General features: G+C 32.8%; 14 protein-coding genes, 1 long non-coding RNA gene and 3 other non-coding genes across 28 annotated transcripts in view; 8 read left to right on the forward strand and 10 right to left on the reverse strand.

The window, feature by feature from the left end:
- The window catches only part of MYB43 (myb domain protein 43), a 2,421-nt gene extending 1,307 nt beyond the window's left edge, over window positions 1-1,114 (forward strand). The window contains exon 3 of the mRNA XM_007032910.3: window positions 301-1,114. Within this exon, the coding sequence (XP_007032972.2) occupies window positions 301-961 (661 nt within the window). The 3' untranslated portion in view covers window positions 962-1,114. The remainder of the gene's footprint in view (window positions 1-300) is intronic.
- A 20,321-nt stretch (window positions 1,115-21,435) lies between these two features.
- On the reverse strand, window positions 21,436-29,724 carry LOC18601839 (uncharacterized). 4 transcript variants are annotated; one of them, XM_088805663.1, is made up of 12 exons: window positions 29,323-29,721; window positions 27,814-27,994; window positions 27,312-27,636; window positions 27,119-27,152; window positions 26,099-26,399; window positions 25,573-26,023; window positions 25,423-25,471; window positions 25,150-25,275; window positions 24,023-24,127; window positions 23,812-23,903; window positions 23,564-23,717; window positions 21,436-21,888 (listed from the first exon to the last, which is right to left on the reverse strand). In XM_088805663.1, exons 1-12 carry the CDS (start codon window positions 29,452-29,454, stop codon window positions 21,622-21,624), a joined length of 2,217 nt encoding a protein of 738 aa, XP_088661789.1. In that variant the 5' UTR covers window positions 29,455-29,721; the 3' UTR covers window positions 21,436-21,621. The 4 variants fall into 4 exon arrangements, 3 of the variants coding, with proteins under 3 accessions (XP_088661789.1, XP_017975661.1, XP_088661788.1); XM_018120172.2 differs by having other exon boundaries at window positions 27,312-27,994; XM_088805662.1 differs by having other exon boundaries at window positions 27,312-28,008; window positions 29,323-29,460.
- Window positions 29,725-31,763: 2,039 nt separating this feature from the next.
- On the forward strand, window positions 31,764-35,143 carry LOC18601840 (O-Glycosyl hydrolases family 17 protein). Its single transcript, XM_018120445.2, has 4 exons — window positions 31,764-31,983; window positions 33,229-34,482; window positions 34,584-34,611; window positions 34,730-35,143. Exons 1-4 carry the CDS (start codon window positions 31,923-31,925, stop codon window positions 34,881-34,883), a joined length of 1,497 nt encoding a protein of 498 aa, XP_017975934.1. The 5' UTR covers window positions 31,764-31,922; the 3' UTR covers window positions 34,884-35,143.
- A 1,114-nt stretch (window positions 35,144-36,257) lies between these two features.
- Window positions 36,258-38,133, forward strand: LOC108661809 (uncharacterized). Its single transcript, XR_001927690.2, has 3 exons — window positions 36,258-36,446; window positions 37,174-37,210; window positions 37,662-38,133. It is a non-coding gene; the product is annotated as an uncharacterized LOC108661809 (long non-coding RNA).
- LOC148763227 (small nucleolar RNA Z122) lies at window positions 37,303-37,392 on the forward strand. The gene has a single exon (XR_016026074.1). It is a non-coding gene; the product is annotated as a small nucleolar RNA Z122 (small nucleolar RNA).
- On the reverse strand, window positions 37,509-41,397 carry LOC18601841 (SGNH hydrolase-type esterase superfamily protein). The gene is made up of 7 exons (XM_018120241.2): window positions 41,254-41,397; window positions 39,198-39,533; window positions 38,931-39,058; window positions 38,698-38,824; window positions 38,383-38,495; window positions 37,993-38,242; window positions 37,509-37,859 (listed from the first exon to the last, which is right to left on the reverse strand). Exons 2-7 carry the CDS (start codon window positions 39,529-39,531, stop codon window positions 37,642-37,644), a joined length of 1,170 nt encoding a protein of 389 aa, XP_017975730.1. The 5' UTR covers window positions 39,532-39,533; window positions 41,254-41,397; the 3' UTR covers window positions 37,509-37,641.
- Window positions 41,242-41,344, reverse strand: LOC148763228 (U6 spliceosomal RNA). The gene has a single exon (XR_016026111.1). It is a non-coding gene; the product is annotated as a U6 spliceosomal RNA (small nuclear RNA).
- A 3,633-nt stretch (window positions 41,398-45,030) lies between the features above and the next one.
- Window positions 45,031-45,133, reverse strand: LOC148763229 (U6 spliceosomal RNA). Its single transcript, XR_016026133.1, has one exon. It is a non-coding gene; the product is annotated as a U6 spliceosomal RNA (small nuclear RNA).
- Window positions 45,134-50,824: 5,691 nt separating this feature from the next.
- Window positions 50,825-54,777, forward strand: LOC18601842 (alpha/beta-Hydrolases superfamily protein). The gene is made up of 5 exons (XM_007032916.3): window positions 50,825-51,750; window positions 52,504-52,562; window positions 52,696-52,824; window positions 53,292-53,427; window positions 54,196-54,777. Exons 1-5 carry the CDS (start codon window positions 51,052-51,054, stop codon window positions 54,523-54,525), a joined length of 1,353 nt encoding a protein of 450 aa, XP_007032978.2. The 5' UTR covers window positions 50,825-51,051; the 3' UTR covers window positions 54,526-54,777.
- An 803-nt stretch (window positions 54,778-55,580) lies between these two features.
- PNT1 (mannosyltransferase family protein) lies at window positions 55,581-59,043 on the forward strand. Its single transcript, XM_007032917.3, is given in 5 exon segments — window positions 55,581-56,018; window positions 56,713-56,895; window positions 57,910-58,451; window positions 58,739-58,835; window positions 58,838-59,043. Coding segments are annotated over 5 exon segments (1,152 nt in total). The 5' UTR covers window positions 55,581-55,747; the 3' UTR covers window positions 58,897-59,043.
- A 1,007-nt stretch (window positions 59,044-60,050) lies between these two features.
- Window positions 60,051-68,220, forward strand: TIC40 (hydroxyproline-rich glycoprotein family protein). The gene is made up of 14 exons (XM_007032921.3): window positions 60,051-60,420; window positions 60,523-60,637; window positions 61,222-61,279; window positions 61,381-61,398; window positions 62,619-62,883; window positions 63,119-63,216; window positions 63,326-63,389; window positions 64,103-64,181; window positions 65,523-65,563; window positions 65,975-66,020; window positions 66,863-66,957; window positions 67,149-67,252; window positions 67,361-67,408; window positions 67,839-68,220. Exons 1-14 carry the CDS (start codon window positions 60,210-60,212, stop codon window positions 67,896-67,898), a joined length of 1,302 nt encoding a protein of 433 aa, XP_007032983.2. The 5' UTR covers window positions 60,051-60,209; the 3' UTR covers window positions 67,899-68,220.
- Window positions 68,221-68,486: 266 nt separating this feature from the next.
- Window positions 68,487-69,566, reverse strand: PQL3 (PsbQ-like 3). Of its 2 annotated transcripts, none has more exons than XM_018119979.2 (3): window positions 69,548-69,566; window positions 68,806-69,285; window positions 68,487-68,719 (listed from the first exon to the last, which is right to left on the reverse strand). In XM_018119979.2, the coding sequence occupies exons 2-3, from the start codon at window positions 69,247-69,249 to the stop codon at window positions 68,624-68,626; spliced, it is 540 nt and encodes a 179-aa protein (XP_017975468.1). In that variant the 5' UTR covers window positions 69,250-69,285; window positions 69,548-69,566; the 3' UTR covers window positions 68,487-68,623. The 2 variants fall into 2 exon arrangements, with proteins under 2 accessions (XP_017975468.1, XP_007032986.2); XM_007032924.3 differs by lacking the exon at window positions 69,548-69,566 and adding an exon at window positions 69,381-69,539.
- A 426-nt stretch (window positions 69,567-69,992) lies between these two features.
- RAD4 (DNA repair protein Rad4 family) lies at window positions 69,993-78,359 on the forward strand. 4 transcript variants are annotated; one of them, XM_088805269.1, is made up of 14 exons: window positions 69,993-70,124; window positions 70,669-70,740; window positions 70,839-71,251; window positions 71,357-71,449; window positions 71,540-71,632; window positions 71,716-71,817; window positions 72,433-72,482; window positions 74,081-74,866; window positions 75,321-75,424; window positions 75,509-75,696; window positions 75,782-75,976; window positions 76,088-76,240; window positions 76,790-76,999; window positions 77,699-78,359. In XM_088805269.1, the coding sequence occupies exons 2-14, from the start codon at window positions 70,683-70,685 to the stop codon at window positions 78,092-78,094; spliced, it is 2,841 nt and encodes a 946-aa protein (XP_088661395.1). In that variant the 5' UTR covers window positions 69,993-70,124; window positions 70,669-70,682; the 3' UTR covers window positions 78,095-78,359. The 4 variants fall into 4 exon arrangements, with proteins under 4 accessions (XP_088661395.1, XP_007032988.2, XP_088661396.1 ...); XM_007032926.3 differs by having other exon boundaries at window positions 75,321-75,696; XM_088805270.1 differs by lacking the exon at window positions 69,993-70,124 and having other exon boundaries at window positions 70,669-70,759; window positions 75,321-75,696.
- Window positions 78,360-78,927: 568 nt separating this feature from the next.
- Window positions 78,928-83,052, reverse strand: LOC18601847 (transcription regulator). 2 transcript variants are annotated; one of them, XM_088805850.1, is made up of 12 exons: window positions 82,879-83,021; window positions 82,235-82,341; window positions 81,994-82,070; window positions 81,787-81,857; window positions 81,661-81,710; window positions 80,795-80,868; window positions 80,650-80,712; window positions 80,202-80,289; window positions 79,719-79,781; window positions 79,571-79,650; window positions 79,304-79,375; window positions 78,928-79,217 (listed from the first exon to the last, which is right to left on the reverse strand). In XM_088805850.1, the coding sequence occupies exons 3-12, from the start codon at window positions 82,023-82,025 to the stop codon at window positions 79,136-79,138; spliced, it is 675 nt and encodes a 224-aa protein (XP_088661976.1). In that variant the 5' UTR covers window positions 82,026-82,070; window positions 82,235-82,341; window positions 82,879-83,021; the 3' UTR covers window positions 78,928-79,135. The 2 variants fall into 2 exon arrangements, with proteins under 2 accessions (XP_088661976.1, XP_007032990.2); XM_007032928.3 differs by lacking the exon at window positions 82,235-82,341 and having other exon boundaries at window positions 82,879-83,052.
- A 6,913-nt stretch (window positions 83,053-89,965) lies between these two features.
- LOC18601848 (HMG-Y-related protein B-like) lies at window positions 89,966-92,601 on the reverse strand. 2 transcript variants are annotated; one of them, XM_007032931.3, is made up of 3 exons: window positions 92,320-92,601; window positions 91,220-91,702; window positions 89,966-90,650 (listed from the first exon to the last, which is right to left on the reverse strand). In XM_007032931.3, exons 1-3 carry the CDS (start codon window positions 92,368-92,370, stop codon window positions 90,612-90,614), a joined length of 573 nt encoding a protein of 190 aa, XP_007032993.2. In that variant the 5' UTR covers window positions 92,371-92,601; the 3' UTR covers window positions 89,966-90,611. The 2 variants fall into 2 exon arrangements, with proteins under 2 accessions (XP_007032993.2, XP_088662150.1); XM_088806024.1 differs by lacking the exon at window positions 89,966-90,650 and having other exon boundaries at window positions 90,959-91,702.
- A 6,436-nt stretch (window positions 92,602-99,037) lies between these two features.
- LOC18601849 (caldesmon-like protein (Protein of unknown function, DUF593)) lies at window positions 99,038-103,631 on the reverse strand. Its single transcript, XM_018119539.2, has 4 exons — window positions 101,610-103,631; window positions 101,284-101,487; window positions 99,744-101,182; window positions 99,038-99,621 (listed from the first exon to the last, which is right to left on the reverse strand). The coding sequence occupies exons 1-3, from the start codon at window positions 102,925-102,927 to the stop codon at window positions 99,777-99,779; spliced, it is 2,928 nt and encodes a 975-aa protein (XP_017975028.1). The 5' UTR covers window positions 102,928-103,631; the 3' UTR covers window positions 99,038-99,621; window positions 99,744-99,776.
- Window positions 103,632-104,664: 1,033 nt separating this feature from the next.
- On the reverse strand, window positions 104,665-110,734 carry LOC18601850 (senescence-associated family protein). 2 transcript variants are annotated; one of them, XM_018119540.2, is made up of 13 exons: window positions 110,541-110,729; window positions 109,665-110,028; window positions 108,850-109,002; window positions 108,359-108,432; window positions 108,160-108,236; window positions 107,987-108,058; window positions 107,000-107,068; window positions 106,745-106,791; window positions 106,480-106,597; window positions 106,323-106,391; window positions 106,122-106,225; window positions 105,294-105,369; window positions 104,665-105,191 (listed from the first exon to the last, which is right to left on the reverse strand). In XM_018119540.2, exons 2-13 carry the CDS (start codon window positions 109,964-109,966, stop codon window positions 105,006-105,008), a joined length of 1,347 nt encoding a protein of 448 aa, XP_017975029.1. In that variant the 5' UTR covers window positions 109,967-110,028; window positions 110,541-110,729; the 3' UTR covers window positions 104,665-105,005. The 2 variants fall into 2 exon arrangements, with proteins under 2 accessions (XP_017975029.1, XP_017975030.1); XM_018119541.2 differs by lacking the exon at window positions 108,850-109,002 and having other exon boundaries at window positions 110,541-110,734.
- A 21,816-nt stretch (window positions 110,735-132,550) lies between these two features.
- LOC18601852 (protein RSI-1-like) lies at window positions 132,551-133,308 on the reverse strand. The gene is made up of 3 exons (XM_007032936.3): window positions 133,177-133,308; window positions 133,049-133,079; window positions 132,551-132,950 (listed from the first exon to the last, which is right to left on the reverse strand). Exons 1-3 carry the CDS (start codon window positions 133,249-133,251, stop codon window positions 132,769-132,771), a joined length of 288 nt encoding a protein of 95 aa, XP_007032998.2. The 5' UTR covers window positions 133,252-133,308; the 3' UTR covers window positions 132,551-132,768.
- Between the last annotated feature and the right edge of the window lie 8,008 nt (window positions 133,309-141,316).

Below are 141,316 nucleotides of genomic sequence, written 5' to 3' on the forward strand. Positions count from 1 at the left end.
CTCAGCCCCATGTACCAATTTCTTTATTATGCAGTAGTCATCAAAGTCGTCAGTGTAAAGATTATTTATAGGGTAGAGAGACCATTCTTTAAAACTTATAAAGCAGGTAGCTTTAGAGGACTGGGACAAATTTCTTTTACATAGAACTTTCTTTTGGCCACAAAAAGTCATCCTTCTTTTAAGTGGTTCAATTTTCACCTCATTATTCTACTTTATATTATTACACTCGATTTTTTTTTTTTAGTTGGATTAAATTTTTTTTCTTCTTTTTCAATTTTTATTGTTTTTTCACATTTGCAGATGGTCTAAGATTGCTTCTCATCTCCCTGGAAGAACTGATAATGAGATCAAGAACCATTGGAATACTCACATCAAGAAAAAACTGAGGAAAATGGGCATTGATCCTCTCACCCACAAGCCACTATCTAATACTGAACAACAACCCCAGCAGCAACAACAACAAGAGCAAAAGCTACAAGCTTCAAAAGCTGCTGTCAAGTCTCAAGCGGACAAAACCAAGGAGCCTGAAACATCCCTACAATCAACAATCACTGAAGCCAAGGAGGAAGGCAAGAGCATGACAAGCCCATTGTTTGACACAATGGAGATGATGAACAATGGTTTCTGCACAGATGAAGTTCCATTAATCGAACCCCATGAAATCTTGGTCCCTGCTTGTGCACCATCAACATCATCATCCTCATCCTCTTCTTCTGACTCTTCCAAGTTCCTTGAAGAATTGCAGTTTCCTGACTTTGAGTGGCCCTCAGATTACAACACGGGTAGCAACAACAACAACAACAGTATGAGCTTGTGGGATGATGATTTAAGCAGTTGGGATTTGCTAATCAATGATGATAGTGACACATCCAAGCTAGCTCTTGATTCATCATCATCTCCTCTAATTCAGTGCCCAAGAATGGCTTTTGATCAAGATTCTTGGACATATGAGCTCTTATGATTTGCTTTTGATTTCTCTTTCTTACTTTTTTTTTTTTTTTTTTTTTGTCAAATGTGGGTTTTATTTATAAGTTGGCAGTCAGTTTTCACATGAGAGAAAAAACGAAAATAAGTTATCAAGAATCAGTGGGGAAAAATCCTTCACTTCTTATTAGTTTCTCCTTTTTTAGTCTTTTCCAAAAATAAATAAATAAATAAAAAGTAAACTTTTTTTTTTGTATATGATGAAATGATGAGAAGAATTCAATGTGATGTGCGTTCAATTTGATCTTTATTTATTAAGAAGGGGATTTTGTGAAGAAACCCCCTCAAGTCATTACTTTGTCAAAAAAAAAATTATTTTCAATGATTTGCAAAGCTTTTGACTACTTCGTCATAGCCACTTATTCTTATTGTTTACATTTCTTAATTATATCTTCGAAGTTTTAACAGTTCATAGTGATGTAATCAATATTTACTTGTATGTTTTTAAATGCCTCGATATTTATTTATATTTTCAATTGATCTAATTTTATCAATATAGTTTTTGGCTTGAAACCAGCTAGTCTTTCACTGATTCCAATGGTGTTCTCATGGTCATACATAAATTATATTGAGATGGGACAAAAAAAATTATATTTAGAGTCAAACAATTACAAAGATTTTTTACTAAATTAAATTTTAATGACTTTTTCCACCATTAGTGAACGCGGATTTATTTCCATAATTTAATTTCTTATGGCATTACTCTCAAAGTGTCGAACTCTAAACTAGGGAATTAAATAAACTTAATTTTGATTCAAAAACTCAAATAATACTTGTAAATATGTAACTATATACAATTTATTTCATAATGTATATAATATGAAAAACTATCAAAACATTAAGTGAACAATATTTAATTAATTCATAAATCACTTGAGTCAAGTATTAAAATATTCGAACTCAACTCCATTTGCTTTTTTTTGTTTTTTTTTTAAACATATTTATTAAGTTAACATAACCTACATACCATAACAAGTCTTGAACTTTAGATATAAAAGACTTGTAGTAGCATATCAGCTCACACTATGAAAGAAGATAACAAAACAATAATAAAAAGATTACACCGCTTCAAATAGATATTGGTAGCTCAACCTCAATAATAAGTTCCTTATACAAAAAGGACAAATCTTCCTAACTTCAATCAACTCAATTTGCTAATTGAGTAGCTCATATTCAAGTTCCAATTTCACAATGAATTATCTTTGAGTCCAAATAACTCCCAAGTGAAAATTAATTGGATGAATCAACTTTTGTAAAATATAAAAATGATGGAAAATGTGCACCTTTCTAATTTAATAATATATAAATAATTCTTTCAAAAAAAAAATAATCTATAAATTATTCAAACACTTATAAATTACTGTATATAGTATAGTCATGTAAAACGTGCAACTTTTTTTTATTTATATGTTTCGTACAAACTCTATACTTGTGCCTAATAAACTAAGGGTAATGAACATGCTAGCTAGTGTGAGATTATTAGACATTTAGATTAAACTTTATGACAACTTAATAATAGATAATTAGTAGATCAACTAATTTGGCCCTCTCTTTTTTAATGCTAGCAACTTATGTAGCAATTAAATCCAGTAAGGTATTTACTTATGATTATTGTTGCCCATATAGTGCATATAGTTACTATTCCATCCCAATTTAATTCGAATTTTTTATTATTATAATTTAGTACTAGTTTTATTCTTAAATCTAAAGAAAACTCTTTATTCTTATAAATCTTAACATACAATCTCAACCCCCCAATAATATATATATATATCCATATATATATATATATCCATATTGAGGGTGCATTTATTGATAATGTAAGTTTGTAATTAATTTGTATCTAGGTATGCATTTATCACTTTGGCTTTACTTGGCAACCATTACAAAAGATTGCTTTGTCGTGTTAGCTAAAACCGTAGATCACTAGTAACAATGACATTGGTCCAACCGTATATATAATAAAAATATATATATATCAACTTTAGCTTCTTCACCTTACATTCATTTGCATTAAAGCATGGTCCATTAAATATTATTTTAGCTTTGCTGCATGCCACAATATTTTTCTATTCTGATTTTTACTTTTGTTTTTTTTTTCCTCTATTGTTTTATGTGCATGTGCTTCTATATATACATAGTGCACTATACTACAAATTATTTTATCTTCACCAACCCATTCATCTGAAGTTCAAACAATGATCATCTCAAATTAATTCTTGCACTAGTACAAATTGTTATTTGATTATTAATTAGACATTACAGAAAAATAATATGAACTTGTAAGGTATTTGATGAGAAAGGGATAGTTTCTCTGTATTTTTAATAATAATTATACTTTACATTTCATACGTATGGGACCTGAAAATCAATTGTACTGATGAGGACAGATTGAGTACTAATATATGCTAGTATTTACTTCCAAAAGGAAAAACAGGAGACATTGTTAGGGAAGGGGAGAAAGAACAAAGAGAAATACTACTTATTTTTGGAAATAGTGTCGGCAAGATGTACATTCAAGTATTAATAAGCTAAAATAATATGAAATGAAAGTCCAATACCTACAGTTCTTTTCCTTTTGATGATTGCATATAAAGATTTGCAACTTGGGATATAGCAATTTGATTATTAACTATAGAAAACTTGAATATTCTCAATGTCCACCCGTGACGTTGAATAATCTCTCCAAACACAATTATATAGGTTTAATTGCTTAATTTTCTTCATATACATTCTAATTAAGTTCTATTACATAACATTTATATAAATAGGTCGAATAGAAGACCAATGATTATCATTCATCTATTGATACAAAACTATTATTGAAAGTAAATATCTGACATCAATAATTTAGAAAATAGTATTGAAAATTAATTTGAAAACAAAATAAAGTGCTGACTGGGGAAAATACAAGTCTCTTAAGGCTTCGTTTGGTTTAGAAGTGTCCACAACTCGAATTGTCTCTAGTTGACACTCCTAAAATCTAGATTTGGTCTAATTGTTTATTAAATTTTATTAAAATGTTTAAAATAATATTTAAATATATTTTAAAATTAAAATTAAACAAAAAATAATTTTTAATATAATAATATCCCATATCGAACTCGAGCTTAAAAATCTTGCTTCACGATCGTTGTCCTATCCATTAACAAGTCTAGCTTGTTCAATATTTTTACTACTTGCCTTTTTATGTTAATCTTTTATATTTTTATTTTTTATAATAATAATAACAACAAACCTAGAGCTGGTAGATATGCTAACGGTTAAGCAAGGTAATCCGAACACCGAGTCAAAAGGAATCCTTGCCTTGGCCGTATGTTTTTGAAAGTTGCTAATTAAGAAGTATAATACATATAACAGCATTTCCACTCTTGACTTGAAAACTCATCTCCATTTTGTTGAGTGTTGACTATGCAAATTTTCTTTTCCTTGTTTCTTTAATTTTGAAAAACAAATTGCCCAATTTTTTTCAATGACAAATATTTGATTTGTTCAATCTGAATTTATATCGTTCGTTTAAAAAGTCAAACATAAAGAGATTTTTTTAACACTTCACTTCTTTTATTATTGTCGTAATTTTATAAGTAAATTTAATATTTTTCAATAAATTTGGCATTATAACTACTGATGGGTTAGCTTACATTTCCGATATATTTTAGTTTTTTCAAACCCAATTTTTTATCCAAAAAACTAAAGTTTAGCAACAAATTATTTAGACCACTAGTATAACCAACTATACTTCAAGAGAAGGATATTTTTATAGAATTTTCCTTAGAAATCTATTGAAAAAGTCAATTTTAATGGATTTTTTATTAGAAGTTGAGTTAATCAACTTTTGTTTGGAGCCAAAGACAGATGAATACAGGTTAAGAATTTTAAAAACTAATATATTGAACTTAACGAACAATTAAAAGATTGATAATAGAAAATAATTTTATATAACCATATAAATCAAGAAAAAAAAACTTATAATAGTCTTTTAAGAAAATTATGCTCAAAGAAAAACTTATAATAGTCTTTTAAGAAAATTGTGATCCACCGTATTTCTTGAATTCAAATTCATCAATTATTGCTTATGTACTAGAAAAACATCTATTTCTTTAAAATTGAGTCTTGGGCGTTTTGATTCACATTGCTCTTGTGCATGAGTTGAAGCAATTGAGGCTTTGTAGCTTAATATAGGAGAATTATTAAGACGATTTACATCTTTTCTTTTAAAGGATTTGTCAATTATTTTCAATTTACTCACACTTTAATCAAATCTAAAAAAAAAAATCAATGCAATCAATATCCAATATTCTTATTTTATTTCTATTTAAACTTATAATACTAAATATAAAACTATAATGCATAAAATATAAATACTTAAATATGATATACATGATTAAGAATTTCATTTCAACTAAATATAAAACGTACAACACACAAAAAGGTATACTCAATATAATTTTTTCTTACATAATCATGATTAATAAAAAAATGATACATTGGATGAAACTTTAAGTAACAATGTAATACTACAACTTATATTTAAAAATTACATAATAATTTATTAATTTTTAAAAATTAAAATCATAAAAAATAAAATACACATAACAGAAATAAAAAACATGACAAATAGATAATATAACCCACATGACATAAGAAAAGGGAAAGAAAAAGAATATAGTTGATGGTTTGTAGAAATTTGGAGAAGAAAATCTATAAAAGCTTAGAACATATGGGCAAATAAAATAGAAATAAACAAAAAAACAAATATAAATGTAAATAATAATATAAATTGTAATAAGAAAACAAAAAAAAAACTTTAAAATTAGGTGAAGCACGTGAGATCATTTTGTTTTTCTTTATTTTTATTAATTATTAAATAAAAAATTATTTTGAAGAAACCATTAAGAAAATATATAAAAAAATTAAAAATTTTATATAATATAAAAAAATTTAAAAGTTTTGGAAGACACAGCCCCCCGTAACTAAAGGAGGATACGGCCCTACCTTAGGTACGTAATTAACTATGATTTTATACTCTTCTTAACATATAATATAATATAGTTTCATGTACCCTCCCATTTTACTCTCATCTTAACTCAGCTGAATTTAACCCCGAAAGTAAAGAATCTCAATAACATTTAATTTTTTAATTGAAATCACATCTAAAAGTTAATGTGACAAGATATGACATAGCCACATGGATGATAAAATTAAAAGTGCATTAATCACTTCAATTAGTAGTGCTAGACCTGTACAAAATGTTGAATAATCATGCTCCCTAATCTTAATTTTTAAGAAAACTTTTTCATTAGGAGACATACACTTGACGGCAGGTGGTTTTTTTAATTTGTAATTAAACTAAATATAAATTCCTACTTTTTGCCCATTCTAATGAACCTTGTGTCACTCACAAGAAAGATGTTTATATAAGACTTAGGTTTTACCCTATTTTTATGTTTATTTTTTTATTATATACTTACATTTTCTATGTATATAATAAGTGATAATCTTCTCTTATCTTGTAAATTTTATGTTCAAATTTGAGATTTTTGAATCGAAGTCTTTAACTAATATTGATTTTATTAATTTATTTATATAATAAGAATGAATATAATTGCAATTAAAACTTTTAATAATGTCATAATCTGTATCTGAATATTTGATTTATTGATTAGTAAATGATTTCTTTACTTAAAAGTATAAGTTTGAATCTCTCTCCCTTGAAAATAATTATATCGTAATCTGATTGAAAGAAAATTACCTTTTGCCATCACTTCACTTTTCATGAAAAGAAATTAAATAAAAGGTGTTGACTTGGGAATGACCAAGAAAACGCGGTTAGAGAACGATAAGAAGGGGGATGGGGATCAAAGTAAAAGTATTGACCAATTGTCTTTGGAGTGAGATGAAAAGAATAGAGTTAAACAAGAGGAATTCAGTGCATCCATTCAAAGATAGCGATTTGTGGTGGCAGTGCAAACTTTTTTTTATATAAATAGTTTGAAAACTTGAACTAATCTCCCCACCTTCTTTGAACCAGTTGAACTGTTCCTATTTGTATGTGGTGAACCTTTCAACATATTTGATACCTTTCACACTCTTTTTTGAGGTTCACTTTATCCTTTGCCTATACAAAGTTTTCATGCCTTTGTTCCCCTTAAATTTTGCAATATTTATTCAACAGTCTTCTCCTTAATTTATCGATTCAACAGTCTTAATACCTTCTGATTATATAATTTAATTAATTGTACAAGTAAGACTCAACAAATTTTAATTCTATATAGTTAATACTACTTTTTTTTTCCTTTCTTGAATCATATATACTAGCCCAACTTTTGAAAATTTTTTTATGTTATTAAATTTTGATTATAATGTATCGCATCATAACATTTAACTCAATAATAAAAATATTTATTTATTATAGGAAAAGTGAATAAGAATGTGGTCTACATGTGTGGTAAACTATATATATACTTGAAAACTATGGTCAATTTTGGCTTTCACCATTCCATTTAGATATCAATACAATCCTTAAATCTAAAGATAAGGATAAGGAAAACTCTGAAAACAAATTATATCATTTGTTTAATCTCAGTGGTGCTGACAGCACACATGACAATATCCTACCTTTACATTTGCGTCTTTTCATTTAACTTTTTTATAAGATTACATAAATAAGTAGAAATTATAATGATTACAACCAATCAATCATCAATATATATAATCCAAAGCATAAAATCAATAAATAATCTAAACAAACAAATCAATAAACCAAGTATAAAATTTGTCCAAACTTGACCAAATCCACAAAGGTCAAGTTTGAAACCTCAAAGCATGGACTCCGAAGCATCCTTGATTAGGAGACAAAGGTCCTTGATTTAATACAATGTTAAAATTAAAACGGCTATGACATCTCTAATAATTTATAAAGAGGAAAATCGAGCTTATTTCTAGGTTCAATTCTTAATGAAAATGGAAAATAAAAAAATGGCTTGTTTCTGAGATTTCTTCCTAATGTTGATTAACAGAAGAAAAAGAGAGGGGAGGGGAGAAAAACAGCAATATTAAACCAAATCAAGATATGAACAGAATCCTGCTTTGTTAATCATTGTGTTTTGAGTTTTAAAGATTTTTCAAACATAATCATTTGTGTTTTCCCCTTGAGCATGCGTTAACTGGCATTAATAAGATACTACAAACACTTATCCCGAAAAAAGTGATATAAACGTTTTAATTAAATGGTGGGTCTTAACAATAATCACATCGAATGTTAGACAAGTTGGACCACTCATAGGTTTTATATATGACAATTACATTTTTTAAGTTGGCTCAAGTAGGATTCTCCATTGAACTTGACCACTATATATAAGGTTGGATTGGTTTGGTTGAGGTTAATTTTGTATAAATAGGTTTTAAAAAATTTATAAATTGGTTTTACTAATTTTTATTTAATGCATTACTTTAACCAATTTAAAAGAGAAGAAATATAATTACTAATTATCTATAAATTTTTTTCACATAACACCTTAATTAGTATTTATAGAAACTCGTGAAATTTTCCTAAAACTAAGACTAAACAATTGTAAAGTACATAAATTTTGTTATTTTATGAATATTGTTATGAATATTTTTGTGAATATCTATTTATTCTATCTATATTTAGATTTGATGTAAATTAGATTAGATTAGGATTTAATCCATCTAATCGCTAAGTGTTATCTCTATCTTGTAAATTCTATCAAGATAAAGAGGTTATTTGCCTATAAATAGACCCCTTCAGTTCATTTGTAAACACACACTTCAATAAGATTTCTTTTCTCCCCCTAAATACTTTATTTCTTTTCTTTAATTGTTCTTTCAGTTATCTTTATTTGTTCTTTTAAGTTATTTTTCGTAATACGTTATCAGCACAATTCTCTAATTTCCACACTTAAGTTTCACAAAGTCGAAGTTCAATTTTTCTTCAGGTGATTTTTGTCTATTATCACTTCAGTGTTTTTCCCAAATTTTACCAATTTATAATAAGTCAATTTTCAATTTTATATTAATTGTTTTTCATCAGTCAATTTATTATTTTGCTTGCCAATTACGATATATTATGTAATACTAACATTTACGTTTTTCTTTTAAGCTATCACAATGTCAAATCTTACAAAGCTTGAATTTGTGGCTCTTGATATTACCGGCAAGAACTATCTATCTTGGATTCTAAATGCTAAAATCCATTTAGATACTATGGGTCTTGGAGACACAATCAAAGAAGAAAATAAAGCATCCAATCAGGATAAGGCAAAATAATGATTTTCCTTTGCCACCATCTTCATGAAGGAATTGAGTATCTCACAATAAAAGATTCAGTCAATCTTTGAAAAAGTCTAAAGGAGAGATATGACCACCAAAAAATAGTAATTCTACCAAAAGCTCGTTATGATTGGATGCATCTGCGATTGCAAGATTTTAAAACTGTAGTTGAGTATAACTCAACATTATACAGAATTAGTTCTAAACTAAAATTGTGTGGAGAAAATGTGACTGCTGCTGATTTGTTAGAAAAAAACATTCTCTACTTTTCATGCCTCAAACGTGCTTCTGCAGCAGCAATATCGTGAAAAAGGTTTTAAGAAATACTCTGAACTGATTTCATGTCTCCTTGTGGCTGAGGAAAATAACGAGTTATTAATGAAAAATCATGAATCTCGACCAATTGGTTCTGCTCCATTCCCTGAAGTGAATGTGATATCATTTAAAAACTCTGGTCGTGGTCGTGGTCGTAATCATGGACGTGGAAAAAGTTGTCATATTTATCGCAGTCGTGGTAGTTACACAAATTATTATTCTGATAATAAGAATACCCACTAGAAGTGGATGAATAGTGAAGAGATACATGAAAAAGATAAAGGTGGACAAAGTAAAAGGAATACAGAAAATGTTTGTTATCGATGTGGTATGAAAGGCCATTGGTCACGTACTTGTCGTACACCAAAGCATCTTGTTGAACTTTATCAAGCATCACTAAAAGATAAAAGAAAAAATATCGAAACAAATTTTGTTGAAAATGATAGCCAAGTTGATGTAATACACTTGGACATTGCTAATTTTTTTGCCCACCCTAAAGGACAAATTGATCATTTGATTGGTGATGAAAATCCCAATAATGAAATTTCTTAAATTATTTGTTGATGTGTTTTAGTACAACTCTATTAGGAACTTGGTATGTTTAGTATAATTCTATTAAGTTAATGTGTTTTAATATGTCTATTAGGAAGTTTTTTTTGTATTTTAATAACAAAGTTTATATTTAATGTTCTCTTATATAAGTTTTTTACTATATATATTTTATTTTCTTGAAGAAAATATGGATATTCATCTGGTTAGATCCAAGATCAATGATGAAGATATTTGTCTAATAGATAGTGCTACAACGCACACTATATTTAAAGACAAGAAATATTTTTTCCACTTGACAATGGAAGAAGCTAATGTCAATACAATATCTGGTAGTACAAGATTAATTGAAGGCTCTGAAAGAGTTAATATTTCACTACTCGGAGGAACAAAGTTCATAATAAAAGATGCATTATTTTCTACAAGGTCTTAAAGAAACTTATTAAGTTTTAAAGATATTCGTTTGAATGGATATCATATTGAGACAACAAATGAAAGAGGCACTGAATATCTTCATATTACATCTATTATATTAGGGAAAAAATGTGTATTGGAAAAATTACCTGCTTTGTCCTCTGGAATGTACTACATAAAAATTAAAATAATTAAAACTTATGTAAACCAGAAGTTTCTGATAATTTTAATGTTTGGCCTGATCGGTTAGGTCATCCCAAATCAATAATGATGCGAAAAATTTTTAAAAATTCATGTGGTCATCCATTGAAAAACCATAAGATTTTTCAATCTAATGAATTCTCATGTGCTGCATGCTCTCAAGGTAAATTAATTATAAAACCATCGCCAGCAAAAGTTGGGATTGAATCCCCTATGTTTTTGGAACGTATTCATGATGATATATGTGGACCCATACATCCATCATGTGGACCATTCAGATATTTTATGGTTTTAATTGATGCATCAACAAGATGATCACATGTGTGCTTGTTATCAACTCGCAATTTAACATTTGCAAGATTACTTGCACAAATAATTCGTCTGTGAGCACATTTTTCTGATTATGCAATCAAGACAATTCACCTTGACAATGCTGGTGAATTTATGTCTCAAGCTTTTAATGAATATTGCATGTCTATTGGAATAAATGTTGAACAATCTATTAGTCATGCTCTCAAGGTAAATTAATTATAAAATCATCACCAGCAAAAGTTGGGATTGAATCCCCTATGTTTTTGGAATGTATTCAGGATGATATATGTGGACCCATACATCCATCATGTGGACCATTCAGATATTTTATGGTTTTAATTGATGCATCAACAAGATGATCACATGTGTGCTTGTTATCAACTCGCAATTTGACATTTGTAAGATTACTTGCACAAATAATTCGTCTGTGAGCACATTTTTCTGATTATACAATCAAGACAATTCACTTTGACAATGCTGATGAATTTATGTCTCAAGCTTTTAATGAATATTGCATGTCTATTATAATAAATGTTGAACAATCTGTTAGTCATGTTCATACACAAAATGGTCTAGCAAAATCGTTTACCAAACGCCTTAAACTGATTGCAAGGCCATTACTTATGAAATCCAAACTCCTAATTCTGCTTGGGGACATGCCATTTTGCATGCAGCAGTACTTGTACTCATCAGGCCAACAAGTTATCAATGAAACCGAAATGAAATAAACGTCGATGATATTTTTGCATATAATGTAGCGCTCAATATTATAAAAAAAAATTAAGATCTTGAACCTACATCTGTTGAAGAATGTAGATATAAAAATGATTGGCCAATATGGAAAGAAGCAATCAAAATGGAATTAAATTCATTTGAAAAACATGAAATTTTTGGACCTATAGTCTGTACGCCAAATGGGGTAAAATCAGTGGGATATAAATGGGTATTTGTGCGAAAACGAAATGAGAAAGATGAGATTGTGAGATATAAAGCACAGCTTGTCGCACAAGGTTTTACTCAAAAGCTTGGTATTGATTATGAAGAGACATATTCTCCTGTGGTAGATGCAATTACATTTCGATATTTAATTAGTCTAGTAATATATGAAAAGCTTGAAATGTGTTTGATGGATGTAGTTACAGCCTATTTATACGGCTCACTTGAAAATGATATCTATATGAAAATCCCTGAAGGATTTAAGTTGCCTGAAGCACAAAATTTGAAATCCTGGGAGATTTATTCGATCAAATTAAATAAATCTTTATACGGATTAAAACAATCCGGATGCATGCGGTATAATCGCCTTAGTGAATATTTGTTGAAAGAAGGCTATAAAAATGATCCAATATGCCCATGTGTTTTTATAAAAGATTTAGATCTGAATTTGTGATAATTGCTGTTTATGTTGATGATCTAAACATTATTGGAACTCCTGAAGAGTTATCAAAAGTCGTGGGTTATTTAAAGAAAGAATTTGATATGAAAGACCTTGGAAAAACAAAGTTTTGTTTGGGTCTTCAGATTGAACACTTGACAAATGAAATTTTTGTCTATCAATCTAATTATATAGCGAAAGTGCTAAAACGATTTTATATGGACAAAACACATCCATTGAGTTCACCAATGGTTGTAAGATCATTAGATGTGAAAAAAGACCCTTTCGGACCTCGTGAGGATAATGAAGAACTTCTTGGTCCTGAAGTACCATATCTTAAGGCAATTGGAGTATTAATGTATCTTGTTAGCAATACACGACCTGATATTTCATTTGTTGTAAATTTATTAGCAAGATATAGTTCTTCTCCAACTCGAAGGTATTGGAATGGAATTAAACATATATTTCGATATCTTCAAGGAATAATGGATATGGGCTTATATTATTCAAATGCATTAAAATCATATTTAATTGGTTATGCAAATGCAAGATATTTATCAGATCCACATAAAGCTCGATCCCAAACAGGTTACTTATTCACATATGGAGGTACGGCTATTTCATGGCGTTCTGTAAAGCAAACTATAGTTGCTACTTCTTCTAACCATGCAGAAATTTTAGCAATTCATGAGGCAAGTCGTGAATGTTTCTGGTTAAGATTTGTAACTCAACATATTCAAGAAATATGTGGTTTGTCAACCAAGAAAGAAATTCCAACAATATTATACGAGAATAATACTGCTTGCATAGCACAATTAAAAGAATGATACATTAAAGGCGATCGAACAAAACATATTTCGTCAAAATTCTTCTTCACTCATGACCTTCAAGAAAATGGTGATATTAGTGTTTAACAAATTCGTTCAAGTGACAATCTAGCAGATTTGTTTACTAAAGCCTTTCTTACTGTAACATTTGAAAAGTTGGTACAAAAGATTGGGATGCGTTATTTTAAAGATCTTAAATAATGTAGTTGTTAAGGGAGTAAAATACGCATTGTACTCTTTTCCTTCATCAAGGTTTTTTCCACTGAGTTTTTCTTGATAAGGTTTTTAATGAGGCAGTATTTCATAAGTGTATTCTTGAAAAGAATTATGTACTCTTTTTCTTTCACTCGAATTTTTTTTCATGAAGTTTTTTCCTTGTAAGGTTTTAACAAGGTATATTCTTAATACAATAGATATATTTAGGGGGAGTATTATGAATATTTTTGTGAATATCCATTTATTCTATCTATATCTAGATTTGATGTAAATTAAATTTGATTAGGATTTAATCCATCTAATCTCTAAGTGTTATCTTCATCTTATAAATTCTATCAAGATAAATGGGTTATTTGCCTATAAATAGGCCTCCTCAGTTCATTTGTAAACACACACTTCAATAAGATCTCTTTTCTCTCCCCTTAAATACTTTCTTTCGTTTCTTTAATTATTCTTTTAATTATCTTTATTTGTTTTTTTAAGTTACTTTTCATAACAAATATATATATATATATTTATATAACAATGCACAAAATGTAAAGCAATAGTATAGAGATAATACTATTATGAGCAACTTTTCAGTAGCGGTGAATAGCTTAGAGTGTTGTGGCCAATGAGCACGAAGGTTGGTGGATGACATTAGAAACAATAAGTGTAGTAAACACGTGTGCAAAATTGCAACATCATGCGCATCAATCTCAAACCAGATTTCTACAATTCTCCTTCACACATTATTTATCAAGTTTATATTACGATGTGACGAGTTGAAACCCCAAGCCAAAACAAGCAACACCCTTGTCATTTCCATGTTTCATTAACCTCAACACGCTTGTCAAAACTTAAACTAGCGTCTCCAAATTTATTACTTCCTTTAGAATTTCGCAGGGTATTTTAATTTTAATTTTATTATTTTATAAGATATTTGAACTTTAAAAATATCTACTTAATTTTTTAAAATTAGTATTCGAATCCTTACCTTAGAAACTATTCTTGGAATATTTGTACTTGTTAAATACTCAACTAAAATAAATTTAAATTAATCTTTTATGTATTTATTAATAACAATTAAATTTAGTTCATAAAAACTAAATTAAAGTTTAAAATCATATTTAGAATAATTAATAAATTTTAGTAAGTATTATATTAATTATAAAAAGTTTATAAACAAAATATACATACCTAAAATTTAATTTTTTAAATCATTATTTATAATCGAATTTGAATAATGGATGCCCTAAGACTACTCTGAAACTTACCCGAATTCGTAATGGACAATAATTTTAATATCTAAACCCTACTTGAACCCGATTATAAATTAGTTTAATTTCAATTAATCAAATAGGGTACTATAAAGTACTTGATTCTAAAGTACCCATTAATATCCCTAAATAGAAAACCCTTGGACAAGGACTTACTAAAATTCACTAAATTTTGATTTTGGGATAATCAAGGTATTAATTCTCTCAACCTTTTACTATTTAACAATAATTGCACGCATTAAATACCTCAGTATTATTTGTATATCCAAAGTTTCTAGTTTAAAATTTAATTTTTATTTTAATCAATTTTACATGAAAAAATTTCTTAACATTCTTAAGTCAATATTTTTGTCATAAAGTGGTTTTCGTTATAAGAGTGGCGAGCATCGTGGCGCGTGGGGCTACCAATAACGATTATCGGATGTGACTAGTGATTTGATTAAGTTGACTTTTTAGAAATCAAAACGACAAAAGTCATTCTTTATAAAAGTTTTAAAGACCAAAGTCAATTGTGGGGATCTTTCAATAGTCCACTCGCCGACAAACGCGTGGAATAGACGGAAACCAGCCTGCCAGCCAAAAAGTAAAATTGACTAAAGTACAGGTGTCAGCTTCAGGTGAACAGCCTTTGCGGAATTGCAGTAAATACGGTCACAGAGAATCGGATGTTTGTTATCCACCTGTCCTACTAAGCAACGCACATCACAATCACTAAATCATTTGGACATGTATCCCCTTCATCTTGGGAGGATGGCATTGCCCTTTTGGCTCCTCCACCTGCCTACCAAAGACGTCTTCTTCTTCTTATATTAAATTTAAACAATTTTTTTAATTCTTCATTGGTTTTTCTTGATATTATAAATGAAAATTTTAAGTTTAAGTTTCATTTTCAAATACCAACAAATTCTTATCTTGATGTTAAGAAGTGAATTTTAGAATTTAAAATTTTAATGTCAAAATCTTGATAATATAATGTCGTAAGTAAATTTTGGTAAAATATAATGATGAGTTTTATTTAATTATATATCAATTTATTTCATTGATTATAGAAATTCTTACCCCTTTCATTAATTATACTTGTAATACAACTCAAAAAAATTCAACTCCAATTAAATCTTGATAATTTGAGAATATAGCATATGAAGTAAGATTGTAAGAAGGATCATAGAAATTCTTTTCTCCTTCTTTATAATTTACATTAATTTCTTCAATAATAATTTTTTCGACTCAGGGTATGAGAATATTTCTCAAACTATTATTGGAAATTTTGGTTTTGCTTGGATTAATAAGCTTTACATTCTTACGCTCCACTTGCTACAGTGATATAAGTAGTTTCTAAAAGAAACAGCTTAATTTTTTAAAATAATTTTTCCGTAGAAGATTTGATGATGCTATATTATGTTGCATTTTGTCAGCATGATCATCAAAAACCAAATTTAATTTTTATGTTAAAATATTTATAAAAAAAACACACACACACACAACAACAGCATTTGCATGACATCATTGCTTAACAAGGTTTGGAGACTATATCTAGTTAGGATTTATGAAAGTTGATTAGGTGAAAAGTACATTCAATTTGCTACATTTGAAGAGTTGACAAAAGTAAAATAAAAACAAATAGAATTCCAAAAAGATATATACCACAAATGAGAGATGGACAATGTGATCACTTTTGAATTAGCAAGATTAGATTGGTTAGTGTTAATCATGACATAATCTATCCAAGTCGTTAATTGAGCTTATAATTAGAACATCAATTTATTTTCTTTATACCTAATTAAGATAATAAGAAAGAAAAAAAAATGTTAGCTAGTATTATTGATACTTATTAAAGTGATTTTTTTCTAAAAAAAATTATAATTAATATATCATCTACTTTTCAATTTGATGAGCATTATAATAAAATCAAATAAAAATTATTTTAACTAATCTTTACAAATATAGATAAACACCCATTAATCAGTCTTTATAAAAAAAAAAAAAAAGAAAGTAACCTAGAAGGTGTTAAAAAAAATGATAAAGTGGATGACAAAACTTCACATGTGAAAAGGAGTGCATTCCCTTGACAATGATTGCCTCCATAGAAAATTTACAGAAACTTAAGACAAAACAAAGTAAGTGGAAGAGTGAATGGATTGGGAGAAAAAAGCATGCAAGCTTGAGATGAAGCCATTTGGTGGAAACCACGCTTTTATTTCAAAGAAAACAGAAGTAGGCACTTGGCAGATGTACCTTACTTTAGAAAAGAAGAAGAAGAGGAGGAGGAGGTTGGCAAATATTTTAAATGGAAATGATGAATTGTGAGGCCTTCGGTTCCCCCTGGAGATGAGGGCAATCTTGGTTAGGTTAGGACCATGAAAACTTTTGTAGGCATGCTATGCTCTCTCTCCTTGCCTTCCGTCACTGGGGCGGTCGCCGAATCACATAGGCCGGTCGTCCCACGAGCATGTTTACCTTTGGCGTTATAGTGGGATTTGGGGCCCTTCTGCCCTCTTTGCTCCCACTTTGTTCTATTAAAAAATGAGAATGAAAACATGTTTTTCCAATTATGAACCAACTGAATCAATGCTCCAATGAGTGCATATTCAATCTTGCTTCCAAACCATAATATTCTTTCCCCTTCATGCAATAATTATAAGCCTCTAAATCTTTTCAAATTAACCAATGGAAGCTCCACACGTCACCCTTGTCACAGGCGCTTTTACCTTTCGAAAAGTTAGGGTTTCTAACATGACTTAAGCATACCATGAACATGACGTGTAAATGGAATAAACCCACGATCCTAAAAAGCTTGGAAAAATGTTTAACAACTGCTTCCTTTTCTTGTCTCTTCCAATGAACAGGAATTGCACTTGAATTTGCTTCCTCCCTTCCATTTCCAATCTTTTGTTCTTTACTTGTTTATGGATAAGGTGTCTCTCATTGTATATATTAAGGTCTACTTTTAAATTAAATCATTAACAAGTTCGGGTTTTACAGAAGTATTTAATACACTAATTATATATTAAATTAAGAAAAAGAGAGGATATATTAATCGTGAATTTCTTTGGATGAACGCCTTTAACATCTTCCATCATTAGTATGCAAATGTGTACACGGGTTTGAAAGTTTTTCTATGGACTCGAACACGCAAAGAGACGATTATGGGTCCAAAAAGTGGAATCAGAAACTGGAGCATAAACATATTATTCCTCAAGCTTTTGCTTGCCACCAAAGCATGAAATGGAGAGAGGATATATATAGATATATATACATACACAGTTCTTTTTTGTTTTGAGGTCATTAGAGCCCCACAAAGGGAGCATGGAATTAGAGTTTAGGTAGAGCATCATCTTTTTTCCAAAATTTTTTTATATCCATCACTTTCTTTTTACTTGATAATAATTACATATATATATACAATGTTTCTTTTGTAATATAATTCTGTTCATGGTAATGCCCCATCGATTTCTATTTCAAAACCTTATCCTTCTGCCAACACACTAAAACCTTCTACATTCCTCCTTTGGCTTGTCTAAAGGAAAGGGGCTTTGGGGAATGAAAGGGAGACATCATGTTTTGGAGACTACACACATTTTATGATTTTGGGTTCCATTTAATTATAACTACTTGGATGTGTAAGATGAAGACACATCACCCATTAAACACTCTCAATTCGGCTTTTTCTCCCTTTAGTCTTTGAAATGATCAATGGGATTTTGCCGGCAGGTCTACCTGTATCAATCATTTTATAACACATAATTTTTTGCAATACTAATCTTCTCTTGAAGTTTGTTAGGATAGGAAAATAAAGAGCTATACTTGATCGATTTCCTTTCTTTTTTCATTTTTTTTTCTTTTGTTAGGATCAGGCCTTAGTTGTGTGACAGTACCTTTTTTGAAAGTTCAATTTTCTAATTGACAAGCAAAGAAGAAGAAAAGGAAAAAGGAAGAGGGGATCATGCTACATTTGGAGATCATGTTTTCCGGTATAAATTAACAAGCTTTTTGGATGAGTCAACAAAGCTTTGCTTTAGCTTTAGCTTGCTAATTAATCTCTTATTATTATTATAATTAATTAACTAATTATTCATTGCTGTACCAAAAAGAAAAAGTATACAATTCTTTAACGCTGTAGAAAGATTATTATTCTCTTGATGTATATACATGCTTTTGTTTTTTTGTACAAGTTTATACCATAACCCTTTAATATAATAAATAAACCATTTTATTACATATGTTAGTTGCTTTATTGATTTTTTTTTTTCAAGTTATGAACTATTAGAATAATCAACCACGTCAATTGGGTTTAATTAGGTATGCCTAGAATGGTAGATATTGAAATTATATGTATTTTTCCTAAACTTTTTTGTGATGTTCTAAGTCTTAAATTGTTCATGTAAAATTAGGGTTTGGCTTTACAAATCTGTTGTTTCGTCATAAGAATAGTTCAATAGAGAAGGCATGGGAATTATATAGTTTTTGGGTTTAAAGTATACCCTTGAATTTGTGTTAAAATATAAAATGATAAACAATCTCTTATACAAGCATTATTGTCCTAAGTAGCTGGCATGATCTTGAGCTTTGAGATGTCATTCATAACGTCATGAACACTAACCTTTTGTTTGTTTTATTTAGTTTTTCAAACGTATCCTTTGGGACGATGCTATATGCAACAATACACGATTTTTTTGTTTTTTTGGCCAACGTGTGGTGGCATTTACAGCACTTGGTCTTTGGGTTTGATTTTATTCCAATACACTTATAAATGAGGAAAGCGATAGAACCCCAGAATTCTCTGTTCTAGAATGAAACATCAATTCGAGAAATGTCTTTGAGACTCAATTTCACAACATTCATAGAAAATAATTACCTTCAGAAATAAATAATCCAAAATTCGAATTCTTCCCTGACAATTGTACGTGTAACATGATTACCTCTTTTAAATTTTAAATTGCATATTATTTTACACAGTGCACGCTTTGAATATAATTGTTATTTATTTGAGATTTTGGATTTTCTTATTATCATAGGTGTTGTGATGATTTTTATGTTAAATAAATGCAGTTTTAATTTATTTTAAAAAATTAAAAACTAATGCAAAATCAGAGATTGGTTTAGACTTTTTATGATGTATTTCAAATGAGTGATGATCATTGATCCTATATATATATATATATAAATCTGGTAATTCGTGTTTTCATATCGTAAACGTGTCAAACACGATTAGACACAAAATACGTTAAGGCTAAACACGAACACGACATGTTTAATATTCGTATCTTAAATTTAAAACACGTACACGCATACGTTTAATAAACGTATAACATGACACGATACGATTAACACGTTTATTAAACGTGTTAATATACGACACGACATGATTAATAATACATTTAACACTATTAACACATTTAATACGATTAAATAAAAGTATTTACAATTGAATATAATTCTATTATTTAAATTTAAAATCTATAATTATAAAAATAATTATAACAAAACAAAAATAATAATAACATCAAATATAATAAAATTTAATATAAATAACATATATAAAATTAATTATCATATAATATGATAAAATATATCATTAACATCTAACCTTCAAATACTAATAATATCAAAAATCATTCATAATTTTCAATCATAATAATTACATTATTATCTTTATAAAATTAAAAAAAAACTTATTAAAATAATTATTTAAAATTATTTGTATAAGATTAAAATAATCTTTAGCTATTAATTTTTAATAGGTTAATAAACATATTACATATATACGTTTAAACATGATAACACGATTAAGTAAACGTGTTTAAACGTGTTTTAAATGTATTTGTCGTGTCTGACTCGTTAAGACATGAAAATTTTTAATAAGTTAATAAACGTATCACGTATACACGTTTAAACATAATAACACGATTAAGTAAACGTGTTTATCGCGTCTGACACGTTAAGATACAAATTTTCATATCTTAACGTATCAGACACGATTAAACACAAAACACGTTAACACTAAATCCAAAACTTGTTTAACCCGTATTTTCTCGTATCGTGTTAATGTGTTATGTCTAAAATTACCAAGTATATATATATATATATATATATATATATATATATATATATATATATATATATATATATATAGATATATATATATATATATATATATATATATATATATATTGTAATAAATTCGGCTCTGAAATCTACTGGATCTCAAGTCATGGATTAGGTTAGAAACCCTAAAAAATTTTTGAACTCCAACTGGTCCAAATCTAATAAGACTTAGAGACCTGATTCCGTATCGTGATTGGGTCAGAAGTTATGGCTTGAAAAGCTATGGTAAAACAAAAAGAAAAATTCACTTTCTTCTCTAGTGGTCCAAGTCTAATAAGGTTTAGACCACAATTAGTATCAAAAAGACCTCAAATTTTACCTTTAAATAACATTTTATAGATATCTTAAGGCCAAAAGAAGGGTTCTGTGGGTAGGATAGGGACCTAGAGCCCAGGAAAGTACCCAAAGAGGGGTCCCTTTCATAAAATTAGAACCAGAAACCTACCCAGTCCAGTCTTAAGACCCCTATCCAAGAACATTTGATTCTGGCAAATTCACTGGTAGATTGTTGCATTCAAAACAAGATTGAATAATCTTGCATCTGATCATCGACGGAGTGGATAAAAAATGGAAGACCCAGAGTATAGACAAAGAAAAACAGGAGGATTCCCAGTATCCCCATTTACCTGACTACATGGAAGCAATCAGTCTGAATAGGCATTTCCTGTTAGACTGGAGTTTGAACTCATTCATTAGTGGTTGATTGCCTAAAAGCCTTCAAGATGTTCCTTTATGCATGGAAAATATTTACATTCTAGGGATCAATCTCTAATCACAATTCCACCTTAATCTGTGCATTCACACCATCCTTGCCTTCATTCACATTCTCGGTCAGACTGGTTGAAACAATAGTTCCACTGTTGTACCCATCTACTAGCAGCTTTCCTATCTTTGATCTCCATTCTGAGCTGTCACTTTCATTCTTCCGGTCATGAACAACTCTGTCACGGTAGTTGAGCATTGTTCCCAAGCCAGTATTTGGTATCCAACCATACTCCATTAACACCTTTGCCTCGCCTTCAGTCAAGTCTTCTCCAACCTGAACCGAAGATCAGATGCAGATACTTCAATGAAAACATCTCATTGTATCAAATAACCTAGAGATGCAGTCAGTTCTGCTTCCCTAGTCTTCAAATCACACACAAAATCTATCAAATTAATGTTCTCAATTTTTGTATTCTATATTACTACATTTTTAGAAAACATAACCCATGAAAAAAGGATATTCAATGTATTCATTTTTCTGCAAACACACTTAGGAAAACTCTGGCAGAAAAAGAAAAAAAAAGTCTTTTGAAACTCTAGCAAGTTGGTTTTCCTCATGCTTGACAAAAGCAGTTGAGTTTTAGGTAAGATACAAGTAAAAACTATCATCATGAGCTTAGACATAAAACATCTTTTAAGGAAAGGAAAGTAAGCAAGGAAAATCAAGTTATAGCCCAATTATCCATAAAGAGCTCTGAGCATATAACAATGACAAACTCTGACACAAATGAACAAAGAGTCAAGCATATGGACTGATAAAAACCAGATTAATATTCCACCTTTTTTTCCTGTATTCCAAACTCATTTTTCAGAATATAATTTAAAACATTCAATTGAGAATGGAGTAACATTCTCATGGCTGTATACAAGCTGCAAAGCCCCATAGAATATCTATGATGATTTTTAATTGATCTAAAAGAAACTGTATACCTAAAAAAAAGGACAACTAATTTCTTATTTTTCAATGTGGAAAAAAACATCAAATACTAGTAATAACATACAAACAGCCTTCACGAAATAAGACTCAGTGCTTAATAGAATCTTAATTCTGAAAAGCCCAAAAAAATATCATATTTGTGATGACCTCAAGGTAAGAATTTCACATAGGCTTCTTTCTTATTCTATTTAAATAAGAATTCTCATAGGCTTCCTCCATATCCCCTGAAAAGATAATCTACACACTAGACTAGACTTTTGAGTAACAATGAAAAGGAAATAATTTATCGATCTACCAATTAGAAAACAAATACATTTTTAAAACATAATAACAAAGCCTTTTCACACTTTGGGGTTATCTAAAAGTACCAAACAAAGCCTTTTTCCTCATCTCCTTCTAAATTGGTGCTATTGCCACCTTTCTGGACTTCAATTTTTAATCTTAGCTTTTTAATACACTCACGCATCCATTTTGCTATTCTCATCTCAACTACACTCCATCTTTTGTGTATGCTAATACTTAACAGCCGAACATTCATTGCCATTGCACATTTATTGCTGTCATATAGAATTTTCCGTTGAGTTTAAAGGTTTCCATTTCGTACAACAAACTAGGATCCCATGGTTGGATCTTCATCAGTTTTTTTTTTTTTTTTAATTGGGAGAGGGGAGATTTGAACCCTACTCTTTAGGCAGGGGGATTATACATCAAACAAAAAGCCAAATGCTTGGGTGCTTCATCAGTTTATCATTCTCCTTATCCAGAATCAAGATGTTAAAACTTGTTTTATGGTATATCATAATCTCCAATATAACTAAATAAGCAATTTACAATGTTCCTTTTAATAATGTTATAACTTGTCATTCTGTAGTTATGATAGTAAATTATATATTGCTCAACAAAAACCAAGCAAAAATTATAGAACTTATAACACATAAATCCATTTGCCAAGAAATCCAACATTCTGACCAAAGCACTAGCAGTTATCAAAATAAAAGGAATGAATTATTACCGACAACGGTTTATTCTCAATCAGCGTAATCCTGCCACAGCTAGTAAGCTTCATGGCAGTCACCAATCGCTTGACCTGCCAGTCCATGGGTAAGGAATCTAACAGCTCAAAAAAGTATGTTGCATAACCATATTCCGGGCGTTCTAGGACTATTCTGCATTCGGGTCAAAATAAAATATCAAATCATCCAAAATAATAAATAGGAAAAAGCAGACTTCAAAACATAATTCATTTTGCAGATTATTCACCTGTGATGTCTTTTAAAGACAAATATAAATGACTGAAGATCTCGGCACCAACCCCATTCAACTGGCCAACTACGAAACTGCAGATACCGGGTCTGAAAGAGCAGGAAAAGATTAGAAAAGGTATAAATTAAACAAGCAATTATTATTGATGATAGAAAAACTTATTATCACACAGAGATTCAAGATATTTAAGTCGTAGAAAGCTTTTTACCTGCTCCACAAGTGAGAATAGGCAAGCCAAGCAATAAGTAGGTTTTGGGCCCTTTGTGCATCGAAAAGGGGCAAACTTCAATAAAGAGCTGCGCTGAGAAAGTAGCTGCAAACATTATTAATAGAAAAGCTAACATCAGAATCCAATTAAAAGGAAAAGCATCTTCATCCTATGTGGTAGAAAAACTTTTGGAAACTAGAGAAATCTGAGTTTATAGATAATTAACATTCCTGCTCACTGCTAATTAAAAATGGTTCAGACAGTATTATCCTTTACATACTGTCAAAGAGAAGCTACAGAAGAAATAATTCATATAGTGTCCATTTTAAAGTTAGATGAAAACTACCAACTTAAAATTGTCTTTTGAACAGTAGGTGCGGTTCTTAAACCCAAATAAACCATTGACCAACTTACACCCATCTTTGTGGTATGATGTGTACATGCATGCATAAAAACATAAAACAAAACAATTGTATAATTTTTTTCGCAGGCAATTCAAACTGATCCTAGCAGATCAAATTTATCCATAGTAGAACACCAAGTATTTTATAAAAACAACAAACAAATTTGAACCACAAATCATTTTCAGTTCTATTTGGCTTGAGCTATTTATACTAATTGATTTAATGCTGCTGGAAATTATTTCAAACCACTATTATTCATTTCATTAAGTTTTTCTCCCAAACCAAAACCAAGTTGAACTAATGCGGAAAAGTGCAAGATCAGAAGTTCTTCCACGTGTCCAACTTTAACACTACAACTCAATTCATTAGAGCCCTTCAATAAGCAGAAAACAAATTGTCTTTACATTTTGCATGCAACTTATTCAAATAGGAAAGTTCTCAGCAATGATTGGGGAATAAAACCATTAATCTATTGATAGTGATAGTCTAGCTCCATTTTTAAATTCAATCAAGTTACAATATTACTTGGTAGCTTATTTATAGATAAACCAAATACTAGCACTTAGTTTTTTCAACTTTTTGCAAGTATCTTTAAAAATTGATCTGTCAGATCCCTTTGAATTAAGCAACAAAACACATTGAAAAAAGACAAAAACAAAACTGCACAAAATGAGTAGGAAAAGCAACAGCAAATGAAATTTTCATGTCATAACCCTTGTAAACCTTTGTCATCACAGCTTCAAGCTCTGAGAAGCTGTCTTCGTCGAATGATTCATCTAAGGCATCATCACTCTGTGACTCCCCATAAAGCTTGATTTCATCGACTGACACACCTTGATCAAGCAAAACCTGCAAGTGAAACATTTAAGTAACCAGAAGATGAAAATGCAGCCCTAGTAGCTATAATGTACACAAACAACCAGCCACTTGACATTCCTATAGAAAACCAACCCCCCATGTTTCATCATAAAGAAGAAAGTAAAATGCAGACAGTACCTTGAGAAGTCCAGGCGCATCTTCTTCTAAAGCTGTTTCAACTGAATCCCTGCAATTAGTTTTCACAAGCAATAAGTTCCTGAGACATCAATTACACAGAAGCACAATTCAAAAACAGTGGGTGCAACTAAAGGGCAAAACAGATCCTACGTGGCAGTCTTCTTTCTTTTCCTTGGATGGTGTACCCTTATTGGTTTGGCAGACTCTGAAACAATGGGGATAAATCCAAAGGCAGCAGGCTCAGTTTTCCTCAAGCTCTCAAAGTTCTTGGAAGCATTATATTCAAAATCCTCAATCGATTTCAGCAGCTTCATCCGATCGCATAGTAGCATATGGTCTATTCCATCGGAGATGTCTTCTTCACACTTCACTGATACCATGTTACCCAAAGTGCTCCTTTCTGGATTTTGAAAGTTATTGCCATCCAGTGGTTCAACTTTGACTTTGACAGAAGTATTTGGAGTTGAACTGTATATATTATCTGTACTTGTAGGAGCAGACTCATCTCCATCACGTGCCTTGAACTCCATGGATGTTCTCTCAGAGGAATATATTATGCTGCTTTCTTCCTTTCTATTTCCTGACCTAGCTGCTTCAGTCCCTACACAACAACCAGGTAATAGTGAATATTGTTTACCTGTAACAGACAGTGCACAAACAATACAATTTGATGTACCAGTTGCGGAAGTTCTTTGGAGATCAGAAGCAGTCCTGGTAGGAATGTCATTAAATTCGTTTCCAGCCAACCAGGATTCTCCATCAACAAATTGAAGCTCTTCTTTGATTCTCCCAGCAGAGTATTCCAAACTAGATGAACCATTTGCTGAACAACTAGAAAGATAAAAGGCATTTCTTATAGGAATGTCATTAAATTGATTTCGAGCTATCATACATTCTCCATCAGTAGGCTGAAGCTCTTGTTCCATTCTCCCGGCAGAGTATTGCATAAGATCTTCTGCCAACCCAACAGAAGTACCCTATGTACCATTAATTAAGTTATATAAAAAACAGAAAATAGAAAAGAAAAAAAAATAATTCAAAAGGGTGAAGGAAAATGCTTGAATATAAGCATACACCACATATACCCTAACAGCAAGGATCCACACATCAACCATGAGCTAAGAAATCAAAGTTCAGACTTCAGAGTAAAATTATCCTCAATTCAACAACTGTAATCAGTAGAAGAGACATTTGGAAAAGAGAGAAAGAGAGGAAAAAACTCATTGCAATTTCTATTGACTATCCAATCTTTTTATTCATAAAAGAGGTAGTGGGTAAAGAAGAAACTACAAAGCAAAATTGACACAAATTGAAACAAAGTTTTCCCATAAAACTGGTACAGACAATGTAAAGAAACCACCATATTCTAAGTATGTTCAGCACTCTTTGAAGACAAACAGCAGTTTTACTTCCAACATCAAAAAACACAAACATAAGTTACCTCTAGAATTGGTTTTGCCAATTCCAGCAAGGCAAGAGAAGAGAAAGCAAGGAAAGAAAAAACTCAGATTCAACTTCTATTCCCCATTTAATCCTTGTCTTCATAGAAGAGGTAAGGTAGTGGATATACAAAAAATACAAAGTACACTACATAAAAATGGTAAATGGTAGAACTACTACTGTGTTCTCGGCAAGATCCTGCAATCTTTGAAATCAAAGAGAGGTCATAGTTCCAACTTCAAAAAAGACAAATTACCTCTAGAGCTGGCTTTTCCAATTCCACCAATTTCCTGCAAATCACACATAAAAATTAACAATTTCTTACCTTGTCCAGAATTCTGGAAAATTACAAAAAAGAACACAGGGAAAAAGAAAATTCAAAAAAGTACAACATATTAACCCATGGCCTAACTTGAAATAAGCAATAATTACCAGAGACAAAATGGCACCTTTTTAAAAGCAATTTTCGTCTTTCTTTCAATACAATGTGGTCAAGTTCACCAAATGTAAAGTCACTGAACTTTTTATCCATGGTATTCACGGCTATAACACCAGTATTGGCAGAACTATTTGTATCATCTTTTGATAAACTAAGCAGCATGTTATCAGCACAGTCAACCTTCATAATATCAGAAACATTTGGAGGCAGAGGGACATCAACATTAACTTTCGCCAGCCCAGAAGCATCAGCATTAGCTTCAGTACCTGTCAGCTGGTCTGCTAAACTTCCTTGGCTGTTGCCACTTATAGGCAAACTCACATATTGGCAAGAAGCTACAACACCAGTATAGGCAGAACTATTTGTATCATCTTTTGATAAACTCAGGAGAATTTTATGACCACAGCCAACCTTTACAATATCAGAAACATTTGATGGCACATTATTTGAAGGCAAAGGAACACCAACATTGGTTTTCCCCATTGCTGAAGCATCAGCATTAGTTCCAGTACCTGTCAGCTGACCTGCTTGACTTCCTTGGCTGTTGCCATTTATAGGCAAACCTACATCTTGGCAAGAAGTGGCATACTGAGAACCTTGACCAACTGCACCAGAACCAAAGGGATGACTTTCTTGTGGCAAATCTTGATGCACCTGATCTCCAACAGAGCAAGGAGGGAAAGAGAGAAGGCCCTGCATATACCAATCTCCAATATATATACCATGGGAAAAAAATTAGAAACAAGCAAACAAGAGCAAGTCAAAACGTAAATACACATAACAAACAATAGTTGCCCTCTTTTTCTGGCCAGCAATAGTTGCTAATTTGAAATTCACATGAAATGGCAATAGTTTTAGTCTTATATTCATTTGGCATCCAACTTAGAGTGATCTCATTTCAACTACAGAAGATAAAGCTCATGTTATTTACTAACAGGACATCCAGATGTCCTACACACAGTCCACTCTAGTTCAACAGATGAAGTCACCTCACATGTTAAGCCATTAGCTCAAATAAACTCAACAATCAAAGAGGAAAGAACTTACTTAAACAATCAACCACACTAACAAAGAAGTTTCCTTTTCAAGTCACCATTTGGACTTGGTATCGATCCATACTAAGTTACAAAAGTATGCCATTGGAAAATGGCACTTATGATACACCATTAGATCTGTTCCTTGTATTTCAACCCATTAACAACTAAAGGGAAGAGGGTGAAAATGAGAAAAACAGAGGAACAGAAAAGAAGAAAAAAAAAGATTCTTTACTGAACGTCAAATTCTGGATCAATGGATTAACTCAGGAGTGAATGGAAGTTACAATCACAAATCCCCAACCCTAGAATTTGAGGGGTTGAGAACAATAAAAAAAATGCGCACATAATAAACAAAAAGAACAAATGAACACATCTCTCTCTATGGATCCTTCCCTGAGACATTCTTTCTTCTTATGTCTTAACCATACTGAAATTCTCCTCTTTTCACTTGTACCCTAAGCCTTGATAGACTCATGCCCTCACCTCCAAAGTTCAAACTAAAATCATAGAGAGTCAGTGATACCAACTCGTCCGCTCCCACCATCTGGAAAGAATTCAAACTGTGATGGACGTACAATTGCCAGAACAATAATTCCCCCAAAACAAAGAATTAACAGAAATAAAATTCCTCTCATCACCCCAAAAAAACAAATCCTCCAAAAGCAAAGTTCCTAATTTCCTATGCACTCTTTCAGTCCCTTTTGTTTCGTTTTTTTGAATAACCTCCACTTAGCCCTAGGGAAAAAAGCTAAGCATACATCATAACCTCCCATTTCAATTTACAATGTCTAATCAAAGCATCATAGGTAAAGCAAACACTTGAATTAAACTTCACAACCAAAAAAAAAAGTAATAACTAAATCAATAATTACAGTCACAAACCATTAAAATCCCATTTTCATCCACTAAAACTAAAACCAATGAGCAAATTTCGTCACAAAAGCTAATATTCAACGAAATAGAATGGAAAATTTAAGTAATTACGGGGGAATTGAAGCTTCCATCTTGGTTTTTAAATGCAACGGTGCAAGAAAGTAATAATTTTCGTCTTGTTGCTAATGGCACATGTTCAAGCAGCTCCTCAACTTCACCCTCCGGAACGCAGAGACAAGACATTTTTTTTCTTCTGTTAAATCAAATCTAAAACAAAAGAGAAACCGCGAGAGAGAGTAATTAAAAGAAAAACATTTAATTTAGGGTTTCCACAATTGCAGGTTCAAAGAAGAAAACGAAATTTCGAGAGGCAAACGCGTTTAAAATGGCGCGCGAGTGGGAAACTTTGATTGCCAGAGACAGAAGAGAGAGAGGGGAGTCAAGTTTGCGAAGGAGGAAGGATGGGGCTGGTTTTTTTTTTTTTCAAGCTTTAATTGAAGTGAGCTGCGGACTACTAACCCAAGGGGTTGGTTATTGGGCTGTGGGTTACAAATTCAAGAGAGTTTGTTATTATTGTTATCATTATTTTATAATGCATGATGCATATTATTAAAATATAATATATATTTATAATTATATTGTATTTTATTAAATAGTGAAAATATAGTTTAAGATACGAGACATATCATTTAATATAATTGATTTTTTTATAATTTTAATTTTAATTTATTATTAAAAATTTTATTTTTTATTATTTTTTTAGTTGAAACATGAAAAATTATATTTTATGAGTTTTAATTTATAAATTTTAAACATATATATATAATCAAATTTTCTTTTAATTTCAACATGATAAATGTTTTTTAATTTTTAATTAATAAATTAATATGAAAAATATATTTTATTTAAAAATCTATATTATTAATGAATATGTTGAGATTTAAATTAAAGAAATAATCATCTTTTCAATTTACATTTTAAAATCTTCAATTTTGTTACAAAATATAATATTTTTAATTTTTTCTTTATTTTACATATATATATTATTTATTTATAATTAATTTTAAAAATTGTTATTGTATCTTGTGATACGATACAATACTCGATACTCGATATTAAAAAATAAAATTTCAATAAACGATACATATCTCAATTTAATAACTATAACCTTGTCACATATTGTTTTGTTTACTTATTTGTTATTTCACTTTAACTTTGATTGTCCATGCCGCAACCAAACTACTTTGTGTACAGTTACTAATCAAAATTTAATACAAAGTTAAGTATATTGAAAATGATTGCCTTATCAATCCAGATTGCTTCTTACTTCATATGATTTTACCATTGGTTAATGTTAACAAAGAGAAATATTATATTTTGAATTATGTGCTTTACAATGAGATTAAAAAGGTACATTATATATACAAAGGATTTTTCATGATCTATGAGAGAATTATATTAACAATATCGTCATCAACCAGAATCACACTCATTTAACCTATAATTCGTATAATTGTTATAATTATGTTAATATATCCCCTAAAACTAAAAATAATACAATAGATGCCAATTTGAGTTTAGAACCGAGCTATTGAAATTGACTAGGAAGACTAGCCTTATACTACATCACTTGTTTTCAAACCGACTTGACATTGCCATGGATACTGTATTTTGATTAGAATTGTGAAATTTGACTACAAACACAACGTTAGAAACTAAATTGTAATGGCAATGAATTTATTTTTAATTGTAAAAGTATTTTAAACTGTGTTTATATACAGTTATGTTAAATTTACTTGTATAATAATCATAATTTTTAATGGCAAGTGTAATAACATTGTAAACATATGCATACACTACTGTCTATAATTGAAAAGCCTAGCTATAAGCTATTCCATAATACGTTTACTCATATCTAAAGGATACAATTGCTCTCTTTGTGGGAGTAAGTAGCAAAATTTTAACTCATTCCAAAAGTACAGAACAAAGCAATTTACCATTATTAAGGGGTGAAGGTAAAGAAACTGCTATGATAGGTAATTCAATTAATCATTTTAAAAAGTAAGGCAAAAAAGGAAATATGACCGTTGAGACCAACCCAGGAATCCTTGGGGTCGCCCCATAGCCATTGGGTGATGTTCTTTGTTTGTATCTAAGCAACGGGTACCCCACAAACCCATAAGAACTCTACTCCTTGTCTCAAACACACCACTGAAAACAGGGTTGTTGTTAATAAGTAACGGTTAAATCCAAATACTAAAAGAAAAAGCTGCCTTGGCCTTTGGGATTGGGTTTTTCTTATCATATAGTCCTTAAGATACTGTCCATTATTTGCTGCAACTGTGCAACAATGTTGCAGATAATATCTTAGCCGTTCATCTCCTGACAATTTTATTACTACATGTTTTACGAGTCATTTGTCTCTCTGTTTCTCTTTGCTTTACCCCACCTTCTTTCACTTTGTTTTTTTCTTGTTACCAGTTTCACGTTTATAAGTCATTGCCTTGTGTGTAGCCCTCTCTTAGTCCCCCCCCCCCCCCCCCCCCCCCCCCTCTCTCTTTTATTTTCTTACACCTTTGCCCCACTTCCTTTACTTGTTTCCAGGTCTTGTTGCCATTTTCCACATCTCACTCTTTGCTTCCTTTCTCTCTTCTCTCCAGTAGAGAGTAATCTTGTTTGTTTGATCAGAATCTTTTGAGGGTGTCTTTTCTATGGCTTGGCTTATTCTTCTTCTTCTTTTAGCAGTTTCTTCTCCAGCAACAGCTGATGAAGGTAAGCCTTTATAATTTTTTCTTCTCCTTCCTCCATGTTTGTTTGAGAAGTTCATGTAAAAGGATTTGGCAACTAAGCCTCTGTTCATGAGTTCTTCAAATGCTTTGTAATGGTGGCTCACAATGTCTAGATGTTCTTCTGTCCTTTTTTCAGTCATTTTAGTGCTAGAAATTTGATGAACATGTACTGATCAAGTAACTTAAAAAGAGTCAAAACAAATCTTAGAAGATGTGGTATGTCTGTCTTGGACCTTTTTCCATTTTATTTTGGGTTATTTTACCTGGGGAATTTAGTAGGTTGAAAGCATTAAATTAGAGAATAACTGAGGACAGAAGGGAAGTTGGGGGGTGTTAAAGATATGGGAAGAAAAAATATATAGGCCCTACACGTCAGCTAATCAACACATAACTGATAACTCTCCTGGAAAAGTAAGGTATAACCGGTATGTGAGGGGAGGGCTCTCCATTATTTTATTGCGGGCCAGAGATTTTCTCTTTGCATTGTGGAGGCCAGCTTTCATACTAGGGGATTTCAGGAATATTTGCCCCTCACTTTGTACATATTTTCTACAACTACATTCTTTGTTGAATATAGATACAAGGGACAGGAAACGAAAACCCACGACAAAGGTAGCGCCAAATTCCAGTATTGTCTTCCAGCTAAAGCCTAGAGATCATTTCATTCTAGACCTTTATATTTTTCAAGAAAAATAAAATCTTGGGTTTCGTCTTGGTAGCGAAAACAGTCAAAAGTTTAGCGGATCTAGGCACTTTTTCATAGATATTAGAACATGGTGTTGGCATTGGAATAGGGAACATACCATGCTCCATCATCTTTAGTTTTTTTTAATCTTTATTATGTAGTTAGCAAGCACCCATGTTATACATTTTTATCTGAGGAAAGATCAGATAGATATGTCTCTTTGTTGGAATTCTAGTGAGCACGAGGAGTTGGTTTTGTGGTAAAGGACATATATATTATGACAAAAGAATAGTTGGTAAAAAAAAAAAAATCAGAAAATAAAAATTAATCTCTCCTCAAGGTTAAGGTCCAAGGTTTGAATTTCCTCTAAAACATGCATTGATAATGATAAGACCAACTGCATCAGGAAGATGCATTGCTATGCAAAAGATTTGATGAAATATACATGCAACAATTGTAAATGTTGAAACAACAATTAGCTGCCAAATCAATGTACTAATGGAAATGTGTAGCAGTAATTCTTTTAGCTTAATGTTGTTGCAGATCCCTATATTGGTGTGAATATAGGAACAGACCTATCAGACATGCCGCACCCAACTCAAGTAGTTGCTCTTCTTAAAGCCCAGCAAATCCGACATGTTAGGCTATACAATGCTGACAAAGGCATGCTAGTTGCTCTTGCAAACTCTGGCATTCGAGTTATGGTCTCTATCCCCAATGAGCAACTCCTTGGCATTGGCCAATCGAATTCCACTGCAGCTAATTGGGTCTCCCGGAACATTGTAGCACATTATCCTGCAACCAACATAACAGCAATTTGTGTAGGTTCTGAGGTTTTGACTACTCTTCCTAATGCAGCACCACTCCTTGTGAATGCCATTAAGTTCGTTCACTCAGCCCTTGTGGCCTCCAATTTGGACAACCAAATCAAAGTTTCAACACCTCTTTCGTCCTCCATAATCCTTGATTCTTTCCCACCTTCTCAAGCCTTCTTCAATCGCTCCTGGAATCAAGTTTTGGTCCCTATGCTCAATTTCTTGCAGTCTTCAGGCTCATTTCTCATGCTTAATATATACCCTTACTATGACTATATGCAATCAAATGGTGTGATTCCACTAGACTATGCACTTTTCAAGCCTCTCCCTCCAAACAAGGAAGCTGTCGATGCTAACACACTTGTCCACTACTCGAATGTCTTTGATGCTATGGTTGATGCTACATACTTCGCCATGGCTTTTCTAAACTTCACCAACATTCCTGTTATAGTTACTGAAACTGGCTGGCCATCAAAAGGTGATTCCAATGAGCCAGATGCAACAATAGAGAATGCCAACACTTACAACAGCAACTTGATCCGCCATGTGCTAAACAAAACTGGAACTCCTAAGCGCCCTGGAATTGCTATTAGTACTTACATCTATGAGCTCTATAATGAGGACATGAAACCAGGGCCAATCTCAGAGAAGAATTGGGGATTGTTTGATGCAAATGGTGACCCTGTTTATATATTACGCTTGACCGGGTCAGGATCGTTGTTGGCCAATGATACTACTAACCAAACTTACTGTACTGTGAAGGAGGGTGCGGATCCAAAGATGTTGCAGGCTGCTCTAGATTGGGCTTGCGGACCTGGCAAAGTGGATTGCTCACCATTGTTGCAAGGAAAACCATGCTATGAGCCAGACAATGTGATTGCACATGCAACTTATGCATTTGACACTTACTATCACAGGATGGGGAAGACTTCTGATGCATGTGACTTCAATGGGGTTGCAGATATTACAACTACAGATCCAAGTAAGATGGCATGTTGTGTCTGCTATATTAATGTAACCTTCTTTTCTAGATTGAAAGCTTACATTGGAAGAAAACTAATTCCAATTTACGTATTGGTGCAGGCCATGGTTCTTGTATTTTTCCAGGAAGGTAAATATTTTACCGGTTTGGGTTAGAGTTTTTACTCATTGCATAAGATGAATATGTATCCCTCTTCATCAACTAACAGTGAAAAACTCATTTGATTTTTTGTTGATGTATGCTGCAGCCTTGGCAGGAATGGGACCATGGTAAATATTACAGCGCCATCCATGAATTCTACAAGTTCTGGTTCACCTGGTCGAAACTTCTATGGCAGTGGAAGTTTGACTAGCATTTTAGTGCTAATCAAAGTGATGCTCTGGAGTGTCATTTTCTTGTAGGCTTGGTGGTTGGTATATTTTGGGATCTTTTGCAAATTTATTCAAGCAAGTTTTGAGAGTAGAGAAGTTGGTCACAGGGAGTTTTTTCCCTTATTTTGGAGATGGTGACCTTGGTTGGGTTTGTAGGAAGAGTTGGCCTATTCAATTGTGTACAAAGTAAGGTGGAGCAGCCACAGACCTTTGCTTAGATCTCATTAAATCCTTTATTCTTTGCAGATTGGATTTGCATGTTATTATCAAAATCAGTCTTATTACATCAATTACCTTTTGATTTTTTTTTTTTTTCCTTTTATACATATGAAGAGTCAGAATGACATAACAAAGCAACCATCTTCCATCTTATAATCCTTATTCTCCTTTATAAGATTTACTGGTGATAGGAGTATGTGCATTACATAGAGCATATTTCTAACTTTTTTCTTATAATTAAATAAGGTCAATGCCAAAGCTTGAATAAGACTCATTAAAGGATTTACTCAAAATTTAATCTATATTACCACTATAGAGCAATATTATTTTGTACTTAATAATTTAATAAGACCAATATTGTGATTAGCAATATAAGTTTGTGAATCGCATAAAGTATATTTCCATAGTTTATTTCTCCCTATAATTAAATAAGGCCAAAGCCAAAGGAAGTTGATTCAAAAGTTCATTAGAAAGACAAAATCTATGATGTGCAAATCTCTTTGCTTTCTTATAAAAAAAGAGAAAAAGAAGAAGAAAGAAGAGACAGAGAGAGCTAAATCTGAATTTTATATATCAAACCTTCCCCTCCTAAGTGCCATAAATCATCAAAACAAACCAAACTTTAACAAGGTATGATGCTTGAAAACACTCTTGAATTATTTAAAGAAATTTAAATAAATTCTTTTTCTTTTTCTTACTCTCAATTAAATTTTTTATTTTTAATTTGAATCAAATAAACATTTATCATTAGTTAAAATATTAATTATTATTTTATACTTACGTAACCTTAACGTGAAGAATGAAAATATTATGTAGTTATATCATTATATTACATTAATATATCATTTTATTATCAATTAGAATATATCAGTACCGCATAACATATAATTACAAATGATATTTTGATCAACAATAGTTAATCAATTATTTGATTTAAAATAAAAATATAAGATATTGATTGAATATAATAAAATAAAATAAATTTAATTTTTTAAAAATACTATATTATTTAAGAAGAAAATATTAAGCACCCACTCTCATTCTCAAACATAATAAAAAAATTAGCTTTAAAATCTTGACCATCCAAAATCCGATCTAAAACGGGTTGAACTCACGGGTTTGGGCGGATGATCCAAACCCTAGGACCAGTCTTGAATCAACACATATCTATCCGGTAAACCCTAACTTTGCTTTCTTTTATCGTCTGAACTCTATAAATCACCCCATCCTAAACCAGCCGAATCCAACCAAAATCCCCTTCCCAAACCCAATCTTTTCTCTCAGACATTACTCTCTCAATAGCATCTCTCTATGATCCTCTGTGTTCTTATAAAACATAACATTAGGAGGATACGAAAAGATGCAATATCAAAGGTACTTCTGGACATGCAGTTTCCATACTTCATTTGTTCTTTCAATGGATTCTTGCTTTTTCTCGTAGGTTCCACAGTTGTTCAAATCTGGGTTTTGTGTATTTTCTGCTTCTTTGCTCAATGATGATTGATATTTGCTTTAACCACACTGAAAACAGAGATCTTGGAGTTGGGGTTTTTAAAGTTATATTCTCTTTGGATTAAGGCGAAGGAAAATTTTGCTATGCTTTTAGTGTTTGGTTTTTGCTTGATGATTCTGTTTTCTAGGAGTTGAGGTTAAGTCCTCTTCTTTTAGATTATGGAAGAAAGCTTTGTCAAGCACTTGAAGTTTTGGCTTTTTTGTTCGCCTTAAACTTTAGAGAGGAAACGTACCTTCTTCTTGGTCTCTAATGTGGAAAAATTTGGCCTTTCAACTGAGAGCAATTAATCCCCTTGTTTTTCTTATGGGTTTTTCTTTTCTTGATATCTTTTAAGTGAAAAAATGTTTATTCTTTTAATTTTTAACATGGGTTCTTTTTTTTTTTTTCATTTGTCTTCTTTCTCATTTCTTTGAAGTGATTTTTCTTTAAAGAAATATTCATTTGGGTTCTTTGTTTCTGACTTGTTTTTAGTGATTTTTTTTGTTTAATGTTTTGGGCTGTTTTGTGTGAGGGTTCAATGATTGATTTGCTTTAACCAGACTGTAAAAGAACTGGGAAAATCTTACATAAATGTTTCAATTCTTTCAGGGATTAGAGGTTTTTCTCCGGCATTTGCAGTATAAGGGTATTTTTACTTTTTTCCTTTGGCTTAGATCTTTGAGAGTTTGGCCTTCCAAATACTGTCTTTTAATGGAATTCAGCATTTAATTTGGAGAAATTGGGATATGATGACAGCTTAATTGCTGGATAGTATCTGAGGCGCAAGCTTTGAAGATTCATCTTTTTGCACGTCAGTCTGATCCCAAATTTCCTCAATACCAACATTTTTCTAAAAAATAAAATAGTAGTAAATAAGAATACTTGGGTTTTTTTAAAAGGAAAATTTGTAAGGTATTTATTTATATAAAGCTGCGAGTTACAAGTTACAAAACTCATATAGTGGGTAAAACAAATCACTCCATTTGCATATTTTGAGCAGTGAGGATGATAACATGGACCCCTCGGATTGAAAACTATGAACAACTCTGAGCATGTAAAAATGGATTGAGAAATAAGTCAATGTGGCTTTGGTGCAGGGGCAGGAGTAGGGGCAGAGGCAGAGGATAAGCTGGATAACAACTTCTCTGCCAGCACTTGATTTGCTGCATCTGATGGATGGAATGCATCCCAAAATACATAGTCGTTGCGTTCATTGCACAATTTTGAGTTTGGCAAGCATAAACCCCCAATGCTTGTATCAACGTTGCAGCATGATGTATTAGAAATCTTAAAACCTGAAAAATGAAGGAGAGACAGAGAGAGGGATTGAATTAGTTTCATAACAATTAACGAGTACTGGAAGAAAGGCAAGCTCCATAGAGTCATTTGAAGGACAATGGTCAAAGAATAGGATAAAAGAGGATATACCATAGGTTGAGGGGTTGTCGATCAAGTCAAGAACTGCTGGATATGTATCTGCAAAAATCATCTGTGCATTCGGGACGCGTCTGTTTATAGAATTTATCAGGTATTGCACTTTGGAGTTGAATTCCGACACCCATTCATTCACTCTCGTTAAGCATTGGCCTGTTTTCGATTTCACTCTCTGAGAAGGAATGCAGCCTAATGGCCCAAGGCCATGGTACAAAACCTTTCGCGCCCCAAGCTGGTAAAGCCTCTGTCATTCAGCAGACAAGTTTATCAAAACTAGGAACTTGTTGGTAAAGAAAAAGATCTGGAAAACAAATAAAACTTTGAAATATCCTAGTCCTTAATTGAAGATTTTAGATAAAAGTGGGTGAGAAAGAGATCTTATACCAAAAGTTGTTGCTCTAAAGTTGAAGTCAAAAGTTCAACAAATTCATCATGTGTATACTGCTGCCCATCTGGTAGAAAAGGCTGCAAGAAATTGTTTACATAGTCATTACTGCCTGCAAAATGCAAAAGAAAATCTAGGTTTATTAACGCTGGAAATAAGGAAGAACATTATAAACAGGAGGAGATATACTATGATTGGCATCCATTTCACTAGTGTTTTCCCCTCTTAGGATGAAGTTTATTTGGTTTTCAAAAGCATGAAATTTGCTTTAAATGGTTAGTGATGCGCAATTATTTTGGCAAAAGGAAGCATACCAATTCCAATGAAGTACATGGCCTCATTGCAAAGCTTATTTGCAGCCTCTTCACCTATTTTAGCCCTGATGTTTTCCTTTGTCTTTTTAAAGTAATCTATCTGATCGTCAAATGTTAATCTCTGAATCTGCAATACAAAGATTAATAAACAGAACAACATTAATTCTAAACACGAATAGATCTACATCAATGTAAATGCTATGAGTGGAATAAAAAATTTCAATGGAGATTACAAAATATAGCCCTGTGTCATTGAGAATTCCCGCTCCACCAGAGGCATAATTAACACCTTTAAGAATTGCGTCATCATTTTGTAACAAGGAAAGATAAGGTGGTGGTGGTGAAATCCCAAGCTTTTCAGCTACAAATTCCACAAAATCAACTAGGAAATAAGTCATTAATCTTAAGTAGTTTAGCAGAAGAGCTAATTTCCATTCTAAAATGTCCCATGGAATTCAGAAACTAAGTCAAATATAAACTCATATAGTTAGAATTGATACATATGATATCCCCAATGGTTCTTCCGTTTGTGAATCTTCCGGTAGCCTGCTTGCCAGTATAATCAATCCCGTACCAGGGATAATCAGACCTTGCTAGAGAATACTGCAGATGGTTGTTGTTTCCAACTTCTGCCAATGAATCCCCAAAAACAAATGTGACCGAAGATGTAGTTGCAGCTGAAGCCAAGGTTCCTAAAACCAAAACAATTGTTGCTCGAAAAACCAGCCATTGCTTTGCCATCTTACTCCTTTTGAGTCTGACTGGACTAGCAGACAGTGGCATGGATTTATAGCAAGCCTGTAGGCAATCTGTCACCTTTTTAGTCATGCCCATTTCTACAAGTTTGAACATAGTAGGTGATTAATTTCAACCCCTGGAAAATACTAAGGGTGCAAATTAGGTTCCCTAGCTTCTCAATATGATAAAGGTTGATTGTGTAAGTTTTAGAGGTTATTGGTCACTGTATCTAGCAGTTGGCCAACTCACTGAATTAAGTCATGACAGATACAGTTAGTTTTGTTAGGTTTTGCGATTGCTGGAACAATGGAATTTGCCCACTCAGACTGGACAGTTAAATGAACATTTAAGAAAAGCAAGCGTATGTTTTTCTTCATTTACTTGCTCAACTTGTTGATTAATTAGTGCTTAATGGGTTTAAGTAAGAGAAGCCGCCCTGCCTTGCCTGCCAAGAATGCACATGGACAAGGAACTAAATAATTTCGATACTTCCAAAAAATAAGAGGGCATATGTCTAATTTCTGTTGATCAAGAAAAAAAATGTTATACACCAAAGCATTTTCTATCTCTTTTCTATTTTCTAGTCTTCTTCTCAAATCAATGTCAGACAATGCTAAAGAATAGGTGAATAACAATGAATGACAATGCATAGCACCACTTCACATCGATCCTACTGCATCAGTCACAAAAGAATACATCATGCACCATATATGGATCAACCATGCCCTTTAACATCCAGGGAAAACAAAAATATTTGGCATGATAAACACAGAATTGACTAACCACCTCAATCAATATAAAAAGACCAACTCTTCCAGATCTAACTAAATCTAAACTATCATGACTCAGTTTATCAGTTATTCAGCAATGTCTGATATTCTTGCCATATAGTAATTTCTTTTTTGATGGGAAAAGCTTTAGTATTTCCACTAACTATATCCAGTTAATTTCTCCATATAGATGTTAAAAGCTTCAGTGTTCCCATCTTATAAATGTCTTGCAACAAGCATGTTAATCCTGAAAATGATCATAGCTGAACTTAGCAATAGAAGCATAGAAATTAGAAAGGCAAAAGAGTAGAATGATTGAAAGGGGGTCCTCCAAAGCTCAGGTAGGAGCACCAATTTAAAAATAAAGTACTAAATTCCTGGAGTGTGTTGAAAAATTTAGCCTCCCAAGTACAGCAACAAAGAACAAAAATAGTTTCATCTTTATTACCAACTCAAGCATAATAAAGGAAGTGTAGCAAATGCTTCATCCTTATTACCAACTCAAGAATAATAAAGGAAGTATAGCAAATGCTAACAGCTGAAGTATAGCAGAATATTGACCACACCCACCAAAATAAACAACAGACTAAGCATGAAAATGTAAAGAAATCAGGGAAAGAGATGCAAAAGAGACCTGTGAAAATGCAAAGTGAGTTGACCACACCCATCAAAATAAGTAACAACCTAGGCATGAAAATGTAAAGAAATCAGGGAAAGAGAAGCAAAACAGACCTGTGAAAATGCAAAATGAGTTGAACACACCCATCAAAATAAGCAACAGGCTAAGCATGTAAATCTAAAGAAATTAAGGGAAAGAGATTCAAATAAGACATGTGAAAATGCAAATGAAGTGACCACACCCATCAAAATAAACAACTAAGTATGAAAGTGTGAAGAAATCAGGGAAATAGATGCAAAAGAGACCTGTGAAAATGCAAAATGACTCGACCATATCACTTCAAAACAAACAACAAACTAAGCATGAACATGTAAAGAAATCAGAGAAAGAGGAAGAAAATAGGAAAAAAAATAAGAAAAAAATTTGGACCATTTCTCGATTTGTGCGTGTCATCCTTGCGCAGGGGCCATGCTAATCTTCTCTGTATCGTTCCAATTTTATCGGATGTCCCCGAAGGGACACGCTGCACGTCTTGCTTTGTGCTATATAAAAGCTTTCAGTCTTGTATGAACTAACAATGTGGGAGTTCTGGTTGGGTTTCAACTCAATGCTGAACTAGTTCACGTCATCTTGACTAAGCCCATGTGAAACCCGAAAATGTGGATGAGAATTTAAAAAATTCCTACAATGTCCCATAGTCACATCCAGATAAAGTTGAAAAAATGAAATGACAGCTCCATTCTCGGTTCGTGTACTTTGTTTGGAGGTATTTTATCTCTTTTAACTTTCATTAATAATTTCACTAGATTTATTATAATTTGAAATGGACAGGACAATATTATCAGGTAAACATTAAATATTTAAATTTTTTTTACTTTTTTTATCCTCTCACGTCGATGACACTCGCTTCCAATTGATCACCCTGCGATCAGATTTGACCTCAAAATGTCAAATTCGATTAGATCTCTCCAAAGAGAGCATGATATCAACGGTCTTTAGGGGAGCACGAGATTGACGCTCCTCAAGGAGTGCTGGGCTCCCCTAGGGAGCATGAGTCTTGCACTCCCTTGATCTGGGCTGGGCTCCCTAGATTCGGCGTTTCCCAAATCCGTGCTCTTCCAGGACAGCTCGATTTGGCGGGGTTGGCTGAATCTGGCCCTCCCTAACCAAATCCAACCTTGTGGTGATCGACGACCTACGAGAGTTAAGGTAGAGGAAAATTTTGTTTTGAATAGGTACAAAAATTTAAAAATAAAATTATAATTTTTATAATTAATAAAAAATAAAATTATTCAAAAAATATTATCAGATTATCAAATTAACGAAAATATTAATAATTGATTAACAGTTAAATTTATGTATTCGATAAAAGATATTTTTTTAAAATAAATTGTTTATTTTAAATATTAATAAATTTATGTAAAATTATAATTAAAAATTAACAAAGTCAAAATATTTTATCCAAAACAAAATCTTGTCCTTCTCTTATTTTTGAGGATTTGGCGATGAGTGATGACACAGCTAGTCTGCTATTAAAGTATTAACTCATCAAGGAGTTATTATTTGCTGCTCAATAAATGTTCTAGTCCAACCTTTATGTACTTGTTTTTTAGACTCATTGTTCATTACTTCTTTTTGCTTGCATTGTACTTGGTGTAACAGTATTATGTATCCAGCTTAGTATTTGCCTTCTTAATTTGAAAAGAAAATTGAGGTTTGATAAATTCTTATTATTTGAAAAGTTTATGGTGAAAAAATATTTTTTTCTCAAATTGTAATTTAAGTTGAAATTATTATTATTATTATTATGAGAAAAATTTTGTATTGGACAAGGTGAATAAGATGGACACACACATACATATATATATATATATATATATATATATATATATATATATATCTAAAAAAGAGATTTTTAATGATCCAAAACAAAATCAAGCTAATGCAATTGTATCATAATCTAGTAGAATCTGATTGATTTAATCTATAATATGAATAATTGCCACCATTATTTTAAGTTTGAAAACTAAGTCTGGAAAGTGACCAAAATAATGTGTCTCAATAAAATATCAATAGTTTGGTTTGAAGTGACACATGAATAAGATGAAAAGTCTTTTGAGTAACATAATGACACACAAAATAGCAATCAATCTCAAGATGATTCATATGCTCACAAAGGACATCGTTGCGAGTAATTCCAATAACACTTTAATTATCACAATGAAAGATAGTGACAAAAGAATTGATGATGTCCATATCCTTTAGGTATCGATAAAGTCAAAGAAACTCTAAACCAACATACAAAAGAGCATGATATTTTGATTCTATATCAGAGCAAGCACTAACTGTTTATATTCTTGCTTCACCAAGAGATGAGAGAATTGTCATCAGAATACCTAGATAGAATAAGAAAAGAATGAGCAGAGAAATGAAGTCCACGAAAGAGTGTCCCTTTAACATAGTAGAGAAAACAAAAAACAATTGAAAAAAAAAAAAAAAGGTAAATGAGGAGCAACCATGAATTGACTAACTAAAATGAAAAACATAAGCAATACTAGATCTAGTCACTATGAGATAGACCAAACTCCCAACAAATTAGCGATATAAAGTAGGATCAAGAAGAGGAGTACTATCCATCGGATGAAGTTCAACATTAGGATAAGTTAATGTTTTCGTATGACTCTTTCTTGCTAAAATTTATGTTTATTCCTAAATTTATGAACGATATAAATTATGTTTATTGCTCATGTGAGATTACAATAGCAAAAAATGATGATAATCACGGAAATGATTTGGAGTTTCAGTTACTCGAATAGAACGACAAAGGTACTTAAAATTAATTGCAAAATATAAGTAAAGGCTACGTGCAAGTACACACAATTGCAACAAGTAATATAGTGATAAGTTAAATTTGTTGATCCCTTGAAGAGTTGGTTTACTAATTATGAACATTAAAACACCAAATTTTGAAAAATAATTAAAAAGTGATCTAATTAACTAATTACACAATTGCCTAACTTAATTGAATCGCTATATGTGTATAGGAAACAACTAAATTAAGTTCTTTAATCCTAGGTTTTAAAAATTAACTTTATGTGGCAACTAGGCATATGTCTACCCTAATTGCAAATCGAAATTAGGTGAAGTGCTGAACATCAAAGTTGTAACTCCTCTTAGATTTTCATAGGTCCAAGAATCGTGTCGATCGAAGTTTTGTAGCTCAATATATGCTTCGATTCCTGTAGCATGGTCTGAGGTCAACTTAAACAAAAGTGCATAGTCTTTTGCAAATTGGACTTCCAAGTTGATTTGTACCTTCACCAACATATAGCACAATAACAAGACTTAAATACATGAAAATAAACTCAAATTACATAATTAAACTACTAGAGTATGCATAAAGTAAATACTTAGACAAATGGAAAAAAACAAGACCTAAATTAATTAAAAACAATAGGACTTTAGTCATTTTTAAGCTAAAAAAGAATGTAAGATAACTCTATAAAATAGAGTTATCAGTTGGGAACAAGTACAAACAATTAGATTAGATTCTACAAGAATAGAAGCAAGAGCAGGGCCAAGAATACAAGTAAATTCATCAGAACTAGTTGTAATAGAACTAGAAAATAACTAAAAAAATATTGGAATTTTTTTTAATAGAAGGGCTTATTATTAAGTATATATATCATCTAGTCAAAATTTTGTATTTTTCAACTATTTTTTTGTTTTATTTAGTCCTAAACACGTTATTTTTATTCAATTTAGTCTCTGTTATATTTTTATTTAATTTAATCCCTACGACATAGCTCAGATTTTTTTAAAATTTTTTTTATCTATCATTTCAGCTTTGCTACGTTATCATGTTAGTACAACATGGCATTACCATGTTATTATTCAGTGTCACGTGGCATTACCACGTCATTTATCAAAGTGACATGGCATTTCCACATCAACTTTAATGTTAGTGCTGATGTCATCACCTCTAATGACAAATATTGACAACATAAGGGGGAGGGATTAAATTGTTTCAATTTTTAAAATTGACAAACTAAATTTACCATATTTTGAATACATGGATTGAATTGATGAAAATACATGAATACAGAGACTATTTGCATACTTTAACTATATTGAAAACACCCACCAAAATAAGCGACAGGTCAAGCATGAAAACGTAAAAAAAAAATTAGGAACTTAAAACAAAAAGAAAATTTAGACCATTTCTTGATTTATGCATGTCATCCTTACGAAAATGCCATACCAATCTTCTTTGAATTAGTCCAAATTTATCGAATGTCCCCTAAGGGACGCTATTCTCCTGCTACTTTATGCTATATAAAAGCTTTCAGGATACGTTTGGTTTGTGAAATAAATAGAAATGAAATAGAATAATATTATGTAAAAATATAATAAGGTGAGAATAAAATAGAATAGTTATTACTTAGTTTAGTACGACAAATGGAATAAGACATGAATAATTATTATGACTTATTATAGTGTTTAGTTGATAACAACAACTTTGGAATAAAAAGGGAATAGAAAATAAAAAAACAAAAACACCCTTTATTATTTATATGACTATTTATTTTTATTAGATTTTTTAAATATTAATAATATAGAATTTAAGAAAAATATTAATAACTAATAATTTAAATATTAATATTTTTTTTATAATTTAATCATTAATATTTGAAAATATTAATATTTTATTTAATTTAAAAATATTATTATGATTAATTTTTATTTTATTTTATTTTTTAAGAATATTAATAATTGATAATTTAAATATTAAGATTTTATTTATAATTTAATCATTTATATTTTAAAATATTAATATTTTATTTAATTTAAATGTTATTATGACAAATTATTTTATTTTATTTTATTTTTAAATATTAATAATTGATCATTTAAATATTAATATTTTATTTATAATTTAATCATTAATATTCAAAATATTAATAATTTAGTTAATAATCTAGAATTTAAGTAAAATATTAATAACTAATAATTTAAATATTAATATTTTATTTATAATTTAATCATTAATATTTGAAAATATTAATATTTTATTTAATTTAAATATTATTATGATTAATTTTTATTTTATTTTATTCAATTAAAATATTAATAATTGATAATTCAATTAAAATATTAATATTTTATTTATAATTTAATCATTTATATTTTAAAATATTAACATTTTATTTAATTTAAATGTTATTATGACAAATTATTTTATTTTATTTTATTTTTAAATATTAATAATTGATATTTTAAATATTAATATTTTATTTATAATTTAATCATTAATATTCAAAATATTAATAATTTAGTTAATTTAAATATTATTATGATTAATTATTTTATTTTCTTTTTTAAATATTAATAATTGACCATTTAAATATTAATATTTTATTTATAATTTAGTCCTTAATATTTTAAAATATTAATATTTTATTTAATTTAAATATTATTATGATCAATTATTTTATTTTATTTTATTTTTAAATATTAATAATTGATTATTTATTTAAAATATTAGTAATAGATAATTTAAATATTAATATTTTATTTATAATGTAATCATTAATATTTTAAAATATTAATATTTTATTTAATTTAAATATTATTATGATTAATTTTTATTTTATTTTATTTTATTTTTTAAATGTTAATAATTGGTAATTTATTTAAAATATTAATAATTGATGATATAATTATTAATTTTTTATATATAATTTAAATGATATTATGCTTATTTATTTTTAATTTATTTTGTTTTTAAATAGGAATAATTTATAATTTATTTTATTAATAATTGATAATTTAAATATTAATATTTTATTTATAATTTAATTTTTAATATTTTAAACTAAATATTAATATTTTATTAAAAATTGGAATCAAGAGAGAGAAGGAGGGGGGGGAGAGAAAAATAATAGTTTATACAAATAGAGTTGTAATTTTTGAAACTTGTAAGGGGTATTTTGGTTTTTACTATTTTTTGAATTTATTCCCTAACAATAAAATAGATAATACCATGAGAAAGGTGGTATTAGCTATTTTTTACTTTTGGAGAATTTTGAATAATAACTATGAAATGATTATTCCTTAAACTATTTTTCAACCAAATAAAGAACCAATATTCCTTTGGAATAAAGGCCCTTCCCCAATCAAACATGTATCAGTATTGTACTCGGTAACGATGTGGGAGTTCTAGTTGGTTTTCAACTAAAGCTGAACTAGCTCATGTCATCTTGACTAAGCCCACATGGAGAAACCCGAAAATGTGGATGACAATTTAAAAAATTCCTACAATGTCCCACAGTGACATCCAGATAAAGTTGGAAAAGAAGGAAATGACAGCTCCCTTCACGGTTCATGTGTGTTGTTTCGTCAAGAGGAAGGAAAACAAAATCTTGTCCTTCTCTTAGTTTTGGGCATTTGGCCTGGCGATGCCAGTGTTATTAACTCATCAAGGAGCAGCAGATGGTCTAGTCCAACCTTTACGTACCTCTTGATTTTTCGGCTCACTGTTCATTATTCTTTTTGTTCGTCTTGTAGTTGGTGTAACATTATCATGTATCCAGCTTAGTACTTGCCATCTTAATTTGAAAAGAATATTCAGGTTTGATGTACTCTTACTGTTTGAAAAGTTTATGATGAAAAAATATTTTTTTTTTCTCAAATTTTAGTTTAGGTTGAAATTACTATTATGAGAAGAAAAATTTTGTATTTGGAGCAACTGTATAGTAATTAATAAAATCGTATTGATTTAGTCTATAATATATACAATTGCTACCATTATGTTAACACTCCCTAAGCCTAAGGTCGTATGGTAGATGTTAACTGAAGGTCAAAAATTAAAATTTTAAACCTACAAAGAAAATGTGTCTCGGTAAAAATATCAACATTTTGTAGTTGAGGTAGTTGTACTCCAAAATTTTTTAAGACATGGGGCAGAAAGGAGAAGAGTTCTGAATCAAGTGCACAACCTCAAAAATTGCTTACTACAATGTAAGATGTCAAAAATGGTAATTATCAAGTGGATCAAGTATTTTTCAAATGTTTCCAAGGTGGAGAAGGTCTTTCAAACATTCAAAGTAGAACAACAGTCAAAAAGTACTTGAAGAAAAAGAAAAGATTCTTTTAAAATATACAATTTAACTATATTTAGACTCTCTTATGTTCAATAAGGTTTAGGAATCTGTTTGATTTCGAAAAAGAAATGAATAATGCATAATGTCTTTACCTTTATGAAAAAGATGGACTGAACAAAAAGTTTTCCCAATGGTGGATTGACATCCATAGACTTGCATGTTCGGCTTGCTTCTAGGGAAAGTGATACCTACAAAGCTGGATTTGATGAATTAGTATGTGCTAATAATTGTTTTATTAGGTGAACAAACTATAAATTTTAATTACTATGCGAGTGTTTATCTATATGTAATGGGAATGTAATTTTATTAAAATATATATTCTACATGAAGAAAGCTCAAGGGTGGATTAATTTATATATATATATATATATATATATATTGACCTTAAGCCTGAATTACAATGGCAGTAATTCAACTCATTTTGTTTAGCCCATTTAATCTTAATCAACGTATAATCTGTATACCAGTAGTGGCGTTTCCCAACTTCACAAACAAGTTTATAATATTATCATGTATTTATTTAATAATTTCTTTTAATATAATATAATCTAATAAACACGTGTCAATTGTCTAAATTTACTTTATATTTCGTAAACAGTTATTCTAGAATCTAATTTAGAGAAATGTTTTTAATATTTACTAACATAAAGCATTAAAAGTATCTAAAAGTTTAACTTAATGATATATATATACACATATCATGCATCTATTTAAGAACAATTAGATTCGAATAACCTTTTTTTTTTTTTTTTGTGCAAAATTGACCTTAAAATAAAAAAGGAAATACACCACTAGAAAAACAATAGAGAATTATAAAGAAGGTAGAAGTCGAAGTTTGCATGGAAATGTATACTCAAGCATTATTCAATAATAAAATAATCTGTGTATGAAAATAGGAATACGTTCCTCTTTCCTTGATATTATTGAAATACCAAAGAATTGGTTCATGTAGCAGCGGGTAGAAATTCCTGTGACACGGATTGAACGGGCTTCCTTACTAGAAATTTCTAGAAAAAGGCAAATCTATGTTGAACAAGGAATTGTTCCTATACATACAATCTACTTTGACGTTTTATACTCTTTGTTATTTGTTTTATGTTAATTTTTTTTGAATTTAAAAGAAAGAGAATTCAAATTTGTCTGTTTAAATAGAAAAATCATATGCCATTTAATGAGTCCAATGTTTATTTTATGTTAAACATAAGTGAAAATGTTGACTTTGTCTCGTGGCATCATATTATTTTAAAAGAATTAGACATGTTATGATTCCCTTAAAACCAACTATATTTTAAAAAAAGTGTATAAGAAATTAATCAAATCCAATGTGGGAGGAAAGAGACTCAACATTTGATCTGACCAGTTAGGTGTTGATGATAACAAGAATATGCACAAGTCTCAACAAATGACAGCTAATATCTATCCATCTTATTCATTTATTGTCCCCACTCTCCTCTCCGATATATGACAATAACTTATTAGAATGATGGTTTATTGTTTTATATACTTTTAGAAACTATTTTATCTATTTTCTATACTTGTATAATCTCATCCATAAACAGTCCCTATAATTACCTTTTATTTCATGTTTAACTTACTATCTATTAGCAATTTTGTTGGTATATAGTATACCATGTTTTGTAGTTCTATTACAGCAACCAATTAGTTTTAAAAAAAGTGCTTAGCAATTTATTTATTTTTCCCTCTCTAATCTAATAAATCTCATCCTAATAATTTAAAAAATTTAAACTCGAGATTTTTTAGTTAAAATTTTAAACTTTAAATGCTAAAATTACATAATTTGAAAGAAAAAAAATATATTTTATTAATTTAAAATTGTTATCATTCATTATGATATGTTAATATATTATATCAGTATTATGTGATATAATATGATAAATGATGTTTTGACTAATAATAATTAGTTAATACTTACTCATAAAGTTTTAATTGAACGTAATAAAAAAATAAAAATTTATTTAAAATTTTTTAATAATTCAAAGATTTTTTAAATATTATATCTTTATAATAAAATTATCACTAAATTTTTTTTGTTTAAAATAAAGTTTATTACTATTGACTCAATGCTTAATGTTGTAATGGTACAACATATCACATCATCAACAAAGTTAATTAAATGATCAATTGGAAAAAGAGGTGTAGAGTTGGGACAGAAAGTTAAATGCTAGTCTAATTAAATAATAGAATTTTTGTAGTACATGATATTATTGATGTTTTATTTTTCAAGATTACTTAATTATTTGGTAAACCTACTCGTTCGTAAATAATAATAATAATAATAATAAAAATTATCTTTTCATTTTTATCCTATATATATATATATATAAGTTGTTTTCACTGTAATGCCTATTGTATCTTGATAACTTCTTGACTAATAAATATAAGAGAATATGTTTGACAAATAATAGTTTTGACAAATTATTTTAAAAAGGGAAATGATATAGAGTTAATATGGTAGTCGAAAAAATTTCAATAAAGATTCTATTATACATTATCTACGTCCGTATCTTTATTATTATTTTTGTTTTTCTCATTTTGAATTTCTAATGGTTTAACAAAATTATTAAAAAAAGCAAAAAATAATTAATAATTAATTCGAAAACGTGGTGTTCAGAGTAATTCAAATAAGATACGGAAACTTATATTATTTACCCACATAATTATATTTGCCCCTTTTTTCATATTTAAAAAAAGAAAAAAAGAAAAGAAAACCTGAACCTCGCTGAAGACAAGCAGCAATGCAAGGGCTGGACCAAAACAAGCAACAATCATCAATACCAAAGCTCAACACGTCGTCAAAGTTGAAACTTGAGAAGTTGAGATGTCCAAAAGGGACCAAAATCAAACCAAAATTAACTCAGCTGTCATCTTCCCCCACGCTACTACCCAAGCCCCCTCCCCCACGTGATTCCTCCCTCTCTTTTCCGAATCTTCTTTCTCATGTGCTTCTGCATCTCTTTCTGTCTCTAAAACCACCCCTCCCCTCCCTGGCTCTTTTCCAACGATACCAGCTTAACAGCTATAACCAATTCTCATTCCGCAGTAAATGTCAGTGTCTTGCGGTGTTGAATGTGTAGTTCTGCTCGGCTGTTCCCGTTGGGCATGGAAACGCTGCACCTACGTTGGTTCACACGACAGTGAAAGCTGGCCATTAGCTACGCCCGACGAGTTCGAACCTGTCCCACGAGTCTGCCGTTTGATCCTAGCCGTCTACGAAACTGATCTCAAAAACCCCCAGTTCCCGCCCGAAGGCGGCTACCGTCTCAACCCAGACTGGGTCTTGAAGCGGGTCACCTACGAACAGACCAGCGGTCGTGCTCCCCCTTACATCATCTACGCCGACCACGACAGGAAGGAAATCGTGTTAGCAATCAGGGGGCTCAACCTCGCCAAAGATAGTGACTATAAATTGCTTTTGAATAACCGGTTGGGAATGCAGATGTTCGACGGGGGTTATGTTCATCACGGCCTGTTGAAATCGGCGGTTTGGTTGTTGAATGAGGAGAGTGAGACGTTGAAGAGAGTTTGGGAAGAGACAGGGAAGGAATATGAGATGATTTTTGCTGGACACTCGTTGGGGTCCGGCGTGGCAGCGTTGCTGACGGTTGTGGTGGTTAATCACAGGAATAGTTTGGGTGGGATTCCGAGAAGTAAGGTTAGGTGTTACGCGATGGCGCCGGCGAGGTGTATGTCACTTAACTTGGCTGTTAAGTATGCTGATGTTATTCACTCTATTGTGTTGCAGGTGATTTTATGTTATCTTTTTGCTCAAAATTTTCAATTGTTTTTTTTTTAATTTTGGTTCTGGGATTTTGTTTTGATTTTGAAATCTTTGATTTGTTTTCAAAACTTATAGATTTTATTTGTTGATAGATCGATAGGTTATTCTATATTTAATAGGAAAGGAATTAGGAAGAAAATTTGTTTTTCCCTTGAGAGAAAATAGTTTATGAAATAATTAATATTGGTTCGATACGTTTTCTCTTTCATCTTTTCTCTGTTACGGAAGGGTTGCATGTTGAGAGAGTGGAAATGTGCAAATTCACCAAATTTCCATAATTCTTCCTGTTTCCTTCCGACCATAGTTTTCCCTCTGCCTTTTCCTTCCATCTCTTTCTTCCTTGCCTTCTTTCCCAACTATCAAACACAGAATAAAGGTCTATGTTTTGCCCCATATTGCTGTATATCCAGAGCGGAGAAAGCAGCAAAATAGTCTACTTTTTTATTTGACGAGTGACATGGAAAGGAATAAGTGGTGACTGCCTTCCAGGCAAGGAAGAATGAAATGAAATAATAACTTCATGTTAGGGGTTTGTGAAATTTGTATCATTCTAGTTACTTTTGTTCATAGGCTCTCAATTTTGGTTTCTTTCTCGCTTTATACTTGATGATTTAGCATTCCCTACGTCTTTTGTTTATTAATGCTGCACAATCACCTTGTTTTTAATGAGTTTATATTGTTAAAATCCCCTTAACATGAAATCATAATGTTATCCAGGATGATTTCTTGCCCAGAACAGCCACCCCCTTGGAGGATATATTCAAGTCAATATTCTGGTCAGTTTTTTTCTGGTTGTATATGCATATTTTTGTTTATCATTCTTTAAGAGCTTCCTATGTCTACTTAGTGAAGTGAATTGTTATTTTTACTATTATTATCCCTTAAACCAGGCCTTAATGCTTTGGACAGTTTGCCCTGCTTGTTATTTCTTGTTTGCTTGAGGGATACCTTCATACCAGAAGGTAGAAAACTTAGAGATCCAAGAAGGCTTTATGCACCTGGACGAATGTATCATATTATAGAGAGAAAATTTTGCAGGTACCAACATTCTCAGACTCTTGGTTCTTCTTGATATTTACATCACCTAATGCATTGTCTGAATGTTTCAATGACTTGGTTGCTCTATAGACAAAAATTCTTTTCCCCCTTCATGCTATTTTTTGGCCATTTTCAAGCTTAGATTTGTTTCTTATAGTAAATAAGTCTAATTATCGCTCTCTCATTTCCATTTCTCCTGCTCATTTAAAATTTCTCCCTTGATTGACTTCAAAGTTATTACAAACTCATTAATTTGCCATACAACCTAGAGTGGTGTGCTTTGTATGTTTTCCTTTAGTTGTGAATGGGTTTGAAATCGGAAGGTTCCTTACCTACCCATTGTTTATAATTATATCTTAAATTATCATGAAGTATCTTTTTAAAGGACATTGCTGCATCATTGATGCAGTTAGTACTTGGGCTTCATTTGATATGATACTAAGTTACCATGTCATTGGCATCTGTAGATGCGGGAGGTTTCCTCCGGAAGTCAGAACAGCCATTCCTGTAGATGGGAGGTTTGAACATATTGTCTTATCTTGTAATGCAACATCTGATCATGGAATAATCTGGATAGAAAGGGAAGCAGAGAAGGCTGTAGAGGTGAGTTTTTCTCCTTTATGGTTACTATTTAAGTTTCTTGGTTGTACCATGGATTATTGATCAATCGATGTGGAAATTAAGATGTAGTTCTCTGAAAGTGCTTCCCTTATGTAATTGTCAATCATAAAAAGAGAATATAAGTTCATAGACGATTTTGAAGACATGTCATGTAAAATGAAACTTTTATATTGTATTTTCACTGTTTAGACTATGTTGGTTCTTTAATGTTTTAGTATTTTCAGTCCTCAGTTGAAGCGGATTGACAAAGTCAAATTTTCTGCAGACATCTGTTCTTAGAAAAGCTATTTTAAGTAAAATGAAGGTGTGATGGCATGCAGTTATACCAATACTCTAGTAATTTTAAGTCGTTTAATTTTTGTCTTGTTTTTTTTTCTTTTCATTCCTGCTTGCGTAAAGCTTTTAGCACTTGTTCCAGTGCTTAATGATCCGTAGCTGAGAGAGAGAGAGAGAGAGAGAGAGAGAGAGAGAGAGAGAGAGGTTTTCTTGGATTTAACAGTTGGGAATATTTGCTTTGCTCATGTGTTAGTTTTGCGAGATCAACATTGGAACCCATTATGATGAAATTTTCCAGCACATTGTCTCATGTACCCTTATCTTTTGCTGCCAATGATGGTTTCATTGAACAAATGTAAAGGCACAGTAATCAAATTTGCAGCTCATAAGCTTACCTTTAATATCTTGTCTTGATTAACTTTTTTAACCTGTCAAACATTCTAGCAGTATTAGCCTAACTGTTGGTTCCTGCAGATTATGAGGGGAAAAAAATCAGAGACGATAACTGTTCCCCCCAAAATACAGAAACTGGAGAGGTTGCAGACCATTGAAAAAGAACACAAAGATGCATTGGAGAGAGCTGTCAGTTTGAATATACCTCATGCTGTATCGACAGCAGATGAGCCTACAGAGAACAGGGAAACCGAAGCAGAGCTTGCTGAAACCAACGAAGCAGATACCCCAGAAGTCAGGTCTGAGTCAAGTTCTAGAGGGACTAACTGGGATGAGGCGGTTGAAAAATTGTTCACAAGGAGTGAGTCAGGCACCCTAATTCTAACGAAGGAAACCGATACCCCCCAATAGCCAACTCTTTTCCTTTCCCCCCATTTATTTTTATCATTTTTTTCAGCATTGCCGGTGAATGTATAATTTGAGTTTAATCTTTTGGGTCCTTTTCTTTTTCTCCCATTACCAATATTTCTTGAGTTTGTATATTGTGCCATGTAAAATGGTTTTTATCTTTCACAGTTACACGTAAAACACTGGGTTTGTCACCCATTGAGATCATACTACTACCATTTATTATAAAGATACACATCAAATTTTAGATGAGAACAGCTTGCTTTATGTAGGGTAACCTTATGTATAACATTACTATATGATATAAGGAAGTACTACATATTCTACAACGCGAAGGAGAAGATATAAGTCGAGAGCCAAGCTTTTGCAATAAAAGAATAAAACCAAGGTCTAAACAAGTGCCAAGAGAGGTAGCAAGAGATAAAGTTTTCAGCTTGAAGCTGATGATGTCAACTTCAGTGCTTCAACTGGTATAAAACTTATACTTTGAATGGCATTTCATGATCACGATCAAAAAGTTTTCTCTCTTTCGTTCTGGAAAATACTTTAAATTGAGCTTGAAACCGGAGAGGCATCACCCTTTTGTATTAACCAAGTATAGTACTTGAGGATTAAATAGTAACTATCAGCTGGGAGCAAAGCATTTTTCTGGTGTGTTGCCATGGAGTTTCCCATCATGATTTCCCAAATCAACATAACTAATAACATGTGCACTATCATTATGGCTATGTTCAATTCTCCTTCCAAAAAGACAAGCTTTAGGGTTTATATTTTCCTAAGAGATATGTTTATATATTTAAAATTGAATAAAATTTTATATGTTAAAAAAGTTGGATTAAATGTTAATATTTACATATTTAAAATTTGAACTTTAAATCTTAAAATAGAAAAATATTTAGCCCTATTATAAGAGTTTATTTAATACTAAATTTTATATATTCAAAAATTCAGAAAATTTCAATTTCATAATTTGAAGGACTTAAATTGATATTTTTATTTTTCTGTTTAATTATATCAAGAAAAGTTATTGAATTTTTCATATCTTAAAATGGAAATTATTGATTAGTTTATTTCCGCTCTGTTCCCTTCTTATTTTCCCTCCCCTTTTCTTTCCTCTCATAGTAAACTCCCCTCAAAACAAACCCAATAATTTTTTTTTTCATCACATTCTAAAATGGCTTACATTTGGGTCTAATCTTTCCCTCAAATTTCCCATTTTTCAGCCATGAATTCACTTAACATCAACTCAATTTTCCTCATATCGGCAATTTTCCGCGTGGGTTTAATCCTGTATGGAGAATGGCAAGATGCCCATATGGAAGTTAGATACACGGATGTAGATTACCTTGTTTTCTCAGATGCCTCTTCTTTAATGGCTTCTGGTCATTCTCCTTATAAAAGAACTACTTACCGTTATTCGCCTTTACTTGCTTTTCTTTTAATTCCCAACTCTTTTCTTTCTGCTTCCTGGGGCAAGTTTCTCTTCTCAACTTCAGGTATACTGAGTTTTTTACTTTAATTGTAGCTTATAATTTTACCCATTTTAGATTCTTTTTTATCATCAACTAGTTTGCTTTGCATTTATCCTGCTCTTGTACTTGGGAAGTTCTTGTTGGAGATGTTGATTTTTTAGCAAAAATAGAGGTGCAGATTGTGAGCAAATAAGTATTTTGTTTGTAATTTTTGTTACTTTCTGCTTGCTGTTTGATAGTATTTGCCTTTTATTTCGTGACGAGTTGCTATAAAGGAAAAGCAAAATCGTAGTAATTAATTGAAAAATGAATAGTGTGATCCTATTTCTACCTAAAATTTGGGTTTTTCAATGCAAATTTGCAGCTTTTTATTACATAGAATTGAATGTGGGCAGCAAACCAGCCTATTGTTAAATTTTTTCTTATATGCTCCACACCTTATATTGCTAATCACATAATGGCTTAAGCAAGTTCAGGGCAAATCCTGTCCTTTGGTTGATTTTATATGAAAGCAAAAATATAGTAGGGACATTAAAATTTGATCCATTGACATGAAAATATCATAATATATCTCTGTTCCAAAGGTCTTACCGGTTAACTCTTTTCATTGCAAACTATCATAATTCTGGATTTAGATATGAATGTAGCTGTTAGAAACAGAAATCTAACAGGAAGAAGTTTTTATTGTGAGCTTTGGTTCTGATCCACATTTTTGCAGATTTACTTGTTGGGTTGTTTATCCGTATCATATTGAAGCAGCGTAAGGTACCTGAAGACCTGTGCACGTATTCTGTGTTGTTATGGCTTTTCAACCCTTTTACCTTTACAATTGGAACTCGAGGAAACTGTGAACCTATTGTCTGTGCCATGATTTTGTGGATTGTTATCTGTCTTATGAATGGTATGTTTTTACTTCCATAGTCTTGCTGTTTCCTGTAAGTTTATATGTATAGGCATTCTTTTTGGTATCATATGTAGTTTCTCATAGATGTGTCAAAAAATTGGGTTCTATCCTTCTTCATCAACTGCTAGTTTGCCACTAAATCATAGTAAAGTCAACTCATTGATGCCTTACCAAATGGAAAGTGGTAGCTTATAGACAAATTCTTACGATTATGTTGTGGGTTTCAGTCTCACCAATTGTCACTGGGGAGACTCAAACTTGAGTCCGATGCTAATTAATCTTGGGTGTCTGGCTTTCTACTGTGACCTCCTCAGTAGACCGAACACTGGATCTGGCTTTAGGTCAAATTCATCTTGATGGAGTGCCAACAAATTCCTTTCATTTTCAGGTCTGTCTTGGTTCTTCCTGGTTAGCTTCTTACTATGTAGGGATTGCTATGGTCAAGGCTAGTCTGGCTTCTAGCCCTTTAAACCAGCCAAAGAAAAAATTGAAAACCTTGACTGCACCTTAGTTGCTCAGCTGATATAAAAAAGGTCCTCTCAAATTGTCACTATTATAACATCAGCTTTAAGATAGTCTCAACTGCATAAGCATCTCTTGGGAAGGTTGGTGGTTGTCAAAGATGACATTGATATTTGAAATATAAGTATCTCAAAGGCACCACCATTCTATGATTTCAGTTGTTATGTGAAATTGTAGGATCTGGTTTATGTTTTTGGAGAGTGCTAGACTTGCACTGCTCTGTTAGTGGCAAGGATTTGCTGAGGTAGCATTTCAAATGGCCTGCCTACTTGATTTCCATTGATCTATCATTCAGAAAGAGAAGAGTTGGGATATGGAGTGGGAAAGCTATTTTACTTCACTAGTTTCTATATTTATATTTCAATATCCAATGCAAATCTAATGTATGATGATCAGGCACTACATGAAGAAGAGTTCTGTTGTTGTGTAATTATTAAATGCTGTATATTGGGATCTGGCTCTGTTGATGCCATTCTTTCTTCTTTACAGGTAAAGTAGTACAAGCTGCATGTTGGTATGGTCTTGTTGTTCACTTCAGAATTTATCCCATAATCTATGCACTTCCCATCATCTTTTTTCTTGATCCACGCTTTTTCCAATCTGGTATGAAGCCGTTGCTTTGTGATTGGACCTCTGCTCATGGAAAGACTCCTCAAATCAATTCAGAAGTGACCGATCAGTGTGACATATGGCTTGCATTTAAAAGCATATTCACGAGGTCAAGAATTTTGTTTGGTCTGGTTTCAGGGAGTGTTTTCCTCTTTTGTACTGGTTTTTTCTTCTATTTATATGGATGGGAATTCCTGCACGAGGCATTGCTTTACCATCTTACTCGCACAGATCCAAGACACAATTTTTCCATCTATTTCTACCATATCTATCTTAACTATGAACGTGAGCTCTCGGTTCTGGAAAAGCTCATCTCCTTTTTGCCTCAATTTATAGTGCAGCTGGTTCTTATTTTCTGCTTTGCAAAGGATCTCCTATTCTGCTTTTTTGTACAGACAGTGGCATTTGTAGCATTCAATAAGGTATGATAATTTAATGTTTCTAGCTTGACTTGGAACCTTGACATAAGTTCATGGGAGAATTAGTACATTTAATGAAAAACCTGTCCATCCCCTCTCCTATCCTTTTCTTTTCATGAAATGTTTAAAGTGAGCCATATGTGCATTTGCATTTGTCTAAAGGTTCTATATGCGGACACAACCAGGCATAGCGTTGTACTTAACCCATCTACACCTGTTCCTTGTCCTTGAAATCTTCTTTCCTATTACTGGAGCCTTGTGTATTTACGCTGGATTTACTCCTTGGACAGGTAATCACAGCACAATATTTTGTATGGTTCTTTTGCCTGTTACCTCTTATTTTGCCATGGAGCAATATGAAGCTTAAATGGCAGGGCCTATGTTGCATTCTTTTATGGATTGGGGCTCAAAGCCTTTGGTTGATGTGGGGTTATCTGCTGGAGTTTAAAGGCAAGAATGTCTTTCTACAGCTTTGGATGGCAAGCTTGCTTTTTCTGGCTGCTAATACTTTGATCTTGATCATGCTTACCCGGCACCATAACTTCTCTCCAGTATTTAGACGGCATGCAGGTTCAAAGAGAGCATCAAAGCGTGACTGAGAAGACAGTCCTGCAACCTTGTAGGAGTAGAAATTCTTTAATCAACAATGGTTATGACATCCTTTAAATTTTTGTGGGGATTTGAGGGTTTAGATTTTGAAATTTTTGCAGCATAGCTAGTAGAAACAGGCAGCAGAGAGTTTGTGTTTTTAATTATTAACCCCGGCTGAATCAGGTAGTAGAGTTGAACCATCATGGATTATCAAACTAAACATATTGATGTTTTGGTGTTTGCAGTTTTTTTTTTTAATTGGGATAAGGGTGATTCTAACTTTATTTTTTAAATAAAGAATCATATACCAGTAACAAGTCAAATGCTCGAATATATTTTCATGTTTGTAAGTTATTTTCTTATTTCTTACACAATTTATGATTCAATCATAAAACCTAACATAGAAAGTATCGTATCAGGCAGAAATCAACCTCAAGATTCATTATTTCTTTATCAGTATATTTTTTTTTTGGGTGTTAAAGCATATTTGCATGATTTGGAACATCACGTATTATTACTATTTTTTTCTTTTAAAACTAAAGAAAGTTCTAAACTCGAATAGGCTTTTTTAAGTAACATAATTTTTTTGTAAGTTACGGATTTCATATCAATAAGAAGTTAGGAGAATTTTTTATTTGTAAATAAAAGTTTTTTTTATCATTTAATAAGTATATTTTTAAGGATTTATAAAAAAAAAGATTTAAAATTGAAAATGTGAAATTATGATAGATTTCACATTTAATAGACATATTTTTATGATTGAAAGTGTGAATTCGTAACATATCCACTATTACTAAATTAAAATGTTCAGAACTTTAATTAAAAATATTAGATTCAAATTATAGAAAGATATTTTTTTGTTCAAAATCTTTAGCATATCTCATGGTTTAAAAAACTTTACAGCATTATTTTATTCCTAGTAAAATAATAGCAACTGAAAAGGAATAGTGCAATCCCATTCCCATCCACCATGCTAACCAACCAACCAAACAGCCAGAAAAGCATCAAAATTTAGGTATGAAGGAAAAATAGGGGCGTCTATCCCATTTCTTTCCTTTGTCATCCTCCTCCGGTGCAACGCCCAACTCCAACTCTCGGGCTCTGCTCACTCTGTTTCTTTCTTCTTTTACTCCTTCAACTTCATTTCTTTTTATAGAGTTGTATAATTGAATGGAAAATCTGAATTTGGCCTTAGTTTCTTCTTCTTCGCCTCCTCTCAAGTTATATCTGTTAGGATGCAATCATCCTAATTACACTCCCAAAAACCCTTTCAAAACCCTCCCTTTTCCATCTTCCAACCTTGCCCCTCGTCGTTCCGGAATTTCCATTTTCGCCCACTCTCACTCTCAACCTACGCCTCCCCGACGTCTCCCCCATATTGGTATATTTTCTTTTCTGTTGGTTTCTTTCTTCATTTTTTTTTTTTACTTTAAAAACTTATGATTTGATTTTTTTTTTTTGGGTTTTGGTTTTGTTATTCCAGTTTTGAGAAAGCTTGGAGATGAGAGGTTTGCAAGCATTTCTTCTTCAAGTAGTCAGCAAACTTCTTCAGTTGGAGTCAACCCTAATCCAACAGTGCCACCGCCCTCGTCCCAGATGTAATTAAATCACCTTTTCTTTCTAAAAAGTTTTGGTTTCGTTTGGATGTCATTTTTGTTACTTTTGTGCCTTGGAAAATAAGAAAAATAGTGCCTTAAGGATATAAAAGGTAAGCAATATATAGCATCTTGAAGAACTAAAAGTTCTTGTACAACTGAAACTTAAAATTGTAGTAATTTACCTTTTTTTTTTTTTTGGGAACAAAGTGTGTGATTTTACTTTAATATAGAATAGTTGCATTTTAGTTATTTGTCCACTTTTAATCCTTTTACCTTTAATAGTAACTTTTTAGGAAGCCAAAAGCAAGTAGCAACAACCAAACAGAGCCTTAATTCTCATGACTGAAGAAATATGTGATTTCATTTGTAAAGGAAACATATATATTTGAATTGATATTTAATTTTAATAATTTACTTAATTTTTAATCAAATTATGATTCTCCTTTTTATGATTTACTTTTACTTTATAGCAATTTTTGAGGAAGCAAAAGGCAAACAAAAAAGAAATAATTGGACAGATATTTTTTGGTGTTTTATGAACATTAATTTCTTTGCTTAGTTGTTTGTCTCTTTATGTTTTGTAGAGGGTCACCGCTCTTCTGGATTGGAGTGGGTGTTGGGCTCTCAGCGCTTTTTACATGGGTGAGCACAAAGGTTTTTTTTGGTGATATTTTTTGTATATTATTGTAAAAAAATGGGATTCTTTTTGTTACATATGTTGATGAAGTTGAGTGAAATGACAGGTAGCTTCAAGCTTAAAGGTGAGGGTTTCTCTCATGTGAGGTATGATTGTATTGTTTTTGCCTTTGATCTGTATGATTGAATCTTTTGTTATAGTTTGGAAGTAGCATTGGGTACTGCAATGAAGCAATGAAAACTGACTATGGGTAAAATCTATTTAGTGTGCATGCTTTGAATGTCTTCTAGAAATTGAAAGTCTTGATTATGCTTCTTGTGGCATTTGAAGACAGAAATTGTCATGTGAGTGGGGAAACTTTAGATTGAATTGGCTATTAATTTACCAATTTATTATAACTTGAAGTTAATACCCTTCATTAGTTTTTCAAGTTTCTTGTCTTTGTCATGGATTATCTTAAAGGTGCCTTCTTTTATCTGTTAAAGATTATTTTTCTCTTTTGGTGGGTTTATGTTTAGCCGTGGTCAGAGTGTTTGAGTTTGGTCAAGAAGACTAAACAGTATGATATGAACTTGTCCACGGGTCCTTAATTTGAACAAATTGTTTGGCTATGTACTTGATTCTAGTTGCTATATATGCTTTGAAATTAAAGAATCAAGGTTGTAATAGATGGTAATAGTTCAAAACAAGATTGGGGAATATGATATATTGCCTAGAGGGCCGAGAGTTAACCTGCAAAATTGTGGTTTGATATTTGTAAAAAAATTTTCTTCGTCCATCCTCAAGGAAGATGAACTCCTGCATGGGTCCCCACAGGGTGGGGGGTTTGGACTTTGGAGTCGATGACAAAGTTGTTGTTAATGGAATTATGGATCCAGGATATAAAATTGCCAGTCAACAAGTAAGTAAAGAACTAGTTGTATTATTTGTGACACTTAACTTTCAGTCAGATCTCAATTAAATATGTTGAGAAGCTGACCTCAAGGCAGCAGCTTGCTTGTCATAAACTTAGCAATGGCATAACTCTAGTGTCCCCTGTAATATTGCCAATTTACAAATGTTGAAAATAATAATTTGGTATCTGCACCATGTTTCGTGGTTGTCATAAAGACAATCAAAGCCCTATCATGGCTTGTTAGATATATAACTCTCTTTCATGGGACTTTGGGTGTGATTGAGTTGTGCCTTAATGTATCTACATTATAGTCATTGTTGTTGGGTCTACTTAACTTTCTTTATGTGCTTAAGATGATGCAAATGGCTAAAAGTTTTGCACACAGTGCAGCAGGTCACAATATAACTGTTATTTCTTTGCTTTATGATATTTACCTTTCCATTATTCAGAAATATGCAATGCAACAAGCCTTCAAAACCATGATGGGCCAGATGAATACACAAAATAACCAATTCTCCAATGCTGCTTTTCCTTTGGGATCCCCATTTCCATTTCCAGCACCTCCATCGCCAGGACCTGTCACATACCCTTCTCCATCTTCTCAGACTGCAGTTACAGTTGATGTACCTGCAACAAAAGTTGAAGCAGCCCCGGCAACTGCTCCAGCAACTGAAGTGAAAAGTGAAACAGAAACAGCAGAGCCAAAGAAATATGGTAATATAGAACTTTTACTACTGCCATAAGATGTTATATAATGTGCAACTCTTTTCTTTTTGAGGTAAAAAGGAACACTATGTGGCCCATTCTTGTATAGAAACATTAGCAAACTAACGTAATTTTCTTGTTTCCAAAAGATGGTTGTAGAGTCAGTGAACTATTTAATTCATTTCAATCACTGATGTTGTCCTTGAATTGTTTCTTCAAGACTGATGCAAAGTTCTCTTTGCAGCTTTTGTGGATGTTTCTCCAGAAGAAACTGTGCAGAAGAGTGCTTTTGAAGATGCAGCTGGGATAAGTTCATCAAACAATACTCAGTTTCCCAAGGATGTAAGATTTTGATTGAGCTCTTGCTACAAGGCTGTGGTAGTATGGATTTATTTCTTTGAAATTCAAAGTATCTATCCTGGGAAATTAATTATTCAAATATTGTATCAAGGTTTCTGATAATGGAGCTGCATCCAAGCAGGATGCTGGTGCTTTTGGGGGTTCGCAGTCAACCGGTAAGTAAAGAGCTAGCTGTAACTGATCAAGTTTTTCATCATATGAAATGAAAGTGTGGAATATTTGGTTTTTAGTTGGCTGTAATTACTGTCTGAATAAAAGGATAAAAAACATGACGAGTTTTGTGTCAAATGCATCACCTTTAACTCTTGCAGTCATCCCATTTGTTCATATTTTACTGGGACTATGAGAGATAATAATTTGAACATAAGAAAAAAGAAAAAAAATATTTTAGAGATCAATAAATCTATCTCAAGACAATGGGGGATATCATAGACTGAGTTATGGTATGTATGTTAAAAGAAAGGAACACTAATAAGAGGCAGCACAGGAATAAAGGAGTAATCCTTAAAATCACAGGATTTGTCATGTGTCCATGCACATAATTTTCTTAGTAATTAAGGCTATATTGTTTAATGATCAGCTCTTTATAAAGACATGTATTGATGCGTATATTGACATAGCTAAATGGTTGTTTAATTGTTGGATTTGTTACCTCATTGATAAAGATGCATTTCTGATGCCATCTTATATGGGTTGCACTGTATTTGCTTTATGATTAAAGTTTATATATGGTGCCTGTTTGTCACAAATTAAGTTGAATTTATGCATACCAGTGATTTAATCATGCATGTGAACATGTTGAGCGTGCTTTCTAATTGCCTTCATGCGGTCTCAGTAAAACTTAACAAGCATCCTATTGCACTTGCAGGAAGCGCAGATCCTGCCTTATCTGTGGATGCTTTAGAGAAGATGATGGAAGATCCAACAGTGCAGAAGATGGTTTATCCGTAATATAGCTTCTTTTCCTCAAAAAAATTATTTTATTTTTCTATATTTTTTTGATTGATGTCATCTTGGTGTGTGCCCAAGGTGCGGTGAAAGACCATGCTCCTGTCACAATGTCCATTCTTTCATTCTTAATTCTTTGGAATATTTACAAAACACAGGGTCAATATCAAATTATAAAAGTTTCTGTTATATCTTTCCAAAATATAATGTATTAGGCTTGGTATCTCATGCTCTGCTAAATGAGCACGGACTTATATTACAGCTTTTATTATCAGTCCTTTTTTAATTGAGTCCTGATCTTATGTCCTGCACCCTTTATTTAACTTTGACAACTCTGATCTAGGTTCACTAATGATCTTTATACCTGTTTACACCATTTTCTTAACCCTACTGTACTGGACTGTGAATGGTGCTGGTCAAAACTGAGTTATCTTCTTCTTTCCTTTTCTTCTCCCATCAACAGTACAATAATAGTCAAACCTTGAGCCATAAACCTTTTTCCCACCAATGCAACCATTGTCATTTTTCCTAATTCTTGTGACTTTGCCCATGAAGTTAGTTACTGAAAGCTGGCATCAAATCTACCCTATTAGTCATTTCTCCTAATCCTTGTGGACCTTGCCCATAAAGTTTGTGATTGAAAGCTGGCATCGAATCTACCCTGTAATGCTTTTGGAAAATTGAGAGCCAGCAAGTTACTTTGAAGGCAAAGCTAATAGACTTCCATTAACTTCAAGTACATGGATTTTCACCTGATAAGGTATAGTGATGAGTTAAGTCTGCTAAAAATATCCCTCAAAAACACATAAGCTTTTAATGGTATATGAAGCCATTTTTCCCTTAGAACTTAGATAAGCAAGTGAAACCTTCTCTTTTGCTTCCCTTGATTGGATTTTTATATCTGAACTCATTTGTCAATGTTCTTATTGGAGAAATCGCAATATTGAGTTTTAAAGTAATTAAGTATTGAAATTAGTAAATGGACTAACAGGAGGTCAGCTGTGGTGTTTCCAATGAATGAGAGAAGCCCATCTGCTTTTTATTAGGTTGTTAGAACTTATAAGAGGGAAAAGAGAGGGGGAGGGGGGTGGTTGTATGGGATCTGAGATATAGTGCTTTCCTCTCATATGAGGGCCTTGGGCTGAGTCCTATTAGCACCCCTACAAAAAGAATACCACTAAGTAAAATCTTTATGTGTCTTTAGAAAGCTTTTTATATGTAGACTTACTCTGAATTGGTTCCGTTACTAGTTGTTGTCTGTAAACTGAACTAACTTTTTTGTTGCAATCTTTGTGTTATCTTTTCCAAAAGGAAATATAATCTTTTACTTATCGATACAGATATTTGCCTGAGGAAATGAGGAACCCTGAGACATTTAAATGTAAGTCCATGCTTTGGTAACACCTCTTTCCTTCTTTGTTTTTCTGTTCTTTTTCTTCTTGGCTAAGGCAGATGGGTGGGTGGGTGGGAATTAGTCTCTGTAAATTTATATATTAAAAACATATTTTCTTGACCGTTTAAATTGATCTCAGAGTTTTAAGCTTTTGCACGGCCTTTTTTATGCTAAGGGAACTGGTGTTTATATATTAATTATATTAAGAGTTTCAGTTCTAATTAATTTCCCTAGGTTACTGTATCCTGCAAAAACTTGTTTCATTTTCCAGACAACTTATTAGAGTTATTTGTTTTGCAAAAGTGCTTTGTTCTTTCCACGCATAAGCCGTGCTGCAATTTTATGGATATTTTGTTAATATGTGCCAATTTTCCTTCTCTTGTGTGTATTTTCTAACAGGGATGCTACAAAATCCTCAATATCGTCAACAACTGCAAGACATGCTGTAAGGTTTCTTCTGACTTTCTGCATTTGATTATTTTTAAGGGGCTTGTCTTTCTCTTGATTTACAGTTCTTACAAGCCTTGCCCCTTTTAAAAGATTTACATGTTTGCTTCTCATTCTTATTCTGGTACAGTTATCCTGTTCATTATTCTGTCTGGAGTTTATTGATATATGATTCCTGGTCTTGCTTTTCTTCGTACAAATTTTTGAGAGTCGGAGTTGGAATATATTATTCTTGTACTCCAATCTTGGTTGAAATTCTTATTAAAATTTTTTCTAAATGTCTATAGTAGTGCTTGGACAGTAAGAAACTAGGAATGGCAATTATCTGAAGTAGATATCACATGATATTATCACGAGTGAAATTAGCATGATCCTATAGGATTTTTGAATATCTTGTAATATGCATGGATATCTTTCTCAATTTTTGTTTTTTTGTTTTTATGTTAGCACATCTCATACTTTATGCATTTATTAGATGCCAAGTTTTTAATTTTACCTCTTGGTTTTCCTTAACTTTCAATTGATTAGGAAAATATAATTTTTGGTGGTTCATTGATTCTCTAAAACTTGTTTATGTTATGCATTAAGAGAATATGAATATTTGGTTACTCTGCTGATAGATTTATAATTTTTGTATATCATCCCCTACCATTCTGCCTGAGTTTTTGACTTTTTATGTTGAAAGATTAAGGCTCTGTTTGGTTGCTGCTTTTGCTATTTGGCTTTTGTTTTCTATTCTCTTTTCCTTTTGCCTTTTGCTTGATTTTCTTGTTATTTAGAATTGGATCAGTTTATTGTGAATCTACATGCTTATCTGCATGTCTTGATAATGCTTTTCAGAAATAATATGGGTGGAAGTACTGAATGGGACAATAGGATGATGGACTCCTTGAAAAACTTTGATCTCAACAGTCCTGACGTCAAGCAGCAATTTGGTAAGTGCAAAGCTTTTGTTGATGTGTTCAAATGCTTGGTGTCTATGGGAACTAGTATTTTTTTTCTTTATATTCTTGCTTTCCTACTTTATACGTGATATATTCAGTTAGTCGATGGTCAGTTTCTGTCGTGCTGGAATGCAGTCTGGTGCCTGAAGAAGGTTCTTATATCTCCCTTTCCCCTTTTGCAGATCAGATCGGGCTTACACCTGAAGAAGTAATCTCGAAAATAATGGCCAATCCTGAAGTTGCTATGGCATTCCAAAACCCTAGAGTTCAAGCGGCTATAATGGATGTATGCCCTCTCTGGTTTACTGATGATTCCTTAAATATCTCTCGTGATGTCATGCATATGTACTAAATCTTTAGTATTAATGTTCTTTACTTTGTGCTGCTTTTGCAGTGTTCACAGAACCCACTGAGTATTGCAAAATATCAAAATGACAAGGAGGTAACCTGGCCTTTACTCTATTTTTTAAATGGGCTAATTGATCCTCACTTGGAGAGTCTTGCCTCTATCTGCCCTTTCAAGCAAAATTTTATTCTTTCCATAATGATCCTATCCTATATTTTAAGCATTCTATAAGACGTTCCAATTAATTTTAATTGAGTAAAAATGGCTACATTTATCTTCAAAACTTAAGTTGTTTTTTTTTTTGTCCGAGTTATTTTGTCTTACACATGTGTCGACCTACATGTCTAAGTACATGCAGAGTATGACAAATACTTATTTAAGATTCAATAAATGGCACATCAGATCATGGTTTCATCTTTACTGCCATTTTCTGGCTCTTTATCAAGACAGATTGTTTTGAAAGTTGATCACTTCATACGACTTATTGTTGACAATTTGCCATATATGATTTGTTTTTGGGTTTCAGGTTATGGATGTATTCAACAAAATATCAGAACTCTTCCCTGGAGTAACGGGGTCGCCTTGATTTTGGTAGTTCATTTCAAGTCGCTGCTTTTGGGAGCATAATGTACCCATTTTATGTCAGATGGTTGAGGTGATCGGATCTGGAGTATACGAATCCAAGACTGAGGATTACATCCTACATCACTGGTGGCAGCTTGTTCTCAGTTTCGCAGTTTTGCTTTTAGTAGGAGAACGAGCATTAGCATTGAGTTATGCCTAATATTCGTCCTGTCCTGTACTCTAGGTTTAGTTGACTGTAGTTGAATGCTTACTTTATCAACTGGGTTTATACAGAAAATAACTGTACATGTTGTCTCCGTTATAAGAAGTTAGTGTTTCCCGTTTCTTTCTCTCTTAGAGCATGTACATGATGGCACATAGAGGCAATGCCCGCAATATTTACTTCATATTTTTATCTTGATCAGCTTGATGTTATAAAACGGAATTGAAAGAGTATCCAGTGGTGGGAAAGATGAATCTGAACTAAGGTTGCCCTTTTCCACAAGCAATCTGGAAATATGGTTCCTTTTGGATGCTTATCTTCCGGTGGGATTCTTTGAAATTCAGAATAACAAGGGAATGATTAGAGTGAAGCCCGAGTATTGGATGATTGTTGCAAGCATATGCAGTATTTCGATTGCCCAGAAACTGATTTGGATTGTCATATTTTGGTTGTCTACAATTTCCATCGGCACAAAGTTTGCTCCTTATGGCACAAGAAGGATAAAAAAATGACATGACTCTTGATTATAGCTTCGACAAAATATCATTGAGAGCCAAGACAATGTTGTCGTAGCACTGCCAAACACGTGATGCATCTTCATCCCTTGCTGCATAATCTAGCTGCAATGTTCAAAACCCAAAGGGAAATTCTCAACAGAAGCCAATAATACCAATCAAAATATAGGGAAAAAGGTAGAATGTCTTACTTTAGTAACATTGTTGAAGAGATTAGAATAAAGCTTCCTGAGTGGAGGCCTTTCGCTTCCAGGTTTCCCTTGGATGATAGTATAAATGTCCTGCTTCAACAATGATGAACTCTTCCTTAACTGCTTCTGCGCCTCACGCCAAGACTTGGACTCTATCAAATCTCTCACTTGCAACAAAGCTTTTGCATGATTCTCAACTCCACTTTCTGCCTCTTCAAGCGTCTGCTCTGGTGCTACCATTCTTAGGTCAAGCCCACATGCAGTCTCTTCCCTTATCAATAGTAAAGGAGCCATTGTTGCTATGACTCCTACCCTTCGACTCATGTTTGAGTGCAGAAGCTTTTGAGGCATTTCCTTGGAGGGTTTTACATGGCAGGTGATTAAGGTTTTCGGAGAGTAGGGTTGGTTATACTTTGACACCAGAATTGGTCTTAATGCTATCATTCCCTTGAACTACAAGTATGCTTCTTGGAACTATACCTGGAAAAAGAAAATACAGACAGTAACTATAGTATGAACTTCAGATTAGAGTAACGGTCTAGTATTAATGCTGCCAAATCTGAAAGATATTTGACCAGAAAATGGTGGCGGGGGAATAAAAAGGAGAAGCAGGTCCTCATGTCTGAAAGGGCTAAGCTAGGAAAGAAGAAGCTAAACTAGGAAGGCGAAATGGCAGTGCCTGGCTTCGAGTTAAGGCGGATAATTATACGACTCTTGAATGCGATCCCTTATCCTTTCATACCTTTTGGGTTTGAGCCTTTCTTTTTGCCATTCATTTACTTATTTCCCTTATCTGTAACTCAATTAATTGAATGGTGAATCTATATCTTCTCACTTTTAAGCCAAATCCGCATTGCTTATACACAAAAGGTTAACTATATCCTGAAAATTATTATTGGACTAAATATAACCATCGCAATTAATTTATAACTTATATCTAATATATAGAAGTGCAGAAATTAAAAGACTGTTTAATTAACGAGAATAGTTATATTTATTTATCTAAATATAGTATCTTAGACATGTAATAATAATAATAAATACTAATTTATCTAAAAAAAAAAAAGAAGAGAAAAGAGAAAGTGAAAAAACCCCTTCCTGCATCCGTAGTATTTAGTTAATACAGCTGCACGTAGTTGATCACCCAACCCCACAAACACACGTAGTTGATCACCCAACCCCACAAACAAAACCCTTTCAACAGTTTTACGCGGGACTCTCCTCTTTCTCTTCATTTTTTTTCCCTTGGTTTTTCTCAACAATAATAATAAAAAAAAAGAGTTACAGAGATAAGTCTAAAAGACAGAACCAATCTTCAGGTAAACATTCCATTTTCACTCTTATTTTGTATCAAAGTTTTAAACTTTCTTATGTTCTTGTATCTGGGTATTTGTTAGTTTTTCCCCCAATTTAACCCATCTTTCTTCTTTTTTGAGGAAAAAGAACCCATCTTCATTTGTTATAAAATATGTTATGGTATTATACAAAGTACGACGGAAATGGGTATTCTTTTTTGAGGGGACAACTGGGTGTCAGGTGTTTTGTTTATTAAAAAAACATTGAAATGTAATTTTTATTGGAATTGTACTATGGTGTAGGAAAGGTAGAGAATGTAGAAGTTTTGAAATGCTTATGGTAATTTTCATTGGTTTTTAATAGGAAAAGAAAGATTGGAACTTTGTAACTGGAAAATATTGGCTTATTTTTATTTATTTATTTTTTGCTTATTTTTATTTCTGCTGCCAGAATGATTAATTTGTTAATAAGTAAGAAGGGAAATTAAAAAAATTTTCGGTTAATGTATTTTATCATTTTATGCTAAATTTATGCATTTATAGTGAGTTTTATTCTTCTTTTGAGCAGGCGAGTATACAAAGATGAAAGTTACATGTGAATCAGATAATGGAAATCCTTCGGGGTCAATTCATGATGCTGGTTTGTTCAATTTTATAAGGTTTTTTTGATTGTTTTTTTAACTTATATTTTTTGTCGTAGAGGGTTTATGAAACTAAAATGAGAGTTTTTGAAATTAGGAACACTTGCTGGGATATCACAGGAGGGAGTGAACAAACTTCTAAGACGTGCCAATAGACGTGGCTCTTCAAGGAAGGAGGAAAAGAATGAATATCTCCAGAAGAATGACCTAAAAACAAATGAACAAGTTGTACATACAATGATTGTGCAGAATGCTTCAATGGCTGAAGGTTGTAGTAGAAATGCAGTAGGAAGTTCTCAATTAGAAGTTGATGTGGGAAGTTATGTAGACAATCTTTTCGATGATTCGGAAGACATGAATGACTCGGATTGGGAAGATGGTTCCATTCCCAAATTGGATCCTGTAGACAATTCTCCAAAGGAGCGCATGAAGGGTTTAACTATTGAATTTGATGAACCATCAGGTTCTGCTGGAAGGAAGCCTGTTCGTCGAGCTTCTGCTGAAGATAAGGTGAATTGAATTTCTTGTAATGATACTGACATAGCATTTATTTGATGTTAAATCTTTGCAGCTTCATCTTATGAACTCCAAAATGTTTATGCTTTTTACAAACAGGAAATAGCTGAGCTTGTGCACAAGGTTCATTTGCTTTGTTTACTGGCCAGGGGCAGATTAATCGACAATGCTTGTGATGATCCCCTTATTCAGGTTTGTTTTTCTCTATCTTCTATTTATGCCCCAGGACGATTGCTGAATACAGATATTTCCTGTTCTAACAAAATTTGATTGGCTTGGCAGGCATCTTTACTTTCTCTTGTCCCGACACATTTATCAAAGATATCAGGGGTCTCAAATATCACTTCAAATGCTTTGTCTCCTCTCGTCACTTGGGTACGTATATTTTGCGCTGTCTACAGATTACTTACAATGTAAATTAGCTATTTATCGTTTTGAGCCTGGCGTAAAACTTGCAGTTCCATAATAATTTTCATGTTAGAAGCTTGGTTCGTGCAGAAAGATCATTTCATACTGCTTTGGCCTTTGCTCTTGAAACTCGTGAAGGGACTCCAGAAGAGGTAGTTTCATGATCTCTTATATTATAATCTGAAAGATGACCATGGGTGCAATTTTTCTTATATTATTCTTCTTCATTGTAGGTTTGTTGTCTAGGATAAAAAAGTTACTCTCACTGTCCCACTTAATTTGTCACAGTTGACTTTTTTTGGTCAAAAAATTTTCTGCGTTTACCTCTATCATTTTAAACCTTTTAATTAATTAGATTTTAAAATATATATAAAATTACTTCATTCAAAGTTTTAAAAAATTTTTTTTTTCATATTTTTATTAATGATAAATATAAAATAATGGGAGTTCAAAGTTGAAAATTTTTCCTAACAAAAATAAAAAATTGATAAGTTTATTGGAATGGATTTGAGATCTTATTTGTTCTGTTGAATGTTATAGTGAATCTTTTTTTCCCTTTTCTGCTAGAAAGTATTAAGTGTTGGATGCTTGCATCTAACTAAACCTGGTATGAATTCAGCATGCATAGTACACTTACGTATAATGGAACAAAATTGGCTGGTGTGATTAACTCTGTTTCTGGAAAAACTACAATCCAGTTAATGTATGACAAAAATTTCTCTGCTAGCTTAACGTATGAAGAGTACTCACAGGTCGTTTTCTTGCAGATTGCAGCATTGTCTGTGGCATTATTTAGAGCTTTGAAGTTTACTGCCCGGTATGATGTCACTATGAGGGTATCTGGTTGCTGAAATTGTACCTCTGCAATTTTTTCAGATTTTTGTTATCTCTTTAAAATTTGTAGACCTTCAACTTGGCTTCTTGATGATGCTCTACCTTAAGTAAAAAATTATCCTTTGTTTGTAGTATTATCAAGGCATGCATAACCATTTTGTGTGGATGTGCAAGTTGTTTAATAGGTTGGCAATTTATGGAATTTTATCCGCTAATATCCATATAACCTTCGCTAGATAGTGATCAGCCTTAAGTAAAATGATCTTCTGTCACAATCTAATAGTCTAAATTTTATTGTTGGATATGAAATATAATTATTGTTTCTATGTACTGAATATCAGAAGTTTTACTGTTTATGGATTTGTTTTCAGTTAAGCTCATACAGGGAAGCTTGTCTGGATGTATCCTGTGCTTCAAATTCTTTACGTGAACAATAGCATCATGACCATTTATGAAACTTCTTATATTTGAAAGTGTTTTATGTAATGAACTTTGAGATTCAAGGAATATCTATTGAGTTCAAGAGGAGAGGAGTGAACAATGGACGGCTTGAACAAGATAATTCTGACTCCTTTTGACCATATCAAATGATTATGCAATTAATTGATCTAGGGCTTGGGTAATCAGAATGTTTTATGGTTGGGTGTTTTTTATTTCTCCTCTTTCTGTTTCTTTAAGGATTTAGCTTCCTTCATCAGTGCTCGCTTGTTGTCCCATCAGTGCTCTTTTCTATCAATTTCTTACTTTTGAGAAGATAAAGGAAAGAGAAGCCCCAGGCATTAGCCAAAAGAGTAGAACTTGACAGAGAAGTTACAGAGCGATTGACACTCTTTTCATTTGTTTTGTGTATTACCAAACCTAGCCTTTTTACAACCCCAAGCCTGTGCTTAACCTGTCAAGCATCATGGACATTTTGACTTGTAATCTTAGAGAGTGTGAGATACAACCACCTACGCATATTCTCCATATTTTCAAAAAAGGGCCTGTTGCAACAGGGATGATGTTGGAATTTAAGCTCCAGGAAGAATATTCTTTTGTATGGGATTTTGAATAAAGATGTAAATGCTATGAGTACTAAGAACCTTGAAACCAGAATATGGTTCCCATCCTTATATTTTTGGTGCTCCTTGTTTTGTTTCATCTGCACCTTTTTTTTTTGGGGGGGAGGGGGGGGGGGGCGCGGTGTGGAGGAGAGTGTCTGGTTTACTCAATTTAGTTCTAAATTCATTCTTTTTGATCTGTGTTGAACTTACTTTTCTTCCTTTGAACTTTATAAATATGTCAGGCGCTGCTGTGATAATATTCTTTTGTGAGCCATAGACCTTCTTTCATGGCATGACTTTCTGGAGGCCATTTGGGTTTTTGCTAGTTTTGCCCCTTGCCCCTCCCTATTTTTTTGTCATTTTATTAAGCTCAAATGCTTTCTCTTTGTTCTTGAGTGGTGTTGATTATTTCTCTATTTTTGTGCATTCTTCGTAAAATTGTTTAATATGACAAACTTTTCCCTCCAAAGTCCAGATTGTAAGGTTGGTTGAGGCAAAACAACACTCATTCTCACATTAGTCGTATACCCATTTTCAGGTTTGTGTCCATCTTGGATGTTGCTTCCTTAAAACCTGAGGCTGATAAATGTGAACCTTCGAGTCAAGAGGCAAACAGAGTGGGTGGAGGGATATTTAGTACTTCAACACTGATGGTGGCTAATCTGAAAGAAGTTTCTAGCTCTTCATCTCCAGTTAAATCATTCTCATGCAGTGAGAAAGATGGTCACTGTGAAAATTCTTTGAGGAGTTCATGCAAAAGTAAGGGTGGCTGCCCAACAAGCAATGACACTCAATCCAGATATTCTACTGCTGTAGATGAAATGACTGATAGAACATCAAACTTATTTGCCTGTCAGGCGCAGTTGGATACATATGGACAATGTGCTCCTACAAAATCTCAGGGGTTGAAGAGGAAAGGGGATCTTGAGTTCGAGATGCAGCTGGCAATGGCTATCTCTGCTACTACTGTTGGGACTCTTGAAAACAGTGCTGGGTCATTGGATGTTAGTAATTTTAATGGTAATAATTCATTAGATGCATCTACTCCTTCTAAAAGATGGAAAGAGATCCATAGAGTAGAATCTGCTACTAGCTCCCAAGGACTTTCTACTGCACTTGGATCAAGAAAAGTAGGATCTCCATTGTTTTGGGCAGAAGTGTACTGTGGTGGGGAGAACTTGACGGGGAAGTGGGTGCATGTCGATGCTTTGAATGCAATTATAGATGGAGAGCAGAAAGTAGAAGATGCAGCTGCGGCATGTAAAACAGCATTGAGATATGTAGTTGCTTTTGCAGGTCGTGGGGCTAAAGATGTGACCCGCAGGTTTTAACTCCTACCTGATTACACCTGTTTTTTAACGTCAGGATTCACGGTCACATTTTAAGATATCCATAATTTTGGTAATTATTTAAAGTATTATATACATATATAGATACATCTATTTTTTGCCCATTTGTGAGGTATTCATCTATTTTTATTTTTGTTATGATTTTAACACACACCCCCTTTGCTACTTGCTTTTGATGTGTTCATATATTATCTTTCTTGTATTTTTTTGCAGTATGATTTTCTCATCAAATTGACCTTCTGACTACTTTGCTCTTAATGGTTTTAAGTTGGCTTCTAATAAACCTTTCTATTTTTTAAGTACATGTATTTTCTTGGAGATTTATACATATATACAAACCTTTGTGTCAAAATAAGATTGGGAATTAATAGCAAGGTTATCAGATGCTTTTGCTTACCCATTGCATTTGCTAATACATTTATTGTACAGGTATTGCATGAAGTGGTACAAAATAGCACCAAAACGAGTTAATTCAATTTGGTGGGATGCAGTGTTGGCACCTTTGAGGGAGTTAGAGTCAGGAGCAACTGGGGGTACGATTAATATGGAAAAGCTCCATAATAATGCTTCAAATGAGCAGGAGAAAATTAAAGCATCTGGAATGTCTGAATATCCAGGTACAGATAGTCCTTCAAACCATGTTATCTTACCTGAGAAGTCAGGCCAAGAAGCTTTTAAAGAGTATGGGAGTAAGAGTGAAGTTGAATCTTCTACAAAGCATTCCTTGGTTGCTACCAGGAACTCTCTTGAAGATATGGAATTGGAGACTAGGGCACTAACTGAGCCTCTTCCCACTAATCAGCAGGTATTGTGATTCATCGGTACAATCAACACAAATCTGAGAAGTTGCTAACTTGGACGTTCGTTTTAAATTTTTCTGTATTTCATAGGCCTACAAAAATCATGCATTGTATGCACTGGAAAGATGGCTTACAAAGTGTCAGATTCTACATCCAAGAGGTCCCATTCTTGGTTACTGCTCTGGTCATCCAGTATATCCTCGCACTTGTGTGCAAACTCTCAAGCCAAGAGAAAGATGGCTGCGTGAAGGGCTGCAGGTTAAAGGCAATGAGATTCCTGCAAAGGTCTGCCTTCTCTAATAGCAATCGATGGTTGTGATAGCTTCTGCATTAATTTGTGATAGTTTAATATGTCATTTCAGTTAATCTGAAGAAATCACAACTAATTTTCCTCAGGTGTTGAAACGTTCTGCAAAACTAAAAAAAGTACAAGTTTCTGAAGAAGATGACTATGAGGAGATTGATTCTAAAGGAACTATTGAACTTTATGGGAAGTGGCAGCTGGAGCCACTGTGTCTGCCTCATGCTGTTGATGGAATTGTGCCAAAGGTGATTGTTGTTACTTTCTTGTGAATGCCATACTGGGTTCTGATTTTAAATAACTAATAACCTAACCATTGGTTTTTCCTCTAAGCAATCAAAAATTGGTTGCTATCCTTAATGCTTATACTGCAATTGTTGTTTTGCTATCATAATTGGATACTTAGATACTTTTAATGTAGAGATTCATTTCGATGGCAGATGAACAAAATGTTAGTGCAAGAAAATACTGCTGTAATTTTCTTCTTTTTCCCCCTTTTTCTTATGCCTATCCAGATTTATTTTGTTATTTATGAAGCCTCCTTTTCTTTTTCTTTCAAGTGGAAATTGAGGATATGGTTTTCATAACAGTTGAGCAATGTAGCAGCAAACAAGTAGTTGTTTTCCATCATCGCCATGTCATTGTTTGAATATGCAAGTTCTGTTTGGAAGTACTTTTGAAAATGAACAGTACACTTGAGACATTCACCTCAATATTAGTCTTAGAAATTCATTTTGGTGCAGTTGCCTGTTAGTTTTTCGAAGCTTTGCTTTCCCTGACAATCTGTTTGATTATAGAATGAGCGTGGTCAAGTTGATGTGTGGTCTGAGAAGTGCCTTCCACCGGGGACTGTTCACTTAAGGTTGCCAAGGGTATTTTCTGTTGCCAAGAGGCTGGAAATTGATTATGCACCTGCCATGGTTGGTTTTGAGTTTAGAAATGGTCGTGCAGCTCCCATCTTTGATGGCATTGTGGTGTGCAGTGAGTTCAAGGATGCAATATTAGAGGTAACTACATCCAGCCCACTTAATGATTGGGATAAATGCTCACATATATTGGATAAAATAGTGAATTTCCATTTCAATTTTGCCCATTGTTTCACCCAAAAAGAAAAAAGATTTATAATTAATGGATTAATGGCAGAAGGAAAACCAGAGAAAGTGAAGAATGCAGTTTTGGTTTTTCCCCACATATCAATCTAGTTGTCTCTTGAACTTCCTATATGGTGCCAGTATATTTGTCCTTAAACAAGTAACTCTAGACTACAATGAAGACCATTTGCCTCTATTTTTGCATATCCTAAGATGTATTTGTTAACCTGTCAGTCCACACGTGTGGGTGCTCCTTGCGATTTTATATTTTATATCTCCTTATGAATAAATCATATGAGAAAAACCGGACAAAGTGAAGAGCGTGGACATGGTTTGTCATATATCTTGAATTAGCGTTCTTTTTCAATACTTTAGGCCAGACACAAAAAGACATGGACAGCCAGATAATGGGAAATGGAGTACTTGGTTCCACATATGTCAAACTCTCTACACATCAATTTTTAACTGGTTTCTATCAAGGTTTCTTAACTGATGCTCTAAATATACCTGTAGTGTTTACAGTAACCTCATTTAATCATATATGGTAACCGAGTCTATAATCTGGAATCTGGCTTTAGTTCCCAAATTGAATGTTGTGGCTCCTTTTTATTCTAGGCTTATGCAGAAGAAGAAGAGAGAAGAGTGGCTGAAGAGAAGAAACGGAATGAAGCACAAGCTATCTCAAGATGGTATCAACTTCTCTCGTCCATTATAACCAGACAAAAGTTGAAGAGCTATTATGGAGATGGGTCATCATCACAAGCATCCCGAAATATACAAGATAAGAATAATGAGATAAATGCTCCGGATGAAAGCAGTAAGGATGACAGGCAATCTACTGGCCTTTGGAAAGGAGATGGAGAGGATACTTTGTGTAACATTCCATCAGGAACATTAGTGGAAGACCATGAACATGTATTTTTAAGGGAGAATGAGAGTTTTGATGCTGAGAACTCAGTCCGAACGAAGAGATGTCACTGTGGATTTTCAATCCAAGTGGAAGAATTATAGCAAAGTGGATTTTCCAATCCAGAAGTGGAAGAATTTTCAGAACTGTTTTGCATGTAAGTTGACAAGATGTTACTGGGAAGTAGCTTACGATTATCAGATACCCAAAATCTGATCTTGCTCTCCAGGTCGGAGAGATAAGTACCTTGACTGTAATACCGGATCCAAAACTTTGAAATTATCCTAGAATTTTGGTTGAGGTAGATGCTGTAAATATAGCAGGCACTGGTAATAGCTACACAATGCAGAGAAATCCTTTTTTTTTTTTCCCTCAGCTATGGTGAAAATTTCTTTTACCTTGGAATGTTAAAATTGAGCTCAATGACTTGGCGGATAAATAGGATCAAATTTTACTGAAACTGAAACCACTGCTGTCGTTGCAGCAGCAGCAGCAGCAAAGGTCTAACCTCTCTTTGCTCCAATGACTGGTGTTCCAGTATCATGGACAAGGAACTGCTATTCTTCAAATTCTGAATGCCAGCCTGCATTGTCAAGGCGTTGGCCACTAACTGTATCTTTTCTATTCTTTTGTAGAGATGCGTGAATTGGTAAGGATTGGGTAAGTGTTCCAACCTAATTCCAGACTTAGTTCCAGTTGCGTAACAATGCCCGACTAGTTAAAAGTTAAAAATAAACAAAAAACATATATAAAGAAGAAAAAAAAAATAGAAGTTTGCTTAAGCAACTACTTTTAACCATCATCTATACTCCGGCACATGCTACATACCCAACAATATATGTAAATCAGCGGTTGTTCAAGCATATACAAGTACAAATGACTATCGCCTCAAACATAGGAGCCAAGGATAGGCAAGGAATGTCTGAAACAAACATAATGAACCTAAACTCAAATTTGACACATTTTTATAGACATCATTATTCTATCCTCCAATTACATGGGGAGCGTCTACCAACTACATGTACACAGCAAATTAGAAAAGCTAATCTACTCAGCTCATGTAAGGAATACATTACATTAACATAACTACACACCAATGTCAAGGGTTTTGACTCATTGTACAAGCAGTATGTACATGTTTGCGGTCATATGTCCATGTTATCAAATATTTCACCATCTTCCTCATAACATAAGTTATCCGCAAGAAATCCATCAGCCACCAAATTACTGCCAGAAACAATATAAATTAGGACCAAATACAATCCGGGAAGCTCCTAAAGAACTACAATATAACAGAACACAGTTAGACCCACCTTAAGCAGCAAAAGCTGAAACTCACTACACGCTTTTGTTTTCTATTGTAGAAGAAGAAACTGAATGACCATCTGAAAAAATAAGTCCCCAACTGTTAATTATGGCATAGGAAAAACACTTCTTTTTTTTTTTTTAATAATTGGAGCAGGGAGGATTCGAACCCTGCTCTTTAGGCAGGGGGATTATGTACCAACCAATGAGCCAAATGCTCAGGTGCCGAAAAACACTTTTACATTAGTAGTAATGAAAAAGAAAAAAAAACTCACATTGCTCCTTTCTCCAGAAAGGGATCTGCCTCAGAGTCTGCGTTATAACTGTAAATTTCACACTCCGAGAGTTTCACAACCTGCATAACCAGGTATTTTAGAATTGCCACTTGCTGAGACTTGCATTCAATCTTTGAACTAAGCTCACCTCATCAAGAGCCTTATACAGAGTCTCCAGCAATGTACTGCCCCCACATGTCTCAATCCATTCCTGTCAATGATGTAAAGCAGGAAACTTAAATGCAAGGCAAAGAGACTTATTTACGGAAAACAGATATTGCAATCAAATGACTATTAGCAATCACTTGTCTCCCATAATACCAAATGACCTCCCCAACCCCAAATAAAACACACAACACCCCACATGCCCAAAGTGTTGTATGATTCTTGCCAACTTAGGAAACAACCAATGAATAGAACATATTCTGGACAAAACCATTAAGCTATATCTTTTACCAACATAAGTACCCACAAGAGCAGGTTATTGGGTGATGACTGAGGAGTGCAAGAGTAGTAAATGCAAGGTAAATTATTCAAGGAAATGCAAATTATTTCTCTCTCAAGTGTGTGCCTTGTAATCCTTCAAGACCCAATGTCAAAAGCGAAGAAATGAAGATAATTATGCCAATACCTTTGAGGCTTCAAGCATGTAGGTATCAAAAATCTGCTTAAAAGTATCCCAACTTTCCTCTGTGAAGAATTGGTGTGCTTTAACTGCACTGGAAACCACAAAGGCACATGCAATATCATAATATAAGGGAGCCATTTCATAACACACGAGTGTCAGCATAAAGCACTCAATGGCACAATAACGACTTGAACCCGACACAAACAAACCACGTAACCAGTAGGATTAGATTTGGGAAATGGAGAGAATTGAACTCTCAGCTCCTCCAAGAGCGACAGTGGGTTGAACTGTCTGTCAAAACCTTTTGACAACACTCCCAATGCAGTAAAAGAGGATTATATAGTGGGTTGTCAAGTCGCCCAATAAGCTGACAGTGGCATTACCCATAATCCTCCTTTTAAGCTCTCTTTGAAATGAAAATGTGCTCATGCAACATAAGATACAGAGATACCTGAAGTCATAATCTGGATACATGTGATAGAGGGTAAGCACCAAGTAGATCAATGTCTTTCGGCTGAAATGCGCACAATAGAAAGCTGGTCAAAAAAATATGAAAGACAAACAAAACTACCTCTAACTAATGCAATATTTACAACCTTGATCTGCTCAAAAGGAATTCAACTGGTGAGGAGGAGTCGGTATCAGAAGATTTCCCAAGATAGTCAAGGATCTGATATGAAACAAGCATCAGAAAACCCTCTATTTCACCAAAAATAAATAAAATCTTATGGCTAGAAATAAAAAATTCTGCAAGGCAAATCAGATTCCCATGAACACTGGCAGATACTTGCTATATTAACTAATGATAGTAACTGATATGTAGCAAGAAAGAGGATTTTTATCCAAAAAATAAAGGATTCTACAATCCATTTTCTCAAAAAAGCATTATAAATATTTCCCTCCCTCTTTAAATTCCCTCTATCACAAGTACAACTCAAATGCTTTCTAAACTTCAAACCCATTTTCGCTTTCTCTATCAATGCCTTAGATATAAACTGACTCCAATTTTCTTACAGATTTTTCAAGTCCTTTCCAATACAGTCTGACTGGTCAACACCCAAAATCATCTTGTTTAGCTCGGTTCTACTGCTTTTCTTCCTCAAGTAAGATTATCCAAATGGGGAACCAAAAGAACTTAAATGCTTCTGACCATTTAATGAGACCATAGATTACTAATCTGATTATAAAAACTTGAATGGAGTTTCAGATAGAAACATGCAAAAGAAAATAAAGCAACATTTTTGAATGATGCACATCAAGATAATTCGATAAACAAACCGTAAATACTAATCAAAACAATCTTTGCACTGTCATAAACAATACATAGAGACTTAAAGGCAGAAAGTATATGATAAAATAATATGATTATACAATACTATAGACTTAACAGCTAAAAGTATATGATAAAATAAATTAATTAAAAGAAGCCAAACATACATATGTTGAAATGTCCTCAATTTACCTCATTCTCCAAACTGAGAGATAGTCTTTTATCTGTTCCTGTGTGTTTGCCTACAAGCAAGAAAGAAACTGAGTTTGAATCAAATATCTCCAAAATTTTCAGGATAGCTTATGTCCTTAAACTTACAGGAGTAGGCTTCAAGGCTTCCTTTGATGGTGCGTTCGCCAAGGTTTAATTCACTCAAGAAATCATTTAGTCTAGAAAAATAAAATGCAACTTAAGTTCAGAATTCAAATCAAAAAGCAGAAAGTTACAATGATCATGAATCTAAGAAGAGTGAGGAAATATAGCAAGTCTGTCACAATTTCATTTTTTTCGATGATTGAAGATTACCGGTCAAGCGGAGTATATTCTAAGAACTTCATAGTGCGTACTGAATCTTAGTGTCACGGATGCCAAAATGGAAGGTCCTGCACAACGAAGAAAAGCAGGAGTTATATATTGAAACTAGAATGTACAAATTCTTGCACTAACAACAAGGCAAACCATCACTCGAGGGATGCAATCAGATTGAAACAACTCATGAGCATCATACATGTGAAGAATAAAAAGTATTGCATAAAGAGTAAATTACACAGAATTCCTTGAGATTTGGCCATAATCCAGTGTCAGAACACTAGTTTCTGACATATACATCCCGCCCCATTGAAGCAAACGCTGTTAACGGAAATGACGTAATCTCTGAAGCACCATTGCAAAACCATCTTTTAAATGGGAAGAAGGAAAAGGAATAAACAAAAAAATTTCATAATTTAATGCAGGTCAAACTCAATTGGTCAAACAAAATTATAAACCAACAATAACTAGTAAAAACAGAATTTCAAGACATCATTCTTAATTTCTGAAAAACTAATTCCATTATTGAAGATTTAAACTTTGAAAAATAAAAAAAAATCTCATTATTCCATTTTCCAACCTATACGCGTCAAGTAGAAAATTCTGATAAAAATTGATTTGAAAGCTTATTAATTTGGGGGTTTTTTTTTTCCCTTTTTAACCATTGTGGAATTGAGCCTTTTTTTTCATTTTTCTTTGAAAAAGCATACTCAAATTTACAACAGTCTGGAAGTAGACGCTCAATCAAACAAGATCCCAAATTTTACATCAACCGAACCAAAACAAATTACTAATGGAAAATAATAAATTACAAAAACAAAAACAAAAGAAATTTCTAATTACATGATAAAATCAAATCACAAATGAAAAAGATGATCTTACCCTTAATTTAATTCACTTAAAAGTCGGAGAAGAAGGGGAAAGTTTGACGTGTGGAGCCTTCGTTGATGGCCTCTGGCTTTGAACGATGGGTTCAGAAAAAATGGGAAGGAAAGTTTGAAAAGGGGAAATCGGGGATGAAGTTGGAAAAAGAGAAAAATGAAATAAAAAAAAAAATTAGCTGTTCTGTTTTTACCCTAATATTTGAGCATATAAGAAGGGATATTCTTGGCATCAGAATTTTAATTGACAGCCGGATTTGTTTTGCCCTTTGTCTGCTTCTATATTTCTCCATGAAAAACATTTATTGTTGGATATTTAGACTCAACAAATGAAAAATAAAATATTCATGGGCTCTGGCTCAGATGGTAAAACGCTGGCTGAGCATGCTAGAGGTTCGGGGATCGATACCCCGTGCGATTGTTGGGACGGCCATTGTCTTACAAAACCTTATGTGAGAAGATCTTTTTACCTTGGAAATCCAAGGGTAACTACAATATCGTAGATCTTTTTACCTTGGAAATCCAAGGTAACTACAATATCGTAGATCTGGAGGAGAACAGCAACCTGATTCGTTTCCAGAAAAGGGATGACTTTCTAAGAGCATTATTCGATGGGCCGTGGGTGGTTTTAGGACCACTACACATGTATCACAAAACTATCCTTAGAAAAGTTGTTTCTCTAATCGAGAGATTGATCAAAATTGATTACAACACCACTGTTGGTAAATGAGGCAAATTTGCTCGTGGTTGTTGAGTTGGACCTTTCAAAGCCTTTACTACCGAGCTTCTACCTAAATGACAAACTGCAGCGGATAGAATATGAAGGATTACCTCGTATCTGCTTCAACTATGGAATGTACGGGCATACTAAAGAGGTTTGCACTAAACAAATCGTAAGTCCGGCTTCAAAGGAGTATCCCCAGGAATCCACTCAGGGGATTGAGGATGAGGAGCCTATTTATGGACCTTGGATGATCTCTTCTAAGAGAAACAAATAAAAAATGAGTTGCGAAGCAACCAGAGGGTGACGACCACCATAAATTGGGTTGAACACAAGGGATCCAGATTTAGCATTTTGGATGATATGCCTCACGACACAACCAATGAGGACCAAAATGGCTCACATATTGGGGAAAGGCTAAAGGATGAGCAGTCAATAGAACCAACTACCAATGTCATTGCTAGTAAAAAAAACCCGATTAATACTAGCAGCAACGCAACCCAAGGAAACTCTCTTACCAATAAAGCGACTGCTACAATTGACTGCATGGTTGCCAACATCAGGGGGAATGCAATTGGGAAGGCCAAAACAAATGATAAAGTCAGCCAAGAGCCTGATAATACAATGGAAGTGGACCCTTATGGTGTTATTCAATTAACTACAACATTAAACCCTTCAAGAAATTCGGTGGTCAACATCCCAACTAATCAACTGAAGCCGAGCAGTACAGTACAACAAAGGCAAGCATTACAAATAGCTGAATGACGAGGTGGTCTGCATTTACAGAAACAAGAGGAAAAACCTCTTGATGGGAAAAAAAATATTATCAAATTGGGTCGTATCTCATTAAAAAAAAAGGTGAAAGGGAAAACATCCAGCTCTTTTGAGCCAAGCTGTCAGGTTGCAGCATTACTGAAAGAGGAAGCCACTCAACTCATGAAGCCTGAGGTTAACACTGGCCCAGTGTTAGTTTTCGAGGAACCAACGGATGGTACGAATGCGGCGCCCATGCCAAATAGTGAGAACAGGTCAGTATAACAAGCCTGTTTTTCATATTCTTATGTTTATTAATTTACCTTTAATCATGACAGTCAGATTATGCACCTGGAATTGCCAAGGGGCAAGTGATAAAAAATTCATTAAGGTGGTGAAGGACCTGATGAAATCTTATGCAATAAACATGCTAATTTTATTGGAGCCTCGCATAAGTGGGAGATTAGCTGATAGAACTATTAAACAGTTAGGATTTGATTACCCGCACCGTGTCGAGTCTGTGGGTTTCTTAGGGGGAATATGGTGTTTGTGGAAGGAAAATGTGAAACTACAGATTATTAGAAATCATAACCAGTGTGTTCATATGACTATTGAAGACAAGCCAAATGAATTTTGGTTTTTCACTGCGGTATATGGTAATCCCTCACCCAACATCAGATGCCAACTATGGGAAGAGTTGAGCTTATTCGAAAACACAGTGACTAGACCTTGGCTCCTTGCAAGTGATTTCAATGCTTTTTTATACAGCCATGAGAAAGCTGAGGGTTCTCCACGAGGTAACAAACCTTGTACGTATTTTCAACATTTTCTTAATAAGGTTGGCCTGCTTGACCTTGGTTATAAGAGCCCTAAATTTACCTGCACACTGGGGTTAGTCTTTGAAAGGCTAGATAGAGGCTTATGTAATTTGGAATGGAAACTCAAATTGCCAAAATCATCCAGCCACCATTTGCCAAGGATTAACTCTGACCACAGGCCACTATTAGTAAAACTTCATGACATTCATTCCCCGATTTCAAATTGTCCTTTTCGGTTTCAAGCTGCTTGGTTAACTCACAGAGATTTCAGAAGCTTTGTTGAAAAGAATTGGGATGGTTTATCAGGAGTACAATGAGCAATGACTATGGTTGCAACTAAAGCCAAAGAGTGGAACAAAACAGTTTTTAGAAACATATTTTTTCGTAAAAAACGGCTCTTGGCTCGTTTGAGTGGGATCGAAAAATCTCTTGAAACCAGACGATCCACTTTCCTTATTCAATTGGAGGAAGAGTTGAGACTAGAATATGAAACTATCCTACGACAAGAAAACTATTTTGGATGCAGCAAGCCAAATCAAATTGGATTAATTTTGGTGATAGAAATACCAGCTACTTTCACATCAAGGCTACCAAAAGGAGAAATAAGCTCAAGATAAGCAGACTTAGACTACCTACAGGAGACTGGTGCGATGATCAAAAACTTCTGCAGCACCAAGCTATTAATTTTTTCAAGGTTTTGTATTCTAAAGAAAACAACACCCTTCCTTCTTGTCTTATAAAAGGAGCTTTTCCCAGGTTAGATGATTCAGCATTGAACAACCTTACAAAATTAGTGGAGGAGAATGAAGTTAAAGAGGCTTTGTTTGAAATGAAACCTTTAAAAGCACCAAGTATAGATGGTTTTCCAGCTCTATTCTTTCAGTCTTAATGGCAAGTGGTGGGCAAAGATATAGTGCAGTTTGTGAAAGATGTCTTTGAGGGAGCAGAAATTAGTCCAGAACTATGTAAATCTCTAATAGTCCTAATTCCCAAGATTAAGGATCCAAAGTTCATAAATCAATTTAGACCTATCAGTCTTCTTCTTGTGGTTTTTAAAGTGTTGATGAAAGTTGTTACTAATAGACTTAAACCTCTCATGAGCTCCCTTATCTCGAAGAACCAATCTAGTTTTATCCCTAAAAGGCAAATTATTGACAACATCAGCATAACACAAGAGGTAATTCACTCCTTTAGGAGAAAGCAAGGACTCGTAAGATGGATGATGATCAAAATAGACTTGGAAAAAGCTTATGATAGACTACGTTGGGAGTTCATCTATGACACTCTAGTTGATGCTAATATTCCATCTCAAATAATAGATCTATTGGTTCGGAGCTGGGTCAATAGTACATCTCAAATTCTGTAGAATGGGGAAATTTCTGAAACATTTACTCCATCTAGGGGAATCTGCCAAGGAGATCCTTTATCCCCATATCTCTTCATACTTTGCATGGAACGTCTATCACATGGAATTAATGCTGCAGTTTCTAATGGCTTATGGCAACCAGCAAGGCTAGGTAGAAATAGCCCACCACTCTCTCATTTATTCTTTGCTGACGACCTTGTACTCTTTGCAAAAGCCTCAGTCCAGCAAATGAAGGTTATTAAATGAGTCTTGGATGACTTCTGCATCTATTCAGGAGAAAAAGTCAATGCTGAAAAATCTTCATTTTGTTGCTCCATCAATGTACCAACGTCTATCATTATGGATATTGGTGAATGTTCAGGTTTCTCTCATACAGAAAATATGGGCAAATATCTGGGCTTCCAACTTATATATAGTCAAAAGAATGTGAACCTCTTTACTTATTCGGAAGAGAAAATCACAAGCAAACTTAGTCGGTGGAAAGTGACCTCCCTCTCTTTTACAGGTAGACTGACGCTAGTTAAGTCAATGTTAATGTTTACACCATATTACGTCATGTAGACAGTGGTAATTCCATCTAAGACTTGTAAGAAAATTGAAGCTCATTGTAAGGCCTTCTTATGGGGTGGATCAGTAAATGCTAGAAAGATTCACTTGATAAATTGGAACAACTTTTGCCGACCAAAAGAAGAAGGTGGTCTCAGCATAAGAAACTTAAAGTTAATGAATCAAGCCTTCATATGGAAGGCATGCTGGAGACTGGTCATGAATCCAGATGCTTTATGAGCCAAAATCTTGCATTCCAAATACGGCATGGGAAGCTCATGCTTGCCAAATAATATTCATAAACTTGGTGCTTCCACTTTTTGGACTGCCATTAGCCAAAGTTGGCCACAGTTTAAACCAAACATCAAATGGGCACCAGGCAACGAAATTTCAACACACTTCTGGATTGATCAATGGCTCAATGATATTCTACTTGTCGATGCGGCTAAATTTATTGGCTTTGAAATTGTTGATGAAAGTAGTGTCAAAGAGTATGTCACGACCGAGGGAGAGTGGGATTTTGATAGGGTGGTAAATTTAATCCGAACTGAAGTATGTAATTTCTTGCTTGAAACGATTCCCCCTACCAACAATATGGAGCAGGATAGACCTTTTTGGGCACATACTCCATATGGCATATTTACTATGTCATCTGCCTACAAGGTGTTATGAGGCATGTCCCTTTCAAATACAAGTCTAGTCAACAAGATATGGAAACTAATTTGGAGCTAGTGTGGCCCAGAACGTATCAGGACATTTCTTTTTCTTTGCTCTCACAAAAAAATTCTAACAAACCAAGAAAGAGTGCATAGAAACCTGGTCGCTGATCCAAGATGTCCAATATGCCAAGTAGATGAAGAATCTATCTTGCACTGTCTTAGAGATTGTCCCGTTGCAACCGCTGCTGGTTTAGACTTCTCCCATAGAATCATCAAGGTACTTTCAATACTCACTCCTTGAATGATTGGTTGTTTAATAACCTCAATAACAGTAGCAAATTAATTTATGATGCACCTTGGAATATGGTTTTTGGAAGCGCATGTTGGCTAATATGGAAATGGAGAAATTCATTTGTGTTTGAGCATATACAAAAGACCACAGAAAGCCGTTTGTGCACAATTCGGGGTTTAGTACTAGATGCTATGTCTGCTAACACAACCCCCATTCTAGCTAGTAGAGAACTACCACTTGGCTCGACAAATTGTATGAAAGGTTGGCTACCCCCTGCAACAAATTTCGTTGTTTTGAATGTTGATGGTGCTTCACGGCCATCTCTCAACAAAGCAGCTGCAAGAGAGGTGTTAAGAGACGCCCATGGTAATTGGATCACAAGTTTCTCATTTTGGTTGGAATTATGTTCAACCTATAGAGCAGAGCTATGGAGTATTTTAAAGGGTCTAACAGTGGCTTGGGAGACTGGACATAGAAAGATTGAGTTGCAAATTGACAATAGCACAGCTGTGAAAGTTATAAATCCAGCATCGACAGATATCAACCATAATTATGATTTAATCCAGGTGATTAAGAGATTGCTTCTAAAATAATGGGTTGTAAAAATTAGACAAGTCTTTCATGAAGAAAACATCGTTGCAGATCGTATAGCAAATATGGGGTTAGCACAAGAGGGTGGTTTTATGTTATTCGATGTTCCTCCTCTAGAAATTAATTCTTTTCTATTACATGATGTAGTTGATCTCCACTTATCAAGCTAATAAAAATTCTTTCTTTCCCTTAAAAAAAAATTAAAAAATTCATTGAAATATATGTATAATAAATTAATAAAATAATTTCATTATTAAATAATAATTTTTTTTACTAAAATTTAAAATTTTTTATCATTAATATATAAAATAATATTTTATTTTTAGATCGATGGTAAATTATAATCACATTTAAACAACTCTCATGTAATTTAATTAATTATAATATCAATATCAATATAGGTATAAAAAAATAAATATTTATTATAATAAAAAAAATAATATGAAATGTACAATTCAAATTTCAAGGATCAAAAATGTTATAACACGACTCGTATTTATGCTTACGTGTGGCGTCACGCTTGTCAATGTGTCACGTGTGGACATGGACCCCAGCTGTTTCGTGCCGTGTCTGTCTGAGTGGGCTTGAGATCCCCACCCAGCCCAGCACGACATAGACTTGTCTTGAGTGGGGACGGACGACTCAACCCATTCGACACTTTAATGACAGTGCCATGTTCAAGGAATTGGTTTTATGAGAAAAATTATACAGTTTACAAATATAGTAATTTAAATAATTTGGATAGAACAGTATTTATTTTTTAAAAATATTTCGGACCATTTAACATAACTGACCTATCCTATTTTCATATAATAAAGACTCAAATATGCTGATTTGAACTTGTTCTCATGCAACTGCAAATGTATAGGGCCAAGTTTTTATGTCCAAGCTTGAAGTTGGGCTGTTCAGTAGGGAAAAGTGTCCAAATCTATTCTAATATTTGACAGGTTTCCAAGCAAATACATTTTTCTTTCCGAATAAGCAAATTCCGAGAATAAATATATTATTTGTTTAAACAAAAGAAGATGGAAAGGAAGATCAAAGGCTGGAAGCAGACATCACCATCTTATCCAGGTTGTTGGAACGTTAATTATGGTGAAAGGAATCTTAAAATCTAGAATAATCCAAAGCCTCTTCTCTTTGCCTATGAAAGTTCTTGAGAAACCTCGTACTTAGGATCCCGTTGTCAGTTATGATTAAAAGTGAGGAATCCCCAAACTCAAGTACATGTCGCTTAACTGAATCGCTTTCAAACTTACAGTTACCACCACCAGATGAAGATGCTCAACGCCCAAGTTTGACGACAGAATAACAGAAACATGGGAGACACAGACAAAAGGCATACGTTGAAAATTCTGCAACTCTGTTGTAATACAGTTGAGTTATTCTATTTTGTACAAGTAAGAATATTGGTGACTTGTAATAACAGGAGGAAAATGTTTGCTCCCACTTCCAATGATATAAATTGATTTCAATTTTCTTGTAATTCACATTGCTTTGCCATACTCTAATTAAGAGACCACTCGCACTCCCTCCCCCACCCCGGTCTGCCGAAGTGACCCACATGAAGGAAAGGGCTCCCTCACAAATCACCAATCCAAGGGTGGGCCAAGAGGACTTCTGACAAAGACCAATACACACACACCAGGATCAGAAATCAAGACCAGCCATCCGCTTTCTCGGGGATTTGTCAAGGGAAGATCCCGTACAAGGTTTCCAAAGGCATTGGATATTAGAGCAAACATGGTCACCATAGTCATCAAACAACAATCATCTCAAACTTGTCTGATCCCCTTTTTCCAAATCTTCAAGCTGGGTAAACTGTGTGTCACATCTCACATCAACCACAGTTTCACCGAAGACCAAGAATAAGACCTAACAAACACCCCCCGAATCTTCCATGTTGAATAACTTGAATTAGCACTGACCAAATAGCATCCCGAAACCAATGTCAAGCAACAGAACCACCCAATTAACATTAGTAATAACTAAAATTCACTCTCCACCTTTCCAAGACCAGTGTTAGCCTGTCAGGATATTTCAAACAATAAAAGCAAGGGATTACTATTCACTTTGCAGTGATTAAACTTCCGCAATTGTCAAACTCAAATTCCACCATTTTGACTCGTTTTGAAACTTGTTGCTTGTCTAATAATTTCAGACAGTCTTCTTAACTTCAAAACAGCTAGACATGATTCCAAGCATAGTAACAGTTTGGGTGAATAGTAAACCATATTTTAGGCCAGAAAACACCTGGCGCAGTAGCACCACTTTCCAATATTCAAGAACACTAACAGCACAAACAAACTCAACAGGATTTGTAAAACACATCAAAGAAAATAACAGAAATCATCATTAGCATTAGTCATCCTCTACAAAAAACTTAAAACTAAAAATAAAGATAAAAAATTCAAAGCCTCAACAACAACTACATCGATAAATTCTACAAGAACACTTACATAAACACAATTATCAAACTAACAAACACCGTGCAACTTCTACAGACAAAACAAAGTAAACAGTAAGCAACACTACAAGTTACATGAAAAATTTAAAAAAAAAAACCATTAAAATCCTCTTAATGTTCAACACTCACTTCAGTCAAAGCCGAAGCCTTCACCTTAGGAGGACGCCCCCTAGGCCTTACCGCGGCCACCATTGTAGTTGTGGAACTCCCACCGATTCCCCCTGCTGGCCGCGCCATCTTCCTTGGCCTTCCACGTGGTTTCCCAGTCCCAGAAGCCACCTTAGGCTTGGGGGACTTAGGGGGAGCATTGGGGTCCTTAGGAGGGCGGCCTCTGGGCCTTGCAGGGCTTAAAACCACGCCCGGCGGCAATGGATCCTTGGATTTCGGAGGCCTCCCACGGCCACGCCTTGGTGGGGCATTGGGGTCTGCTTTCATGTAATTGTTTTTCCAAAAAATGAGCTCTCCAGTTTCTTTCATTCTATTAAGATGGTGAGAAAGGAGGGTGGTATGACCAGCAGGCAAATCGCCATACTGCGATTCAATGTATTTGGATATTGAAGTCTTGTTTGAGCCATTCTTGTCGTTCAATGCTTCAATGGCATTAACAATCATCTGCATGATAAAAATATAGATGAATTATTTAGATTTCAAGCAATTTTAAGATGCAAAGCTCAAATTTTATGCTTAAAAAGAGCAAAAATGGAAAATTTAAAAGAATTAAGATAAGATAAAGTAATGTCAAATTGCAAAAGAAAAAAATTCCTTACTTTGGTGTTTCACAGAAACACTGTGAATTTAAAAAGAGAAATTCGATGGAAAAATAAATTTTCCTGGCAACTCCGAAAAAAAAAACCCATCTCCTTTTTCAGAAAAAATAAAAAACTACAACACAAAAATCAGAATAAAATCAGTAACAGATGAAGGAATTTAGGCAAAGAAACTCAATTGAAGATAGGAAAAAAAAATTTTAAATGACAGTTTTAAACCAAAAAAAAATTATTGTAATCTTAAATCAGTAAAAAAACGAACAAACAAAAATTAAAATTAGATCAAAATCCAACAAATTTGGGGCTTAATGAAAATGGGTTTCGTTTTAATTCCATAAAAAAAAAGTAAAATTTTCTCCAAAAACAAAAAATTTCCTATACTATAAAATAAAATTAACGATCAATTTTGTTCATGGTTAAAAGTAAAAAAATAAAAAATATTGTGAGAGACAGTAGATGTACCTGTGGGTAAGAAGGAAGTGAAGGAGGCTTATTGACCTCTTCAGTAGCCATTAATTTTGCACACACACACACCGAAAAAAAAAAAAAGAAAGAGAACACTTACAAAGAAAGAAGATAAAATTTAAAAAGAAGAAAAGATAATTTCTTCAAGAAAGTTCAACTTCAAAGTGAGTTCCCACAAACACCTCTCTCTCTTCCTCTTTGGTTTTCAAATTTTTTCCATAGACAAACCAAGAACCCAAAGCCAAAACACCTTTAGCTACTGTTTGATGATCAGTTGCAAAAAAAAAATAAAATAATAATGATATTAACAATCTTTTTATTTTTGGATGAAATGGGCGGCAAAGATTTGTTCAGTGGATGATGATCAGACGGTTTAGAAAAGTGATTCATGCGGATTGATGACGTGGCGGAATTAAACTTGGAGGGAAATGACTGGATTATCCATTGTCTCTAGAGTCGTCCCGCATTTTCCAAGTTGTCTAATATTTTAATTATCTTTGGAGAAAAGAAAAAATGTGGTCCCTCTTTTCAAAGAATCTATGAAATAAAAAAATTTTAAAATATGCCTTTGTAATGTTTTAATGCCAGGTCTTTTTTGTTTTAATAATTTTTACTTTTTGTATTTTAAATCTTTGAAACATTGATGTACCAAGTTTTATTTTTATTTTTATCATATTTAATTAAATTTTTTTATTTCTATTTTAAAATAAATAAATTTTATAATTAATGATTAATTAATCATTATTAATAAAAATAACAAAATATATTAATTTGTAATAGTGAAAAGTGAGATTACCACGCGTCCACCTCATCATATTATGTTACTATCTATTTTAACAAGTCAATATGTCATGTCTATTGTCATGTATTATAAAATAACAAGTATTAAATCAATTATTAGTGATAAAATTTATTTAATTTAAAATAAAAATTTAATTAAACAAATAACAAAATAATAATTTATTTATATTTTCATTAATAATTTGAGATTTTTTTTATATTAGGTCTTAAAAAAAGTGTCGATAACTATGTGATATAGAATGTAATAATTTTTATTTATTTATTATATTTATAAGTACATTTGAATTTTTTTTTTATAGATGCACGTTTCAATTTTTTGACTTATAAATTAGGGTGTGAAAAAAAAAAATTTGTTAGCCTATTAGTAACATCAAGTTGATAACTAACAATAGGTTAATTCATTGTCCGTTTCAAAATAAATTATTTTGAGCTCGAATTTTATGAAAGATATATTTTAAACAATTTATTTTGTTTTTGGGTTTTTAAAATAAAAAAGAATCGATTTGAGCCTTCAAAATCTTTTATAAGAATCGAATGTGTGTACATAGTAATTAGCATATATTTACTTATGTTATTAGTGGTTGGAACTCCTAAGAAAACATAGGTATTCATAATAAGAATGCATAATTTTCGTGTATTGTCCTCAAAGGTTTGGTTGGGATAAAGAAGGGTTAGAACCCAATTTGAATAAAGAAATACATGCAATTATTATTGAGTCAAAAATATTATTATTTATAAAAATGTATAATTTTTTTATTAAAATAAAAAAGAATTAGAATTTAACTTTTTGAATAAAAAAATATATGCAATTATTATTGAAATGCCAAAAATTTTTATTTTGGTTTACTATAAGTTTAATTAATGAGATATCCATGAATCTTACCAACCGTATTTATCCCATTGCCTAAGTTAAAACTAGTGAGACAAAATTTAGGTGCGACAGTTTGGATTACTAAAGCACACTTTGTATTAGTAGTGTTTTTTTGGCTCACTCTTCTTGGTTTGGATTTCTTGATTGGTTGCAAGTTGGTGCGCATGCATGGTTTTCTTCCTTGTTGAGATTTTCTTGGTTAATTAATTGATCTTGCTTTGGGGATTTTGCTATATTAGGATTTAAATTAGGTCTATAGTCTAAATCTTCTTTATGTTTCCCCTAGCCTTTTATCAACATTCATTGCATGCTCGATAACTCCAATTCTTTTCCTTTGATTTATAGCCTCCCACTTAGCTATACTCTCTATCCTAATGGGGTTGAATTATTTATTTTATTCTATTTTTTGAAAATGAAATTCATTGATTAGCTTGTTTGATGTGGTTGACCTAATATTACTTCTCTTTTCTCTTTCTCATGTTTGGATTCTAGATTGAGTTCTAATAGAATTGAACATGAAGAATTTACTCTTAATTATACAAAATGACCTAGGTTACGTGTATGCAACTCAATCCAACTCAAATGAATTAATATTAAAATTAAGGTCAATGACCCGAAATCAAATAACTAGAAATTTAAGTAACTCAAATTCAAATCAATTCTAAGTTTAAGACTCAAAATTGAATAACTCGAAATCTAAGTAACTCAAATTCAAATCAATTCTAAGTTTAAGACTCAAAATTGAATAACTCGAAATCTAAGTAACTCAAATTCAAATCAATTCTAAGTCCAAAAATCAACCCCACATGTGATGTTAACCTAAACCAAGGGTAGAGTTAGACCATTTTCAAAAGGGGGTCAAACAAAAAGCGACATTAAACCATTAAAGAGAATTTTATATATAATTTAATTATCACTCATTTAAAAAATTAAATAAAATTTAAAAGACACATACAAAAAAAATGCATATTAACAATAATGATGGTATCATTTATATACATGACTCAATAAAACTATAAAAAGAGCCTCTCTCACTTTTTGAGCACAAGAGTGGAAGAGAAAATAACTTTTCAAACTCAAATGAATTACCTCTTTACTTTATGTGTTCTAATTCTTCTTTTATTTTCTATTTATCTCTTAAATTGCTAATTAACATATTATGTTATTGGATTGAACTATTAAGATATAATATGTTATAATAAACTATTACGTTGGACTGTTAAGATATAATATGTTATGATAGGTTTAGATTTATATTAAAACTTAATAGGTTTAGATTAGTAGACTCATTTTTTATTTTTTTTAAAATTTGATAAGCTTAATATATTAGTTTAGAATTTATTTGTTGGGTTTAACTAGTAATATACTAACCATAATGACTCTAATTTTATACGGTTTGGATAATAAAACTAATTATTTTAAAAAAGTTATTTTGAGAGATATTAAAACTATATATAATAAATAAAATTGCATTGAAAGAAATACAATTATTTTATTTTATCAATTTATATGTATGTTCTTGTTACTTAAAGTTTACAATATACATACTATAATGCATTAGTTATTCTGAATAAAAAATAATATATTGAAAAAATTCTAAGTAACAATGTAACATTGCAACTTATATTTGAGATTATATAATCATTTATTTATTTTAAAGATTAGAATAAAAAAAATAAAATCTATATAACAAAGAAAGGAAAACATAACAAGTAGAAGATAGAATCCACATATGACATAATGAAAAAGAAAGAGAAAAATATGATTGATGGTTCGTAAAAATTTGTGAAAGAAAATCTATAGAGATTTAGAATATATGAATAAATAGAATAGAAATAAATAAATAAAAATAATAATTATATAAATTGAAAGAAAAATTTAAAAAAATTTAAAATTGAGTTAAGTATATGAAATTATTTTGTTATTTTTTATTTATATTAATTATTAACTAAAAAATTATTTTGAAGGGGTCATAAAGCAAATTTATAAAAAATTTTAAAAAAATTATATAGTATATAAACAATATTTAAAATTTTGGTGGGGCCATGGCCCCCATCCTATAAGGAGGCTCCGGCCCTAACCTAAACATCACCTTAAAGTTAAGCTAAGCATCATTTTAATTCTTTTCTCATTTTGAATTTAAAACTGTCGGACTTTATGGGATAATAATATTTTTATCTTGGTAAATTAAAGATAATAATTATTATATGATATTTTAAAGTTATCGTACAACCTAATAGAAGGGGTTCTATACAACGGCTTGAGGTCTTTCATAAAAAATATTCGTACAGTTACATAGCTAGAAAAATAAATTTGAAAACCAAATTCTTCTTGAAAAATGTAAAAATATGGTACAAGTTTGATTATTCCATAAATTTTTTTAGTCCGTGTATTTTTCCTACATAAATATAGTAAACACAAAGCATATTATTATAAATAATGATTTAACTTTGTCTCAATCTAATTTAATTTTAAAGTCAGAAACCTGAATACGTATCTTAAAATTCAAATATTAACTTAAAACAATTTAGATGTGAACCAAGAATAATCGAAATATAAAATTACCAAAACCTAAAATTACCCAACTATAAGCCTCGACTTCTTTATGATTAAAATGAAAAAGATTCCAAACAACATATTAAATAAAATTTTCCAGAGTTTATCTCCAACTAAACAGTATAAAAGCAATGGTAGAAGTATTCGGAGAAAGAAGAGAAATTGGTTGCAAATTATTTTCATATGTTTTTCAAATAACTTTATAAATTGTTCATATAAACATAAATTTTTGAACAAAAATAACTGGTTGAACAAATATAATTGTTTGAAAAAAAATAAAACAGTTTAACAAATATAACTATTCATAAGACTTTCTTCTTTGCATTTTTTCACTGTGAGATTGTGTTGGACACTATTATTATTGAAAAATGTCCAATTATCTCCACCATTTTAAAAATAATTCAAAATTTTCTTGTAAATCAATTGTAAATGAAAATGCTTTATTAATGAACCTTCACTTAGTAAATACATGTGGAAGTCATCGAAATTGCATGATAAACTATTCCTCGAAACAATTATTTCATCTGATTAACCGAACACAGTAACGGATTTAAGATTTTTTATGAAAAGTGATTAAAGAGTAATCAAACAAGGTTATGGATTAGGTTAATGATTTGATTCGAAGCAAAAAAAAAAATCACTTTTGAAATAAAATTAAATTATAATATAAAATTTTATTAGTAATTTAAATATAAGTTTTTAATTCACTAATATAAATAGACAGAAGAAAAATTAACATTAAATTTTCACATTAAACATCGTAATAAATATAAAACGGAAAGAAAAAGTAACATTAGATTTTCATATTAGGTATCATAAGTTGTGCTCGATGTGTTTTCATAATATCAAATTCATTTATGATTTAGTACAGTTATAAAGAAAAAAAGAGAAAAAAAGAAAAAGAAGGAAAAAAAGAGAAAAAAAAAAAGAAGGAAATTTAGTATACTTATAAAAGAAAAAGAAAAAAGAAGGAAAAAAGAGAAAAAAGAAAAGAAAAAAAGGACTTATAAAAGAGAAAAAAAAAGAATAAAAAAGGACAAGAAAAATAATTACAAAATTTGGGCAAACCTTTGCAGGTTAACTTAAGTTTCTTATCATTACTACAAATTTAGTTTATTTAAAGGTGACAAAGTTAGATATTTTGAATTTTATACACATAAAAATAAAAAAAAAATTAAAAACTTAGAGGTAGCACCCGCACATCCCTCTCGCTTCGCCTGTGACCAAATGCATTTCATACAATGACGGTATCCAGTGATATTTTTATAATCATACATCATCATTATCTTTTCATAAATGTTATTTTTGCCGAGTTCATGATCTCCTAGAACTGGCCATTCGTTTACACTCATAAATAGATCTCATCAAGAATGCTCCCATAATTGAAACATTTTAACAAATTTATGTCGTAAGTTATGAAAAGCATATATATTACTCATCCATTCCTCACCATTACGGGTAGTTAGCACTATCACTCGTCTAGTTGTTGGCTTGGAAAGTGGACTTGTAGACACATACTCCAGAGGCCTTACTTGTTCTACTCAGCCAATTATATGAATGATGCTGTTGGCAGAAATGGAGCCGCTTATGAAGAACATTTTGGGCTATGTTCGGAGAAGCAGAGATTTCCAATCCCCTGAAAGGCGTAAGCACTATTCTATTGTTTTGAGTCTCCTAATTGGATGATGTAATCACCTGAAACAGTAAGCTATATATGGTGTGGATGTCTAATACAAAATCATAAGGAAAAAAGGGATCGTCTGCGCTTTAAGATGTGTTCTATATATTACCCTCTGATTCCTGCAGAGTGTAGACTGAAGAAGATAAAAGACGATGGGAGACGAGGAAGAAACACAGCTGTCCTGAAAAGTGGAGGCAATTCCAAGATAACCTATCCTTCACCTTTTGTTTTTTGACCACTCCATCCTTCACCTCTCCCATTTCACTTTTCTCTTTCTGGCTGGTTGCATGTAAAAATACGACCAGGGTTTTAGGGTTGAAAACATTTTGTTTCAAGGAAAGTCTGTCTGCTGATTAGATGACACCGAGTTCACTGCTTGTTGCTGGACGATGTCAGCTCAGAACAGATGGGATTTAGGGATCGAACTTATTCAACAACGTAAACGGTTGATTAATATAATATTTTCTAAAACAATGAATTGAATATATTATATATACATATATATATATATATATATATATATATATATATATATATATATGTTTTACAATCTTCAGTCTTGAAGTTCTATTCATTGTTTGTGTAGTTAGGAGTCAGATACAGCTTGCTGATAAGGCAGCTTTATTTGGCAGAGGAAATTTCCTCGGAAGCTATAACCAAGAATAATCTCTGTTGAATTTACAAGTAATTGCATATGTAAGTCCTGCTATTTAATTAGAATGAGATTGCCTTAACATGATATTTTAACTGAGGGGGGACCGAAAGAAGAAAGAAGAACATCAGTGACAACTCCTCACACAACTATACAAGTTAACAGCACATGGATCAAGTTTGTATTCCAAAAACCTCATAATATGTATAACATTACTTGGTGCAAACAGTAGGAGAAAAGAAAAAAAAAAAAAAAAAGGATAAAGCCTCCTTCTCTATCCTTTCAATTCCTTCCTCCAAACCTTATGGAGGAAAGAGTAAAGGAGAAAACTAGTATTACGGATGAAAAGAAAAAGGAAAACAAGTTACTAGGTTCTCAACTGACTTACCCTACATGACCAAACCAGGTAGACAGTACGCTCTCCTTCCTCTTCTACCTTTTCTTGTAATAAGGCAGTTGAGGAGGAGATCCTGCAAAATTTGGGGCTTTACATCATTCTTGTAAAGCCCAAAAGAAAACTCAAGTAGTGAGGGGTAGACTTTAGTTTTTAAGTCTGCCTGCCACGCACCAATTCAAGAAAGCCAGATAAGGAACCTCCCCATCCATCTGAAGATATTCCCATCTTTGCAGGGAAAAAATTGGAGTCCAGGAGCTTCTAGTCCGATATGCTCAACACGAAATGAAGTGTTCGACCACTTGAATCTGCAGAGTACTCCTGCCGACTCTTGGAAATGCATTCTGCACTTATCAAACAAATTAATCTTAAATCAATATTTGGAGCAATTGGAGTGACAGGAAAGTCCTGATGTCTAGTTTCAATGAAGAAAATTCAACATATATGAAAAGAAATATAGAATTACCAGGTGATTCCATTTGTATATGGCAACCTAAAATCACCGTTGTGGATCATCGCTCATATTTCTTGTTCGGAGTTCCACAGCCCTCAGATCTCGGAGATGTTGCAAGATTGCTTGGAAAAGATCCATCCCTTTGTCTCCTTTCTTTATGGAGCCCATGCAATTCTTTAGAAACTCCTTGTCTTCTTCAAGAGCTTGTAGCCTCTCATAAGCATGATCCACCTCTTCTACAATTTCATATTTCTTGCTATCCAAGCCAAAATTTGAACCTGGATACTTCTGCATTTCAACTGGTTCACATTCTCCTTGTTTTTGGCACATCAATACTTCTTCTGTTTCATTATCTGTTGCATCCAGGAAAGGAAGGAGACTCTTTGCCATGGAAGCCATTGTTTTGCCCTCCGGAGAAGTTGTATCGTTTGAAAATCCACTTGAAACCCCATTGTCTTCTTTACTGCTCAGAATATTATTCTCATCAAACCCATTAAGGGAATGCTGAATCGATTTCAAGTCTTCCATGAATTGATCATCCCCCATAGTTAGTAACTTATCTTCCAATGCCTTAAGCTGATCTAGGATGGACAGTCTCTCTTCCTCAAATTCTGTCAATGATTCATCAAGGGCACTCATATGGTTTACACAATCTAGTGCCATTTCCTCCAAATTAAGAACTGCATCAGCAGGAGTATTCTCACTACTGCTTTCTTGATGACCACAGAAGCTGCTATCTTCATCCTTTGCTTCACGATTAAGGTCAATTGATAGCTCGTCACTATCCTCCACATAGCTGCAGGCAGCAGAAGATTTCCTACTTTGCACACTTCCATCTTTGCTTCTCCTCATTATTCTCATATTTTCTTTTGCCTCGTAGTCCAAAACCTTCTTGCGATAAACTTCTAATTCTTTCTCCAGTTCTTCTTTTTCCTTCTCTCTTTTGATCATAAGCTCATTTAAAAGTTGTAGGGCTTCCTGGTCATATTCGGATTGTTCTTCCATCATCCTCTGGTATTGTAATGCTTCCATCTGCATTGCTGCCTTCTCCTCTTGAAGCCGGGTTATCATAGCCATTGTTTGATTAGCAGCAATTGCAGAGGCACTCCTCTCTTCCTCAAGTTCTGCATATAAAGCACTTAATGCCTTTCTTTCAGCTTTTAGGGATGTTTTCAGCCTCTCAATGGTTTGAATTGGATCACCACTTTCTATCTCACTTACTACACTCCCATCTAAAGACTCCTCGTGAACCGATTCCCTTTTTTCAAAGAGTAGCAATTTCTTATGCAAGTAATGCATACCTTCAAGTGAAGTTGGAGTGTCAGGAAATTTTTCCTCCTCTGCTTCATTAGGATCCAAATGTATGGATAAAGCTGTGTTTATCCCTTCCTGATTCTCATCACTTGAAATCATTTTATTCTCCATTGTGCTCTTCTCATTCTGGTTTGCACCTAGTAAAACCAAAATGGCTTCAGAAGCTACATACTGTAATATTCAACCCTTCATAATATTGAATGCTTGACCAAAGTAGTGAAGATAAGTATAGGCTTACCAACATTATTAGTGCTGTCTGATTCAGGAGCATTAACCTCTTTAGCTTCACTGTTTTTGGTGGAAGAACTATCTTCCTGAAAGCTTCGCAAAGAAGGGACTGATTCTTCAATTTGAGGCAGATCCGACTCTTGAGTTCTTAACAATGTCTCAGGTTTTGGTTGCTCAACCAACAGATTAAGATCAGTCTTCTCTTGGTGCTGAGCTGCTTATATTCAATACATTTAAAATTGAGAGTGATATGGAGTATGGTAAGTAGTAAGTAATAAAATATGGTTAAACAAATAAACTATAACAGAATTTTCATTGTGTTACAGTTTTCCATACCTGGAGGATTATCTGGCTCTTTGCTGGATGATGCTTCTGTCTTGTTGCCATCTATAGCTCCATGCAGAGTAACAACCTGTTCAAATGCCTCATCAACCAAATCTTCTTTTCCTTTATCAGCATCTATAATGGATGGATTCTCAATGTCACTATCACCTAGCTCCGGACTTTCAACTTTTCTTGGACAGGTATCCTCTGCACCCTCATCAATAGCATGTAATGCTGTCTCTTCAATCGGAGAATCGCTAGTTTCATTTTCATTAACTTCCTTCCCCAGATCTTGCTTTTCCGAACAGTGGTTTGCAGATGTTGATAGATCAATTAACTCAACAGAAAATAAGCGGTCAGAAACACATTTCTGAGGATGCAGATTGATGAACTCTAGCAGATCATCTTCTGCAAAATAAGGTTCAACAATATTGTCATGTGAAGATTGATGAATTTCACTTGGAGCACTGAAATGCTGCTCCATAACGTTCATGGTTCCCGGTTTCTCATCTTCATGTACATCTTTTTCGTGGCAGGTATCTTGCAACTTTAATTCAGACCCTGAACACTCCTCTTCAGGTGCTTCTCCGAACCCAAAACTTTCAACATCGGAAAGCATATGCTGATCAGCTGTAGCTTCTTCACTGTTTTCGTTGTAATCTTCCTCGGTGTTCAGTTTGATCTCAATCATATCCTCGCCTTCTTGACTTTCTTGGCTATCAGGTTTGCTTGGCTCTTTGTACTGGTCACTTTCACTGCCACCCGCTTCTATTGCTTCTATGATCAAACTTCCTTTCTGTGCATAATCCAAAGCACCCCAAGTAGGTTTGAACAAGAAATAAGGAGGATGAAGTTTGCTGCCAAAGCTCCCCTTGCAGCAAGAACAAGGAAGAACAATTTCACCATCATCAAGTTTGTGATCAGTACTCACCCATGAAATGAAAGCAATCCTCGTCATTCCAATGGATTTATTATCACTAGGAGTTGGCCGAGAAGCCAAGCATTCCTCACACATAAGATGTGATTCTGCTAGTTTTCCATGACGTGAGCAGTAACTCAATTTGGAAATCTCAGTGGCATGTTTGTCACAAACAAGATCCCTATGACAGTTTGCGTCGTTGCCAGGCTCTAAGACATGATCAACTCTAGTGCACCAGGGACAAGGTGGTTTAAGGCCAAAATAGTTGGCAAACTTTGTGATCAAGTAAGTGAACAAGGAGTTGAGTAGAAGGAGAATGATAAGGGTCCATTCAAGTAGTGCATAGACTAGGATGACAGTGATTTTGCTGGTGTTTTTATGCAAAAACGTTGCAAATTTGTTGGAAGCCATGGATGTTGCTATTGTCTTCTTGCTATTTACAGGGACAGAGAAAATCCGATGGGAACAATGAAATGTTTGGCGAAGATATGAGTTTTTTTTTTGTTTGACAAAACAACAGAAACAAGGCTGTAGCAAGAGAAGCAGAGAGGTTTCTTAGATAGTCAGTTTTTTACTTTTCTTTTACAGTACATATTTAACATTTTGTATTGAGCCTGTTGATTCAATAATACGCCATCTGCCATGTAAGGTGCTGACATGTCCTTTAGTGAGAGCAAGACATCCTAAAATCTCTTTGATATTTGATATGGATCATGCATCTTTATCCAATCCAAGGAATGGGAAGTATTCAGACATTTTCATATCACTAAATAAACACAACACGACAGAATATACTCTGGAAAAGGTGCATAGCTCCGCTCTATGTTCCTCAATTACTAACAAGTAACGTAACCACACTCCCTAATAGTCTCATGACAAAACTAGTTGGGCAATTCCGTGTGTAAGTCAGATCTAAACAGTTGAAAGGATTTAGCATGTGAATGAACCAAAATGGAGTTTGGGGTCCACTTCCATTGATTTGGGCTACATCACGCGCAAAGCATGGGCCCACCATCATCCCATGTGATTTTGGTGGTCAGCCATTTTGCTGTATAATGTAGTGGTGACCCACATGCAAATGCACTGTTCCTATTTGCCAGACAGACGCTCTCCAGGATTACTGAGTTTTATAAGTAAATGTGATTAATTCACATAAAAACAGTATAAATATATATATATATATATACACACACATAGAAAGAAAATCATCCTTGAAAAAGAGTAGAGACATAAGAAATGTTTGGCATTGGTTGGATTGTTGAATAAGATATAAATAAAGATTTTAATTTTTAAAAGATGATAAACAAATGTTGTAAAGCTGGTAGCATTGTGATGAGTTATATTTGTAAAGAAACTTGGGATTCTATGTTTATGATTAAAGTGAAAGGGGAAGGGAATGATGATGGAACATTAGGTGTCAAACAGTGGCAGACATTATGGAAAGGGCCAGAGGGAAGAAAAAGTTGAGCGAGAAAAAGAGAAGGGAATGGACCAAATTAGGGGGGACTTTGATGGGGACTTGAGAACCTTTTCATAAGCGAAGCTGTAGTAAATGTGGTTGGATCATTGTCCCTCTCTTGCTTTTCCTTGCTGGTTTCAGCTTTCCTTGTTCTGTTTTTCTTTGAAAAGTTCATTCCTGCATTTGATAATCATTATGCATTTGTTAATTGATGGATTTAAGGGAAAGCTTACCAAACTAACACCTCAATTAAGAGACAGATAGATTAGGAAAAAAGGAAAAGCTGACCAGATTCCATGCCAAAAGTAGTTGCTTGTCAAAGAAAAATTACTGAACAGGTATGTGGGGTTGGGGGGAGGGGGGGATGGGTTTGTGTCTGGCCATGATTTGTTGAACTTAATTGTTTGTGGGCCAAAATGGTGACCAATATGTAAAAATGTGATATGGAGCCACCATTAAAATTGGTCCATTTTGATACTAATGTTGAATCCAATTTCAATCTGACTTGCAGCTCTGAATTGTGGGTCGTTGCTTCACACAAGTTAACTTGGGGTTTGCTTTACAATTTGGAACCTTGTGGACATCCCTTGTGTACTGCTTACTTTATCTTCCATGGCTACCATATTTGTTTTAGCATTGCCCCAGAAGGAGGACATCTCCAAGAACACAAGGAAAATTATAAGAGGAAATAAAACACGTGAATAAGACTTCATTAATTAAGAAAAGAACTGGCTGATCTTACATAAGCTTCACACCACGAGGGTTGAAATCACAGCTAAATAATTCTATTATGTTGAGCCAGCTGAGTATAAATTATGCAGCTGAGAGAATTGAGGGTTTTGGGTAGAGAATTCGGATTCAAAGAGTGCACGATGTGCATATGCTTGTATATCTTATGAAACAAGCAACTAGAAAGATGTTAAGAGGAAGCAATGAGATCTTAATGGATAGATGAACTTATCACTTCTCGTGATAGTAGAATTATCCTACATCTATTTAAACCTATGTGTAGATATCTACAGTATAATTCTTAAATTAGGTCTTGGTTTTTATCTGCATCATCTTTGTCACCTTCTCCATCTGTTTCCTCTACTGGCTTCAGATTCATCATGAACCTCCAGCTATCGCCTTCTGCAATTTCCCATTGTTTCTTTAGTTCATAGATTGCTTTGGATGCTGCCACAGCTACAGCTGGGTTGCTGTCTTCTGCTAGTCTCTGCAAGGATAAATCAGAAACGTTTAAGTTGCCACCGTTATGGAAAGAAAAAATGTTACCTATCATCATTTGTATGAGGGTTAGAAATAAGCAAGTTAGTACCTGTAATGCTCCCATGCCTGCATTTCCGAGGGTCCACATGGATGGAGCTGCTGCCAGTGCATTAGCCAATGCTTGTCTGCACCAGAGGAACAAAGAGGATGAATGAGTAACTCAACGATCTGGAATCATGTGTCAATATAGACATTAATCAGCAAGGCTAAGAGTTTCTTCCTTTTCTTTATAGCTCAGGGGACGAGAATTGGACATCCCTATCTAGAGGAGAGATATGGTTACTGATTAGGGTATGCCTCAACCACAGGAAGGGGTTAAATTTATTATTTTCTAAATCTATATATAAGCTCTATATATGAAATCTAGAGCCAAACACTTGGATGTGCAACAGAAATAGAAAGAGATATATTACGTAACAGGACGGACGGAATCGAACATTCGAGGACGTCATCTATCAAGAAATAGTCAGAACAAACCACATGGCCAGAACACAACTGACAAGTGACAATCTCTACACAAATATGTGAGCTGATGCCCTAAATGAGAATTAGAATCACGAAATAGTGCAAAACAATTTCATATTATTCATCCTAAGTAGTGCAAGTCTGCAATTGAGATATAATCCAGCAAGATAAAAACTATATTGATTTCTGGATAAATTTGGATGAATGTTCTAAGGCAACATTTCTAAAAGCTTGAAAGGGTTGGGTATTTATAAAAAAATTAGATTTCCAGTCAGATTCCTTCTTTTAGGAAGACATGGCTAAGCGTTCCTATATTGAAAACAGACACCAACACTTTATTCATGAAGGTGATTAACTCTAGTGAGTTACAATTCTAAATGAAAAATGTACATGCTATTGTTAGAAAGCTTACCTCGTACGGACATCTGGAGAACTCGAACACTCTGCCAGCAATGAAACACTGCTTTTACCATCCATTGCATCAAGATCTATAAGAGTTGTGATTAACAACTCGAGCTGCTCCAGAAAGGAAAGAGCAAGTAAATAAACAAATATTGAAACTACTGTTAAATCAAATGTTCATCAGATAAGGAATATAAGTAGTCATTCAGACCTCTTCAGGATCTGTGTAGTCAATTCCATCAGCTTCAGAGAGTGCAGATGCTATACTCCAGTAAGCTTCCTGTATGTCATCATAAAATGATCTAGATGTTATGCTTCCTGATGCAACTGATCAAGGAAACAACAATGAAATAGCAATCAGAAAGGACCTGAATAGCATTAATGCGGTCAGTAGAGACTTCACCATTAAAGAAATCAAGGGTCTTCCCATTTTTCTCAAGCATTATGTCATTAGCTGATAGTGAACCTTTTTCCCACTGCAGTGGACTGGATAAGACACAACATACACATGCACACACAAGGTTAAAATTTTAAGGCTTGAACACATAATAATCTAAAACATTTAGAGAGGATAACAAAGTATTAAAACAAAAAACTGGGGGAAACTTGTCCATATATATTAAAGGAACTTACAACTTGTACACCTTGCTCACCATCATGTCATGAATATTTTTCATAAACTGCAATAGCGGAAAAAAAAAAAAACATAAATTCCATGGAGGCATAGACATTTAGGCATTATTCTTAAACTTTGTGGCACATAAGGTTTATATATATATAAAGAGCTAAGTGCATTATCCAACACCATGAATTGCATCTTTGATACATACATTATTCTACCACAACATAATCAGCATGATAGGCAAAATATATAATTGACCCTCTCACCTCCAAAGCCATGAGGGCATCCTCCATTGCACGCTGCTTAGCACGGAAGTCAGCACGGCGCAGATCAGCCTGGAAGAGAGCCAAAAGGCTACATCAGGGTTTACTACCTCCTACATTGTTTTACTAAACTACTAGTACACTATGTTTTCAGACACAATTCTAATCACTTTCGCAGATCGTTTAATTTCTACCTTCCAGCACCACCCCCCCAAACCAAAAAAAAAAAAAAAATCAAAATCAAAAAGAAATTTCCCTAAAGATTTAACCAGACTTTAATTGTTGTTCATCTTTACAGTTTTTTTCCACCCTAATCACTAGTTTTTGTTCAGGATATTCCATGAAAATAATGTCTCATTTCCAACAGATTCCCCTTTATGCAGCCCATTAAATAATCTCCTCTGCACCTTTCTGCCATCAGCTGTAACTGTAAAGGCAACTAACATTATTGAGTAAATTTTTCTTTTTCTGCATTCAGTGAATCCTTCTAAAGGACTTAGGTAGTCTTGACTATGCTTTAAATTCAACATCCCACATATTCTAACGTGATTCTCTTAACATCAGCAATTTTTTGTATTCAATAAGCTATCATCAAGAATTATGTATCAAAATTCAAAGCTAGTACAGGTAGATTGAATCAGTTAGTAATTAGTAGCAAAGCTATGGCCAAAGGAACATGATAACAAAAAAGTGCATCAGAAACATGTGGAAACTTAGAAGAATCCTTGTGCAACTTTCTAGAAGTTACACTTACACCAGGTTGTAATTACATTATGAAGGTTAAACAAGATTCAAATAATAGTACTACTCAAAACTTCCACTAGAGGGAAAAAAGCCAACTTTTCCTTTTTTCTCTAGAAGATTTACTGCCTTGATCCAAATTTCAGTAAATAAAAATCAGATGACGTGAATACTGAATATAAACCTAGTAATAAGCTAACAACAAGGAAAGAGATTCAAGAAAGTAAAAAGATGAGTGACAAAAAGTACCTCCAAGGCGCCATCACTCCAATGTTTATCAGCAGCACTTTTCAATCTAGATTGTGCCTTGTCTTTTAAGATCTGCAAATGGATGCAAGGTTCATTACAACATTACATCCATGATACCTGCACTATATGTCTTAATTCCAAAGAAAATGAAAATACTATCTAAATACACATACAGTGGCAATATGATGAAGACGTTCAGCCTTTTTCTTCACATCTCGGTCAATTTTTTCAGTGTCTTCCCTTGCCCTAGCTGCGTTGGGCACATCACAGTTAAAATTTTACACACTGCTTGATTGCAGCATTGTTTCCCATAGTAACAGATATGAAGAGCTTTCAGATAATATTTATGAAACAACTGCATTAAGAGATTACCATCAAGTTTAAGAAATCCTGACCCAAGAATAGCGACATCCTGACGTACACGGGCATCCAACCTCATTATGCCACTGAAGAAAACAGGAAAAATGCAAAACAATAAACATGTGTACAGCCAGCTTAATTAATAACAATGCCATCAGATATATCAATAACGATATTCAACAAGCTGTGAATAACTGTAAGAATCATCAGGAGAAAAAGCTGTGAAAAACCAATTATTTGAACAAACTGAACAGAGCCACTACAGTTTTCACAAAATGAAGATTACTTTTGAACATTAAATTCTAATTTCCATAAGCTACAATGTTTAAGTTCAGAGGTTTTGCAGAGTTTGTATTAGCACCAGAGTTGCACAAAATCTAATGAATTTGTGCTAAAATAGCACATGTCAACACTAACGTCACACTGAACATTAGAATTATGCTGATAATAACTGAGATCAAGGCAAGCTATTTTGACTGACTCAGGCCGATGCTGAATATTACCGAGAAAGCAGAATAATGTCATTACGGGCCCTTTCATTCACAAACTTTGCATCATTGCATACAAATCTACAAGCTTCTGCCAAGCCTAGACTTGAGTGTATAGTTCTTCCAGGCATGGCTGAATGACCAACTTCCTCCTCTCCAATCTGTGCACTGACACACAACAGTGTGCATACAATAAAAAACAAGGATAGCATTGAATAAGCTTCAGGATGCATCCATATCAGTAAGTATGAAAATGAAATATCATTTAGCTAATTACATCTAGTGCCTAATTTATACCTGACCAAGGCAAATTACTGGAAAGAAAAAAAAAGAAAAAGAAACTCAACAAGTATATGATGAGATGGAACTATACGATAAAGAACTCAGAATGGTACCAACCTTGACCTGGTAGGTGTAGAAATAAGGTATGCTTGAGATAAAAGATTAGTTGCTGAGGAAAATGAATATTTCCAAAGAAACACATTATTGCACAAATAATTTCTAATAGGAAAATTGACAGAACAGCATTCACTTAGGTTCAGGATTGGTCGACATCAAGAAGTATGAAAGTGAAATACCACTTAGCTAATCACAATTACTGCCTACTTAATACCTGACAAGGCAAATCACTATAAAAAAACTCAACAAAACTATATGATGATGAAAGGGGAAAGCGAATAACGTTTCCTGTAAATGAAATCAGAGATACAACAGAAGATTTTAAAAGGCCCAATGACTAAATAGTTGAATTAAGTAGTTGCAGCTGCCACAGGTTAAAGTTTATTAAGTATTGATAAATAAGATATTAAAGCAACAAAAGATAATCTTACCCAGATGCATCAGAGCAATCCGCATAAGGTTTAACAGATTCTGTTGCTTCAGAATTTTGAGTTCTTGTTGACAAGCATATCATGGAAGATCCCCGTGAGACTGTGAAACCACCTGTTTTTCCATATATGCTTCCCAAACTTTCATTTGGAAAGCTCAATTTTGCCATCAAAGGCTGTGCATTTCTCAGTCTTGGATGCACAAACCCTTGACTTGTAGGATAGATTTTACCCTGTGGCCTAGTGTTACCAACTCTATTAGTCACCACAGAGCCACCTGGAACCTTGCTTGCAGTAAATGCCATTGGAAGAATCAAGATAGCAATGAAAAGGTACCAGCCAGCATCGCCCTTTCAACAGCTCAAAGCTATGGCAAACACAATATCTAAATTAGGTTTCAAGAATTTATCTTTAAATGCTCAACTTGAGAATTAAGATACAATTCAACCATTTAATAAGAATCATTGCCAAATTAACTTTAACTGGATTATTAGAAACAAAAAGGAACTATCAAAATAAAATGGCAAATGTCCCAACACTTCAAGAGAAAGGAAGACCAATCTTGAATGGATCAATCAATAGATCAATCAGAACCATTCTGATTCCATAATAATTCAATTTCAAATATTGTCATCATTGCTGGCAGTGAAGAACACACCAAAATAACAGTAACACTTTTTGTTATAATTAGAACATACTCAAAAGTAAAAACTTGAAAAACTCACTGCAAAATGAACTTTCGTAACATCAAACAGCAACTAAAAGGAAAAAACAATAAAAACCCATTAAGGAAAAATGTGTTACACAGCCATAAATGCATTTAAAGTACACTTAAACAATCAAAGGAAGAAGGAAAGAAAGACAATGAGTTTAACTAACCTGTCGAAAGCAAACCGACGTTCTCGACCTGGAAAGATTGAAGCAAAGAGAAAAACAGTTGCAGCAAAACTGGTTTTAATGAAAGAAAGAAAGAGAGAGAGAGAGTTGAGAAATAGCCAAGAGAATTGGGAAGTGAAACGGCAACCACAAGCAAAGCTTGTGGCCCCAGAAGAGCCAACGACTGCAACTACTGAGGGAGCTGTGGGATTTTCCAGGGAAAACAAATGCAATGGTCTTTCTCTGACAATTATCATGCATTGGCCAGATGTTATGGATATGAGTTGCCACATCAAACTGTGGGACCCGCACTGCAGGACATACTAACCTTTTGTTTTCGTTTAACTTTTGGTTCAGACGGAAACATGCCAATCCACTTTAGATAAACATGGAAAGCTTTGTGTTTCTCTAGCGGCCCGGTGTTCGTCTGCACCAAATGTTTGTGAAATTTGATGCAATTTAGAGTGGGTAACACCTTTTGTCCGGAGATAATTCAAGTGCAATTCATGTTTGCGTCCCATGTCTCTCCTTTACATAAAATTTCGGGATTTGAATCAATATACTGTATCTTAATTCCCTAATCCAGACCTTGATATATCATACCTCATAAGATTGTGGATTATATATATATATATATATATATATATATATATATATATATATTTGCAATTAGTGTTACAAAACCTAAAAACGAATTTGATATTAACTGATACTAATTACAATCATAGATAATGTTGTCTTCCATTTACATTTCGAGCAATTTCTTCTGCACATAGCTCTTTGTATTGAGCAAAGGCAGCGACTGGAGTAATGTTATGTTGTTAAGATCAGATCAGGTCAATCAACCAAAGAAAAGTAGAAGGAAGGAGGAAAATATCTCATTACTATTGCAAGATATGAAGTTCAGTGTGTCTTGTTTGATTTCATGGATTGAAAAAGAAAAGGACTCTACTATAATAAAACAAGAAGATAAAAAGGAGGGGAAAGAAAATATCGTATCATCAATAGAACTTCCATGGAAGACATATCAGTTTTGAACCTTTCTTTCTAACATAAGTAACCGGTTTTCATTCAACTAGGTTATTCACTACAATGTTTTAATAATGGAGTTCCTAAAATGTTACTCTTTCTGTTTCATACATATTGTCTTAAGAGTTGGTCAAACTTTTTCAACTTTTAACCTAATTTATTTTAAATATTAATTAAATTTGAAGAGGATAGGTTATTTATTTATTAACATAAGTTTTTGAGAGTATCTATTTAGGTCACCCAACTCAAAAAACTCACGTTTTTGTCACCAATATTTATAAAAGTTAATGTTTAGCCACCCCATCATAGACCTGACAATTCGTGTTAACGTGTCGTAAACATGTCAGACACGATTACGATACGAAACACGTTAAAACTAAATACGAACATGACACGTTTAATATTCGTATCTTAAATTTAAAACACGTACACGTACACGTTTAATACACGTGTAACACGACACGACATGATTAACACGTTTATTAAACGTGTCAATATACGACACGACACGATTAATAACACATTTAACACGATTAACACGTTTAATACGATTAAATAAAAATATTTACAATTAAATATAATTTTATTATTTAAATTTAAAATCTATAATTATAAAAATAATTATAATAAAACAAAAATAATAATAACATCAAATAATCACCAAAAGTTAAAAATTAGGGTTAAGCATGTATAATTACATTTTACCCTTTATAAAATTAAAAAAACTTATTAAAATAATTATTTAAAATTATTTATATAAGGTTAAAATAGTTTTTAACTATTAATTTTTAATAGATTAATAAATGTGTCACGTATGTATGTTTAAATACAATAACACGATTAAGTAAAAGTATTTAAATGTGTTTGTCGTGTTAGACACGAAACACGTTAAGACTAAACTCAAAATTTGTTTAACCCGTGTCTTCTCGTGTGATGTTAATGTATCGTATTCAAAATTGTCAAGTCTACTCCATCATTAGCTTCAACGGCTATTTCATGTGAGTTTTTAGTCAGCTGGCTATGGTTACATGGTATGTCTAGGAAAAATATCACATGGTAAATGATGATATGGACATGCCATGCCATGTGGTCAAGGTCACTTTTATAGAGTTAATGTATACCTCGTAACAAATTGGTTGGGTATAGAGATATATTCTTCTTATTTAAACATTACATCTATTAATAAAGATTTTCTTTTTTTTATATATTTATATAAAATTGTTATTATTTACTATTAAGATAACTAGAGAATAAATATTATTTACAAAAGGAATTACAAATTATTATAATTATGAGATCTTTATTGTACTAAAGTATTATTTCTAAATATAGTCCTAGTCGAAACTTTATAAAGACCGAATCTTGATAAAACCGAGAGACCTATACATAATTATATTCCTCACTTATGAAACCAATAATTGATCTTATTGTTAAAGTATGGGATACTTAAACCAATATATGGGTGCTTGTTAAATGACTAAGTTCAATGAACAATAATTGATCTTATTGTTAAAGTATGGGATACTTAAACCAATATATGGGATACTTAAACGATTCAGTGAACATGACCTATCTTGAGAATTCCATTTAGTATCTCACTTAAATTTTTATGAAATCAAATTCTCATATTAAAGTTGTGTAAGTGATCCTAAAACTTAAGATTATCAGGTTGTCTTATATATAGAGTGCTATAATTTGATATCGTTTTATGTAATCCTACCCAAGGATGTACAATAGGAGGGATATTGGTTATAACATGAAATTAACAAATGAAGATAGATGAATGATCTCCTTAGAATTCATCAGCTTAAGTGGTATCAAGGGGAATATTCTTTTACTTCTTAACATGTATTAACTCAAAGAAGTCCTTAGCTAAGACAAAAAAAAAAAAAAAGATTTGAAAATTGAGTTTTTTGAATTTCAAAGTTAATGACTAGCTTCAAGAGCTAGCATGGTAAAGACATATATAGAGTAACATTAAAAACCATGATATATTCTTGTCAAGATACTATTTTTTTTAACAACTATCAAGATACTAGTTGATGAAATGATTGAATTACATGGTAAAAACGTGCACTAAAGATTTTAGTCCAACGATACTAGATCCTCTTAACATTTAGGTAATCTTGACACAATAGTAGATGTTAATCTTGAACTATAAATGTGAATTAATCAATTTGAAATTAATGATGAATGCAAAGGAATTTGATTCATCTAATCTTGTTTGGATTTAGATTATAATTCATATTTATTGGCTAATATGTTAAGAATCTAATGGGCCACACACACGTACTAAGAAAGACAATGGGAGTAAGTTAGACTTAATTAAAAGGAGTTCGGAACTTCAAGGATCCAATTGAAAGATTTCAATTAGATTTGGTAAATTTTATGAATAGCATAAAGATTATGAAAATCCTAGAAAGGTTAAGATTAATGTAATTGCCTATAAATAAGAGTCTCTAGGCTTGATATTATACATATAAAAATAAGAAAAAGAGCTTTGAAAAATATTGAGTGAAACTCAAGAGCATCCCTTAAATAGCATTAGGTTTCAGCCTAGACTCCCAAACTCTTTAGAAATTATCTCACTTGCTATTTGTGTGGATCACCATTGGAGGTTGGACAATTGGACTACTTGTGGTTTGCGATAACCCTTGCTTTTGGTGCTTGGTAGTTATGGCAATCAAACATATGGCTATATCATTGTGATAACTCCTAATTGATAAATTTGGTTATCTAAGTAATTCAATTTATCATGATTTGCTAAGTCACTCAACATTATAGTATGCAGAATAAATCTTAGTCTAGGAAATTATGAATTTCAGGATTTAATAGAGAGTGCTATTATTTTTAACAAAGTAGTGAGAGTAATGAACTAAGATTAAATACCTTGTGTTGAGTAGGTATAATGCATAAATAAATTATGCATGTTCAACTTTATATATTTAGGTTGATAGAACAAATGAGTAACAACACATCATTGTGAAGTATGCTTGATGCTAATAAGCTCATTGGGCCAAACTTTTTGAACTAGTATAGAAACTTGAGACTCGTTCTCAAGGTAGAAAAGAAATTCTATGTTCTTGAGAATGTAATACCACTAATCCCTACTAAGGATGCAAGTGATGAAGTAAGGGAAGCCAACTAAACTCATCAAGATTATGATGATCTAGTCACATCTGTGATATTGGCTAGCATGACTTTTGAGCTTTAAAAGCGACACAAGAATATAAATGTCAAAAGTATGATTTTGTACCTTAGAGAGCACAATTGTACAAATAGGCATAAAACTTTGAGGAATTGTTGCTATTCAAGATGATAGAGGTAGTTTTAACAAGTTACATAGCTTGAAAATGGTCAACTAATTGAAGAAGCTTGGACAATTGAGCTTTATGATGGATCATGAACTAAGTATTGATTTGGTATTGTAGTCTTTATTAGAAAAATATTCAACATTCATGATGAACTTACACATGAATAGGTTGGAAGCCACTATGCCAAAATTGTCAAACGTGTTGGACATTGTCAAGAAATCCATAAAGAAAGAAAAGAGTGCTTTGTTGCTTGTTTCATCTTCTAAGACAAAGAATAAGTCAATGAAGAAGAAGAAAAGAAAAAAGGTAAAGGACCAAGCTGCCAAGCCAAATACGGTTACTAGGGGCTTTAAGAAGGGCATTTTGTTAGGAATTTGAGAATATGGTGCCTTGGAAAGCAAGTATATTCTCATATTTAATTTCAATTAATGAAAGTACATTTTGATAATAAGATGAAGAGTTTGTTTTAAGTAAGCATTCATTATCTAATTATTAAGGTACAGTGATTCCATTGAGATATTAAAATACACTTGTATGAACGTCATACATAGGAGACATGTATTTTAATTGAATCTAAAAATTGTTCATAGCCATATAATAAAGCTGATCACTTTATTGTGTTAAGGTTATAATGTATAGATTACTTCCAACGAAATGAATGTGATTCACTTCAAGGGAATGATGAGTCCCAAATCATCGGAATGGTTGACTTCGAGTAATGACACTATAACATGAATTGGAATCATTTGAGAATCAAATTTAAGTTTAACCGTTACTTAAATCTTGATCTCACACTTATGCACTTGCTTATAGTAAAACTGAAATCTTGATGGATAGTAGACTCGTGTTTTATCTCCGTATAATCTTTGATATACCATGGGTATTGATCATCATAAAGCGTTGATCCAGACTTCGATGTTGGGATTATAATCGAGATGAACATTTGGGAAGATATATCCAAATAGTGGAGTTCATATCGTTAACATCACTATTAGTGATTTTAGGAAAATTGGTGATTAATATAGGCTCAGTGGATTGATGAATTAGCTACTCATCACATTTGGATACTCAAAAGATTAGATCTAGAGTATTGAATCACTAATTGGATGAAATTTGAGACTAGAGGATAAAATTGACATAAAAGGTAAAACGGTAATTTCACCTTTTGTCATTGGATGGTTATGAGGGTTCACAATATAAGGTTTGTAATTGGACAACTAATAATTAATATCAAGTATTGAATCATTTCTTGTAATTATAGTTAATCCAATAGTGCAACCATGAATTTATGGTGGAGTGATTTCATAGTTAATAAGTTTGAATTATCTTAATGAGATTAAGAATAATTCTAAGTTTATTAAAGCTCCAAATATCTTTGTCCAAATAGATTCCCCGCTTAGCTTCGTAGAATTCAACTTGTCTAAGTTGGAATACATGTTTTATTTGATTAATTAAATTGTGTACAAAAATGGTAGCTTTAAAATATTTTGTCTTAATTTAGACAAGAAAATATATTTATTTTAATTTAAGACAAGAAAAATATGTTTTGTCTTAATCTAGACAAGAAAACATATTTGTCTCAATTTAGACAAGATAACATATTTTTATCTTAATTAAAGACAAGAGTTGTCTTAAATTAAGATAATACTAGGAGGATTCTTGCAAAATGAATCTAAACATCCATATTGATAAAAAGAAACTCCATGTTTGATTATCAGTCTTTTATTTATTATTAATTCTTTTTAAATAAAGATGAATAATAATAAAATAAGAGCTATTATTCAACAAATAGTTTTATTTTATCAAGAACTCTGAATGATAATTAAAGAATTAAATTATTTATTCGTTAATTTTAATTTTGATATTATGGAGCATGTTTGATGTTTTCATAACTCTAAATAGATGGTCAAGATTGATTCAAAGGTATCTAATTTTGATTAAACCTTTGAGGTAAGAGTTTTAATAAAAGGAGAAGAGATTGGAAGAAAAAAAAAAAAACGTACGTATCTTTCTTGAAAAAGTTTCAATCGCCACTTCTCTTCTCCTCTTCTAACCTTTGTCATATCTCTTTTCCTTTTTCTCAGTCTTGGCTGATTTCTTAAAAGAAATATAGCTATTAATTTTTAGGAAGAAAAGAGAGATAAAATAGGTTGCCATCTTGTAGTCTAGCATTCCATATTTTGTCCACTCAAGGTTCAAGTTGAAAGCATTCTTGAAGAATAAGTGGTAAACTTATTTGGTTGAGAAATCAATCGTTGGTATGGTGGTGTCCGAAATAAAATTCTCAAAATAAAAGGTACGTTTTATCTTTCTTAATATTCTTATTTGTTAGGATGTAATTATGTTACTTACAGTAAAAATGATGTGTTTTTCCATTTATGTAATTTGATTGCTTACTTCTTTTATAAATTTTTTTTTTGAAATCCATACTTTACACAGTCACGTCAATCCACTTAGATCTAACACCATCACATTTGCCATCACTATGGCAAAGAAGGCCATTGGAAGAGGAACTATAAGGTTTACTTAACAACTCTGAAGGAGAAAAAGCTTGTCAAAGCTTCTACTTTAGGTATTTTAATAATTGAGTTAAACCTATCTATTGTTAATTCATCATCTTGAGAATTTGATAAATGTGGTTCTCACTAGTGTATTAACATGTAAGAATAAAAGAACAGTAAAAGATTGGCTAAAGGCATACACATCCGACCAGTTGAAAATGAAACAAAGGTTACTACATTATCTATTGGAACTTATCATTTACCTTTGCTTTTAAGTTTAGTTTTGGAACTCAAATATTGTTATCATGTTCCAGTTGTTAAGAAACATTATTTCAGTTTCCAATTTCACTTTGGTTTTTGAAATCAAAGATTTTTATTATGCTTTTTTTTACTTAAATGATGTATGCCATAGTAGTATAATGTTTGCAATCGATTTATATATTCTTGAACTCGAAAAACCAATGCTCAATGTAATTGTCAAGAAAACAAAGTTAAATGGTCTTACTCAATCTTTTATATGACATTGTAGATTTGGCAACATCAATAAAAGAGGAATCATGAAGTTACATAAAGGACAATACTTAGATTTTTTCGATTATGAATCATGTGATACTTAAGTGTTAAATTTCCAAATATGTGTTTTGTGGAGTTTCAAATTAAATGTTAAAAAGTTGTTTCTTTTTTTTTTTGAAAGTTAAAATAAACTTCATTCCTTTTGGTGAGATCATTGAGAGCTTTACAAAAACAGATGATATTGTAGAGCTATGCCCATAGATTGTAGCATATCTTTACAAATTCAACTAGAACAGAGCGCATCCAATCCATTCGAAGACAGAACACAAAACATTCACTAGGACAACTCTTGAAATCCACTTAGCACTCATATACAAAAAATCTTGTACACAAAAATCCCTCCCCAAGATGAAACACCAAATAACGGCCACTACAACCTTAACCAACCAATTTTCATCAACACAACATAGATTCAATAAAAGCAGAGTAGAAACAATGAGACAACAGGGACACCACTCAAAACATAGAGGGAACCTGGATGGGAAAAGGAGCTTCAACCAATGATTGACAGTAGACTTGTCTCCCTTTCGACATTGTCCTTAGTAAGAATATTAGTAAACTGGTTACTTTTCTAAGTATGTGATGAATCTCCCAACTACTAATGAGCTTTCTTAATTTTTCCATATGCAAGATGATTTTTCTCATATGCCATGAAGCAGATTGAGGGTGTTTGCTTTTCTTGACTGCGTTAACTAAATTTCTCTCGATAACAAGTTAAAATGATTGGTTCCATCTTGATGCAAAAAAATCAAGAGGGCCTCTCTAATAGCCTTTAGTTCCACCATATTAGAATCGGTAACACCTATTGATTTCGAGAAAATAATCTTGATTTTTCCATTGGATTCTCTCAATACTCCCCCAATGCTTGCCTTTTCGGGGCTATCTTTAGCAGCTCTATCCACGTTGACTTTGAGCTGTCCCGCCTTTGGCCTTGTCCACTAGACATTTTATCTTTTCCCCTTTCTAACATAAGCTTTCCACGAAATATTTAGGAAGTTATAAACATCCAAAACAGATTTGAACAAAGTTGGCCATTTGGCATTGACCCAAGTAGCCACCATGAGTTTAATGATGTCAAGAAGTTGGTTAAGATCCTAGCACTTACCCTCAAACACCATCTCATTCCGAAAGAGCCAAATTGATAAAAAAAAAAAGCAAAAAAAAACTCATTTTCCATATATTTTCATCCCCCCATTTGACACCCATATAATTCCATGATAGTAAAAACTCTTTCATATTAGTAGGGGAAGTCCATTGCATCCCCTATAGCCTGCAACAACCAGCCCACACTCTCTAAACACTATAGCAAGAAATAAACAAATGTTGAATTGTTTCCTTTTCCTTATTACAGATACAACACAAAGCCAATGGTTCACTAAGTAAACCTCTTTGCACCATTACGTCTTTAACTGTCACTTGTCCATGTAGAAGCAATCAATTAAAAGCTTCCACTCTGAATTAGGCAAGATTGGCCCAAACCAACTTCCACACCCTTTGTACTTTCCATCTCCTACCATTATCAGTTTGGAAAAGGATTTCAAACTATAGACGCCACTAGGTGTTGTTTCCAAATAGTTTTATCCTGTTGACTGATGTGGTATTGCTTGATGGTGTCCATGAGTAACTACCATTGTTCTTATTGCCAAGCAAAAGGTTCTCTTCTCAATCTGATATCCCACAACCAATCATTATTACACCATCTCTTGAAATCTTTGATTCTACCCTCTTTATTGATGGTAAGAGCGTACATCATTGGTACTATCTTTCGAAGACTTAGCCCGTCAACCCAAAATTCTATCCAGAATTGAAGGCTTGCACCATCACCTACAATAAGACCAACATTTGAAGTAATTTACAAAAAATATTTGTTAGTTAGGGATAAGGGAGAAGTGATATTAGACTACATTTTGGAACATTTTCTACAACTATGGTCCACGAGGAGAAGGTTACTTGGGTCATCATTGTTTTTGTACATAATCACTTTCCTCCACAGGCTATTTTTCTCCTTACCGAATCTCCAAATCTAGTTGTTAAGAAGTGCACAATTCTTCAACTCAAGATCAACAATTCCCACCCTGCCATTATCTCTATAATTATACATGAAAACCCTTAATCGAGGAAGTGAATTTTCTTTTTGGTAACGACACCATTCCATAAAAACCTTATTTGAATCTTATCGATTTCATTCTTCACAATGGCAAATATTTTAAAAAGTGACATGAAAGTAAAAAGGCTAGAAAGAACGGATCGAAGTCAAGTAATTTTGCCACCTAGGGATAAAGCTTTCAACTTCCATCTTGATAATCTCGCCTCAAATCTCTTTATCATCGATTTTCAGATTTTACATGACTACTGGTCGACGCCTAATAGAAGTCAAAGATACTCCATCGGGAGTTTTCCCACTTTACAATTGATTAAGGTAGCCTAACTCTCCACCAAATCCCAATCCACCCCTACTCCACTTAAACTACTTTTGTGGAAGATGATTTTGAGTTTGGAAATCACTTGGAAGCAATGAAGAATCCTCCAAACGTTTAAACGCTCCTTAATATCCGGTTTACAAAAAATAAGAGTATCATTCGTGTACTTCAAGCGGTAAATGGCTAGGCTACTCCTTCATATGCTAATCCCACTATATATCCCAATCTCCTCTGCCTTTCATATCAGCACACTAAAAACCTCCCCGACCATGTTAAAAAGGAACGGTGAAAATAGACAGCCTTGCCTTAGCCCATTATGCAATTTAAAAGGAATTGTAGGGATCCTATTGATCAGAATTGAGGCCGAAGAAATAAAGATACACTTCTTAATCCGCTTTCTCCATTTTTCCTGAAAGCCTAGCTTTTCCATTATAAAGTCTAAGAACCTTTAATCGACACAGTAATACGCTTTCTTGAAGTCAACTTTAAAAGTAACCCCCTCGTTCTCTCTTTCTTAAGCATATCGATGATCTCATTAGCAATCAAAGAATAGTCCATGAGTTGTTTGCCACTAAAGAATGCAAATTGGTAGACCACAATCACTTCTTTAATCACCATCTTTAGTTTATTTGCTAGAAGTTTAGTGACAATTTTACACAAACACCCATAAAGCTAACCGATCTGTATTCATTTATCTTTGTTGGATTTGAACACTTTGGAATAAGCGAAATAAAAAATAAATTATTACCTCAAACCAATTCGGCCTTGTGATAGAATTCCTTCATAAAATTCATAACCTTATTATCACAGCCCAATTTTCGAGCCATGACTGGAGCGTGGACCCAATGGGCATAGCCCACTAAGCCTAAGCAAGCCTTATTATATGATTTTATTCATCATTCTATCAATCTCAATTCTTAATTCTCAATTATAAGTGTTCTCATAATATATCATAACAACCAAATACTTATATTTGTATCATCCCAAAAATAGTGTCATCTACTGCCAACTCATAGTGGCACCATCAATCAAAATATACATATATTGTTTATAACATAAATCTTAACAATATACATCAGATGAACAGATACACATGCAGAGGACCCTTGACAACCAGTGAAGTGACTCTGAGTATGGGTACGACTACTGAATGCCATGGTACCTACCAAAAAGTGAATACAAGTGGACACCTCGATCTAGGTCTCAATTGTCTCTGAATCTGAAAATATGAAGTTGAAAAGAGTGAGTATAAACCCAGTAAGTGAACATAGAAAGGGAACAAGCATTAACACGGGAAGTTTTAGAAAACATGATGCACTTATGTTCAAAACAATGCAATTTAGCTCAATTTCTTGTTAAAACCCCTTAATTCAACTCTTGATTATTTAGTGCCTTAGTTTTGAAAGACCCATGATCAATAAGAAGTTAAAGAGTGAAAGTATAGTAGAGTTCAAGCAAGGCAAGCATAGCAGAACGAATCTAGCTGCAGCGAGAATGAATTTTCGCTGTAGCGAACTTCAGGGCAAAGTTTTGAACCAACAACCCAAGAGTTTCTCGCTGTAGTGAGAATGCATTTTCGCTGTCGTGAAAATCTGGGCAGACATTTACCTAACCACCTGAGAGTTTCTCGCTGCAATGAGAATGCATTTTCACTGCAACGAAATTCTGGGCTAGTTAAGCACCCAGCACCCGAGAGTTTCTCGCTGCAGCCATAATGAATTTCACTGTAGCGAGAAACAGGGTAATGAAATTAAAAGAATTTTTGGACACAACGAAAACCCATTTTTGCCGCAGTGAAAATCAATTGGAAAACATTTGTCAAATATTAACATTCAATATTCAAGGTAAACACATAATACTTTCCCTAACCTCTCTATGTATGTGTATACATGTATACAACTCCCATCTCACCAGCTTATGTGCACTTTCACACCACACATAGCTAGAATCATTCTGTGCACTCCCACACCACACAAGGTAATATCATCATGCGCACTCTTACATCGCTCATGGCATATATCATCAGTGTGCACTCACACAGCACACCAGTATCACGCACATGGCATATATCATAAGTGTGTGCACTCACACAGCACACCACTATCACGCACATGGCATATATCATTAGTGTGTGCACTCACACAACATACCATTATCATGCACATGGCATATATCATCAGTGTATGCACTCACACAGCACACCACTATCATCGTCATGTGCACTCCCACACCGCACACGCACGGTTACCATTATCACCCAATAGTGCCATTCAATGCTTACATACACATCAACACAATGTAGAAACACATGAACTAATCACATTATACATTTCACAATATAAGAACATTTCATCAAGGGCTTATTCCCATGCAGATTTAAAAAAAAAACTAATAAAATATCTCAAGTGGTTCAATCAAGTGTATAATCATTTATTCCAAAACATTTTAATGTAAGTTCACTCACTTGTCTTTTTTGATTCTTTAATCAATTCCAAGTTCCACTAATGCTCCAAGTGGATATGTGGGGCCTCGTTGGAACCTATCACACACAATAGCATCACACCAACTCAATTTACATGAATACTAATCCAAAAGTTGTTTCTTAAATCAAGTTTTCCTAGTTATTCCTAACTAGCTCCAAATTACCATTTAACTAGTCATTAGTTTACACTACTCTAGTCACACTAAGAATAAATAAACAACTCACAACTCTAATTATTGGCCATCATCAACAACTTAAAATCAAATGTAACTCACTACTCACCTTGGTGATTTTGTAGTTGAATTCCTTTCCAAGAGTTTGTCAAGCTATTATGGAAAGTTTCTCTCTTTCTCTCTCTAAAATGTCCAACTAGTGAGAGAAAGTATTGAGGAAAGACTTTTGAGGGTTCTTGAGGTGTAAAAGTGAAAGAGCACAAGGAATCCTATGAAAAAAATGTACCAAAGCATGAGAATTGAAGTTACTTTGAGAAAGTTATGGAGGTTTCAAGGGATGGCTTCCATGGAAGGTGGAAACGTGAAATGGAGAAGAGAAATGGGAAGAACAAGAAGAGGCTGTTGGAAGTGAGGAGAAAGTGCTGGAAAAAATGAGATATTTATCCTATAGTTGACTAGGTTCCACTTATTTACAAAAATGCCATTGCATAGTTTACTTTGCCTTCTTCTTCCCTTTTGGCTTAAACTTTTTACTCTTTTGACACTGAGAAAAAGTCCACAAGAGATTAGAGGTACTTGGGTTCAAAAAAACTTAAAAATTTAGACTCGAGACCCAAAATGACCATTTTACCGTTACTTGGAAATCATCATTATTTTAATTTTCTTTGTTTGTTTCATTATTATATGCATCATTAATTTATTCCTTGGGTTTGTTTAGACCTTAATAATATTAGAAAAGCTCACTTCTAGTAGCTCACCAAGGAAGTGACAAAACTACCCCTAACCCATGTCATTCTGTCTACCTCCGCTATACGTCTCTAGAGGTCGAGGTTTCACACTTACCCTTCACTACCTTCCATTGACCCTTAAAAAATTCCAAATTGTATCTGTTTAGGCTAGGAGCTTTATTACCATCACATCCATAGATGGTCTCCCACACCTTTTCCGTTAGAAATGGCTTCTTTAGGAAATTCTTGGATTCCTCACTTAATCTATGGAAAACTCCCTCTATACTAGCCATTTTAAGAACCTACCCCTTTTTATGCAGTTTCATAAAATGCCCTCTTATTTCATTTTTGAGTCTATTTGGCTCCTTGATAACTTCCTCCCTCACCTTTAATCTCTCAATCTAGTTTTGCCTTTTTCTTGTCGATGCCATCGCATGAAAGTACTTTGTATTATGGTTGCCTTCCATTACCTACTTAAACCTAGACTTTTAAAGCCACCCCTTTTCTTCTACCTCGTAGGCCTTCCATAAATCAGCCCTTAAACCAAAATTTTTTTGTCTCAAATACACATGTTTTGGTTTGTTTTGCCAATCCATGATTAGCACTTGCATTTCAGCCTCAATTTTCCTAATTTTCTATGTGACTCTCCGTAGTTCCTACTATGCCACTCTTTAATTAAAAGTTTCAAACTTCTAAGTTTTCCCTATATTCCTCTATTAGTGCCTTCATTATTTCCATCATTAGCCCAGTACTCAACGACTAAATCTTTAAAACTCTATTCTTCAAGACAGTAATTAAAGATCTAGAAAGGCTTAGGTCCCCAATTACGATCCATTTGCCCCAAAGCGATTGGGTTGTGGTAGGAAAGGGAATGAGGTAAACACATTTGCACAACGTTACTGAAACTGACAAGTAGACCTGAATTGATCAAAAAACAATCTAATATGTTGAAAGCGACTTCATTCCCATTATTGCACTAGGTGAATTTAGGCCCGAACAATAATAAATCTTGAAGCTCGACCTCATTAATAAATTTCTCGCAGTGAGTTAAAGATCTATCAATATCACTCATATCGATCTTTTACTCCTTATTTCTGATCACATTAAAGTCTCCACCCAAGCACCATAGCACATCAAACCTCTCAATTGCCTAGTTAATTCCACCTAAACTTCATTTCTATGTCCCTCATCGTTGGGTGCATACACATTTCCAAAATTGCATTTGCTATCCACCTCACTAACCTTACCCATAATTAATAAAAAATATTTATGCTCCACCACATCCTCCACTGAGAACTTGTTCTCTTGCCACATAATCAAAAGCCCACCCACCTCATTTTCGCTTTGATATGGAGACCCTCCACTTTATATTTAGGCTAAAGCTTCTTAAACAACTGAATTTCCACAGTTTGAATTTTAATCTCCTGGACAAGCACCACATAAGGCTTCACTTGTTTGATTGCCGACCTAACTGCCCTTTTTTTCTTTCATTTTTCCAAAACCTTAATATTCCAAGTGAGCAAGTTCATTGAAAAAACTAACACACATAACTTACCTCCATCGAAACCCTATCTTGGGTCATTTCACCTATATAGCCCTCATTTCTAAAGCTGCGAAGGCGTCAACTGCCACCTTGTTCGATTCGTTCAAGTTAACTCCTAAACTCCTAGTTATAGCCCATGATTGGACTATTTTTTCATTGATTGCCCTATTTTGATTCACTATGTTTTCATTAAATGAGAAGGTAATGCTTATTTCTAACCTCTCGTCCACTGGACTTTGTAACATTCGATGAATTGATTTTCTCAATCAACTTTTAGGGATGCTTCACCCGAAATATTGATTAACTGGCTACCTTTTAAACATTGTTCTGCCCTTTTAAATTTTTTCTATTTAAGCCTATCTAAGTTGGTGGTAACAACTGGTTCATACCCATTCCCTGATTCCCCATTATTTGCCCTTTTATTACATCCGACATGTTTCAATTTTTCCAACCTCATCCAAGAATCCAAACCTTTGCCTGTAGTTGAACTTTCACTTGGGCCTTTCATTAAACATTTAGCATGCCCCCTCAAGTCTTTTGTGCTTTTAATCTTAAGATTGCTTAAAACTTGCTCCTTTTGCACCTTTTTGTTGCTTCCCAATCTCAATTTAGTGAGGTGCTCTTATGGCCTCTAGAATTTCTCAATCTTGTTGTCTTGAACTTTTTGTGAACTTCCTCTTTTTTTGCCTTTGTACAAACTTGAACAACCATTCCCAATGTTCAAACGGGTGAGCTTCTTATCGCAACCACTTCCTTTACTTTTTCTATCTCAGCCCTACCTAGAACTGCCTTATTTTCCTTATCAAGCGTACATTCACACTACACTTGTGAAAAAACATCGCCTTTGTTTTTCTAAATTTTCCTTTTTTTAAGGCTCATGTTAAACTTTCCTTAAGACGGGCTACTTCCAAAGTTAGCCCTATCGTCAAGCCTTTTTGTTTTGTCCCCCACACTGGCATGGCCCATGGGCCTAACTAAGGCATCACCCTAATAATCCGATGGATTTTGTATCTTTACACTCCCTACTTCTATATTCGAGTTTGAGTTCCTTTAGGGCTCACCTAAATCTTGGCTTGAATGAGATGACCCTTTTTCAACGGACGTAGTTCTTTCAATCTCTTATGTCAAAGTGTTTTCAAACACTTTTTTTCCCTCATAACTTCTTGTACCTGTTCCTCCTCATCATTTGTCAATGTTAACTCCCTTTCACAAGCATGAAATTAGCTAACTTATCTCTTTCCTAACTTAAACCCTATTATAAAGTCTCTACTTGTTTTGTCTTTGGAGAATTCCCAAGCATAGGATCTTTTTCCCATCATCCCTCCTCAAGATCCACAGTATCCTTCTCCTCCCACCAACGTCACCTGCCACTCTTCGATGATGATGAGTCATTCACTAACACCTTTTTACCTTTTCCCTATAATTTCAACAGTTTCAAACAATATTTTCTATTGATCTCTAGCACTGTTGCCTTTACATAATAGAACATATCCTTGTCCATAATAGGGGTAATTGCCTTAATGCAACTCTTGCTCCTCACTTTCACCAGAATTTGGGCAAATCAAACCTTTCTCTTTCAGCTGTACTATTATATACTCGATGAATTTGCCCTAGGTATTGGCAATTTTCTCAAACACTTCCACATACTAAACATGGATTGGAACCTCTTCGAGTCTAATCCACACTGTATAACTTATGCGATCATCCCTTTCCTGATAAAGAGTGATATATTCAAACCACGTACTGAATAAATCTTCACATGCCTTAAGTAGCACTTTTATATCCTTTTGGCTTAAAAAACTAACGATGACGTTCCTTCCTCCTATTGGTTTCACTTGAATTAAAATACCTTCCAAAAAAAGAGACTTTTCCACCGAACTACAACTGATGAAACTTCTTAACTTCCTTATGGAACAACATTGCAACCATTCGTTTTGCAGATTAGAGAATTCCACTTTGATAACGTTCTTGTCAACCCTTTCATTCCTAGTATCTCTCGTCGCCCCACTTTTCTCATCCACCTTGTTCTCGTGTGGCGATGTCCTTATTTACTATTACAGTTGTTTAAGCATAGGATTTCTTTGAAGGATTTCGGTCTATGTTGGTTCTGCACCCTTCTATGGTTGTCCTCACTTTTGCTTCTAAATCCAACTGGATCTACAATCTTCACTCTCATCTGTCGCCCTTCAACCAATAACCCATTCCTCAAATGTGCTGCTCTTCTCAACTCATAATTTAACCTGTACCAGATAAAGTCAAATTGAGAGTCTTTTGGTCTGGTAGCCTTGGGGATAAAGATATCCAACACGACCCTAAACTGATTAAAAATCTCTTTCAATCGAGACCATGAAACTCTTAAGCTAAGATTACCATCGAAAGCTGTGTACAAATTCTTTCTCCATCTATCAACACTAAGAAATGCATCATGCCTACCACTATTGAACCCTAGACCAGACCTTTCACCCCTTGATCTCCATCGTGGACCTTTAAACTCTCTCATTTTTCTGTAATGAAATTACAAATACAATGAGAATAAGCTGTTTTAGCAATGTTGATAATTGGCACAATATATATTACATATTATTTGAAATTGCATTGGAACAGGCACCTTTATGTTTTAATGTCTCATTGAAATTGAATTGTATGGGGTATGTTGGTCATGGAAAGTTCGACTTTGAAAATGTTGTTTGCAAGTATGCTTGAGTTATGGAAATATTGATTTTGATAATGTCTGTGCAACTTTAGTAAATGTGTTGCTTAAAATGGAAATGATGAAAATTGTTCATTGTTTATATTGAGCATATTTTATATGCTTTGATTTACTATACTATATAAATGTAGAATGATTTACTGTTTTCTGTGGAGTTTCTTGAGTTAAAACTTGTAGCTAATGGCAGTAACTGTTAGTCATTGTGTACAATGTCGATTCACCAGTTAGTAAGGGGCATGGTGTTAGTCATGTGTGATGGGGTAAGAATCTGTCTATTATGTTATTCTCAGTGACTATAAAAGTATTGGACTATTCTAGATAGCGGGGCTATCAATTTATTCCTTGTGTTGGTGTACCCTCAATCTGTTATTATATTGGGCTTTTTGAGTATGCTCCATGAAAGATGATTTTCTAAAACTTAAATTTTGAAATTTGGAATTGTTTATTGTATTTGTTTTATATCAAAATATGGAAAACTTGATTGTAAAATTGTTTATTATAGTTGGTTCATATCAAGAATCAAATACTTTGAATGAGGAGTATTGTTACTTATTTGTGTTTAAAATATGGAAATTTTGAGTTGATTATGAAAATTTTTTAATGAGGGATTGATCTCTCAAGAACAAGAATCGATCCTTAGAAGACAGAATTGATTTAAATTGCTTTTTGTGTGGAAAGGATCTTTCCCTTCCACATGGGGACTAATTTGTGCAGTAGTTTTGGAAAAACACTATGTTTTTAAATGCTTTTCATATGAAATTGTTGAGCCACTTCAAGTTAAGTTTCTAAAGGGTTTTAAAACCATTAAATTACATCTAAATGACTTGTGAATGCATTGTTCTTACACATTTTAAAGAAAAGCATTGGTTTATTCAAATACTCGATCGTGCGATGGCTTGTTCTCCTCCCATCCACTCACTGAGTTATATGCTCATTCTTTTAAATTCATGTTTTGTTTTCAAATAAGTAGCTCGATTGTGTCATCATTCTTGGAGGGCCTCCAAGTTTACTTTTTGATATGTTCAGCTAGACAGCTAGTTTTTTCTTTCTTTTTTTTTTTTTGAGTTAAGTTACTAATAAACTATCAGCTAGGCACATGGTTGGTGTCTATAGATGTCAAACCCTGTTCTATAAAATAATTACGACGTCATTTACATGCTCAATAGAATGTTTACAAATTTAGAAAGTTCAAAAAATCGTTAAAAGACGATATTACCCCTAATGGTACCATTGAGTCGATTAAGCCTCGAACTAGTTCAAATAGAAATTTTAAGGTGAAATTAAGAGTTTCACAGTTCATGGATGACTTAAAATGGTAATTCGGAGTTCGAGGATCAATTTGGAGTTAAACCGAAATTTTCACTATCTAGGGGTAAAATGGTCATTTGCCACTTGGAGACAAAATGAGAATTTTTAGAAAAGATTTTTTTTAGTCCATTTGACTTATTGGAGTATGATTTAAGTATTGGAGTATGATTTGAAGTTTAGAAGTGAAAAATTTTAATTCCAGTATAATTTAGAGTATAAGGGTGAAATGGTAATTTTGCCACCCCGGGGGTAAATCGGTAAATTTTCACCCCCGACACTTGTCAAGACCAAGGGATTTTATTCATCATGGAAATAGATAAACATGAGAAATGTGTGGTGGAGAATTAAAGAATTAAAAGTCAAATATTTAAAATTTGAGCCAATAAAGAAATGCCATGTGTCATATTTTTATTATTTTATTATTTCTTTATAAAAAGGCAAAAAATCAGCGCATTTCTCCCATAGTGATCAGCCAAACCAGAAGAGAAGAGAAACCAAGGAAGAACAAACCCTAGGTGGGAAAAATCAAAGAGAAAGTGTTAGAATTTAAGGATTTGATCAAGCAAAGGTAAAATTTCTTTGATTTTGCTAGTGATTTACCTTACCCATGCATATTTCCTTAATTTCCATGGTTAGATTACATGTTTTCATGATGAAATTATGGCTGGTCAAAATGGGTATGGAGAGAGAAAGATGTTGGAATTGTTTGATTTTGAGTTATGTTGGTGTTTAGAGTTAGTTAAACATGTTTAGAAACAAAACAACAAGAAAAGAATCCATTTTCTCCATGAACCTTCAATGGCCGAAAGTTTCAAGAAGAAAAGTGAAGATAAATTTGCCTAATTGTGTGTTAATTAGTTGTGCTTGGTGAATTGAGGGATTGGAAAAGAAATGGAGAAAGTTGGAGTGAAATTGGACGCATTGGCCAATTTATTGGATGAAAAATTGACTTAGGTCAATACCGGGTCTAGATGGCTACCTGTGCATTTTTCATTTCATATCATGCATATATATCGAGCCTGAAATAACTTATGACTGTTAGACACAATTTAATTGAAATATGTGCCATGGATTATGGCTAGGTGGTGAGCCATTAGATACAGGTAAAGGACTGTACCCGTGGATTGAAAATAGGAGTATATCGACTCCTAGAACAGTGAGTAAACTTACTATTGTCTTAATTATCTAGAGTAGATTTATTTAATTGTGTGATTTTATGAAAAAATGGTTTAATTGGAAAATTATTGTGTTTTATGGGAAAATGAGATTTTATAAAATAATTTTATAAAATTTTTGCAAATTTAATAATGATTTCAAAAATAGAGTAATTGGAGACCTATACTATGATTGTATTGTTTATCTATGATTTTACATTAAATGGCTTATGATAAATGTGGGTATGACTGGTTATTTTTATGATTTCAAGAATATGTGAACTGCTTTGATTTGCCTTGAATGTGTTAAGTGAGCCATGTCATACTATTGTGATTTTATTAGTTGGTGGATTATAAAGTGGGCACTGCAGTGACGGGGGTTCCGTTGGCCAGCCTAATTAGAGGGGCACGGTTCTCAATTATTGAGCTTACCTCGATTGGAGAGGCGCGTAGGATAACTCCCGAGGTAGGATTTGAGTACACTTCACGCTGGCCACCACGTGAAACTGAGACTCAGCCAACGCCGAGGAACGGCTGTGTTGTCAGAGGTGAAATGTGTTTGTGTGTGTGACAATAAACAACCTTGGCGGTCTCGATAAGATACCTTCGCGGGGTATCCCCGAGAATGGATTTTTGGCAAGGGCCAAGTTTTTGAAAAGTGCATAAGCCATGTTGAGTAATTGGATGAAATCCAATTATTTATATGGGTTGGGATGAATTATTTTAATTGTCTCCTATTACTCGGCTTTAGATTATTTTGATGATGTTTGTCTACTCACTGGAATTTTATAATCTCATTCCTTCTTCCTATACATTTTTCAGGCTCAGAATATGCAGTAGACTGTCAATTGCATCGAGAAGTAAATTTCGGAGTTGCATCCTAGAAAGTAAGAGTTCGTAACCCTATATTTTCTTAGTCAGTTGGGGGCCCACGTGTCACTGTAAAAGTAATTTTATTCTTCAGTTATTTAATTTAAAATATGTATGAATATATTTAGCTTTTACACCATGTTTTTGGCGAGTTTCGGTATTTTCGAAGAAAAATGACGAAAATGCCTCTGTGAGCTAGAAAGTAATATTTTATTATTTTAATTTGGAAATGACTTATGATTTTTTTTGAAATGTGAGATTTAATAACTGTCGCTCATTGGAGAGATGCAGAAGCTGATGCTAAGCCTTGCGGGGTTTCGATCGGCATTCGGGGTAATGAGTGCCTATCGAGACGTCGCGGCGGTTGTCACGGGCTCGATGAGAGTTCCGGGTCGTGACAATAGATGTCTTCGTGTCATCACTCCATTGTCCATTCCCCTATTTATGTCGCACATATGTTTTGTTTTTATTCTGTTGGTACACACTCCTTATAGCTAAGGTTAGGTTTGGCATATGTTATAAATATACATGTGGTGTAATTATGCATGATATGCATAGAATTGAGCACATGGATTGTGCGAATGGAAATGTCGATGGGGACATGATGGATATTGATGAAACGCAAACATGAGATGGATGTTATGAACTATACGTGTGTGTTGAGCTGTATGCTCATTATATAAGTATATGAGTTGTGTTAAAGTTGTCTATGTTAAGGAGACTTGTTTGGATTTAATGGATCTTACTTACATAGGGAATTTGGATCGTGACTACAAGATTCAATTTTTATAAATTATTGTATTGAAATTAAATCTAACACTTTGACAAAATACATAGACTAATTGCATAATTTAAACAATAATTAACCATTGATCTTTGTTATATTTATGCCAAGTTGTTCCTCTAAACAAATCCAAAGAGAGGGTTCCCTTAATTAATATTGGAAATGTAAATTAAAATATTTTGAGTTCAAATGGCGTCTGAATGAGATAAAACATGAATCGTAAATGTACTTAAGATGCATGGCTGCCATTATTACCCGTTCGAGTTCCATATTCGGATCGAAATCTTTGGACAATCAACTGTGCTGCTCAATTCAGAGTACTACTGTATGTACGAACCTGTGTGTATGGTTTTCCTTGTTTCTCTTTACACGTTTTTAAAATTGATCAGATATAGAGCTGAATTCAAAATTGGAATGAATCTCATGATTGAAAGAGTCAAATGGCATTAATTTCCACTTCCATAAAAGAATAGAGTGACATATATAATTCCTATATAACTGAACCAGACTACAATTAAAAGCCCTGAAGAAGCATAAAAATTATATCTCTTCAGTTGTCTTAAGACACCTAAGAAATGGCTGGCTTGCTGCTGCTGGCTTATTCATGAAAAAAGATATAGAAAAGGATGATATAGCTAGAATTTAAGGGCACTTGGGTCCTCCTTCCTTGGTCTTCCAATTGTTGTAGCAAGGACAGACTTGCTTGTTACCGTAAGTCCCTGGAGGGACGCATAGGCATTTGGCACAGCACTTGAGACAGAAGAACATGCACGGCTTCTTGTGGGATGTTGCTGAGCAACGATACTTGCATTTTGGTTGACAATCTGAACAAAATCACAAGAAGAAAATGTTAATTGGTACTTAATCATGACAACTGTAACACACTGGTAAGTCAAAAAAAAAAAAAACATAGATGCATTACCTGAAGGGCGAAGCTTAGCACTACTATAAGCCTGCATGTACAAATTCAGTTGATGAAGAAAGATCAGAGCTAAAAATAAGAACGAAATGAAACAAGTGTTGATATGCTCAGCTCTATTCAATACATACCTCAGCCACATTGGACAGAGCAATCAAAAGAAGCAGAGACAATGGCAGAAGCAATGAGCTTCGTGAAGCTGCCATGTTTTTGTTTTCTTCCTTTTTCTTTTTAGTAAAGTTTTTGTACTGATGAAAAAGAAGAGGAATTTGAGTGGATTTTATAGCGGAAAAGAATATTAATACAAGAGAGAAAAGCGGCGCGAACATGGGGCGTAGGCACAAGATCTCACATGGGGATGGGAGAAGACGATTCCACTAGCGATAAACGCGGCGTGTCTCTCGTGAGGTTTTGTCTTTGTAAGTATTTACTTTTGTCAACTTGAGTTCTGTCCTTTTTTGCTTGTTTTTACAAGGTAGTTAAACAGTTACGCATTTGGTGCTACTTGCTACGATGATTTGATATTTGGACAGAGTATCTCATTCTTCATCATCTATTCTTTAATTTGTGAGTTTTCTTTTTTCTGATAAATAAATACTTTCTTTGACCCATATGTTTTTAGGAAAAATCATTTTATAAACATGATTAAAAGATTGATAAGTATCTTTATTTAACTTTGTTAGTAGAGTTTAAAAATTTCGTGATGTATGGAGTAATAATTTTATTTTTCATATTATTTGACTTCATACATATATATATTGAAAATATTTTAATAAAATTTTTAAATATTGATATTCAACATTTTTAAATATCAATAAATACAAAAATTCATAAATATTTTAATATGGAATACAAAATAAGCAAAAGTATCAAATTTTTGACAAATAAGTCAGAATAGAATATGGAGATATCTCACAAAAGGAATGCCAAGAGAGTTTTAATTTAAAATACTAAGTTATCATATTAAATAAGATTTCATTTATAATCAATCTCTACATTTAATATGAATATATATATATATATATAATAATAATATTATTATTAATAGGCAGTTGTATTTTTTTATTTTGGAAGCCTTAACCAGCAATAATGGTGTGCAATAAAGGCGTAATCCGTTAGATCCGATTGACATATTGACAGTTTCGTCCGTTCAGTTAAATTAAATTTAATAATAATATATTAATATTTTTAAAGATAATTTAAAATTAAAATTATATAAAAATATCTTCAAGTTGAGCTCTAGTCAATAAAAATTCATGTCCAAAGCCCACTTAAGAAGCAATCCAGGCCTTAGATAAATCTAAGCAGCACACTTACTGGTTATGCATGGAAACATCTTTATTTAATACATATTGAAAATCTTTGGTTTCATGGCTCACTGTTCCATTTGTTTAAGTTTATTCTATAAGAAATATAACCTTAACAAGTAATCTTAAAATAATATATGAGTATTTGACTCATTAATTAGTATATGTTTCGAACAAGGTTCGAATCTCTTGTCTCTCAATTATAAAAATAAATAATTTTAAAATAATATAAGTTATGCCCCTTTAATTTATTTTGTCCCTTGGGAAAACTTGGTTGATTAGTTTAATTTTGGGTGATTCACCCACTAATTAAGTATTAACCACTGGCTTGATCACTTGATTTTGAATAATCAAAGTACTGTCGTACAAATGTGTGTGTACCAGTGCAAACCAACATGTGAATGACTAAATTTTGGAGCAACTTTTATCCTCATTTTACGCTCCTCCGAGCTGGAAGAGAAATAATGAGTACAGATTGGAATTATCAAGTTTAACATATTCATTTGACCAGTGAGAATGATTTTTGTGCATGTTGGATCATTAAGACATAATGTCTCAAAAGTTCTTAAATTATTTAAGAAAATTTAAATAAATTTTTATTTTTATTATATTTTATATTTTTATTTTAAGTTAAATATACATTTATGATTAACTTGATTAATTTTTATTAATCAAAATGTCACTTGTGGCTTTATACCCACATGACGTTATTGTAGAAGGTGAACAATATCACATGACCATACTATTTTATTATCCATTATAATATATCAATACGTTATGTGACATAGGATGATAAATGACATTTTGACTAACAATAATTAGTCAATTATTAATTATAATGACTTATTTGGTTCAAAATAAAAAATTAAGGACTTGATTGAACATAATAAAAAAATAAAAATTTATTTGAAATTTTTTGAATAAATCAGAGATTTTTTAGATATTGTATTAATCATTAATTATGTAGATAAATTTTCTCTGGAGGTTCATGAATTTGTGCAACCACCAAATAGAGTTAGGCTATTGCTTTTTGGTGATACTGTTGGTAATTGTATGCCAAGATTAATCCATTGCTTATGGTATCTGATGGGCTCCACTTTAGGATCATTGACCCAACGATTTGAGCGGGAGAGTAATTAATATTTGGAAAGAATTGAGTTTTGAAAGATTTAGAATTATTGACTACTACTATGATCCTCAGTGATTTTATGTCGGCAATAATCCTATATCTTTATTGATTTTGTACCATCTAGCTTGAAAATAAAGGTCTTTCTCAATAAATTTCATTTCTAAGAAAAGATATATATATATGATCATGAAGTCAATTCACGTAATTATCAATTCCCACGTTTTAGTTGCCAACGGAAAATGACATTCATGTGACAATTGAGATAGATAGCCGACCTTGTCTTTGAGCATCCTTGATTATGCTCCAGTCCATTGGTTGAGTTTTTTTTTTTTTACTTTATTGATATGCAAAATATCATCATGTCTAACGATGCCGAGTGAGAATAACAATGTGAATGACTTACTTTCTTGTAGAAATTCTATTTGTTAAATTATGTAATTAGTCTCTGTATATTTAATTAAGTGTTAAAAATTTAATTTTTATATAATAAATTGTAAATTGTAAATTTTTATATTTTTAAAAATTGATAATGTTAGTCTAATTGGTAATATAGATTAAATTCTTCCATTATATTTAAGCTAAATGTGACATTTGATTGGGTTCACGTAACATTTAATAAATTTGACAAGTGATAAAATCATAATGATAATGTGGTGTTAACTAGGTGATGACGTGGCATTGACAGAGTGATGATATGACACTTTTAGCAATTTAAAAAATTTAAAAATATAATAAATTTCTCTTATATCCTTAGATTTTGATTGTAATTCACTCTTTGTCCATTAGTATTGGAAATAGATACTTTGCTCAAAATAATATTATATTGTTAGACACATATAAATCCTACCGTTAGTCTACTGTTAGAGTTTCGTTTATTTAATAACGTGTCATAGATTTTATACCCATTTTACCTTTCTATTTACTTAATTTTACTATTCATTTTTTAAATAACCCACAAATGCTCTACTACAACATTCAAAATCCTTTGTTTTGGGTCTGAAAAAGTTTCCACAAATCAAATTTGAGCTATACGAAGCCACAAACTAATAATTTGATTAATTTTTTATCTCAACTGATTCAGTTGTTAGCTAGCGTAACCAACAAAGAACTTGAAATATTGACATGTTTGGTTCCAAATCTCAGAAAAAGAACAATCATTCGTCACCGATTTTAAAAAATTTCCAGAAATCAAATTTGCACTATATGAAGCCACATACCAATAATTTGATTCAAGGTCAGTTTGTTTTGCAGTAAAATATTTTTCAAAAAATATTTTCAGGACTTATGTTTGTTTAGAAGACGAAAAATTAATTTCAGACGTAAAATATTTATGAGTCAATAGAGTTAATCACGAAAAATGTATTATGCCCTTGAAAGGCACAAGACATTTTTCAGATAACAACAAAAACACTTTTATATTAAGTTTATGAGTATAAATTTGATGAATATTAATATTTAACTTAAAATATTAAAAATAAAAATAAAAATATTTATATTTTAAAAAATTAATTTAAAATATTAATATTTAAATTACACAACACAATTAAAATTAAAAAATATTTTTTAATGAAATCGTTCAATACAATTGAATTTTTTATTTGTAAATGGAATAGATCTTACTAATAATTATAATAAAAAATATTTCAATGATTATCATTTGATGAATACACATTTATAATAGGTTTAAATCTTACTAATAATTATAATAAAAAATATTTCAATGATCGTCATTTAATGATTACATATTTATGAGTGTAGGTTTTGGATATCTTACACAATTGATGAATATTTATATTTTTATAGTTATAATAAAAAAGTGATAAGATGGAATTTTTTTTCTAAAAATTAGACTTTATTTTCACCACAGATATGTGGTTAAATGCTTTGGGAAATATCATTATTGATTTGTTCACTTTCATTTCCATTCTTAATTTTGATCCCAAATTAGTGAAAATCAAATATCAATATTGTTTTGTAATCAACTTCTATTTATTATTTTAACACATAAATAACTTCACCATGATGGAAAATATTTTTCATAAAATGATCTAAACTACAGAAAATGTTTTCAATAGTTTATCCAGATAATAGAAAATATTAAATTTTCCTATAAAACATTTTACACAGAAATAATTTTCCTCTAGCGATTCATTTTTCGGTTACCAAACAGATCCTCAATTTCCTCTCTCAACCGACCCAACTGCCAACTAGCATAACCAACAAAGAACTTGAAATCTTGAGATGTTTGGTTCCACATATTTGTAAGAGAACAATCGTTCGTCATTGATTTCTTTAATTTTTTTTTCTAATTTTTGATCCCTATAAAACCCATTTCCAAATTCTGGAAATCAAGTGGAAGGAAGAGTTGCGAGGGTGTTTTTCAATAGGAGAACCTCCAGTAGTTGTAGAAGAGCATGATAGCCAGAGTTGAATATCATATGGAGACTAAAGTACTACAATAAAACATCTAAAGAGGTCTACAATGGAGGATAAGAGTGAGAAGTTTGGCTTTAAATGATTTTCTGAAAACTTTCATTGAAAAGGAAGACTTTAGGGAAGTAAGGAAAGGAGCATGGGTTGATTGGAAAAAATGGTTTTTGTCTATGGAGGAGTAGCATTGATATTTCGCAGTGTTGATTGACTACAAATGGGTGACAGTTAAAGGCATTTCGTTGCATGTCGATTGATTAATCTTTGATAGAGTACAAAGATTAATGGCATAATATCTAAAAAAGCCCTTATGCTTTTATTGTGTTCAATTAAGCCTTTATATTTTTATTTTAAGTCAAATAAGTTCTTACGAATAATAATTGATATAATTAAAATACAACTTGTCATTCTATGCCACGTGACACTGACATGACATACTAATACATCATAATTGATGATGATATACATATTGACATATGATGATGAAGTGACATTGTGAAACCCCCAATATTTCTAAGAAGGGTAGTTGGATAAATCCTTAAATGAGCTTTGGATATATATCATACTTAATTTCATTTATGGTTATAGTCTCTTCCATGTATTCTTTTATCCTTTGTGGTTGCCACTTTGGTTGGTTGTCATTGTAGAAGCAGAGATTTTTTCAAGGTTGGAATGTCTCAAAATATGTAATTTTTGTAAAATAATTTTTTGAAAATAAAAAATAACGGTAATGGTTCCCTTAATATTTAAAAAATCAAAAATAATTTTTCATAATTTTTTATGTACGTTTGCTATGGTAAATGAGAGCCACAAATTTATTTTCAATTAAACTTTTTCGATTTTGTTCTTGAAACCAAAATTTAGATTTTGATTCTTTTGGATTTTGATTTTTTTGATATTTTTATTAAATCCAAATGGGGAGTTTTTGTTTATTTACATTAAATATCTTAAGTAAATGAAGAGTAAAAAGGAAAGAAATAAAAATGAGGACATTTAATGTAAATAAGCTTAATGTAAATAAGCTTAGGGCCTGTTAAAGACACTCATAGTGCTTTTTGAACAAAATCTATTGATAGATTAAACCCAGAAAGTATTTTTAAGATAATTAAAGAACATCTATCAATAAACATTTAGCATTTATCGATAGATAACAACTCGAGAGCTTTTTAAAAAGACCTTTAAGCCTATCTATCCATAAATGGAAACATCTATCGATAGATGACGTAGATTTTTGAAAAATAAAAGATGGCAAATGTGTATTTTCACACTCCAAAGTATAAATATGACCCATTTCTTTAGGATTTTTCATTCCCAACCATTTTCCACCAGTTTTCTCTCAATTCTAAGCACTCTTCACATAGTTTTAAACTTAAACCACCATTTTTGGGAGATTAAAGCTTGGACTTAGGGATTTTCAACAAATGTGATATTTTTTAACTTTGAATCTTTAAATCTACGGTTTTTCAACTTTGAAAAATACTATTTTGTGTCTAGACTTTTACTAGTCCTTCAAGCTAAAGGTTTTGGTGATTTTTCTCATGGATTAGATCTTACCCAAGGTAATGAAAAATTGGTTTAGTTAGCTTTAGATGAATTCAATTAGTTTGGAAAAGGCTTAGAAGGATTATTACATGGTTTATAGTTTGAGTAATGATTTTAATGATTGTTTAACAATTTAGGAACGATAAAAAACTCCAAGAAATTCACTAAAGTAAAGTCTTGTTTGTTGGTGGAAGTCGACATTTCAAAGGTGAGTGGATACACCTTTTTAAGTATTTTGATATGTAAAATGTGTATAATTTTTATGGAATTGATTTAGTATGCATGAAGAAACATTACTTTAAGAATGGCTTATAAGAGGATTTGAGCTCCAATGTTTTCAATTTCGAAATATATGATTGAAGGATTTGATTTGATGATGATTTGTTATATGATATAACACAAATGATTTTCAACTAGTTTGTCAATCTACTATGTATGTAAATATTCTATTATGTATTAGTTTTCAACAAGGGGAGTCATGCTTTTTCAAACGTTTTACTTCAAAAACTTCAATTCCATTAAGATGGGAAATGAGAAATGTAAATAGATTTATGGATGCTTAGGTGGAGGTAGACATTCCCCCCTCCCCCCTTGAGCTTATGATATGCTTTATTTAAGAAATATTTGAATGTGAAATGTGGTTCTTTGAGATAATATGTGATGTAGTTCCACATATCCTATAGGAAAGTTTAAAGGTGTAGCCTAAGTTTACTTGAGTTGAATATGTGCTGAAAGTATGTTGAGGTATAAGATAATGCTTTAAATGAAAATGTTTCCTAGTGCTTTTACATGGTGTGAGTGTAATATCCCGTAGTTTGATATGGTGGCTAATAAAACTTATCGGATGTCAATTGAGGTTAATTAGAATGTTTAAAAGTGATGAAAGGTGAAAGGAATAATTTGGAATAAAAAATCTCGCAAGCGAGAAAATGATAAAAAAATAATAATACTTTTATCAGAGAAGAATTTACGAGATAAAAGGTGATTCAGATGTGAATTAGGGCATAATAAGATATTTTGGGTGCCAAAGAGACAAGTGAAAAATTTTGAAATAAAATAATATTTTATTAATAAAATAATATTAAAATATTAATATTTTATTCAGTGTCGAAATTTTTCATGAAGGAGTATATAGTCAATCTAAGTGGGGGAGAAGCAGAACGAGGAAATTTCGAAGAAAAATGACTTTAATGGGAACCACGTGTCTTTGTTAAATAAAGCTAGCGCTAGTAAGTAAATATTTAAATATTACGGTGATACTACATTGAAGTATAAACTTGATATTTTATTGATATAAGTTGTCAAACCCTATTCTGTAAAATAATTACGACGTCATTTACATGCTCAATAGAATGTTTGCATATTTAGGAAGTTCGAAAAATCGTTAAAAGACGATATTGCCCCTAATGGTACCATTAAGTCGATTAAGCCTCAAACTAGTTCAAATAGAAATTTTAAGGTGAAATTAAGAGTTTCACAGTTCATGGATGACTTAAAATGGTAATTCGGAGTTCGAGGATCAATTTGGAGTTAAATCAAAATTTTCCCTATTTAGGGGTAAAATGGTCATTTGCCACTTGGGGACAAAATGAGAATTTTTAAAGAAGATCTTTTGGTCCCATTTGACTTATTGGAGTATGATTTGAAATTTAGAAGTGAAAAATTTTAATTTCAGTATAATTTTGAGTGTAGGGGTGAAATGGTAATTTTGCTACCCCGGGGGCAAATCGTTAAATTTTCACCCCCGACATTTGTCAAGACCAAGGGATTTTATTCATCATGAAAATGGATAAACATGAGAAATGTGTGGTGGAGAATTAAAGAATTAAAAGTCAAATATTTAAAATTTGAACTAATAAGGAA

Source organism: Theobroma cacao, chromosome 4, assembly GCF_053813885.1.
Source record: "Theobroma cacao isolate CCN51 chromosome 4, ASM5381388v1, whole genome shotgun sequence".
In the NCBI taxonomy this organism is placed as follows: domain Eukaryota; kingdom Viridiplantae; phylum Streptophyta; class Magnoliopsida; order Malvales; family Malvaceae; genus Theobroma; species Theobroma cacao.

What these genes read in the sequence shown, in the direction of transcription:
- LOC18601852 (XM_007032936.3), bottom strand. Translation starts at nt 133,251, where the DNA reads ATGGCAGCTTCACGAAGCTCATTGCTTCTGCCATTGTCTCTGCTTCTT. An exon ending in CTCTGTCCAATGTGGCTGAG is followed by an intron (nt 133,080 to 133,176) that starts GTATGTATTGAA and finishes TTGTACATGCAG; the next exon opens with GCTTATAGTAGTGCTAAGCT. An exon ending in TGCTAAGCTTCGCCCTTCAG is followed by an intron (nt 132,951 to 133,048) that starts GTAATGCATCTA and finishes GATTTTGTTCAG; the next exon opens with ATTGTCAACCAAAATGCAAG.
- LOC18601848 (XM_007032931.3), bottom strand. Translation starts at nt 92,370, where the DNA reads ATGGCTACTGAAGAGGTCAATAAGCCTCCTTCACTTCCTTCTTACCCA. An exon ending in CACTTCCTTCTTACCCACAG is followed by an intron (nt 91,703 to 92,319) that starts GTACATCTACTG and finishes TTTATCATGCAG; the next exon opens with ATGATTGTTAATGCCATTGA. An exon ending in AGGCTTCGGCTTTGACTGAA is followed by an intron (nt 90,651 to 91,219) that starts GTGAGTGTTGAA and finishes ATATCCTGACAG; the next exon opens with GCTAACACTGGTCTTGGAAA.
- LOC18601841 (XM_018120241.2), bottom strand. Translation starts at nt 39,531, where the DNA reads ATGGGCATGACTAAAAAGGTGACAGATTGCCTACAGGCTTGCTATAAA. An exon ending in AACCATTGGGGATATCATAT is followed by an intron (nt 39,059 to 39,197) that starts GTATCAATTCTA and finishes TGGAATTTGTAG; the next exon opens with CTGAAAAGCTTGGGATTTCA. An exon ending in CTTTAGAGCAACAACTTTTG is followed by an intron (nt 38,243 to 38,382) that starts GTATAAGATCTC and finishes GCTGAATGACAG; the next exon opens with AGGCTTTACCAGCTTGGGGC.
- RAD4 (XM_007032926.3), top strand. Translation starts at nt 70,683, where the DNA reads ATGAAAGTTACATGTGAATCAGATAATGGAAATCCTTCGGGGTCAATT. An exon ending in GTGATGATCCCCTTATTCAG is followed by an intron (nt 71,450 to 71,539) that starts GTTTGTTTTTCT and finishes TTGGCTTGGCAG; the next exon opens with GCATCTTTACTTTCTCTTGT. An exon ending in TCAAGGATGCAATATTAGAG is followed by an intron (nt 77,000 to 77,698) that starts GTAACTACATCC and finishes TTTTTATTCTAG; the next exon opens with GCTTATGCAGAAGAAGAAGA.
- PQL3 (XM_018119979.2), bottom strand. Translation starts at nt 69,249, where the DNA reads ATGATAGCATTAAGACCAATTCTGGTGTCAAAGTATAACCAACCCTAC. An exon ending in TCTTCAACAATGTTACTAAA is followed by an intron (nt 68,720 to 68,805) that starts GTAAGACATTCT and finishes TGAACATTGCAG; the next exon opens with CTAGATTATGCAGCAAGGGA.
- LOC18601842 (XM_007032916.3), top strand. Translation starts at nt 51,052, where the DNA reads ATGTCAGTGTCTTGCGGTGTTGAATGTGTAGTTCTGCTCGGCTGTTCC. An exon ending in ATAGAGAGAAAATTTTGCAG is followed by an intron (nt 52,825 to 53,291) that starts GTACCAACATTC and finishes TGGCATCTGTAG; the next exon opens with ATGCGGGAGGTTTCCTCCGG. An exon ending in AAGCAGAGAAGGCTGTAGAG is followed by an intron (nt 53,428 to 54,195) that starts GTGAGTTTTTCT and finishes TGGTTCCTGCAG; the next exon opens with ATTATGAGGGGAAAAAAATC.
- LOC18601847 (XM_007032928.3), bottom strand. Translation starts at nt 82,025, where the DNA reads ATGAAGTTCTTAGAATATACTCCGCTTGACCG. An exon ending in AAGCCTTGAAGCCTACTCCT is followed by an intron (nt 81,711 to 81,786) that starts GTAAGTTTAAGG and finishes TCTTGCTTGTAG; the next exon opens with GCAAACACACAGGAACAGAT. An exon ending in CTCTCAGTTTGGAGAATGAG is followed by an intron (nt 80,869 to 81,660) that starts GTAAATTGAGGA and finishes GTTTCATATCAG; the next exon opens with ATCCTTGACTATCTTGGGAA.
- LOC18601840 (XM_018120445.2), top strand. Translation starts at nt 31,923, where the DNA reads ATGGCTTGGCTTATTCTTCTTCTTCTTTTAGCAGTTTCTTCTCCAGCA. An exon ending in TCCAGCAACAGCTGATGAAG is followed by an intron (nt 31,984 to 33,228) that starts GTAAGCCTTTAT and finishes ATGTTGTTGCAG; the next exon opens with ATCCCTATATTGGTGTGAAT. An exon ending in TATTACAACTACAGATCCAA is followed by an intron (nt 34,483 to 34,583) that starts GTAAGATGGCAT and finishes GTATTGGTGCAG; the next exon opens with GCCATGGTTCTTGTATTTTT.
- LOC18601839 (XM_018120172.2), bottom strand. Translation starts at nt 29,454, where the DNA reads ATGTCTTGTCTCTGCGTTCCGGAGGGTGAAGTTGAGGAGCTGCTTGAA. An exon ending in ATGGAAGCTTCAATTCCCCC is followed by an intron (nt 27,995 to 29,322) that starts GTAATTACTTAA and finishes TGGTATATGCAG; the next exon opens with GGCCTTCTCTCTTTCCCTCC. An exon ending in CCAAAGAACTTCCGCAACTG is followed by an intron (nt 26,024 to 26,098) that starts GTACATCAAATT and finishes GTTGTTGTGTAG; the next exon opens with GGACTGAAGCAGCTAGGTCA.
- LOC18601849 (XM_018119539.2), bottom strand. Translation starts at nt 102,927, where the DNA reads ATGGCTTCCAACAAATTTGCAACGTTTTTGCATAAAAACACCAGCAAA. An exon ending in AGAGCCAGATAATCCTCCAG is followed by an intron (nt 101,488 to 101,609) that starts GTATGGAAAACT and finishes GAATATAAGCAG; the next exon opens with CTCAGCACCAAGAGAAGACT. An exon ending in AGACAGCACTAATAATGTTG is followed by an intron (nt 101,183 to 101,283) that starts GTAAGCCTATAC and finishes TGGTTTTACTAG; the next exon opens with GTGCAAACCAGAATGAGAAG.
- TIC40 (XM_007032921.3), top strand. Translation starts at nt 60,210, where the DNA reads ATGGAAAATCTGAATTTGGCCTTAGTTTCTTCTTCTTCGCCTCCTCTC. An exon ending in ATACTCAGTTTCCCAAGGAT is followed by an intron (nt 63,217 to 63,325) that starts GTAAGATTTTGA and finishes TATTGTATCAAG; the next exon opens with GTTTCTGATAATGGAGCTGC. An exon ending in TTCAAGCGGCTATAATGGAT is followed by an intron (nt 67,253 to 67,360) that starts GTATGCCCTCTC and finishes CTGCTTTTGCAG; the next exon opens with TGTTCACAGAACCCACTGAG.
- LOC18601850 (XM_018119540.2), bottom strand. Translation starts at nt 109,966, where the DNA reads ATGGCATTTACTGCAAGCAAGGTTCCAGGTGGCTCTGTGGTGACTAAT. An exon ending in GTGAGCAAGGTGTACAAGTT is followed by an intron (nt 106,598 to 106,744) that starts GTAAGTTCCTTT and finishes TGTCTTATCCAG; the next exon opens with TCCACTGCAGTGGGAAAAAG. An exon ending in CAGGCATGGGAGCATTACAG is followed by an intron (nt 105,192 to 105,293) that starts GTACTAACTTGC and finishes TTATCCTTGCAG; the next exon opens with AGACTAGCAGAAGACAGCAA.